The 121,055-nt window shown below is 47.1% G+C and overlaps 3 protein-coding genes and 1 pseudogene across 7 annotated transcripts; 3 read left to right on the forward strand and 1 right to left on the reverse strand.

Annotated features, from left to right (window-relative positions):
- The first annotated feature begins 15,851 nt into the window (after positions 1-15,851).
- Positions 15,852-25,259, forward strand: FABP6 (fatty acid binding protein 6). Its single transcript, XM_003776706.5, has 4 exons — positions 15,852-15,970; positions 18,357-18,532; positions 21,078-21,167; positions 25,149-25,259. The coding sequence occupies exons 1-4, from the start codon at positions 15,904-15,906 to the stop codon at positions 25,200-25,202; spliced, it is 387 nt and encodes a 128-aa protein (XP_003776754.3). The 5' UTR covers positions 15,852-15,903; the 3' UTR covers positions 25,203-25,259.
- A 12,972-nt stretch (positions 25,260-38,231) lies between these two features.
- Positions 38,232-99,475, reverse strand: CCNJL (cyclin J like). 5 transcript variants are annotated; one of them, XM_024247568.3, is made up of 7 exons: positions 99,274-99,458; positions 98,768-98,882; positions 81,689-81,872; positions 67,084-67,297; positions 46,075-46,377; positions 42,128-42,287; positions 38,232-40,367 (listed from the first exon to the last, which is right to left on the reverse strand). In XM_024247568.3, exons 2-7 carry the CDS (start codon positions 98,824-98,826, stop codon positions 39,947-39,949), a joined length of 1,341 nt encoding a protein of 446 aa, XP_024103336.2. In that variant the 5' UTR covers positions 98,827-98,882; positions 99,274-99,458; the 3' UTR covers positions 38,232-39,946. The 5 variants fall into 5 exon arrangements, with proteins under 5 accessions (XP_024103336.2, XP_024103337.2, XP_054412146.2 ...); XM_024247569.3 differs by lacking the exon at positions 81,689-81,872 and having other exon boundaries at positions 99,274-99,475; XM_054556171.2 differs by lacking the exon at positions 46,075-46,377 and having other exon boundaries at positions 99,274-99,461.
- LOC100440809 (cytochrome b-c1 complex subunit 7-like) lies at positions 44,850-45,261 on the forward strand. Its single transcript, XM_054556173.2, has one exon. It carries the CDS (start codon positions 44,851-44,853, stop codon positions 45,154-45,156), a length of 306 nt encoding a protein of 101 aa, XP_054412148.2. The 5' UTR covers position 44,850; the 3' UTR covers positions 45,157-45,261.
- Positions 99,476-113,484: 14,009 nt separating the features above from the next.
- Positions 113,485-113,772, forward strand: LOC112133463 (small nuclear ribonucleoprotein E-like; annotated as a pseudogene).
- The last annotated feature ends 7,283 nt before the right edge of the window (positions 113,773-121,055 follow it).

Consider the following 121,055-nt stretch of genomic DNA (forward strand, 5'->3'; position numbering starts at 1 on the left):
TGGCCCTCATGGTCGAGATGGTTGGTACCACATGACGCTTTTGGTAGGATCAAGCATCTGTACCCTTTTCTATGTTTAGAGAACTTTCCACTACATGGAGCCCAATGAAAGGTGGGCCCACCTTCTAGTACAAAGCTGAAAAGGCCAGTACTCATGTCCCATTTGTCCCATCGCCTGATGGCAATGAGGGTGCATGGCCATGAGGTGGGCTTAGCCTCTGCAGCTCATGATACAAATAAGCAGGGACAAGAGAATCCATTCTAGGGGTGGTGGCCATATTCTATGCCCAGGGGAATGGTGGCTGCAGGGTCCGCATGCAGTGCTACCCTTGATAGGGGTGCAAACTGCCCAGTCCAGCCTTTGGCAGCAGAATCCTTACAAAATCATTTCTGTGATGTGATTGTGGCTGTGGTTCTAGCTATTTGTCCTCTCCTGTCTCTGTCTGTTTTCCTAGCCTGAAAAGTCTGTGATCCAGTTGATATCCTTTTGATAAATTTCTTTTTTGCTCAAATCAGTTTCCATTGCTTGCAATTAAGAGCGCTGCCATGAAGAGCTCTGCCTCCCTGCACAGAGCTGATTGGACCAGAGATGCTCACTTGACTCAGGATAGGCCAATCAGATTATTTCTCTTCTGACTCAGGTTCTGAAAGCTGTGTTGTCTGCGTGCACGCGGGTGAGCCGGAAAGGAGACCTCCAGAGAATGAAACAGACACAGAAAGGAAAGATGTGGGGTAGAAGAAGGGAGGGAAGGGTTCCTGACGTTTTTCAGATTCTGGATCTAGTTCCTCATGAACCTAGACTTTGTTTCCTATCCCTGGGGTCCTTGAGATCCTTCTGCATTGTTAGAATATTAGGTTGCACCATCTGAAATTGTTGTTTTTATAGGTCAAAAAGGTCAAATATCAGCAGTTATACATGCTGATGGTTCAACTTTATAAATCACCTTTTTTATTTTTTAACCTAAGCTAGCTCAAGCAGGTTTTGCCTGCCTGCCTCTTTCTCTTTCTTTCTTTCTTCTTTCTTTCTTTCTTTTTCTTTCTTTCTTTCTTCTTTCTTTCTTTCTTTTTCTTTCTTTCTTTCTCTTTCTTTCTTTCTTTCTTTCTTTCTTTCTTTCTTTCTTTCTTTCTGTCTGTCTTTCTCTCTCTCTCTCTCTCTGTCTCTCTCTCTCTCTCTCTCTCCCTGTCCGTCTCCCTCTCCGTCTCCCTCTCCCTCTCCCTCTCCCTCTCCCTCTCCCTCTCCCTCTCTCTATCTCTCTCTCTCTCTCCCTCCCTCTCTTTCTTTTTCTTTCTTATGATTTTTATTACAGGGTCTCATTCTGTCACCCAGGCTGAAGTGCAGTGGTGTAATCATAACTCATAGCAGCCTTGAACTCCTATGCTCAAGTAATCCTCCAGCCTCAGCCTCCCTATTAGCTGGGACTACAGGCACGTGCCACCATTCCTAGTTAATTTTTAAAATTTTTTGTAGAGACACGGTCTTGCTATGTTGCTCAGGCTGGTCTTGCGCTCTTGGCCTCAAGCAGTCCTCCTGCCTCAGCCTCCCAAAGTGGTGGGATTACAGGTGTATGTCACCACACCTGGCCTCAAGTGGATTTCTTTTTCTTTTTAATTTTGTAGAGACTGGGTCTCCCTGTGTTGCCCATGCTGGTCTCAAACTTCTGGACTCAATTGATCCTCCTGTCTCAGCCACTCAATGTGGCTGGCATGAGCCACCGTGCCTGGCCTCAAGTGGATTTCTTGACTTGTGACTCAAAGGACCTTGTCTATGACAGTCAGAAATTTCATCAACTGGCCAGGTGCAGTGTCTTATACCTATAATCCCAACTCTTTGGGAGGCTGAGGCAGGAGGATCACTTGAGCCCAGGAGTTCAAGACTAGCATGGGCAACATAGAGAGACCCTGTCTCTATAAAAAAAAAAAAAAAGAAAGAAAAAGAAAGAAAGAAAGAGAAAGAAATCCCATCAACTCAACTCAAAAGTGGGTTGTGGAACAGGCAGAGACACAGAACAGAAGCAGAAAATAAAGGTTTTCCCTGTCTGGCAGATACTGTTCCCAGTGAGGTGGCTGCCCTGCAGAACTTCCCAGCTTGTCCCTGGTCACCATCTCAGAGGTCACTATCCTCCACTAGTTTATGACCCATGGCCATCCAGTGGAACTTCAGCTCTATCCCAGTTGCCTCAAATAATACTATTCATGTTAACACATAGTTTTGAATAATGCTATTGTTTTTGTTTTCCCCATGTTGTGGTGTTTCCTATTGATGTATACAATTTTATTTTCCTAACCTCACTGTCCATCAAAAGGAGAATGGCTGAGTAAGTTGTGATATGTCTGTACAGTGGATTACAATACGGCCATTAAAAGTGGTGGTGGGCTAGGTGCAGTGGCTCACACCTGTAATCCCAGCACTTTGGGAGGACAAGGTAGGTGGCTCACCTGAGGTCAGGAGTTCAAGACCAGCCTGACCAACATGGTGAAACCCCGTCTTTACTAAAAATACAAAATTAGCCAGGTGTGGTGGCAGGTGCCTGTAATCCCAGCTATTCGGGAGGCTGAGGCAGGAGAATCACTTGAACCCTTGAGGCAGAGGTTGCAGTGAGCCGAGATCATGCCACTGCACTCCAGCCTGGGTAAAAAGAGCGAAACTCTGTCTCAGAGAAAAAAAAAAAGGTGATGGTGGCCAGGCATAGTGGCTCACACTTGTAATCCCAAAACTTTGGGAGACTGAGGCAGAAGGATTGCCTGAGCCCAGGAGGTTGAGGTGGCAGTGAGCCATGATTTTGCCACTGTACTCCAGCTTGGGTGACAGAGCAAGACCTTGTCAAAAAAAAAAAAAAAAAAAGAAAAAAAAAAGAAATAAGGGCATGAGGAATTAGAACTGGGGAAGTAGAGGTGGTTGGAATTTTGTGGGAGACTTGATAAGAAGGTAAAGGTTATTTCAAACCAGCTGCTGTTGTGAAGAATGGTGGTGGGATTCATCCAACGAGGAGAGGAAAGAACCAGGTATCCCAAAGCGCTGCTGAGTGAGGGTCATGAACTTGAGGTGGTGTTACCCCCTCCCCAATTGTGCCACCTCTTCTGGCTGCAGGTGTAAGTCCTGCAGATGGGAGGTAGAAGGACAAACGCTTTCTTGTGTGTAAGGATGGGGCCTGGGAAGCTAATGTGGTGGAAGGACATTGAGGGTCCTGGCAGAGGAGGGATACATCCATGGGCTGGATAGGAAATCAGATGAGGCTGAGTAGGGGATGAACTGGGGAAAATTGATGAGCTGCAAAGCTGGAAGCTTCACTCAATGGGGTGAGACAATTTTGTCTTCTGCTGTGTATCTCCATCCCCTAACACATAGTCTGGTGCTAGTAAGTACATATTGAATGAATGAAATGATGAATACATGACTTATAGTTCTCATTGTAATTTTTTTTTTTTTTTTTTTTTTTGAGACCGAGTCTCACTCTGTCACCCAGGCTGGAGTGCAGTGACACAATCTCAGCTCACTGCAACCTTCACCTCCTGGGCTCAAGCAATTCTCCTGCCTCAGCCTCCTGAGTAGCTGGGATTACAGGCACATGCCACCATGCCTGGCTAATTTTTGTATTTTTAGTAGAGATGGGGTTTCACCGTGTTGGCCAGGTTGGTCTTGAACTCCTGACCTCAGGTGATCCACCCACCTCAGCCTCCCAAAATGCTGGGATTATAGGCATGAGCCACCATGCCTGCCTGGCCCTCCTTGTAACTTAACAGACTGGCATTCCACTGCTGGATCAGACAGCCAGCAGCATCCATAGTGGTAGCAAGTACCACTTAGGTCAGAAAAAACAATGACTGATTGTGTAACCTTGGACAAGTCACGTAACCTTTCTGAACTTAGACTTTCTTTTCTGTAAGTAGGATTATTACAGCCCTCTCAGAAGTTTGTTGCATGGATTAAGAGAGATGCCATGTGTTGAGTGCTTAGCATGGTGTCTCGTGCTTTGGGGTCATTCACTAAGTACCAAAGGAGCAATCAGTCTCCAAGACCCTGATTGGTTCTGAAGGCTGCGTGTAATCAAATTGTTCCTTTTAGTTAGTGGACAAGAGTGCAGGACCTGTAGCCAGACATCCTCCTCCACTTACTACCTGCACATGTTATTTCTGAGCCTCTGTTTCCTCATCTACATGATGGGGATAATATCAGGACTGACATACAAGACTGGTTGGGAGGATAGGATGATAATTTATGTAAAGCATTTAGCACAGGACTTGGCGCATTACAGGTCCACGTTAGATCTTGGCTCTCAGTATTTTCCATCAACTGAGATGCTCCATGGGGGGAGCAAGTTTTGTTGAGGGTAGAACAGGACTTTCAGATATCAGTTAGAAATGGCATAAGGCATAGAGTGGAGCTGTTAGGCAGGCAGTTGGTTATACTAAGTTCAGAGTAGAGGTCTGAGATGGAGGAAAAAAATTAGAGTCATCAGCAAAAGATGATATTTAAAGCTATGGGCTGGAAGAAATCACCAAGGGAATGAGTGCTCAGAGAAAAGGCAAGAAGAAGGGCTAAATGCTAGTACATCTGACACTTGGAGATGAGGGAAATGATTAACACTGCAAAGCTGGGAATTGGACAGAGCATCGTGGAAGATGCACAGCCAGCCTGCCCCAACAGTTACTTAACACACTCACTTAACACACTCTTATATACTCTGTGCCAGGTGCTGCAAAAAGTACTTTACAAAAATGAACTCGTTTATTTATTTTATTTTATCTTATTTATTTATTTTATTATTATTATTATTTTTGGACAGAATCTCTCTCGTTTGCCCAAGCTGGAGTGCAGTGGCATGATCATGGCTCACTGTAGCCTTCCGCTCCTACGCTCAAGTGATCTTCCCACCTCAGTCTCCCGACTAGCTGGGACTACAGACACATGCCACCATGCCCAGTTGATTTATTTTATTTTATATTTTGTAGAGATGGGGTCTCCCTGTGTTGCCCAGGCTCATCTCAAACTCCTGAGCTCAAGCAAATCTCCCACCTCAGGCTCCTAAAGAGGAGGGATTACAGGCATGAGCCTCTGTGCCTGGCCTATTTATTTATTTTACAGTCAAGTCTTGCTCTGTCACCCAGGTGGTAGTGCAGGGGCACAAATATAGCTCACTGCAGCCTCGAACTCCTGGGCTCAAACGATCCTTCGTTTGAGCATAATCATATGTAGTGGCATAATCATAGCTCACTGTAGCCTCAAACTCCTGGACTCAAGTGATCCTCCCACCTCAGCCTCCTCAGTAGCTAGGACTACAGGCGCAAGCCACCATGCCTGGCTAATTGTTTTTTAATTTTTTTAGAGCCAGGGTCTTACTATGTAGGCCACACTGATCTCAAACTCCTGGTCTTTGATTCTTGAGAGTAAAACTAGAAGTATCATCATGGGAAAATATTGTTCTCAGAGGTTCCAGTTAGCCCTGACATTCTAGGGATCGATGCCAACTAGTATTTCAGATTTTAGTTGAGGAAAGAGGAAGGGGAGTTTAATCAAGGAATCGATAACTCTGATAGTTCACTTACTCTATGCAAGACCTGTAAGGCCCTGGGGATGGAGAGAATAGGAGGGTGCCCAGGGCTCCTCCTCACCCATGGACTCAAGAACCTGTATTCCCATCCCCTTCTCTGGGCATTACTCTGAGAATAATGGTAGCTGGCTGAGGCAGGGGCCAGAGTTCAGGTGGAAAGCTGGGGTGGCCCAGGGGAATTAGCCTTGGGCTCTTCTTTATCTCTATTGGGATATAGTTGTTTTATTGGTTCTATTGCCTCATAAAACTTCACTGTGATATGGAGGCAGTTTGAGATCATTCACCCCTCCGGGGAGGTTCTCAATGAGGGTCTGAACAAATAGGTAAACCCAGGAGAAGAGGGGAAGAGGCAGGCATGGGTGGATGGAAGGTGGAGGGTCAGATGTACACTTGGACTCTAGGGAAGGGATGGGAGCTTGGCTGAGTCAGTCAGCTGAGTGCCAATGTCATCCTTTCCCATAGCCCCACCACTCCCATCCTGCCTTGGACACTGACCTTGGAAGAGTAGCGACTAAGGAAAAAACAGCTCTGACCGTGCAGGAGGAAATCAATGGGAAAGGGAGTTAAGCAGGGGCCTAGAGAAGCCACCTGGTCCTTCTTGCCCACATCCCCTGGCCTAGAGCTTCTCGAGGCTGCTGAGCAGTGCAATCACTGGGGAGTTTGTCAAAATGCAGATTCTAGGGCCCCACCCCAGATCTACCAAACCAGAATTTTGGGGGGTCAGATCACAGGGATTTCCATTTTTCACAAGCCCTCCCTTCGTACATCCCCAGTAGTGTATGAACACAGCCTTACAGCCTATTCCAGACAGATCTGAACAAATAAAGTGAAATCAACCCCAGTACCCACCAGGTACACATACAGAAGGAAAAATGAAATGCAGCTTGAGGCCTGGAAGGGATCACAATGTAGTTGGGAGATAAAGGGTTAAATTAATGCTACAATATATAAACAGTAGTTCAAAATAGGCAGCTAGGCTGGACAAATTGCCAGTGAGTGAGAATAACAGTAGATATCCTTCAACAATCACCTGTGAAATGCTAGATCCTGTACTAAGCACTTTTGCTATGTACTTTCATTTAATCTCATTAAAACTCTGGAAGATCGGTATTTTTTTCCCCATATAATAATGAATGAGGCCAGGTGATGGCTCACACCTGTAATCCCAGCACTTTGGGAGGCCAAGGCAGAAGGATCGCTTGAGTCCAGGAGTTTGTGACAAGCCTGGGCAACAAGTGAGGACTTGTTTCTACTAAAAGTTAAAAAATTAGCCGTGCGTAGTGGAGCATGCCTGAGGTCCCCGCCACTCGGGAGGCTGAGGCAGGAAGATCTCTTGAGCCTGTGAGGCTGCGGCTGATTGTGCCACTGCACTCCAGCCTGGGTGACAGAGTGAGACCCTGCCTAATAATAATAATAATTAATAATAATAAATAAGTAAGGCTTTGGCTTATTTGTTAATTCTTCTTATATCAGCCTTCCCTCATACTCAGGAAGTGGTCGGGTAATGTCTCTGTGTTCCAAAAATATCCTTATGTTACAGCCTTTATTTCTTTGATCACATCATGTTGTAATTGCCTGTTTATGGGACTGGGTCTCCCACAAGACTTGAGGACAGACTGGGCGCCGTGGCTCACGCCTGTAATCTCAGCAGTTTGGGAAGCCGAGGTGGGTGGATCATTTGAGATCAGGAGTTCAAGACCAGCCTGGCCAACATGGTGAAACCCCGTCTCTACTAAAAAATACAAAAATTAGCCGGGCGTGGTCATGGGGGCCTGTAATCCCAGCTACTTGGGAGGCTAAGGCAGGAGAGTTGCTTGAACCCTAGAGGCAGAGGTTGCAGTGAGCCGAGATTGTACCACTGCATTCCAGCCTGGGTGACAGAGTGAGACTTCGTCTCAAAAAAAAAAAAAAAAAGACTTGAGACTTGAGGACAGGTACTTGGTATTTCCAGAACCCAGTGAACTAGAGATGCTCAGGTGATGTTTGTTGAATGAATCAATGGTGTGTCTGAAGTCTCAGAGCTAAGACATGAGAAGGCTGAGTGACTCTAAAGCCCAGGTTCCCCCACTGAGCCATTACAAAGAGGAGGTACAGGCTATGGGGATTTTTGCAAGGGACAATCTCTACAGGTTGGAGTAATCAAAAAAGCCTGATTGGAGGAGGTGGGGGTAGAAGGACAATTAGAATTCAGAAAGACTGATGAAAGGTGAGCAGTCATTCCAGGCAGACCAAGGCAGGAAGGAAGGGTTTTACAAGGCACGAACTTCCTCCAAGATGAGAGACCCCAGAAGACTCCAGGAGACTGTGCCCCACCCCCTAAACCTTTCTAGCTCACTCACTGGCTGTCACCTTATGGCTGACTTGCATCTCCATTACTGTGGTAAAATTATTTCCCCCAAGGTTTTCAGGGAGAAGGTGAATTTTTCATTGTTTCTCATGCCTAGAGCATGGCGACAAAACATACTCTGTTAGTGGATTTGTCCATTTGGCAAGTCCCTTTGAATAACGGATGGAGTTTTTTTTTTTCAGTTTCCACGAAGAAATAAGACTCATTTATGTCCATGATGTATATCTATGTATATAGCTATGTGAAAAAGAGCAAGACAAAACAGTATCTCCGAATTTCATTTTGGTTAAAAAGAGAAGGAAAAAAGGATATGCACAAATATGTTTGTGTGCATGTGGAAAACATCTAGAAGTTTATCTGCTGAATTTAACAGCAGCTGGCTCTGGAAAATGAGATGTAGTGGGATCTGCAGTTTTAACCTTTATAAAGTCTTAAGCTTTTCTCTTTTTAAACAATGAGTATTAACTTTACAATTGAAAAATAAGATTGTTTGGTAGGATTATAGGTAGCTTCAAATTTATTTGTGTTTTGTTCTTTCCAAATTTTCTTTTTCTTTTCTTTTCTTTTCTTTTTTTTTTTTTTTTTAAGACAGGGTCTTGCTCTGACACTCAGGCTGAATGCAGTGGCGCAATCATGGCTCACTGAAGCCTCAGTCTCCCAGGCGTAAGTGATCCTCTTGCCTCTGCCTCCAAAGTAGTTGGTACCATAGGCACATGCCACTACACCTGCTAATTTTTAAATTTTTAGTAGAGATGAGGTCTCTATATTGCCCAGGCTGGTCTCTTCCTACATTTTCTTTTCTTCTTCTTTTTTTTTTTCTTTTGAGATGGAGTCTTGCTCTGTTGCCCAGGCTGGAGTGCAGTGGTACCATCTCAGTTCACTGCAACCTCTGCCTCCCAGGTTCAAGTGATTCTCCTGCCTCAGCTTCCCAAGCAGCTGAGATTACAGGCACCCACCACCACACCTGGCTAATTTTTGTATTTTTACTTGAGATGGGGTTCCGCCATGTTGGCCAGGCTGGTCTCGATCTCTTGACCTCAGGTGATCTGCCCACCTCGGCCTCCCAAAGTGCTGGGATTACAGGCGTGAGCCACCACGCCCGGCCACAGATTTTCTACTATGAAGATATGTTAGTTTTATAATCAGAAAATAAACCCCCTTTTTATTATAAAAGTTGTTAAAAAGAAAAGAAAAATTCTCAAGATGGCCCAATTTGTTATGTTGAGGGGCAGGAAAGTACCAAAGATGTTTGAAACTCTGAGTCCCAGTTAAGCTGGGTATAAAGTAATTCAGTCCCAATTTGACAAAACATTGTATGAGTTGTAAGAATGTTCCAGATGCCTTAAGTTTGTAATCCCATCCTGGGGCTTTAGCTCAAGGAAATATAGGCATACCTTGTTTTATTGCACTTCCCTTGATTGTAGTTCATAGATACCGTATTTTATTTTTAGTTTTTAGTTTTTTTAGAGATGGGATCTGGCTCTGTTGCCCAGGATGGAGTGCAGTGGCATGATCATAGCTTATTTCAGTCTTGAACTCTAGGCTCAGGTGAACTTCCAGCCTCAGTGTCCCTGAGAAACTGTGTTTTTCACACATCAAATGTTTGTGGCAACCCCATGTGGAACAAATCTGTCAGCACCATTTTTCACTTTGTCTGTGGGCCACATTTTGGTAATTCTCACAGTATTCAAGCTTTGTTATTATTTTTATATGTGTTCTGGTGATCAGCAATCTTTGATGTTACCATTGTAATTGTTTTGGGGTACCATAAACTCCACTCATATAAGAGTGAATTTGTGCCCTTCCTTCCTTCCTTCCTTCCTTTCTTCCTTCTTCCTTTTTTTGACAAATTCTCGCTCTGTTGCCTATGCTGGAGTGCAGTGGCACAATCTTGACTCATGCAGCCTCTGCCTCCTGGGCTCAAGTGATCCTTCCATCTCAGCCTCTCAAGTAGCTGGGACTACAGGCACATGCCACCACACTTGGCTAATTTAAAAATTTTTTTATAGAGATGTTTTTTTGTCTCACTATATTGCCAGGCTGGTCTGGAACTCCTGGGCTCAAGAGATCTTTCCGCCTCGGCCTCCTATAGTGCTGGGATTACAAGTGTGAGCTGCTGTGCCCTGCCAAAATAGTGAACTTCCACCCATTCCCCATCTCTCTTTCCCTCCTCAGGCCTTCTTATTCCCTGAGACACAATATCGAAATTAGGCCAATTAGGTTGGGCACGATGCTTTATGCCTGTAATCCCAGCACTTTGGGAGGCCAAGGTGGGAGAATCGCATGAGCCCAGGAGTTTGAGACCAGCCTAGGCAACAAAGTGAGATCCTATCTCTACAAAAAAATAAAAAAATTGGCTGGGCACGGTGGCTCGCACCTGTAATCCCAGCACTTTGGGAGGCCAAGGCGGGCAGATCACAAGGTCAGAAAATCGAGACCATCCTGGCTAACACGGTGAAACCCTATCTCTACTGAAAATACAAAAAATTAGCTGGGCGCGGTGGCAGGCACCTGTAGTCCCAGCTGCTCAGGGGGCTGAGGCAGGAGAATGGCGTGAACCCAGGAGGTGGAGCTTGCAGTGAGCCGAGATCGAGCCACTGCACTCCGGCCTGGCCGAAAGGGCGAGACTCCGTCTCAACAACAACAACAAAAAATAAATAAATAAATAAATAAAAATAACTAAATAAAAATTAAAAAATAAAAAAATAAGCTAGGCATGATGGTGAATGCCTGTGATCCTAGCTACTCGTGAGCCTGAGGTGGAGGACTGATTGAGCCTGGGAGGTTGAGGCTGCAATGAGGCGTTTTTGTGCCACTGCACTCCAGCCTGGGTGACAGAGGGAGACCCTGTCTCAACAAAAGAAATTAGGCCAATTAATTAGCTGAAAATGTCTTCTAAGTGTTCAAGTGAAAGGAGGAGTCGCACATCTTTCAGTTTAAATCAAACATTAGAAATTATTAAGCTTAATGGGGGAATAATGAGACAGACCAAAAGCTAGGTCTCTTAAGTCAAATAGTTAACTGAGTGGTGAGTGCAGAGGAAAAGTTTTTGGAGGAAATTAAAATGCCACTCAAGGCTGGGTGCAGTGGCTCACGCCTATAATCCCAGCACTATGAAAGGCTAAGGTGGGAGGATCGCTTGAGCCCAGGAGTTTGAGACCAGCCTGGGCAACATAGTGAGACTGTCTCTACAATAATTTTTTTCTTTTTTTTTTTGAGACAGAGTCTTACTCTGTCCCCCAGGCTGGCATGCAGTGGCATGATCTCGGCTCACTGCAGGCTTAGCTTCCCAGGCTCAGGTGATTCTCATGGCTCAGCCTCCCGAGTAGCTGGAATTACAGGCATGTGCCATCATGCCTAGCTAATTTTCTGTGTTGTTAGTAGAGACAGGGTTTTTGACATGTTGGCCAGGCTGGTCTCGAACTCCTGGCCTCAAGTGATCCGCCTGCCTTGGCTTTGCAAAGTGCTGGGGTTACAGGTATGAACTACCATGTCTGGTCAAACCTGATAGCAATTTTTTTTTTTTTTTTTTTTTTTTGAGATGGAGTCTCACACTATTGCCGGGGCTGGAGTGTGGTGGTGTGATCTCGGCTCACTGCAACCTCCACCACCCGGGTTCAAGCAATTATCCTGCCTCAGCCTCCCAAGCAGCTGGGACTACAGGTGCCCACCACCACACCCGGCTAATTTTTGTATTTTTACTAGAGATGGGGTTCTGCCATGTTGGCCAGGCTGGTCTCGAACTCCTAGCCTTGTGATCCGCCCACCTTGGCCTCCCAAAGTGCTGGGATTACAGGCATGAGTCACTGGGCCCGGCCCCACCTTTTTTTTTTTTTTTTTTTTTTTGAGGCAGAGTCTCGCTCTGTCCCCCAGGCTGGAGTGCAGTGGCGTGATCTCGGCTCGCTGCAACCTTCGCCTCCTGGGTTCAAGCGATTCTCCTGCCTCAGCCTCCCAAGTAGCTGGGATTACAGGCATCTGCTACCATGTCCAGCTAATTTTTTTGCATTTTTAGTAGAGATGAGTTTCAGCGTTTAGCCAGGATGGTCTAGATCTCATGACTTTGTGATCCACCCGCCTCAGCCTCCGAAAGTGCTGGGATTACAGGCGTGAGCCACTGCACCTGGCCCAACCTGACAGCTTTTCAGAAACATGGGACTGTGTTTACAAACTAATGCTGGGTGAAGAAAAATAGAATACAATATTGTATTTATGTGGGGTGTGGTTATTGTATATCTGTTACAGTTGACACGAAAGAAAACAATAATGAGGGAGAAAGAAATAGCAAAAGAGGGAGGAAGAGAGTAGAAAATATAAGGCCGGGCAGGGTGGCTCACACCTGTAACACCAGCACTTTGGGAGGCCGAGGCGAGTGGATCACTTGAGGTCAGGAGTTCGAAACCAGCCTGGCCAACATGGCAAAATCCTGTCTCTATTAAAAACAGAAAAATTAGCCAGGCGTGGTTGTGGGTGCCTATAATCCCAGCTACTTGGGAGGCTGAGGCAGGAGAATGGCTTGAACCTGGGAGGCGGAGGTTGCAGTGAGTCGAGATGTGACATTGCACTCCAGTCTGGGCAATAGAGCGAGACTGTCTCCAATAAACAAATTAATTAATTAATAAAAGCAGTTTACTTGTATTAGGGTTATGGGATTATAGGGATTTTTTGAAAAAAAGACGTTGAAAGCTATTTTAAGAGTAAATATAGGCTGAGCGCGGTGGCTCACACCTGTAGTTCCAGCACTTTGGGAGGCCGACGCGAGCAGATCATAAGGTCAGGAGTTTGAGACCAGCCTGGCCAACATGGAGAAACCCCTTCTCTACTAAAGATATAGAAAATTAGCCGGGCATGATGGTGGGCGCCTGTAATCCCAGCTACTCGGGAGGCTGAGGCAGGAGAATTGCTTGAACCTGGGAGGCGGAGGTTGCAGTGAGATGAGATCGCCCCACGAGATTCAGTCTCAAAAAAAAAAAAAAAAGTAAATATAAACTATACACCAGGGCTCTGTGACTTTGGCACGGTATACTTTGTCAAGGTTAACACTTCACTGAACCTCTGTTTGCTCCTAGGTGAAATGGGGGCAACAATAGTACATACTTCATAGAGTTGTTCTGAAGATTAAATAAGATCATTCATGTAAAACACTCAGCTAAGTGCCAAATGCATAATAAAGATCCAATAAATGTGAGCTATTCTTGTCATTGTTATTATTATCAGTCATTGTTATATCATCATTATTATTATCAGTGAGGGGAAATTCTCACATGCTCTAGGCAGGAGTGTAAACTGCTACAGCTTTTCTGAAAGGCAGTAAAGTAATAGATATACAAATTTTAAATACTATAATCCTTTGTTCCAGGAATTTCATGTCTGGGAATTCGTCCTTAGCAAGTAATCTTAGGAAATAATCTGACATGTACAGTGAAAGGTGTGAACAAGAATATTTTTATCACAGTTATTTATAATAGGAAAAGATTGGAAACAACCTAAAAATCCAGCAATAGCCAAGTAAGTTATGAGACATATATATGATAGAATACTCTGGGGCTATTGAATAGGATATTATATACCTTTTTGTAATGATACAGACATGTGCCTATATCATTACATAAACAGGAGGTAACAGAGCAGTATAGTCTCATTTATACAAGAAAGTAAATATGTGCATTTAAAAGCTTAAAAGGGCTGGGTGTGGTGCCTCATGCCTCTAATCTCAGCACTTTGGGAGGCCGAGGTGGGCAGATCATCCAAGGTCAGGAGTTTGAGACCAGCCTGGCCAACACAGTGAAACCTTGTCTCTACTAAAAATTAGCTGAGTGTGGTGGCACACACCTGTAGTCCCAGCTACTGGGGAGGCTGAGGCAGGAGAATTGCTTAAACCTGGGAGTGGAGGTTGCAGTGAGCCAAGATTGTACCACTGCACTTCAGCCTGGGCAGTGGAGGGAGACTTCACCTCAAAAAAAAAAAAAAAAAAAAAGTCAGGTATGGTTGCATGTACTTGTAGTCTCAGCTGTTTGGGAGGCTGAGTTCGGAGGATCACTGGAGCCTGGGAGGTCAAGGCTGCAGCGAGCTGAGATCATACACTGCACTCCAGCCTGGGCGACAAAGAGAGACCCTGTCTCAGAAAAAAAGAAAGGGAAAGAAAAGAAAAGGAAAGAAAAAGCCTGGAAGGAGAGGTACCAAACTACTATCACAGGCCACCTCTGACAGGACTGTCACTTGCTCTGAATTATTTGAAATTTTTATATATATAACTTAAAAAAATCCATGACGTGTGTGTGTGTGTGTGTGTGTGTGTGTCTGTCTGTCTGTCTGTCTGTCTGCCTGTTAGACTAAAGTAAGAGTCCTGGCTGGAGTTAGAAATTCCAAGATTGGAGATTAAAGCCTGGTAAAACGCGGCAGAGTTGGTTTTTCATCAGTTCAGAGACCCCTTAGTCCCAGGTCTGGGAGTCAGCAACTGTATTGAATTCAGCTTTAGATGAAAATGAAAGAGATTCATGGAGAGCAAGCCTGGGAAAAGGAAATAGACGTGCAGAGATTTCCTGAATTAATAATAATAATTGGCCAGGTGTGGTGGCTCACGCCTGTAATCCCAGCACTTTGGGAGGCTGAGCCAGGCAGATCACTTGAGGTTGGGAGTTCGAGACCAGCCTGAGCAACATGGAGAAACCCCGTCTCTACTAAAAATACAAAATTAGCTGGGTGTGGTGGTGCATCCATGTAATCCCAGCTACTCTGGAGGCTGAGGCAGGAGAATTGCTTGAACCCGGGAGGCAGAGGTTGCAGTGAGCCGAGATCACACCTTTGCACTCCAGCCTGGGCAACAAGAGTGAAACTCCATCACAAAAATAAATAAATACATAATAATCACGAGAGCCTTTGCAGAGTATTTTATACTTTGCACTATCAATTTTGCCCAATGCAGAGGACATTCTCACAAGATAGGTAGGCTGGAGTGATCACGGAGGAGATAGAGTCCCTGCATGTGAAGTGGTACTGAGAGACACAGCAGGAAATGGAAGTCAAGATTCTGAACCCCTAACCCCTTCCAGCTCTGAAGCTTGAACAAAATAAAACTCATCCAGCTCCCAGCCCAGTGCCTGGTCCACAGGCATCTTCAAGGCACCTGGCACCTTCTCCTCCAGGTGTGCTGCCTAGGTCCACGGGTGGTTGCTTTACTCTGGTTGCATTATCTGCACCCTTAGGAGCATCTGTTCTCCTTCAAGTTTGCTTTGCTCCAGCTAAACTCATTGTTTCCTTTCATCATGGCCCTTTCCATCTTCATCACACTGTTCCCTCATCCTAGAATATCATCTCCCTTTGTTCTCAGTCTCCTCCAACCTTCCTGCTTCTCTACACATCCAAGTCCTATTGGTCCTCCAAGACGAGTGCCAAATGCCACCTCCTCCCCAAACATGCACCAGCCCCTCACTGGACACCATTGCTCCTTCCCCATGCCCCAGGTCAGCCATCTGCTTTTCTCCTGGGGCACATCACGTCCTGCTTACACAAGAACTCTGCAAGTGTGTGCTTGTCTCTGGGCTAAACCAAAGGCTCTTCTGGGAAAGGTGTGTGTCTCGTTCATTTGTGTTTCTTCAGTGCTGGCCCTGCAGGCAGCACGTGCTCAAGTGCTTTGGTTGCAGAGTGACAGGGTGCATGAGTGATGAGAGATGGTGAGAGCATGGGTTGAGGGCAGGGCGTGCAGGAACGGAGGGAGAGATGGGCAGAGAGGTGATGACTTCTCAAACCTGTTGCCATCCTGACCCTGCTGGCAATGGCAATGGGGTCACAGCACTTCCCCAGGGTGAATAACCTCGGGGCTCTGTCCCTCCAGGTCCTGCCCACATCATAAAACAGCAAGTGCTTCCTCTTCAGGACAGGAGGGAGAAGTGGGGTGACTTAGGGGCTGAGCCTCAGCAACTGGGAGAGTTTATAAGCTGGGACAGCAGACCCCTCAGCACCACTCATTCTCCTCATCCCTCTGCTCTCTGGCCTCCAGCCTCCCAGCAGCATGGCTTTCACCGGCAAGTTCGAGATAGAGAGTGAGAAGAATTATGATGAGTTCATGAAGCTCCTCGGTGAGTGAGCTCCTGGGTATCCCTTCCTCGGGGCTGGTTTTTCACAGCCAATTCTGGGCCAGGAACCCAAACCCCTAAGGTAGAATGGGACAGGATTTCATTCATTCATTCACTCACTCACTCATTCATTCATTCACACATTTGTTGAGCAAGTGCTTTCTCCCAGGCTCTGAGGATAATAAGAACTAAGACACTCTTTAACTTTATTTTATTTTATTTTTGAGATAGAGTCTCACTCTATCTCCCAGGCTGGAGTGCAGTGGCACCATCTCGGCTCACTGCAACCTCCAGCTCCCAGGTTCAAGCAATTCTCCTGCCTCAGCCTCCCGAGTAGCTGGGATTACAGGTGTGCACCACCACGCCCAGCTAATTTTTTTTTTTTTTTGTATTTTTTTAGTAAAGACGGGGTTTTACCATGTTGGCCAGGCTGGTCTTGAACTCCTGACCTCAGGGAATCCACCCAGCTCGACCTCCCAAAGTGCTGGAATTACAGGCATGAGCCGCCGCGCCCGGCCTAGACACTCTTTGACTTTAAAACACACATAGAATATATTAATATTTCCACTTTACTGATGGAAAACTTGAGGCCCAGGGAATTAACTAGTCCAAAGTCACACAGCTAGTAATTGGTAAAGTGGAGACTTGGTTGGTAGAGATTTGATGTTTATTTAGTCAAACATATATTTATTTTTATTTATTTATTTTTGAGACGGAGTCTTGCCTCACTGCAACCTCCGCCTCCTGAGTTCCAGCAATTCTCCTGCCTCAGCCTCTCGAGTAGCTGGAACTACAGGCGCATGCCACCACATCTGGCTAATTTTTTGTATTTTCAGTAGAGACGGAGTATCACCCTGTTGGTCAGGCTGGTCTTGAACTCCTAACCTCAGGTGATCTGTCCACCTCGGCCTCCCAAAATACTGGGATTACAGATGTGAGCCACTGAGCCCCAGCCCATCAAACATTTATTGAACACCAGCTATATGCAAGGCTATCTCACTGTTACCAATGGGGACTCAGCGTGACTTGCCCAAGTCAGTGGCAGAGGCCATTGGCAGCCAGGACCCTGTGATGAGTGGTGTCACCGCGTCCTGCCTAGGAGAGGAAACCAAAGGGTTAGCATGGAGACCAGGTTTGACAAGTCACTTCTTCACACAGTCATTCAGCAAACACAGGCCTCTTACTGTGCCAAACACTGTGGGCAGAGAGACCAATGATTTCATTCCTTCTCTCACTGCTTGACTTGTAACACCAGTCTGTTGTGAGGAACCAATGAGACAGTGGATCTGACAATCTTGTGGAAATCTCAGTATCTCACTATCTAAAAAGTCTCAGGCAGTGTAACTCTCAAGGTTCAGAGGACAGCTCAAGGGGACCCGTGCCCTCCCTCTTGGTGGCCACTTCTTGCCTGCCAGCTGGGTCAGAGCAACCCTGAGACCAGGGCCCTTGTGCCTTGGGGCCTTGAGGAGTCAAGAGTCCCTCTGAGTCATGTATTGGCAGCGGCCCTGAAGGAGCATGACTTGGCTTCACCTATAACAGCCTCGTTTTGTGGGATGGGAAGTGAGCCCACCTCGGTTCTAGACCTGATTCTGTCATTAAATTTCAATGAAATACTGGGAAGTCCCTTTCCCATTCTGGGTGCTCACTTCCTTATCTGTAAAATAAAAGTATTAGAAGACACAATCTTTTTTTGGCAGGGAGGAGGGGACGGAGTCCTGCTCTGTAGCCCAGGCGGAACTGCAGTGGCGCGATCCCAGCTCACTGCAACCTCTGCCTCCAGGGTTTAAGTGATTCTCTTGCCTCAGCCTCTCAAGTAGCCGGTATTACAGGCACCTGCCACCATGCCCAGATAATTTTTTTGTATTTTTAGTAGAGACAGGGTTTTACCACGTTAGCCAGGCTGGTCTCGAACTTCTGACCTTAAACGATCTGCTCACCTGGGGCTCCCAAGGTGCTGGGATTACAGGCATGAACCACCACACCTGGCCAGAAGACACAGTCTTGAAAGTCTCATTCATTCCAGAACTTCGCGAGCTTGGCAAGATTCAGTTATATTCATATTACTATCAATTGATGAGCACCCACTATGTGCCAGGAGCTTCACAAACACGCTCACATTGAATATAATTCTTGTAACAGCCTTTTGGGATGGGCCTTATTATCTCCATATTGTGGATGAATACACTGAGGCTCAGAGAGATAGTGACTTTCTCCAGCCACATGGCTCACAGCACGTATTATCTGTCTCAGGCACTGTGCTCTTAACCTGCAGGCTAGCCTATCATGCACAACGGGGTAGGGCGGTGGGAGTGGGCAGGAAAGCTCTTTCCCCAAACCACAGGGTTAAAAGCAGCTCTTATATGGCTACTCTGCTTGTCCCCGGGTCCAGGGATCTCCAGCGATGTAATCGAAAAGGCCCGCAACTTCAAGATCGTCACGGAGGTGCAGCAGGATGGGCAGGACTTCACTTGGTCCCAGCACTACTCCGGGGGCCACACCATGACCAACAATTTCACTGTTGGCAAGGAAAGCAACATACAGACAATGGGGGGCAAGACGTTCAAGGTGAGAGGCCACTGGCTGTCCCCCTCCTTCCCCAGGCGTCCATCTGACTTCTCCTTCTCAAACATGGCCTCCCCACTCCCGAGCTGAGGCTTCTTTCTCCAGTTTGGCCTCCAGCATTAAGAGCTTGAGTTACTTGGCAATTTAATGCTCCTGATTTTTAATCGTCAGACATGGGCACTAAAACAGTAAGAAAAATAGCTAATACTTGCTGGACACTTACTATAAGCTAGACACTTGCTGAATAGTTTTTCCATCTTAATACAGTTAATCCTATGAAACTGCTACAATTACTCTCCCCAGATTGAGGGGGGAGGCTAAATCATGGGATTAAAAAGCTTGCTGGCCAGGCACAGTGGCTCATGCCTGTAATCCCAGCACTTTGGGAGGCCGAGGTGGGTAGATGGCTTGAGGCCAGGATTTTGAGATTAGCCTGGCCAACATAGTGAAACCCCGTCTCTACCAAAAATACAAAAATTAGCTGGACATAGTGGTGTATGCCTGTAATCCCGGCTACTCAGGAGGCTGAGGCAGGGGAATCGCTTGAACACAGGAGGCAGAGGTTGCAGTGAGCTGAGATCATGCCACTGCACTCCAGCGTGGGCGACAGAGTGAGAGTCCGTCACAAAAAATAATAAATAAATAAAAATTTAAAAAACCCTGCCTTAGTTACACAACAGGGGCAGGCCTTTACACCAGGCACTAGAGAGCATAAGTGCTTTTTTTTTTTTTTTTTTTTTTTTTTATTTGAGACTCACTGTGTCACCCAGGCTGGAGTGCAGTGGCACGATCTCGGCTCACTGCAACCTGTGCCTCCTGGGTTCAAGCGATTCTCCTGCCTCAGCCTCCTGAGTAGCTGGGATTACAGGCGTGCACCACCACATCTGGCTAATTTTTGTATTTTTAGCTGAGATAGGGTTTCACCATGTTGACCAGGCTGGTCTCAAACTCCTGACCTTGTGATCCACCCACCTTGACCTCCCAAAGTGCTGAGATTACAGCTGTGAGCCACCGTGCCCGGCCATAAGTGCTTTTTTTATGCTGCCTCTCTGTGTAGCACAGAGATAAAGACGCTGGGCCCTGGAGTGAGCCTTGGCTGGGTTTGAAACCATGATTTCCCACCAGCAATTGTAGGGCCTTGGGCAAGTCATTTCACTCCCCTGAGCCTCATATCTCTAGTATGCAAAAGGAGACTACATACAACCTCTGGCTCCAAGAGCTGTGGTGAAGATTAAACAAGACAGTGCATGAAAGCACCTGGCATAGTGCCTGCCACACAGTGAATGCTAGAAGAAAAAATGCAGTCATTTGCTTTTGTTAGAAGTGAAGAAACTGGCCGGGCACGGTGACTCACACCTGTAATCCTAGCGCTGTGGGAAGCCAAGGCAGGCAGATCACGAGGTTAGGAGTTCAAGACCAGACTGGCCAATATGGTGAAACCCTGTCTCTACTAAAAATACAAAAATTAGCCAGGTGTGGTGGCCGGCACCTGTAATCCCAGCTACTCGGGAGGCTGAGGCAGGAGAATCGCTTGAACCTGGGAGGCGGAGGTTACAGTGAGCCGAGATCACACCATTGCACTCCAGCCTGGGCAATAGGGCCAGGCTCCGTCTCAAAAAAAAAAAAAAAAAAAAAAGAAGTGAAGAAACCGAGGCTCAGGGAGACCAAGTAATGTGTCTAAGGCCTTGCAGCTAGAACATGGTGGGACCAGGGATTTGAACCCCAGCTCTTTGCCTCTATCATTAGGCCTCTGGTGACCCATGTGGAGTTCTAATTATAGAAAAGGAGTCAGGTTGGCGGCTGCAGGGGAAAGCAAAAAAGGAAAGCAGATAAGCTGTAAGTCTGCCTTTCTTCATGGTCTAGAACACATAGCCCTCCTGTGCAAATAACTCACAATCTTCCTGTGCCCAGCTATCATCACCTCCGCTGATAGAAAAATGTAAGTTATCTCACTGTAACCTTTGCTTTGTCAGTACTGCACAAAACCCTCTTCAGCACATAGCATAAGCAACAGTCTATAAACTCTCCAGCAAGACTTTGTCTGCTTGCAGTTGGCTCCTCTCTTGCTGTCCTGCCCAGTGCACCCTTACAACATATTTTCATACTTTCTCTAAGAAATCTGACTTTTTTTTTTTAACCTACAACTGTCTTGGTAAATTCTTTTTTTTTTTTTTTTGAGAGAGAGTCTTGCTCTGTTGCCCAGGCTGGAGCGCAGTGGCACGATCTCTGCTCACTGCAGCCTCTTCCTCCCGGGTTCAAGCAATTCTCATGCCTCAGCCTCCCAAGTAGCTGGGATTACAGGCATGAGCCACCACACCCGGCTAATTTTTGTATTTTTAGTAGAGACAGGGTTTCACCACGTTGGCCAGGCTGGTCTCGAACCCCTGACTGCAAGTGATCCGCCTGCCTCAGTGTCCCAAAGTGCTGGGATTATAGGCATAAGCCACTGTGCCTGGCCTTGGTAAATTCTTACTGCCTGCGCCACCAGCCCCAGATAGTTGCCGATCACCTGCAACAACCCAGGCTTAATGTTGTGTTTCCATTCCAGGCCACCGTGCAGATGGAGGGCGGGAAGCTGGTGGTGAATTTCCCCAACTATCACCAGACCTCAGAGATCGTGGGTGACAAGCTGGTGGAGGTGAGTGTCCTGCTGCTTCCTGGGATGATTATTGGACATTTGTCTGCCTCCTGGCCAGAGCCCCTCAGAAGTAGGCCTCTGGGCAGCTGGCTTTACCAGCACTTCCCTTGTACCAGGCTCTATGCTGAGTGCTGGATGCACATGATGTCATTTGGTTTTCAAAATAACCCTGTTAGGTGGGGATTTTTATCTCCATTTTAGGAGGAGACTGAGGCACAGGGAAGCTAAGTCAGGGAGCACACAGCTTTGATGACAGAGCTGGGATTTGATGCTAAGTAGCCTGACTGCAGCACTCACACTCAGCCGCTTCTGGGACACAACACTGGAAGCCCAGAAGATCCTTCCCAGAATATAAATAAAGGAGGTGGTCCAGGTGGGCTCCTCAAAGGACAGCCACTACTCCATTTCTTTTCCATGAGGGACGTCAGGCCCCTTCTACCAGATCTTCTGATTTATCAAGAGAAGATGGAAATTTGCACTTCTATGTGAAATCTCCACACTATTAAATATTGGCAACTAATTAAAAAAATTCTTTAAATATTGGCAGGTCCAACACACACATCTGTGGACCCACTCCTCCTACACTGGAGGTGGTGCCCTGGGAGGCCCTTCCTCTCACTTCTGTTTCTTTCCCGTGGGTCTCCAAGTTTTCCCCAGGTGGAAGAAATGGACGTGAGGTTAAAAAGGAAAAGAAGGCATTTCCATACTTCATTCCCTCACTGTGAGCCTGTGACCTGGGCCAGAGACCCTCTGGGGTCCCATATAGGTCTAGAAAGGGCCCTTCCCTCCTCCCTGAAGCTCTCCAGCAGGGAAGACATGATGAGGGAGGCGGGGTTTGTGTGACCCCCTTGCTTGTCCTTCTTTGATCCTTCTCTCTCTTTCTCTCATTTTCTCTTTCTTGTGCCCACATCTCAAGCCCTGTCAAGAGGAAAGGAGCACACTGCCTCTCTCAGACACTGTGGTGTAAATCATTTACACCACAGACACTTATTTCACACAGCTCTGGAAGCTGGAAAGTACAAGATCAGGGTGCCAGCATGGTCAGGGGCTTATGAGGGCTCCTGTCCTGGTTTCTTCACATGGCAGGGAGACGTCATCTCTCTCGTGTCTGTTTTTTTTTTTTTTTCGAGACAGAGTCTTGCTCTGTTGTCCAGGCTGCAGTTCAGTGGCATGATCTCGGCTCACTGCAACCTCCACCCTCAGGTTCAAGCAATTCTCCTGCCTCAGCCTCCTGAGTAGCTGAAATTACAGGTGCCCACTGCCACACCTGGCTAATTTTTGTATTTTTAGTAGAGACAGGGTTTCACCATGTTGGCCAGGCTGGTCTCGAACTCCTGACCCCATGATCCATCCTCTCTCGGCCTCCCAAAATGCTGGGATTACAAGGGTGAGCCACTGTGCCTGGCCTTTTTTTTTTTGAGACGCAGTTTCGCTCTGTTGCCCAGGCTGGAGTACAGTGGCACGATCTCAGCTCACTGAAACCTCTGCTTCCCCCATTCAAGTGATTCTAGTGCCTCAGCCTCCTGAGTAGCTGGGATTACAGGCATGTGCCACCATGCCCAGCTGATTTTTGTAATTTTAGTAGAGACAGGGTTTCACCATGTTGGTCAGGCTGGTCTTGAACTCCTGACCTGAAGTGATCTGCCCACCCTGGCCTCCCAAAGTGCTGGGATTACAGGCGTGAGCCACAGCACCAGGCCTTGTGTCTGTTGTTATAAGGGCACTAATCCCTCATGGGGACTCCACTCTTATAACTTAATTACCCCCTAAAAGTCCTGTCTCCAAATACCATCACACTGGGGCTTCGACCTTTACCATATGGGTTTGGTGGGGGGACACACATGCAGTCCGTAACATGGCCCAGGAAGTTCCGTGCCCTCCCATTATACTCATTTTGCAGAGCAGCATTATAAGGTTCAGAGACAGCAAGGGACTTGGCTGTGGCCACACAGCTAGTATATGCAGAGGCAGATCTCATCCACTGACTTCTAGACTAGGTCCCCTGCCTCTTTTGCCCAGGCCCATGGGTCTTTTTATCCCCCTTTAACATTTTTGCTTAAAGAATCTAAAAATTGGGTGTGGTGGCTCAAGCTTCTAATCCCAGCATTTTGGAAGGGTGAGGCAAGTGGATCACCTGAGGTCAGAAGTTCAAGACCAGCTCGGCCAATATGGTGAAACCCGGTCTCTACTAAAAACACAAAAAAAATTAGCTGAGTGTGGTGGCGCACACCTGTAATCCCAGCTACTTAGGAGGCTGAGGCAAGAGAATCGCTTAAATCCGGGAGGTGGAGGTTGCAGTGAGCAAAGAATGAGCCCACTCCAGCCTGGGCAACAAGAGTGAAACTGTCTCAAAAAAAAAAAAAATCTAAAAATTAATAGATGTACAGTGTTGAAAAACTGTAAAAAGAACAAAAGTGACTATATTCCTCTTCTCCTGGGTGAAAACTGACATTTCAAAGGATCTGATGAAAAGGGTTTTGATGCATTTTTACATGAAATGTCAGTCAGTAACCCCCAGAAGAAGCAAAGCTCCCCAGCCTGTGAGGTGTATGCTCCCTATGCAGGGAGCGCACAGGGCATGAGAACTGGAAGCAGGTTTGGGCCTGACAAGAGAATTGAGCTTCCCAAGCTGAGCGAACCTGCTTGTCAATTCCCAGAGGTTCCTCATCATGGAGCCCATGTGGTGTGGGCAGTGACCAGAGTTCAGGGTCATCATGCACACACACACATGACACAGCCAGGCACACACACGTATGCATGCACATAGACCCAGGCACACACACACATAAACAAAGTTGCATGACTAGGCCCTGAGAGGAGCTGTCTTGATTGCAAATCTCCCATCTCTAGAGGCCCAGAATCATCCTGGCACTCCCCCACTTCTCCACCAATAGACAGTGCATTTTGTAAGCATCCCTCCTGCCTTCCGCCACCAGCACCCCTGCCATGTTCTCATCACCTCTCCCCTACACCAAGCCCCAGCCTCCTCTGATTCCACCTCTCCCCCACCTTCCATCCATCTCATGCAAATCACGCATCACTTCACACTGCTGCCCTTTGTTATGAATCAGGACCAAACTCCTCCGCTTGACCTTCCACGGCCTTACTGCCCAATCCTACAGGTACGCTCTGCCCAGGCCCTCTGGACCAGCTACTGCTCCTGAGCTGGACAGAGCCGTTCCTATCTCCCTTTCTGTGCCATGTGGTTCCTCTGCTCTGAATTCCCTTTCTCCTGTTTGCTTTTCCAAATCCAATTCTTCAGGATTCTGTCCAACAGCCAATTCCCCCTCCTGTTATCTAGTCAGTGGCTCCCTGCCTCCTCTGGGCTCTCCCACAGCTCTCTGTTTGCTACCCGCCCTTCTCACGGAAATGCTGCTTTCTTCTGCTGGGTGTCAGAACCAGCTGATGACACCTGCACATCCAATGGCAGCACAGCTCCACAGCATGGAGCCCGGGGCACCGCATACTGTGGGCCTTCAAAGAACAGCATCCCCCCGCCCGCCTCTCCCACTAAACCTTAGGCTTCTCGAGAGTAGGGACTGTATCTTCCCATCACCGAGCATGTGACAGGTGCCCACAAGCACTGTGTGGTGCAGCCATGGCATGTGGCCTTGGAAGGATTACTTGACTTCTCTAAACTGCAATTTTCTCATCTGTACAATGGGAACAACCTCACAGGGCTGTCGGGAGGATTAAATGGAAACATGCAGGGGAAGAGCCTGACATGGGTGAATGGAGAGAAACAGAGGTGCAGGGTTCCACACCCAGAGCCACATCACCCCTCACAGCTGGTTACCATTCATCACAGGGAGTCTTCACACTGACTCCTGGAACAAATTGGGAAACTGAGGCCCAAAGAAGTGGTGCGCCTGACTCTCATCTACTCAAGGCTGGGATTGGAGGCTCATCTTCCTTCAGTGGTGTCTCCTGGCTACCTTGGGGTGGGGCACTGACTCCCTCTGTCCCGGCTGCTTCTTTCAGGTCTCCACCATCGGAGGCGTGACCTATGAGCGCGTGAGCAAGAGACTGGCCTAAGCAGCCAGGCCCGGCCCAGGGAGCTACAAACCCGCCAATAAAACTGACATAAGGACAGACGCTGCTCGCTCCAGAACCTCTTTTGCTTTTCTGGTGTCTTGGGATGGCCTCCGACTGGGTGAGGGTGGGAAAGTCCCCAAGGGTGACCACATGGGCCACACATTGACCCTGAGATCCCTGCGGGATTCATGTCATGGTGGAGGAAGACATGAATGTGGATGCCTGCAATGCTCCTGCCCTCCTGGGTGAGGCTGAAGGTGGCGCACAGGAAGCATGGTGGGCACACTTCTGTGGCCCCTTCGCCCCACTCTGCCACCCACTACTCTGTGCTGCTTGAAGTCTCCTTTATGGAGACAAAGTCAGCTGGGAAGGGTAACACATTGATTCTCGGATGGGCCACAGGACAGGCATATCAGGACTTGGGGGTTGTGGGGTGGGAGCTGTACCTCTAGGAAGGGCCCTGGCTGCTGGGCTCCAAGGCTCAAAGCGGGGATGGACCAGGGCTCACCCAGGGAAGCTGTTTCAGCTTGGCCAGGGCTCTGCTGTTATTCGCTGTGGAGTTATCCCTTTGGTCCTCAGTTTACCCACTGAGGGGTACAAAGGGGGTCCAGGAGGACCAATGACGGGCTGAGGGGGATCAGTGGTCTATGAGATGGCAAAGGGGCAATGGGGGTGATAGGAGGGACAGAAGGGACTGGAGTGTCCTGGTTTTGACTCATAGGGCTTGGGCGGGGTGCCTGGGAAGAACTTCGAGAGGCTACAGGGGGCTGGGAACTGGGGTGGGGACGGGGTCACCCTGACATCTGGTGCCTGGTGTCCTGGGTTGAGAAGCATTCTGAAGTAGCATTTGGGTTTGGCAGATGTCCTGGGACAATCTCTAATCCAGAGTCCTGAAGGGGACTTTTTTCATCCTCCTCTCTCCTTGGAAGTGTTACCACATCTGGGTACCACCTTGACTTCTTTTTTACCCAGTATTTTTTTCTTTTTCTTTTTTTTTTTGAGATGGAGTTTTGCCCTCGTTGCTCAGGCTAGAGTACAACGGCATGATCTTGGCTCACCACAACCTCCGCCTCCTGGGCTCAAGTGATTCTCCTGCCTCAGCCTCCCAAGTAGCTAGGATTACAGGCACGTGCCACCACGCCTGGCTAATTTTGTATTTTTAGTAGAGACAGGGTTTCTTCATGTTGGTCAGGCTGTTCTCAAACTTCTGACCTCAGGTGATCCACCCTCCTCGGCCTCCCAAAGTGTTGGGGTTACAGGCATGAGCCACCATGCCCGGCTACCCTATATTTTTCTATATGACAGTTCACTTATTTTTACTATAATGGAAAATCACGTCACTTCCATACATAGACAACCACTGTTATTTGCCATAAGTAGACTAAAACTATTTAAAAAGTCAAAGCTGAACAATGTTGACTTCTAGCTAGATTCTGTTGCCTGCCCAAGGCCCTGGGCCTAAGGCCTCCCTTTGTGAAAAGGGTGAGAGAGGTAAAAGACATAGTGGTATCAAATGGGAAAATTTATCCTTAACTCTTCAAAATTCCTGAGAGACTACTGAAAGGAAAACGTACTCACTATAAGAACTGAATTACCAAAGGCAGGTAGTACTTAACATTTTTTCGAATGTACAAGTCCCACACGTGAGACATAAGGAATAAGGTTTGTCCAGAGCTTTGCACAGGGTATGGCACACAGAAGGGGCCCAATAAGTGCTACCTGACCTAAGGTCCTTCCAGCTCTGTGCAGTTTGCAGCCTTTCACTCTCATGGGCCAGCCTCAACCTGGACAGATGTCACGGCCCAGGTCACAGGCAGCCTTCTCTTGCCTCCTCCCACATTCTACTCTGAAACCTTGTTTATCTTTCTAAGAACAATACACAGCCTCTCCCCACCCACCCATCCAGCAAGGACCTATGAATTCCACCATTTTGCCAAGACTTATTACTAATTAAGTGAACTAGGTAAGCATTAAATTAAACTAGCAGTGTTGCTGTTTCCCCTCCAGAATGAATAATTACTCATAGTGAGCTTGGATAATAAGTCTCTAAATAACAGAGTTAACTATAAGTAGGCTGAAAATTGAGAGAAGGGGAGAGAGAGAAAGAGGAAGGAAGAGGAGAGAGAGAGAGAGAGACGGAGGGAGGGAAAGACAGAAGAGATAAGAGAGAATTTTCACTCCTGTAATTGATTCAAGGACAAATTCAAATTGTTGGCAGGGGAGAAATTCTTTTCTTTTTTTTTTGAGACAGAGTCTTGTTCTGTCACCAGGCTGGAGTGCAGTAACGTGATCTCGGGTCACTGCAACCTCTGACTCCCTGGTTCAAGCGATTCTCCTGCCTCAGTCTCATGAGTACAGGCACGCGCCACCAAGCCCAGCTAATTTTTTGTAATTTTAGTAGAGACAGGGTTTCACCATGTTGGTCAGGATGGTCTTGATCTCCTGACCTCGTGATCCCCATGTCTAGGCCTCCCAAAGTGTTGGGATTACAGGCATAAGCCACAGTCCCCAGCCAGGGGAGAAATTCTTAAGCCTGTATTGTTATAAACTCACAGATTCATAGACTATGGAAAAGCAGGATCTCAGCTCTCAACTAGTTTAAACTCTGTATTTCACAGACGTGGAAACTGAGGCTCAGAGAGGAAAAGAAATTCATCCAAAGTCACACAGCAGAGAGTGAGTGAGTCTCTGAGAGTAGTAATGCAGGTGTGGGCTTCACTGACTGATGGAGCTACAGTTTCTCAGTGTGGGTAAATGGAGTAAGGTGAGCTGGAGAAAAGCACCTACGTCACTGGCATCTTGGCAGGGAAGATTTCTCAGCCAGAAGAGCTGGTGGTTAAGAGCTTTGACTCTGGGCCAGGTGTGGTGGCTCACACCTGTAATCTCAGTACTTTGGGAGGCCGAGACAGGAGGATTGTTTGAGCCCAGGAGTTCAAGAACATAAGGAGACTTCATCTCCACAAAAAAATTAAAACATTGGCTGGGCATGGTGGCACATGCCTGTGGTCCCAGCTACTTGGGGGCTGTGATGGGAGGATAGAATGGGCCCGGGAAAGTCAAGGCTGCAGTAAGCCATGATTGCACCACTGCATTCCAGCCTGGGCGACAGAGAGAGACCCTGTCTCAAAAAAAAAAGAGCTCTGGGGCCAGGCACGGTGGCTCACACCTGTAATCCCAGCACTTTGGGAGGCTGAGGCAGGTGGATCACCTGAGGTCAGGAGTTAGAGACCAGCCTGGGCAACACAGTGAAACCCCATCTCTACTAAAAATACAAAAATTAGCCAAGTGTGGTAGCGCGTGCCTGTAATCTCAGCTACTTGGGCGGCTAAGGCAGGAGAATCACTTGAACCCAGGAGGTGGAGGCTGCAGTGAGCCGAGATGTGCCATCGCACTTCAGCCTGGGTGACAGAACGAGACTCCGTCTCAAAAAAAAAAAAAAAAAAGAGCTTTGGTTTTGGAGTCACATTACCAGGATGTGAATCTTTTCTTTATCACCTAGTAGCTGTGTCACCTTGGGGTAAGTTCATCGATTTCTCTGAGCCTCAGTTTCCTCACCTGTAAATGGGAATAACAACTGTACTTACCTAATGGAGTTGCTACAAAGTCACGCAATGTTAGCTTCTACCATCACCTCCATCATCACAACCATCACTCTCAGGTCAGTGCAATCAAAGGGTTAGGAGTGCCTCTGTCACTAACTTGTGAGTCACTGGACCTCTCTGAGCCTCTTCTGGGTCATGTGTAAAATGAATTAGTAAGACCTTCCCTTCCTTGGTCACAGAGGAGTTACAAGGATAAAAGGTAAAAATGCATGCTTTGGGAGGCCAAGGCAGGCAGATCATTGAGCCAGGAGTTTAAGACCAGCCTGGGCAACATGGTGAAACCCCATCTCTACAAAAAATACAAAAGTTAGGCGGGCGTGGTAGCACGTGCCTTTAGTCCCAGCTACTTGGGAGGATGAGGTGGGACAATCACCCGAGCCCGAGGAGGTCAAGGCTGCAGTGGCCATCATTACACCACTGAATTGTTGCCTGGGTGACACAGTGAAATCTCGTTTCAAAAAAATTTTTTTTTAAAATTTATCCATGCTCATGACTCCCAGAAAGTTAGATTGGCTTCATTATTTGCTGCACTGCGCAAGATGCTGGAAGGACTTCCCATTCCACAGACCTGGTTCAGGTGCCCTTTACCACAGGCTCTCCGTGACCTTCACCCTGACATTTGGGAGTCATCTTTCCCACTCTGCCAGGGCACCTGCCTCCCTCCTGGCAAGCTCCTTTAGTGAACTTGGGAGCTACTCATAGCATCTTTAAAGATCACCACTAGGGCTGGGCGCAGTGGTTTATGCCTGTAATCCAAGCACTTTGGGAGACTGAAGTGGACAGATCGCTTGAGCTCAGGAGTTTGAGACCAGCCTGGACAACATGGTGAAACCCTGTCTCTACAAAACATGCAAAAAATTTAGCTGGGCTTGGTGGTGGGCATCTTTAGTCCCAGCTACTTGGGAGGCTGAGGTGGGAGGATGGCTTGAGCCCAGGAGGCAGAGGTTGCAGTGCGCTGAGATCTCGCCACTGCACTCCAGCCTGGGGGACAGAGCCAGACAATGTCTTAAAATAAATAAATAAATAAATAAATAAATAAATAAAGAAAGAAAGAAGATCACCATTAGGTGGCACTCTGCCACCCGCCTGCCATTCCTTGGATACCTGATGTGTTTGGGGGTAAGGAGCAGTGAAATCTTGAGTGATTGGACCTTCGTGTGGCTGTGTGTCACCCAGGGGTGACATGGCATGGCAAGACCTTCAGCCTCCACGATCCTCAGTATCCTCATCTAGGCAATGGTGATAATCCAACTAGCTCATGGTGGCGTTGTGAGGGCAAAAGAAGAGTAAGGATAAGAGCATGAGGAAAGTGCCAAAGACAGGGCCTGCCACATAGTAAGTGTGCACAAAGGAGCTATTAAGGGCTCTTCTTTTTTTTTTTTTTTTTTTTTTTTGAGACGGAGTCTTGGTCTGTCGCCCAGGCTGGAGTGCAGTGGCACAATCTCAGCTCACTGCAAGCTGTGCCTCCTGGGTTCACGCCATTCTCCTGCCTCAGCCTCCAGCTGGGACAACAGGCGCCCGCCACCACCCCCGGCTTTTTTTTTTTGTATGTTTAGTAGAGACAGGGTTTCACCGTGTTAGCCAGGATGGTCTTGATCTCCTGACCTTGTGATCTGTCCACCTTGGCCTCCCAAAGTGTTGGGATTACAGGCGTGAGCCACCGCACCTGGCCAGGGCTCTTCTTGAAATGTCTACTGGTGAGAACTGGCACATACAGGGTAGGACTTCAGAGCAGGGAGAAGTGTCCAAGCCTGGCTGTGCACGAGCCTCTCCTGGGAAACCTCCCGTCTCAGACCTGCTGGACCTGACTCTAGGTAAGAAGACCATGGACTGCCACTGGGACGTGCTCCCCTGCCAGGTATGACCTGGGAGACCGTTCCAGTCCCACCCTCTTATTTACAGATGGAGAAACTGAGCTCTAGAAAAGGGAAATGACCTGCCTAAGTCCAAACAGTTGGGAGTAGCAGAAGGCCTGACTTCCTAGATGTCCTGCCTGTGTGTCTCTGATAAGGGCAGGGGCCTAGAACCAGCCAGAGCTGGCCCAGCAGAAGCCTGGCCACTTGAATTCTTCCTTTGAAGTGGGAGCTGGGTGGGGGGAGGTGAAGCTGTCTCACCTGAGCCCTAAAGAAGGGGGTGTCCATTTATTTCCAGTGTTCCTTGTGGAACTCACTGCTGAATGATAATACCACGTGTTCCAGGCTTCCTTACCACACACCTGAACCACAGACTGGGTTGGCAGCCTTCCCCTTAAAATGAGGAGACAGAGGTTCAGAATGCAGAGATGGCTTCGTCAAGACCAGACACACTCAGACCTCTCACCTCTCAGGCCCTGCATTCTTATCTAGATTGCAATTCTTCTTTTTTTTTTTTTTTTAGACAGAGTTCACTCTTATTACCCAGGCTGGAGTGCAGTGGCGCCATCTCCACTCACTGCAACCTCTGCCTTCCTGGTTCAAGTGATTCTCCTGCCTCAGCTTCCCAAGTAACTGGGATTACAGGTGCCTGCCACCATGCCTGGCTAATTTTTTGTATTTTTAGTAGAGAGAGGGTTTCATGTTGGCCAGGCTGGTCTCGAACTCCTGACCTCAGGTGATCCACCTGCCTCGGCCTCCCAAAGTGCTGGGATTACAGGTGTGAGCCAGCACACCCAGCCTAGATTCCACTCTAACTTAAAATGTTTTATCGGCTTTCTATTTGTTAAAATGTTTTAAATTTAATTTTAAAAATTTTTAAAAATTAATTTCCTAGAAAGCACAGATTCCCAGTTTCTCTGGAAACATGGAGCTTACATCTCTGAAAGATAATACCACGTAGGGGCTGGGCGCGGTGGCTCACGCCTATAATCCCAGCACTTTGGGAGGTCGAGGCAGGCGGATCACGAGGTCAGGAGATCGAGACCATCCTGGCTAACAAGATGAAACCCCATCTCTACTAAAAATACAAAAAAATTAGCAGGCCGTGGCAGCGTGCGCCTGTAGTCCCAGCTGCTGGGGAGCCTGAGGCAGGAGAATGGTGTGAACCCGGGAGGCGGAGCTTGCAGTGAGCTGAGATTGCGCCGCTGCACTCCAGCCTGGGTGACAGAGCAGACTCCGTCTCAAAAAATAAAAATAATAAAAAAAAGAAAGATAATACCAGGTAGGAGCTGAGTAGACATCATATCCTCTAGGGAAACACTGGCTTTACAGCTCAACACAGTCCCCACCACCTCGAACTGTCAGTCATCCAGCTGTATTTGCACACTTATGGTACCTACCTGGCCCTGGCGTGCATTTGGACCTGAGACACCTACCAAATGCTTTGGTGTCTTCTGCCGAAATTCGGTTCACAAGGGTCTACTCTGAGGAACAGATCCTGGTTCATGAGGGCTAAGATTCTCTTCCAGGCACCTGGTGCCAGGGATTGCCTCAGAAATACAAGGATGCTGGTTGCTGGCAAGGAGGAGGGCAGCTCTTTGGGCTGCTTGACAAGCTGGATGGTGCCTGGAACTGGTCTGAGCCAGCACTGAGGCAGGTCCCCTCCTGGCGGAAGCTCTGGGGAGGCCCCAAGCCTGGTCCCAGGTCTTCACCTTCACAAATGGGGCTGGGAGCTCAGGGAGCCCCTCCCAGATCTGAGCATGTTAGAAGCAGACAGATGGAGCTGCAAATCATGTTAGCCTGTGGCAGATGTGCAAGGAGCTACAGTTCTGTGTCTGCTGGTGAGCGTGCTCTGAGAACCCCGGCCATGAATCAGGGGTGTGAACGACAGGCAACTCTTTGCTTTTATGAACCCATGTCCATTGTTCTGTCCTAGTGGGGTGTTCCCTACCAGGTGAGTGGATGGCTGGCTGGGCCAGCCACAGAGACTTTACCTCTTACAGAGACTTTACCTCTTGTACTCCGAAGCCATTGAGTCAGGAGCACAGGATGGTGGGGCGTGGTGTTGAACTGTGGCTCCTTCACTGCCACTGCTGTCCTTAGGCAAATAACCTCTCTGTGCCTTCATTTTCTGATCTGTAAAACACAGCTAATAATACTTCCTCTTTTGTAGGGTTACTAGGATGGCTGTAAGAAATAATATGAGCAAATGCCTGAAACACAGCAAGTACTTAATAAATGTCAGCTGTGATGACTACTGCCACATCACCAGAAGCTATTATTATATGGGGTGGTGGGAGGGGAAGTAGTTTAGGCACAGCCATCAAATCAGGTAAACAAATTAATTCGGTCTTTTCAGATGGTTTGAATACCATGAAGAAAATCAACAGCTAATGAGAGAATGACTAGGGTTGTTACAGAGGCCTGTTCGGGAGGTAGCACATGAGCTGAGACCTATGGCAGGGTTTCTTAGCCTCAACACTATTGCCATTTGGGGCTGGACAATTTTTTGCCATGAGGGGCTCTCTTGTGCAGTGTAGGATGTTTAGCAACATCCTGGACCTCTATTCGCTATATGCTGATAGTATCCCCCCTCAGTTACAACAACCAAATGGGTGTCCAGACATTGCCAAATGTCCCCTGGGGGGCAAAAATGACCCCTGTTGAGAATCACTGATATAAACGGTGAGCAGCAGGCCAGGCACTGTGGCTCACGCCTGTAATCCTAGCACTCTGGAAGGCCAAGGCGGGCGGATTGCCTGAGGTCAGGAGTTTGAGACCAGCCTGGCCAACATGGTGAAACCTCATCTCCACTAAAAATACAAAAATTAGTCTGGCATGGTGGCGCTTGCCTGTAATCTCAGCTACCCGAGAGGGTGAGGCAGGATAATTACTTGAACCCAGGAGGCGGAGGCTGCAGTGAGCTGAGATGGTGCCACTGCATTCCAGCCTGGGTGACAGAGCGACTGTGTCTCAGAAAATAATAATAATAATAATAATAATAAGGGTGAGGAGCCAGTCCCACAAGGACTAAGGGGAAGAGCAGAAACAGCTTTGGAGAGATGGGCTTTGAACCCAGAGGGCAGAAGGAACTGGAACCCTGACTCTAACCCTAATCCAGGCATTTAGTCTGCAGTGTTAGTTTGGAAAGAAGCAGATTCTTCTTGGAAAAGAAGTCTGGGTGTCTTAGCCCTGCACTCAGCTAAGCCAAAGAAATGCTGCATAGAACAAAGAAATACTAAGTATAGAACAAAGTTGAGGTCTAGGACTCAAATGGTTCAGACATTCAGACAGGGATGCTACTTCCTTACTCTCATTTGAGTTTGGGAACCAGTTCCTGCACAGTTAATCCTTCAATGTTTCTTCAAAGAAAGCACACAGGCAGTCTCTGGGTACCTTTGTGCATGTAAAGATGGGAGAGCAGGTGCCTAAGTCGGTGCTGTTTGTGTGTCTGGGTAACATCTGTTGGTCACCCACTGCAGAAGCAGTTTTCAGATCAAAACATTTCAAAGGCCTGGGCGCGGTGGCTCATGCTTGTAATCCCAGTACTTTGGGAGGCCAAGGTGGGCAGATCACCCGAGGTTAGGAGTTTGAGATCAGCCTGACCAATATGATGAAACCCCGTCTCTACTAAAAATACTAAAATTAGCTGGGCATGGTAGTATATACCTGTAATCCAGCTAAGCAGGAGGCTGAGGCAGGAGAATCGGTTGAACCCGGGAGGCAGAGGTTGCACTGAGTCAAGACTGCGCCACTGCACTCCAGCCTGTGCGACAGAGCGAGACTCTGGCTCAAAAAAAAAAAAGAAAATTTCAGAGAATTGGAGGGTAGACAGCAGTGTGGTGACGTCTGGGTATGAGATAGGGAATCCCCTGACTACCAAGGGCACAGCTGCATGAAGCAGCACGATATTCCCATGAGCCACATTGCCCAGCAGAGATAGGAATAGAAAAAGCAATCAAGCTAAAAACTGCAAAGCTAAAATTGAACTACTTGGGAGCTGTGATCACAAAACCAACTTATTAATGCAGATCCCTATTATGGAAATGGCTGCCTTTTGAGACGGTGTACCAGCAGTGTATCAGGTGCTGCAGAACCTTCTTGGAGGAAGCCCACCGAGGCTGGTCTGTACCCTGCTGTGGCCAACCTGATTAGACCCCAGCCTTCGGCTCTGCATCTCTGTGGGCAAGCTAAAGTATAACAGTGTTCCACAGCCCAAGGTCCCAGCCCTTTCTTCACTGACTTACTGTTTCTTACCTTAAAAAATAATTGCAGATGGAAATCAGTTGTGTTTGGCAGAAGAATAAAAATCATTGATTCAGACAGTTTCTGGGGTATATTAAGTGTTCTTAGATTAGCTGAGCCTCTCACTTTGCCCCAGTTACAAAAATAGTGGAATAAACAACATAAAACAACAAAATAAAACACAGTGGAGTAAAACCTCCCTTGAAGGCTGAGGTCAACACCTAACCCACTAAGACTTAATCGGGTCTGCCTCTTCAGTGGGTTTGATGATGGCTGGATGGAGGACAGGCACCCTCTGCTCCCTGCACTACCTCCATCTTTTTGCCCTAGGGCTTTTTATAGAGTGACAATAGCCCCGCCCATAGGAGCTCACAGTCGAGAATCGTTTTAATTCACACACACCCACAGTGCACACTTGTATATTTAAAAGGCAGGGAAGAGGCTGGGCGGGTGGCTCATGCCTGTAATCCCAGCAGTTTGGGAGGCCGAGGCGGGTGGATCACTTGAGGTCAGGAGTTTGAGACCAGCCTGGCCAACATGGTGAAACCCTGTCTCTGCTAAAAATACAAACATTAACCGGGCATGGTGGCGCGCACCAGTACTCCCAGCTACCTGAGAAGTTGAGGCAGGAGAATTGCTTGAACCTGGGAAGCAGAGGTTGCAGTGAGCCGAGATCGGACCACTGTACTCCAGCCTGGGCGACAGAGTGAGACCCTGTCTCAAAATTAAAAAGAAAAAGGAAGAAATAAAAGATTTGGAATCAGTCTTTAGCAACTTTAATACTTCTTGATTTTTTGCCTAGTGTATTTCATGAGGAGGTCAGCTCATTTGCTCCCGTTTGAACCGTGCTGCCTCTGAAACTTAATTACATCCAGAAAGGACACTTGTATGCTAGTTTATCTGTGGTCAGTTGTGGAATAGGTCTGTTTCTATATGCACATGTAACCCAAATGTCAAATATAAATTGGGTTAGGTGGGAAAAATAATTTAAAAAGGTGGAAAAAGTTCTATTATGTTGACATGCTTAAATATTGGTATATTAAGTATTCTTTCATCAGTATTTCATATTTACTGGCAAATACAGGTAATTTCTGTGTACTCTGAGGTAATTCTGTTACATTCATATAGATGTCAGAAAGTACTTTTCAAAACAAACTGGACCAAGCGTAGTGGCTTATACCTGTAATCTCAGCACTTTGGGAGGCCGAGGCAGTCAGATTGCTTGAGCTCAGGAGTCTGAGACCAGCCTGGACAACATGGTGAAACCTCATCTCTACAAAAAATACCAAAATTAGCTGGGTATGGTGACAGGTGCCTGTAGTCCCAGCTACTCAGGAGGCTGAGGTGGGAGGATCACTTGAGCCCCGAAGGTTGAAACTGCAGTGAGCCGTGACTGTGCCACTGCACTCTAGCCTGGGCTAGAGTGAGACCCTGTCTCAAAAAAAAAAAAAAAAAAAAAAAAAAAAAAAAATTAAAAATTTAAAAAATCAACATAAACTGGGGAGTTATAAAAATACAACTGAGGTATAAAAAACAAACAAGGAAATCATATGCCTGAATGACCAAGAAGCTGGCTAAAGTGCAGATTTCGGGTCCCCACCCCTCCTAGAGAAGGCTCCAGGTCATTCTGCAGCTTGCTCAGGCTTGAAAACCTCTGAATTTAACCTGATGCCAGCCCTGGGAGGAACTTTAAGGCTATCTTTGTGCTTTTTAAAGCTTTCATAGCTGTCCTCCAGCACGGGAACTAACACAATCTTACATGGGAGTGCCCAAGGGTGGAAGAAATACAAGTGGATCCCTCTGGCTGAAGGCCGCAGAGGTCACAGCCTCTGTGGCACAGTTTCCCCCCCGCCCCAAGAGCTTAGAACCATCCACCAACTTGACCATCTCCATAGTAACAGATGGAGAAGTGGAAGCCCAAAGAGGGAGGGATTTGTCCAAAGTGAGGTGGGTGCTCTTGGTAAACTCAAGACTTGCCTTGTCTCTGAATCCCCAAAACTTAGAGCTTCCTGCCTCGCCTGGCCTTGCACACAGTGGGTGGTGAGCACTGCCCTCAGCCCCGCCCATGGCGGTGTCAAACACACTCCTGGGTCTGGGCTGCAGCCTCAGGCCCTGAGCTCATCTTCCCATTCCTCCCCTAATTGTCTAATCAAAGGCATCTGCACTCAGCAAATGTCTCAGCCCCACAGTGACACTGGCTCTCTGGGGTGGTTTTCCTACTGGAAGCTGGGTAGGTAGAGGGCAAGACAGAAGTCTTGAGTGAGACTCCCTTCAAGGAGGAGTACGAATCTGACATTTTTCATAATAGCTGATGCTATATCTTATCAATTCTACATATACATATTTTGACATTTAATGCTTCTGAAATGGGAATGCAACATATAATCAATGGTATCTTAAAAACTGCCTCATGATTTAGTTTTCTAAAAAGACTTATTAGTGCATAAAATAATAGTGCATCTTACAAAAAGCTGATCTTATGCTTGAAGAAATATAATAATTATCTCCTTTTTTGGAGGTACTGGCCTTGATGTACATTATGTTATTTAATCCTCTTGAGAACCCTATGAGGCAAGGTCTGTTATCACTCTCATTTTAACAGGTGAGAAGATGGAGGCTCAGAGAGAGGTTGGGTCAACTGCCTTCCAACAGCTGGTAAGTGGTGTGATCGTTAAGTTTATGTGGCAGCTTGGCTAGGCTACGGTGCCCGTTGTCTGGCCAGGTACTAGTCTAGATGTTGTTGTAAAGCTATTTTTAGATGTGATTAACATTTACAATCAGTTGACTTTAAGAAAAGCCTCCATAATTTGGGTGGGCCTCATCCAATTGGTAAAAGGTCATAAGAGCAAAGATTGAGGTTTCCTGGCGAATAAATTTTGCCTCAAGACTGTAACACAGAAATCATGCCTGAGTTTCCAGCCTGTGGGCTTGCCCTACAGATTTTGAACTCTACTGCAACATCAACTCTTACCTGGATTTCCAGCCTGCTGACATGCCCTACAAATTTTAGACCACAGCCTCTGCAATCACGTGAGCCAATTCCTTAAAATAAATCTCTCTCCATATATATCCTACTGGTTTCTTTGGAAAAACCCTGAGATGGTGATGGAGCTGGGGTGTCAAGCCTTACACACCCCTCCGCTGGCCTCTATGTGCCCAGGGAGGCCCAGCTCCCACTCAGAGGGCAGGACTCAGCTCCCGAGGTCTTGCTGCTGCCCCCAATATTCCACCCTCTATCATGGGGAGATGACCACCAGGGCTGATTTGAGAGAGGCAAGGAGTGGCCGGCCCAAGAGGGGACGCCTAGGACAAGAGGCGAGAGACCAAGAGCAGGTGACGTGTTTATTGTGGGACGCCTCTTTCTGGGGGCCGTGCTGGCTGTGAGGGAACCCTCACGATCCCCAGGTCCCAGAACAGATAGATACAAGAACTTGAATCCAAACTGCTTGCACATAAATAGAACGGAGGTTGGCAAAGGAAAAAAAGAAAAACAACAAACGAACGTGCAGCCTCCTATGCTAGTGTGACACGGCGGCAAAGTCTTATCCACACCCCGTCTTTTCTTACTGCCTCCACGCTGAGATTTTTCAGCTGCTCTGGAAAGATTCACCACCTTCGGATCTGACTCAGCAGCACGCAGCCGCCTTCCTGGCGGCCCCTGCCACAGTCTCCAGGACTGGCAAGGGGCTAAGGAAACCAAGACAGGTATTCCTCAAACAAAACGAAAATTGCTTCCATGGTCCATTGCACCTCCCAGTTCTGATGGGTGAACGATGTGTCCCCCAACCCCAAACTAAACCAAAGGACATGCTGAGCACAAGCTGCTAGTCAGAATAAAAACATATTGCACATGGTTACAAGAGTCTTCCTGAGAACCCTCTCGCTGCAGATCCCTAAATACTGGCTTTTGATCCAACCAGTCGCTTGCCTATCAATGGTGGTATCAAATGCCCATGTACGTCCCACTCCCCAAATCCAGGTGGGACTAAGCAAATTTCCCACATTGCTATCCTTCGCTATCAGCCACACTCAAAGCCGAGACTGGCTTAAACTCATGCACTGTAAGTATGTGCTGGACAGAGGTGGGAATTGTTTAAATCTTTTGTCTTCCTTTCAACAAGCTTCTCCCTCCCTGGGTAGTTATTAGAGTTCTAGCAGTGAACACAGCCTCCAAGACGTGGAATCTTCTGGAACCGAGAGCTGGGAAAGTGGTTCTCTCCAACCATATGCTTTCAAAAAGGAAGCTCTGTGGTTACCTGCAGGTCCGTCACAAGCTGGGTTCAAACTTGGGTTCCGACTTAACAGCCCTCATGTGGGACAGGCAGTGTGGCAATTAAATTTGTTTTTTTCTCCAAAGGAATTTTCAAGTATCACCAAATCCCTGATACAGTGTGTAAACAAGACATCTTACGAAACAGAAAGCGAGACCACTTCGGGAAGCAGCAGCACATGACATATCTAAAAGGCTGAAAATGATTTTAGGTTCGAAAACAAAGGCAAGACAGCCACCCACTGTGCCTCGCAAGGCAAACGCTCAGGCATACACACCAACTCAGGCCCCTCTGCACGGAGCCAGGAAAAGAAAAGCACCCAATACGGGATCCTGCGGGGGTCCTGAGAACACGCCAGGCTGCCCCTCCTTTTTCAGTGGTGTAGCTGCCATCAGCAAAGAGTAGAGAAGTCTTTAATGCTAAAAACTGGACATGCTTGAGATCAGTGGTCTGTGTCCAGTTCCCACTCTCCTGGCCTCTTACCAAGTCTTTTCTCGATTAACTGGGCCCCTGCGTGGGGGGACGGCCACCAAGCCATCCTTTTGTACCCTAGCCACACGTGGCAGATGTTTCTCAGAGGAATGCTCTCGGGTGAGGTATGTTATTGAATATTTTGCTCTGGGTCAGTTTTATTGAAAAGGAGCACAGACCCTCCACGTTCCAAGGCTCTTCAGGGATGGCCTCCTGCTGCCTCACTCGGCTGAACTCTCCTCTTCAGTGTCCTCTTCCTCTGCCCAGATCTCCAAGGCTTCCTCGTGAGGTCTGGAGGTGGCCTATCTGTCAAAGCAGCCGGTGGGGAACATGTGGCTCCCACTGAAGTAGCTGCTTCCATAGGTGGTGGCGAGGCAGTGCCTGGGCTCAGCTGCAATGGCCATCTGCATGCTAAGGGACGCAGGGACAGGCACGGGACACATGTCCAGGGGCTGCAGCGGGGGGTACGGGGTGTGGAGGGATGAGCCTGTGCTCCCCGAGAGCAGGCTCCCTGAACGGTGGGCCTGCAAGGAGTCCCGATAAGCCAAGCATAGGTCCTGCACGGGGGTCTGCAACTGTGCCAGGGAGGTCGCTGGCTGGCCGAGGGCCGGGTAGGCTGGTGGCTGGAACAGCACTTGGGTGGGGGTGGGGGGTGTGCCGGGCACCATTGCCAAGGCCTGGCTCTTGACGGCTACGGCATCCTTGAGGACGTTGTCATACACTCTGAAACGAGAAGACCTGGGTGAGAACTGGAGGCCAAAAGCCACCAGATGCCTGTGTGTGTCTCTACCTGTCTTGCTAAGTGGGACTGGAAGAGATGCGTGTGCCCTGTGTCCACCAGGCCTTACCTGGCTGTGCTCACCATGTGTGGCACTGCTCCAGCTGTTCACCAACTAGATTCAGGCCTTGGCTCTCAGCTTGGATCTGCTTCCTACAGAAAACTTCTTCTGGCCCCTCCAGACTAGGCTGGCTGTCCCACAGCCCCAGGCTGCCCTATCTCCACAGTCAATACCCCAGAGAGTAACCTGCTCCAGAGAGTAACTTCTAGTTACCTGGCTTCCAGGAGGATGGCGCCTGCTTGTGCTCACCAATGCCTTCCCTGCCCCTGGCACTGGAGTGTTCCTGGGGCCTGAATGAGCCCAATCTCTGCTTTCCAGGCAATTCTGGGCCAGCTCCATCCCCAGCAGGGTCACTCCTTAGCTAGCTGATACCAACCAAATTGACCCCTGGGGCCTAGGATTTTTCATCTGAAAAGGGGGCTGGAACAGAGATTTTTGCCATCTCAAAAAAAGCTTCCCATATAGCTTTTTGGGAAAACAATTAGAGGCTTATGTAAGGCATGCACCGACACTCAGACCAGGCTTTGGGGACCTTCTCAAAAACACAAATTTTAAAATAAGGCCTACGGAGTAGGACTGACTTTTCAGAGGAATGAGATAAAGACAGCTGCCAGCAAAGCTTCCCACATCGGGGAGGGCTCTCTTCAGGGGTCTAAGGGCTTCTGCTTTGCCCACACGGCCCACCAGTCAGTCAGGCCAGCACCCAGGATACGTGGTACCTGGCAGGTGGAAGGGGAACTGGACAGTGTGTGCCTACTGGGAATGGCTCTGTCCTGTCTGCCTTGCTCCCTGCAGTAACTATGGGGCATGTTTACCTCCAGTGTCAGTTTCAGGGTGTTGGGCCCTTGATGCCTTTAAGTATCTTCTCTGACACACTGAACATTTCCTCCCCAAGATTCCCAGGGACCCTTGCAGAGGCTGTGGCGCTTAGGGGAAGTCACTCGGAGCTTGCTGGCTAAGAGGTCAGCTTTGTGACCATGTCTGAGAAAAGTAGCTTATAATGGAAGTCCTTCAATGCGATTATCTATAAGATTACACTGGGACTTAGATCAAATAGCCTAGACATTTAAAGGTGCAAACAGCCCTCTTCTCCCTTGCTGCCTGACTTTAAAGATGTAAACCCGGCCAGGCGCGGTGGCTCACACCTGTAATCCCAGCACTTTGGGAAGCTGAGGTGGGTGGATTATGAGGTCAGGAGTTCAAGACCAGCCTGACCAACATGGTGAAACCCCATCTCTACTAAAAATACAAAAATTAGCCGAGTGTGGTGGCGCGCACCTGTAATCCCAGCTACTTAGGAGGTTGAGGCAGGAGAATCGCTTGAACCCGGGAGGCGGAGGTTGCAGTGAGCTGAGATCGCGCCATTGCACTCCAGCCTGGGCGACAGAGCGAGACTCTGTCTCAAAAAAACAATAAAATAAAATAAATTAAAAAGCAAACCTGAAGCTATCCAAAATAGGAAGAACTGGTTCTCGAAACCCCACTTCTACCAGGAGTCACCATGGCCCACTTTTCCTGAGACCCTGTAGCTGGAAGAACCACCACAAGCTCCAGACTCAGGAAACTGCCCGTGGCCTGAGGCAGGCCTCAAGGCAAGAGGAACCTCACTATTTCAGAAACACAGGATTCAGGGGAGAAACTTACACCAGCAGGATTTCAATACACGTGCTGAGGTGTTCCAGGGAATAGCTTGAGATCCTCTGCAGGTCTCTGGTCCAGTAGGGAGAAAGCTGCAGGCAAATCCTGGAGGCCCCAACACAGGCCGCAGCGACCACAGAAGGCTGGAATTTGTAGAATATGTGATCTGAAAGAAAGCCACGGAGGGAGTCAGCATCCAAATCCTCCCCTTGGAATCCCAGGCTCACCCTGAGAATGGATGGACAAATGAATCGTTTTCAAGGCTTTTCATTGCTGCCCTACAAATAGGATGGAAAATTAGGAACTGTGAAGTTCCATTTTTGAATCTTAACCTTGGCTCTTGGTCTGGGATTTCTTTTTTGTTGAGACAGGGTCTTGCTCTGTTGCCCAGGCTGGAGTGCAGTGGTGAGATCACAGCTCACTGCGGCCTCAACTTCCCAGGCCCAAGAGATCCTACTACCTCAGCCTCTTGAGTAGCTGGAACTACAGGTGTGCACAAACACATCTGGCTAATTTTCATATTTTTTTGAGAGATAGGGTTTCAGCATGTATTGCAGGATGGTATCGAACTCCTGAGCTCAAGCAATCCTCCTGCCTCAGCCTCCCAAAGTGCTGGGATTACAGGTGTGAGCCACCACACTCAGACCAGTCTGAGATTCCTGATAGCAGCCTAGAGCAGTGTTTTCAAAACACTGTCCACGGCTCCCAGGGAGCAGCAAGGAGCTTGCTGATGTTCTACAAACAGAACTGCAAAACATTTGTCCTTTCTTTGGTTATTATAAGAGAATGACACACTATTTCAAAGGCTTCCGTTTTGGGGTATGACTAAAAGCTACTTATTAATTGTAACAATGCCTGACCCATAGTAGGCACTCAGTGAATATCTACTGAATGAATGGTTGTTAAGGCTTTGATATTTATAACTAAAATTGGCACTTAGGTTGACTGAGGAATCTTAATGTCCAACTAAGATATCTGGCCACAAGGCAAAGCTGGTGCTAAATATGTGCAAAGGCAAACAGTTGAAATTTCTGCAGTTTTCCTGAATGCCACTGGATTTCCAGCTTATTACTACGTTGTCTTAAATTGTTCATGATTTTTGCTGGGCGCAGTGGCTCACATCTGTAATTCCAGCACTTTGGGAGGCCAAGGCAGGTGGATCACGAGGTCAGGAGTTCGAGACCAGCCTGGCCAACATGGTGAAACCCCATCTCTACTAAAGATACAAAAAATTAGCCAGGCGTGGTGGCAGGCGCCTGTAATCCCAGCTACTTGGGAGGCTGAGGCAGGAGAATCGCTTGAACTCGGGAGGCGGAGGTTGCAGTGAGCTGAGATCAAGCCACTGCACTCCAGCCTGGGCGATAGGGCGAGACTTCATCTCAAAAAGAAAAAATTTTTTTTTCATGATTTTCAATTACTTCCACTTTTGCCTTTTAAAGATCAGTTCATAGGGCAGCTAAACAACAACAACAAATTTTAAAAATAAAGTATCAGTCAGGGTGGTAATAGGGTGATAGAAACGATCATTCAGTCAGACTCCCCAGGTTCAAATCCTAACAATGAGCAGGGCATAGTAGCTCTCACCTGTAATCCCAGGAGTTTGAGACGAGCCTGAGCAACATGGCGAGACCCCATCTCTAAAAAAATTTAAAAAATTGGCCGGGCACAGTGGTTCATGCCTGTAATCCCAGCACTTTGGGAGGCCAAGAGGGGCAGATCACAAGCTCAGGAGATCAAGACCATCCTGGCTGACACGGTGAAACCCCGACTCTACTAAAAATACAAAAAATTAGCCGGGTGTGCTGGCGGGCACCTGTAGTCCCAGCTACTTGGGAGGCTGAGGCAGGAGAATCGCTTGAACCTGGGAGGCAGAGCTTGCAGTAAGCCAAGATCGTGCCACTGCACTCCAGCCTGGGTGACAGAGCAAGACTCTGTCTCAAAAACTAAAAATAAAAAATAAAATAAAATAAAATAAAATCCTAGCAATAACCTGGGGTAAGTTACAGTTGGGCGCGGTGGCTCACGCCTGTAATCCCAGCTCTTGGGGAGGTAGAGGCGGGAGGATAGCTTAAGCCCAGGAGTTCGACACCTGCCTCGGCAATATAGCGAGACCCCGTTCTCCACAAAAAGGAAAAAAAAGAAAATAAGTGTAACCTTGGGTAAGTTACAGCATCAGTTTCCTCTTTTGTAAAATATGATTAATGGAGGTGATTTTGGTGTGGGGTTGCTGTGAGATTCAAATTAGATAATGTATGCAAAGCACTGAAGCAAGACACTTGGCATGCAGTAAATGCTCAGTTAATGCTTGGGATCACAATCACTAATTTTTTTTTTTTTTTTAATGAAGTCTTGTTCTTGTTGCCCAGGCTGGAGTTCAATGGCACGATCTCAGCTCACTGCAACCTCCGCCTCCCGGGTTCAAGCGATTCTCCTGCCTCGGCCTCCCAAGTAGCTGAGACTATAGGCACCCGCCACCACACCTGGCTAATTTTTGTTATTTTTAGTAGAGATGGGGTTTCACTATGTTGGCCAGGCTGGTCTTGAACTCCTGACCTCAGGTGATCTGCCCACCTCGGCCTCCAAAGTGCTGGAATTATAGGCGTGAGCCACCGCACCCAGTCCAATCATTGATCTGGATACTCATGCCCATTTTAGTTTGTGGTAGGTTATAGGATGGTTGTATCAGCAGTATTTTTTTTTTTTTTTATGACGGAGTCTCGCTGGTCAAAATGGCTGGCAAGAAGGCTGTTGCAGCATCAGGCAAGTGGCTGGATGGTATTCAAAAATGGTATTACAATGCCGCAGGATTCAATAAACTGGGGTTAATGAGAGATGATACAACATATGAGAATGAAGATGTAAAAGAAGCCATAAGAAGACTTCCTGAGAACCTTTATAATGACAGGATGTTTCACATGAAGAGGGCACTGGATCTGTCCATGAAGCATCAGATCTTGCCTAAAGAGCAGTGGACCAAATACGAAGAGGAAAATTTCTACCTTGAACCGTATCTGAAAGAGGTTATTCGGGAATGAAAAGAAAGAGAAGAATGGGCAAAGAGGTAATCATGTAGTTGAAGTCTGTGGATGCAGCTGTTATGAAGACGGTTAAACTTGAAACAAACAATCTTAAGAATTATTTGGTCTGCAGATGTTTTACTTTAAATAAATATCTATTGTAAAAAACAAAACAAAAAAAAGACAGAGTCTTGCTCTGTCGCCAGGCTGGAGTGCAGTGGCGCAATCTCTGCTCACTGCAATCTCTGCCACCTGAGTTCAAGCAATTCCCCTGCCTCAGCCTCCCAAATAGCTGGGACTTCAGGCATGCACCACCACACCCGGTTAATTTTTTGTATTTTAGTAGAGACAGGGTTTCCCCATGTTGGCTAGGATGGTCTCAATCTCCTGACCTCGTGATCTGCCCGCCTCGGCCTCCCATTACAGGCGTGAGCTACCGCGCCCGCCCGTATCAGCAGTATTTTTGACCCAGTTAACATCTAGATTTTAAAACACTGGGAAGAGTGAGTTTCAAGTAAGTTTCAAGTAACAGGGTAACTTTTATTGCTAAAACAGATGTAAACGTAATTCCCCCTCCCCATACTATCTGTATGACGGCAGCTATTTGAGAATAACCGATCTGCAAATCTGTGCTATTTAATTCATTTGCAATGTTTCAGGTTACTGTAAGAAAAATTACCGGTTGATCTGTAAGTTTCTAGGTTTCTGGCTGCCTGTATATAAGTTGCTATTTCTCTTTTACATGTTACTGGTAACATACTGGGCGAATCCCTGCCCTTTCTTTGCTTATTGCCTGCAAAGTAAGAGTGATCTGGGTGCACAGGCCCCAGTGAGATGGCCTGATCTGGATGGACATGCCTTTGAGAGCCGCCTGACCCCGACCCCTGGGTGGTGGGGAAGGGGTGGGAGGTCCTGCCATCGGGTCCCAGCTGTCACCTTGCAGGGTGACCTCTAGGAAGTAATGGGCATACTCCTTGAGGCACTCTTTGGTCTTGCGGGGGCAGCTGGTGGGCCAGGTGTGGCAGTGGTGGTCCTTCTGGCTGACGGAGGCCAAGAGGTAGTAGTCCAGGAAGTGGGCAGGCGTGGGCAGGCAGAGGTTCCAGCTGAAGGCCTCCAGGAGCAGCAGCTCTGTGCTCAGCAGCTCCTTCTTGGTGAGGGTGAAGTTCTGGCTGCTCAGGATCCTCGTGCTGTTTATTTGCTCCAACTTGGGGACATGGTCTTCCCGATCCTCGAACTTACCTGTCGGGGAGCAGGGGAAGCAGGGGTTACTGGAAGACATTTACCTGAACCCACGAAGCTAATGGCCTACCTTACAGTGCCTGGACAGTGCTGGCAAAGAAGACAGAAAGCAGACAGGCCAGACTGCAGAGGAATAAGAGCACACATTCCAGATCTGTCAAACCTAGGCTTGAATCCGCAAGCCATCACTTCCCACTGGGGGATCATGGCTAGGTGTCTCAACCTGTCCGTGACTCAGTTTCCTCATCTGTAAGATGGAACCTATACTTCATAAGGCTTTTGTTAGAGTCAATGGGAAAATGCAAACCAAATGCTCAGACCAGCCTCTGGAACACAGAAAGCAGGCGATAGCGGTCAGCAGCAGCAGCCAGCGGCTGGGGAATAAGGTCCCCTCCCTACTCTCCATCTGGCCCTAACCAATCCAACCTCCTGGCTAGAGTCAGCATGGCCACGCAAACCTGGCCCTGTCCCTCCACGTGTAGAAAAGCTCTTCAATGGCTTCCCGCTATCCTTGCTATTGAGTTCAAACTGTGTAAACGGGGTCTTAGTTTGGGTTCCCTCTGGTTTCCAGGTCTTGGAAGGTAAGCCCAGGAAAGATCGGTAGGTGGGGGAAGAGAACAGGAAAGGGAAGAAAGCCCAAAAGGACACAAGTGAGTCACCACTGTGGACAACCCGAGCTTAATCCTACTGAGGAATTCTGAGAAACAGCCTAAGACAGGCCTCAGGTTATCCCACCCACTGGTTAAAGAGCAGAGGCATTTACATAGCAACCCCTGGCAGTCATCAGTTGTGGATGCTCCCAGGAGACAATGGGGGGTCCTTGTGCCCTGAGGGTCAAGAGTCAGGGGCTTGTGGGGGGCATGACAGCTTCCACTGTGTGAGGTTCTGCAGACTGTGAGCCTCTCCAGCCTCAATGTTCCTCACTCTGGGAAAACCACCCCACAGGTGGCTGTGGACCCCGTCCTTGGCAGTTGTTGCCTATAAGCCTTCATTGACACAGCCCCCTGGGACTGGAGCACCCTTCCCCATCCCCTCCTCACTCAGCCAACCCTGACATGTCCTTCACCTCGAGTCCCTGCCTCTCAGAAGTCACCCTCCACACCAGCCCCCTGTACTGTATGACTCCTACATCAGGTGGTGATGCCTTCAAGGGCCTGGCCTCGGTCTGTTCACCCGTGACCCCAAGGCCAGCCTCATGGGGTGTGGAGCTGCCACTAAGTAAATGCCAAAAGAGGCAGTGGGGCGGCCCAGCTGACCTCAAAGCACACATCAGTGCTCACGAAGGGAAGGGCAAACAACACATGCACGCACCTGCTCCCAGCTGCAAGTGCCTCTGACCCAGTTCCCATCTCTCATGCTGCTTAGGGGAGATAAGGAAGTAACCACCACAGGCTGCTCCACGGTAGATACAACACATTCCTGAGGACGGCTCAAAAGACGTCACTGCAGAATGAATCAACCATGTCTCAGCAGGCCAGGGTCGCTCCCTTCTTGGCAAGCCTTGCAGCAGCCCACTCAGTGGGTAACGATGACCTGACACAAAGCTCTGGTCTTTGATGCAGAGGAGTCTAGTGAGTGGAAATGTACAAGACAGTGAAGGGCAGAGGCACTACCAGCCCCGCACCACGCAGTTTACAGCAAGCACACATTCTATCCCCTTCCGGAGCCCAGTCGCTCAGCCTGCAATGGTGCTGTGTCTGAAGTACACACTTTCTTGTCTTGCACACAAGAACAACTCAGGCAGGCCAATGCGAGGTCAAAGCTGCCCAAAGAGGAAGAGCCTCCTGCATGGCTGGAAATCCCAGGGTTGAGGCTCTGGACGACTGGCTCTATTGGCTTCGGCAGCACCCCCCGACTCCCCCCAACACTCCCTTTTCAAGCACAGCATCCAGCCACGTGGGACTCCGACCCCTCCCCGGGCTGGGAATGCTCTTCCCCTCACCCCCCTTATCTGTGTCCTCCAGAGCTCAGTTTAGAGACCTCCAGATATTAAAGGGACTTCCTACACTCAAATTACTTGCTTAACATCAAGTATTAATATTAATGGCTGGCATCTGACTCTAAGCCTCATAAGAATAGGAACTGAGCCTGACCCATTCGCTGCTGTGCCGCCAGTTCCCAGCACATGCCTGGCACATAGTAGGTACCCAATAAATATTTGTTAAATGAATGAATAGTCCTCTCAGGAAACAGATATTTTAGGCCATTTGAATTTTTCTCTGATGATCTTGTATTTCCCAGTTTTTTCTCCAATGATCATGTATTCTTTGTGCAGTTTTTAAAAGGAAGAATTTTATTTATTTATTTTTTCCAAAGTTGCCCCGGCTCCCCTGAATCTTGTGCTGAGCCAGCCTTGGTTGCATGCACTCAGTAGAAACGAGCTCTTTCCCTCCCCAGAGCAGGAGGTGGCAAAGTGAAGGTGCACTGTACTGGGGTGGCACTAAGACCCTTGCACAGCACTGCTGGCAGCCAGCAATCTCTTAGAACTGGCAGATGTGCTCAATCAGATTAGTTTCCTCCTCCCCTCCTCGCTTTTCAAATCTTTCAGAGCTCTGCTACCAGGCCCAAGAGGATTATCCTACAAATGGAAGGCACCAGGGATTACTGCGGAATCTGATTTCACCTGCTCCCTCTGCTTCCTGGGAACGCACACAGCAGGCCACAGCCAGGCAGTGCTGGGTCTGAATCCTCAGGAGTTTGCTCTGGACCTACGAGCACTGAACTTCACAGGCTGTTTATTTGCTTATGATGTAGGACCATGTCCCACGTGAAGATAAAATGGTGCTGCAGAATGGAAAGTGCTTCACAAGCCCCCAGCACACAGAATGGGCTGTGCTTCGAGCTGGTCACGCACTGGCTCCTGGCAGGAACCTTCTAGGTAGGTTCTTTACAATCCTCAGAGGCTCAGAGAAAAAGCTGATGGGAGAACTCAGCTTCTACATCCAGAAGCAGACTTCAGAGTTAACCTGGGCTTGGCCTGGCCAGCAGTTAAAGCAGCCAGAAAAGATTGTATGAGTTTCCTGATGCTGCACGTGCCTGGCAGACATTTCCTCCCCTCCTCCCGGGACTGTGAGTGGGGCTGGCCCCTTGTCCCCAGTGCTGCCACCACCAAGCACCGTTACTCAGCTGCTTCCTCCTTATAGACAAACTGCACAGGCAACAGATGCCTAGAAGACTTCAGGCGAGTCCCCTGGGAGAGGCTGGGAACAGAATTCTGAGTCTTTCCAAGCCAGACAATAGCCACGGATTCTCCGACTCCTTTGATGCGCTTTTGATTTCGAAAATTTTCAAATCAGAGAAAAGATGAAAGACAACAATGAACACATAGGACCCTTCATCAGATTCTGCCCTTGCTGACCCTGATCCCTGTGTGCTCTGTCTAGGTGTATTCTGTCTGTAAATACTGGTTTTGCTGGACCATTTCTAGCCAAGTTGCAGACATGACATGCCACCCCGAACACTTCAGCATCTGTTCCTGAGGTCATTTTCCTACAAATTGTAATGCTATTAGCATTTCTAAGACATGAACATTAATGCAATCACATTTTCTAATATTCAGTCCACATCTGACTTTCTCCAGGGGTCCTAAAAATGCCTTTTATAACCTTTGTTTTGTGTTTTTGGATACAGAATCCAAACTAGGTTCACACACGGAGTCTATTATCGCTGAAGTCCCCCTGTTTCGTTTGTTTTTCATGACACTGACTCTGGGAGAATCTAGGCCAGTTGTCTTGTAAAATGCTCCACATTCTGGATCTGTCTGGTTGTTTCCTCACAATTAGATGCAGGTCAAACAGTACAGGCAAGAAAATGACAGAGGAGGTTCTGTCCTTCTCACCCACTGGACCATAGCAGGAATCCCAGGCAACGTCACTTTGTCCCGGCCTATGTTAGATCGCTTGATTAAGGTGGTGACACGAGACTGCTCCAGTTCAAGGTACCAGCTTCCCCAGGAAATTAATAAGTAATCTGGGAGGGGACACTTTGTGAATATCCTGTTTCTCAACAACCTTTAGCTCAATGGCTTTGCATCCATGGATGATCCTTTTCTGAATAAATTATTATACTGGGGATTGAAAAGGAAGTTTTAAAAATCATATCATTCCACCTACATTTTTCTTTTTTGATGTTCACGTTGTCCTAAACTGGAACAGCAGGAGCCCTATCAACCTCTTTTTTTTTTTTTTTGAGACAGGGTCTCACTCCTGTCGCACAAGCTGGAGTGCAAGTAGCTCAATCTCGGCTCACCGTATCTTCAACTTCGTGGGTTCAGGTGACCCTCCCACCTCAGCCTCCTGAGTACCTAGGTATATAGGCACATGCCACCACGCCTGGCTACTTTTTGTATTTTTAGTAGAACCCAGGCTGGTCGAACTCCTGTGCTCAAGTGATCTGCCCGCCCTGGCCTCCCAACGTGTTGGGATTACAGGCATTAGCCACTGCGCCTAGTCACTATCAACATACTTATAAGATTAAAAAGCATTCTAAACCTAGTGAAGCACTTCTCTGGCTCTCGGAGGCCAGGCAGACACACGTGTACCCTTAATGTTGGTGGTGATGGTGGTGCCTGTAAGTGATACCTCTTATGTGCCCTCCTTTCTGCACCTGGCTGGCTGATTCCTAACACCACTTCCTGAGGCTGGCACACAGAGCTCCTGGGCAATTCGTGGCAGGTGAGGATGACCATGCATCCATCCATGTGGCCTACATGCTTAACCACTTAACCACATGAGGCCGTGGTGGCAAGATGCTGTGGATCCAGCTTACAGACTGGCTTTTCTTTTTTTTTTTTTTAATTAGAAAAAACTTATATGACAACACATAATATAAAGTTTACCATTTTTCACCGTACAGTTCAGTGACATTATATGGACACTCACAATGAAGGGCAGCCATCACCACCATCCCTCTCCAGAACTCTTTTCATCCTGCTGAAACTCTGTCCCCATTAAACAATAATTCCTAGGTCCCCCCTCTCCCAAGTCCTTGGCAACCACATTCTACTTTCTCTCTCTACGAAGGTGACCACTCTGAAGACTGGCTTATCTTCTACCTACTGTCCTGGCAATCAAGCCTCAAGGCAGACCAAACAGGATTCCTGACTCTTCTGAATTAGTGCCAAGAGGAGCAATATTTTTAATTGCTTAAAAAGCCATTTTACTTTAGAAAATTTTAAATATACAAAAAGAGAAAGAGAAATGTTATTATAATGAACTCCCTTGAATGTTACTACCCAGTTCCAACAGTCATCAACATTTACACTGCCTTTAAAAAAACCCAAAAACTTAAAACAAAAAGGTAACCAGCACAGAACAAGGTTCTGTACAAATTCAGCATTGCCTCATTCCTGTTACCCAGGCTCGAGTGCGGCCCACCCCCAACTAGACAGACTGTGTTCTGCACTGTGCCCCATGAATGCCCCCAAAAGTCCTTCACGCGTGGGAAGATGCCTACTGACAGACCCATTCAGGGCTACCTGCTGCCCATTCAGGTGCTTAACCCAGGCTCAGAGATAAGGCCAAAGTTTCCTGGCTAAAGAGAAACAGGTTTTAAAGCCACAGCTGGCTACTTTTCTTCTCTAAAGAAATGCAATGCCGGCCAGGCGTGGTGGCTCATGTCTGTAATCCCAGCACTTTGGGAGGCCGAAGCGGGCGGATCACGAGGTCAGAGGTTCAAGACCAGCCTGTCCAATATAGTGAAAACCCGTCTCTACTAAAAAAATAAAAAAATTACCCAGGTGTGGTAGTGTGTGCCTGTAGTCCCAGCTACTCAAGAGGCTAAGGTAGAATTGCTTGAACCTGGGCAGCGAAGGTTGCAGTGAGCCAAGACTGCGCCACTGCACTTCAGCCTGGGCAACAGAGTGAGACTCCGTCTCAAAAAAAAAAAAAAAAAAAAAAAAAAAGAAATGCAATGCCCCAGCCTGGCCAACATGGTGAAACCCCATCTCTACTAAAATACAAAAATCAGCTGGGTGTGGTGGTGCATGCCTATAACCCCAGCTACTCAGGAGGCTGAGGCAGAATTGCTTGAACCCCAGAGGTGGAGAGGCGGAGGTTGCCGTGAGCCAAGATTGCGCCACTGCACTCTAGCCTGGGTGACAGAGCAAGACTCCATCTCCGGGGAAAAAAAAAAAGAAATGCAACGCCTTTAAAAACAGGCAAAGCTACTCTTCCACAAGAATGGCCACTCTCCTATTAAAAAATCTCTTCCTCATTTTATCTGAGAATGAGAACCAGACTTTTATCAGAAGTTGAGACCCCATAGCTATCCCATGCCCCTCCAGCAGCCACCAGCCTGCCTTGCAGGTGCTGATGATAAAGGAAAGATGGGGCTGGCGGGTCAGAGGGATCAAGAACCGGCCAGTGGTGCCCAGGCCTTGCCTTTTCCCAGGTGGGGCCTGACATCTATCTTCCCAGGTGCACGTGGGGAGTGCTACACAGTCAGGTGGCAGGGACAGAAGAGGAAAGAGAAAGCTCTGGCTGAAAGGGCTTTTTCCCAGCTTTGCAGCCTTTGCTGGCAAGGGAGGCCAGCATCCCAGGGGTGGAAGCCCAGGCAGGGCCAGGCTCAGTAGAGACCTTTCTGATGCTAATGCTTTTTTCCCTCAGATTCTTCCTTCCTGGAGGGGAGAAAAGTAGCCCCAGGAAAGGCAGAACTTCTACCAGATTTATTTATAGCCTTGGAGCCGGTGTGACCAAGGACAGCCAGGATTCTAGGGGAGGTCCCCACCAGAAACAGGCAGGAATGTCCTGGAGCAGGGGCAGGGCAGGGGCTCAAGTGCCAGTTTCCCATCCTCACTCCTGGTATCATTTGTGTGATCTTGGGCAATCACCTGGAAACCCACACCTCATAGGGCAGTAGGGAGGGCAAAGGAGTGTCACAGCTAACATGACGGGCATGTGGGAGGTGCTCTATAAATGGTAGCAGCTGCTGTATTATTTATTGAACATGGTATTCTTTGCACTCCAGACCCGGGATCTTCTCAAGTCCTGTTAGCTAGAAATATTTTCTTACAGGTTCTGAAAAAGGGGCCGAAAAAGGCCCAACAAAAGGCTCCCCTACCCTTACCCGACTCCACAGTCCACGCTGTGCTGGAATGCATGGAGTGGACTGGAGTCGTTACAGCTTCCTTTCCCCAGGACTGTGACCTTGAACTCTGACCTCCTGCTGGTGGTTTCAAGGCTCACAGTCAGGGAGGAAGAAAGGGGAGTGAGTGTTGCGTCCAAGGCCTTTCCCAGATGTCCCCCTCCCCCAGGGTGAGACTTTTCCCAGGTAACCCAGTTGGGTAGCAAGAGGCAGAGAATCCACACACCAGGATGTGAGCTCTGGGAGGGCGGGGAGCTTCATTTGGCATTTGGTTCTCTGCTGCATCCCAAGGCCCAACGCACAGCAGGCATCAAATGTGCTGGCAGATCCTGGACCACACATCTATTTACTGCAGGGCTGGGTGGGCTAGGGGGTCTGTGAACTGTGCTTGCTGTGCCCTTAACAGATGCTCTCAGCTGATTCTGGCAACAACCCTGGGAGGTTGGGGGTGTTTCCCACATGGAAACAGAACCTCAGAAAGGTTGAGTTACTCTGATCTCCCAGCTGGTAAGGGACAAATAGCATTTAAAAGTCTGTCTGTCTGCTCCATGAGGGTAGGGAACAAATCTGTCTTGTAGAATACCACAGATCCTGTTCACCTAGCACAACCTCTAGCATAAAATTAAAAACAAATAGCTTTTGTGTATTTTTAAAAATGAATGAATAAATGATTCCAAAGTCCCGAGCTTTTTACATCATAAGCAGGAAACCTTATATACAGTCACAAGGCCCCCTGCAATCCTATAAGCTCCATAATGAGTGTATCTATCTGGGTGGAGGAACTCCTATGGATGTGTTAGGCTAGTTTCAGCTTCACCCCATCTAACCACCCTCTTCTCCACAAATACTCTTAATTTTTAAAAATTTTTTAAAAATTGTTTACTTGTTGAAGAGATGGCGTCTCACTATGTTGCCCAGGATGGTCTTGAACTCCTGGGCTCAAGTGATCTTCCTGCTTCGGCTTCCCAAAGTGTTGGGATTACAGGCATGCACCACCATGCTTGGCCCTTCCACAAATCCTCTTGACTTCAGTCTCTCCTTTGCTTATGCTACTTAGCAATTTAATTCCAGAGCCTTTCCACTAAAGAGCTATATGATCAACAGGACTTAGTTTTTTCTTCCAGTGATAGCATTTAAGTCAAAGGAGTGGCTCTCTAACAGGAAACTTTTCGTACTAAAGGTGCTCCCCAGCCTGACTTTTTTTTTTAAAAAACAAAAACCCTCTTTGACTTCTTGCAGTTATTGAAGGCAAGAAAGGTGCTTCCTAGTCTTTGCAAAAAAAGGCACTGCTCATACGCCCGGCAGACGAGTGTCTTTCCGAGGAACCAGGGGAGACAGATTTTGAGCAATTGATGGAGAGGGTGTGAAACTACTCTGAGGGCGCCATGTTCTGGCAGATTGTTTTTACTGTGTAAGGCAGCGCAGCGGGCAGTGCACACACTCTGATGATGACTGTCCTGGATTCTATGGCGTGGCAGCCACTTACTAGCCAAGTGGTCTGGGGTAAGTCACAACTTCTTGGACCTGTGTTTCCTCATCTGTGAAATGGGAAGAAGACAAGTAGATAGAATTGTGGTGAGGGTGACACGATGGCTTAGTGTGTTTACAACAGTGTCCTTTGTAAACCTGTGCTCAATTCAGACCCAGCCCTGCAATGACAGTCACAGCTACAATGATGGTGGTTTGGTTTCTGGATGAGATTTGGTGTGAGGGAGAGAGAAAGCCAGGGACAAAGCAAGAAAACCCTTCATCTGTAAGAGGGTGCTTCAGTGGTGCTCAAGGAAGAGAGAAAGCTGAGAGGACCACAGGGGTTGGAGGCCAGGTAGCCTCCCCTTAAGTCCTCTTAAGGACCTGCTGCAGCTGCATCCAAGATCTCTGGCCCATTTCTGATGCTGTAGTTAGGAAACATCCTGGAGAAACAGGCCTCCAACACCAGCCATTCCTGGGCTTCCAAAGTCCGCTGGGTAGACCTGGCGCGAAGGTGGATCTGGGTACCCTGCCTGGCTGAGCTTCCTTTCTCCCTCAGGAAACAAAGAAAAAGCTCTCTTCTTCTCCTTCCTCTCTCAAGAGCAGGGCTGCATCTCCAGTCTCTGGCACAGAGTAGGCCTTGATAAATAATCAATGAATGGATGGAAGGACGGATGGATGAAAGAATGAAAGCAAGCCCATTTCTGACAGCCTGAATCAATTCCTGAGCCCAATTTTAAACACAGAGACCAGAGGTGAGGTTGTGGGTGGTTGTTTTCTTTAGAAGGAAATTGTGAAAATGCCTTCTAGGTCAGAGGTGGCATTCGGCCAGCTGGGTCACCCACGGACTTCCCTTCTTGCTGGGAGGACTTCCCTGTGTCAGGAAGGAGAAACTGCTGTGATGACGTCACACTGCGGCCTCAGGCAATCCCTGGTTCCTTTGTGCTCCGCTTTATACGTGACCCAGATAAGTGTCACTGACTGAAAGCAGGGCCTGTGGGGCGAGGGCCATTTGTCACCCAAATAGCTGGCATCTGGGGCCGGCGTCCCACAAGTGCTTCTGTCCTCATACAGAGAATAGGAGTTATCTCCTGTCACGAAAGAAGGTTTCGGTGTCACTGCTTTAAAGAAAGCTCACTCCTAACTCACCAGGGGCTGCCTCTGGCCCAGGTCTGATGGGGCTGCTGTGCTGAATGTGTGGGCACTGGGGACCCTGATCCTTTGTTCTGACCCGTGTGGGGAACAGGGAGAAGGAAAAGGAGAGGCCATCTTGGGTACCACCCTTGAGGTTCAGAGGGGAGATGCTTCCAGATACAAGAGCTGGTCCTGAGGGCTGATGTTTTCATTGGGGTCAGCACAAATGCTGCTCTGCTGGCTCAGAAGGAAGTGTGCCCAGGAGTCTCCCAGCAATCTCTCTGTGTTCAGACCTGAGTCTTCCTGGCACAGCCAAGGAAGGACGTGGTCTGGCTGTACAACTAGGGCCATAGTTGTACAGTGGCTGAGAGCCACTGAGTCAACCCCAAGGTGACAACCTGGGTCCCCATTACTAGCCACATCCTAGCTGTATGCTTTTAGGGAAGTGTCCTAACTTACTGGGCCTCAGATTCTTCCTCTGATACTTGGGGAAAATACAACTACAGCCTACCTTATAGAATTGTTTTGAGGATTAAATTAGTAAATCTGTGTAAAAAATTCAGAACACTGTGTGACATATAGGCTGGGCACAGTGACTCATGCCTGTAATCCCAGCACTTTGGGAGGCCGAGGCTGGTGGACCGCTTGAGCACACAAGTTAGAGACCAGCCTGGGCAACATGGCAAAACCTTGTCTCTACCAAAAAAAAAAAAAAAAAAAGGCTGGGAGCAGTGGCTCACGCCTGTAATCCCAGAACTTTGGGAGGCCGGGGCGGGCAGATCTCTTGAGGCCAGGAGTTCAAGACCAGCCTGACCAATATGATGAAACCCTGTCTCTACTAAAAATACAAAAATTAGCTAGGTGAGGTGGTGGGCGCCTATAATCTCAGCTACTCAGGAGGCTGCGGCAGGAGAATCGTTTGAACCTGGGAGGCGGAGGTTGCGGTGAGCCGAGACTGCGCCACTGCACACCAGCCTGGGTGACAGAGCGAAACGGTGTCTCGAAAAAAAAAAAAAAATAGCAGGGTCTGGTGGTGTGGATGTGCCTGTGGTCCCAGGTACTGGGACGTTGAGGTGCAGGGAGCCGTGATTATGCTACTGTACTCCAGCCTGAGTGACAGAGTGAGATCTTGCGTCAAAAAGATAAATAAAATAAACACTCAATAAACATTAACGATCCCATCACCACTGAGGCTAGGATTTACCCTCCACCCCCAGGTTCCGATGATAGAAAAGAGAAATGTAGTGAGATTACAAGCGATTTTTATTTTGTTATTTTTATTTTTTCCCATCTTCTGGTTTTCTACAGGGACAAATACTACTCTCCTGCTGATAAAAAACACTTTAAACTCCTCAGAAGGCAAGACCCTGCTGCTGGGAATCTAGAAGTCAGAGCTAGCAGAATAACTGCCAGAGAACGTTCCAGAACGTAGGTCTGCTCCAGTCCAAGAATATCTCGGTATGAACCTGTTTTACAAGTACCTACAAGTCGGGAGGCATCAGACTTTCCTAGAAAAGTCCCAGAAACCTCACTATGTCAGTGACAAAGAGAGACTTTTCCTGTCTAGACACCACAATGCTTGTAATTAAAATTAAGATTTAGGAGGTGGAGGGAGGCAACACTCACTCCTTGAAGACGATCTCAAAAATCCAGGTAAATGCGCCACACATAAAAATAATCTCTAATCTTAGCACCAAGGGATAGAACAGGCCGACATACCTCCTTTGAGTCTGAAACGGATTTCAAAATCAACCAAAGCTGCCCTGCCAGTGCTAGCTATCACAACCGACAATACTGATAGGTAAGTGCCTGGGTGGTGAGGGGTGGGCTGCTGTGATCAGGGGCTCCTGAACACCGCATGTTCAATTAATTCGTGCAGCTTGAAATACAACCCCCACTCCTGGAAAACAAAAATAAAATTAAAATAAAAAAAGCCATGCAGAGCCCAGAAAGTTAGGCCCTGGACAAACAGGTCTGGGTGTTAAACTTGCTAAGGCAAATTGAACAATTTAAGAGCTTCCGGCCCAGCCAGCTGTCTGACAGGCAGTTTACACAAAATCCCTCCCCTGAAACAGCTCTAAGCCTGCCAGTCTGCAGAGATGGGAACAGGAAATGGAAAATCACCATGTCCTCCGTTCACTGTGCTGTGACATTCGAGCCCTGTGCCCAGATTTGCTCAGCATGGCCCTAATGTGACAGACCACCTTTTCCGTGCCGTGTGGCCACCACCCAAATGGCACTGATTAGAGAAGCACCATTGATGTCATGGCAGTGTTTTGGAAGAAAGATAAGCAATAGTCACTTTAATTGCACACATCAAATGTAAGACCTGTTCTGATTCCTGAAATGTTCAAACTTTGAAAGGCTCAAGCATTTCAAATGCTCTCCACGGCAGGGAGGAAATGGAGTTTCCTCCTGATCACTCTTGCATGAGATGTAGGGAGCTATTAAATTATCTCCTGCAAGGGCGCTGCCACATTTCCTTGCAGATTTAGGTTTAATTCTATCAATAAATCTCATGTTTTGTCAGAAATACACCCCTGAAAAAGACCACCTGGAAATATTGCCCCATTTGCAGCTGCTGCCTACAATTAGAGCCGTGGAGGCATCTCAAGCATTCCCAGCTTTGGGGAGAGCTGATGTGTTTAACTTCTCCAGGCTAGGAAGCAGCATATTCATTCATCCTTGTCGACCAGAAAGGATTAAAACTGCTTTCAAGTTTCTGAAATCTCCAATGGGGAGACCCCATCCCGCCCCCGCCTCGTTGTCAAAGTAGTTGCTTTTCAGAAGCAAGAATTGCCAAGTAATCAAAGCAGGGGTGAGTGGGGGATGGAGGATGCAGGGGGAGTGATGCTGGTTTACTGGGAGGAAGACAGGCCTCTCCTAGAATCTCCTGAAGCCCCACTACAGGTACCTGGCAGGCAATAGCTTTTAGTGGTATCTGCCTTAAGACATGAGGCTTAACAGGCACTAAAAGCAATCGGTCCGGAAAGGATTCCTGGTCTGTGCTTCCCGGATAGGGAAAGGCAGAAATGCAGGGCAAAGGCTCTCGTGGCTGGGAGCACAGAAGAGAAGCCCCAAGTGGACACGGGTGAGGGGCCAGGATGGAGAAGAGACACTGCTGTTCTTTTATAGTTTATTGTTTAGGTAGAGAATAAGTCAAATAAATGTTTTTCTGGAAGGCAGCTGTGCTCACCACTATACCACCAATGCTAACGGTTCCAAAGTCTCCCACAAATGAAGTTAAATTTAGGGAAAAACGGATCTCATCAGCTGTTGGTTGAGTTAAAACTTCCGTAAGGCAATTTGGCCCTACTTATCAAAATCTTCAGTGTACCTACCTGTTGACCAAAACAATTCCACCTCTGGGAATTTATCTTACAGACAGACTCATGTAAGTTTGCAAAGATACAGGGCAAAAGCCAGTCACCGTCATATTGTGTACAGCAGTGAAAAAAACAGATGGCAACCTAAACGTCCAAAAATAGAGAAATCATTACATAAATGACAGTGTTTATAAAACAAAGGACTCTGTAGTCAATAAAAAGAGTGAAGTAAATCCACAAGCGCTGATGGAAAAAGAGGTTGCCTAACATACTATGAAGAAAGCACCTTTAGCAGTAACCCAGCTGTGTAAATCTATCTGGTCAGCTCTTGTTATTCATGTCAGTCATGCTCTATAAAACCATTGTGCACACTGAATTAGTGAATAATGAACCAGTGCTCCTAGGGGAAGGTACAAGGTTAGGTTCCTGCGAGACTCTGATCACAACATTTCATCAACTGATCAGCCTATAACTTTGTGTTGTGTAGTTGTTTAATACATTAATTCATTAATATTGAACTCATAGCCAACAGCATTGTAACTTCTTCCTGAACACAGCTTCTCTCACAGAGGCTTTTTTCTACAAGGCACATCACAGCCTTCTTGACCTTGGGAGCTCCAGACAGCACTTCAGCTCTATTCTTGGAGACTTGCCGACACCAAAATCACCAACAAAAAGCACAAAAATATGAAAAATGTGGCACTAAGTCCACTAAAAACACATTTGTTTACAGTGTGAGAGGTGAAAGAAGAAGGCAGAGTGCTTCTTACTGGGTCTCGGCTTGGAATATGGGTATGGGTCAATCCATATGGGACATACGGCTCTATGCGTGTTTGCCAAGCACCACGAAAGTGCCGCCACTTTTTTTTTTTTTTTTTTTGAGACAGAGTCTCACTCTGTCATCCAAGCTGTGGTACAGTGGCGTGATCTTGGCTCACTGCAACCTCTGCCTCCCAGGTTCAAGCAATTCTCCTCCCTCAGCCTCCCGAGTAGCTGGGACTACAGGTGCCCACCACCACATCTGGCTAATTTTTTTGTATTTTTAGTAGAGAAGGGGTTTCCTCATGTTGGCCAGGCTGGTCTCGAACTTCTGACCTCAGGTGATCCACTGCGCCCGGCCTACTAAACAGTTTTAGCAAGTAGGCAAATTCCCAAGAACAGAATCCATTAATAATGAGAATCAACTGTGTTTGTATATCCATGGAACAATTCCGGAAAAATACACCAGATCAAATTCAGAAGAAACTGTTCCCAGGGGTTACCTGGGATGGGGAAAAGAATTTTTATTTTATTCTTTGAATCTCACTTTACAAGTGAGTATAATAATTGTAATTTTAAAAGTCTATAGTAAGGGCCAGGTGTGGTGGCTCACGTTGTAATCCCAGCACTTTGGGAGGCCGAGGCGGGCAGATCATTTGAGGTCGAGTGTTTGAGACTAGCCTGGCCAACATGGTGAAATCCCGTTTCTACTAAAAATAAAAAAATGAGCTGGATGTGGTGGTGTGTGCCTGTAATCCCAGCTACTCGGGAGGCTGAAGCACGAGAATCACCTGAACCCAGGAGGCGGAGGTTGCAATGAGCCAAGATCACGCCACTGCACTCCAGCCTAGGTGACAGAGTGAGACCTTGTCTCAAAAAAAACAATCTGTAGTAAGGAGATGGGCCTTTTCACAGGTAAGCTCAGCACAGCATGACTGACTCACAGAGCTAAGGGACCCTGCTCTGCAGGAGGACCAGAGCCAGAGAGGGGGGCTTTCCCACCCCCCTAAAAGAAAGGCCATGCGACCACCTCCTGCCAGACATTTCTCTCTCCTAGGGAGGAGGACAGGGGCCAGCACGAAGGTCAGCACAGGATGTGGCCCCACCTACAGAAACCAGAAGTCAGAACTTTACTGTAAGAGTCAGATCTATCAGCCTCACCTCCACTGCTTTTCACAGACACCAGGCAGTGGGCCAGGGGCAGGAGGGGCTCAGAGGACAGAGGAAAACCACTCACCAGTGAGAAACCTTGTTTTCTCAGGGACAGGCTCAGGCTCAGGGTCCGGAAGTGACAGTGAAAGAAAGGAGAAAAAGTACGATGGAATTGCAATTAGATGGGGAAGAAAAAGGAAGAATGGAAAAGGAAGGAAGAGAGGGAATTTGGCAGTTTTGTTCACTGGGTAGTGTGTAGGGGTGTAATCTATGATTCATTTTCCCCCCATAAATGAAAATAAGTTTATTTTCCCAGTTATGAAAACACATCTAGGTTTGGAAGGATTTGTGTTTTTTTTTTTTGAGACAGAGTCTTGTGCTGTGGTCTAGGCTTGAGTGCAGTGGTGCAATCTTGGCTCATTGCAACCTCCGCCTCCCAGTTCAAGCAATTCTTCCACCTCAGCCTCCTGAGTAGGTGGGATTACGGGTGCATGCCGCCACACCTGGCTAATTTTTGGAATTTTTAGTAGAGAGGGGGTTTCACCATGTTGGCCAGGCTGCTCTTGAACTTCTGATCTCAAGTGATCCGCCTGTCTTGGCCTCCTAAAGTGCTGGGATTACAGGCGTGAGCCACCGCGCCAGGCCGAGGTCTGGAAGGATTCACACAAAACTGTGGGAGTGGGACTGTGAGCAAAGGGGAGAAACTTATTTTTCGCAATAGGTACTTCTGTACCTTTCAGTTTTTTTGTGTTTGTTTGTTTTGAGATAGGATCTGGCTCTGTTGCCCAGGCTGGAGAGCAGTGTCAAGATCTCAGCTCACTTCAACCTCCACCTCCTGGGCTCAAGAGTTCCACCCACCTCAGCCTCCCAAGAAGCTGGGACTACAAGCATGTGCCACCACACCTGGCTAAGTTCTTCCAGGTTTTTAAAAGTAAAAACGTATCTCACACTTCTTGTACAAAATAATAAGGTCTTACAGTTAAGGGCTAGCTACCCTAGCAAAAGGTCACCTCTTGCCCTCCTGGCTTTCTCCCCAACCCTCCCTCCCTCCTCAGGTTGGTCCATGCCCTGGGGCCAAAGCCTCAACACTGCAGTCATCTCCAGGCAGCAACCACTAAGCAAAAGCAAAACTCCAAGATGTCTCAAAAAGTCCAACATAAAATTACCACATGACCCATAATCCAACCCATAGGCATATACCCAAAAGAATTAGAAACCAGTGTTCAAATATAACTGGTACCCAAATATTCATTGCAGCGCTGTTCACAATAGCCAAAAGGTGAAAGCAACCTAAACATCCATCAACACATGACCGGATAAACACACTGTGGGATATACAATGGAATATCATTCAGTCATAAAAGGAAATGAAGGCCGGGCGAGGTGGCTCACACCTGTAATCCCAGCACTTTGTGGGGCCAAGGCGGGTGAATAACCTGAGGTCAGGAGTTCGAGACTAACCTGGCCAACATGGTGAAACCCTGTCTCTACTAAGGATACAAAATTAGCCGGGCGTAGTGGGACACACCTGTAGTCTCAGCTACGCGGGGCAGTGTGGGTTGGGGGGCGGCGCTGAAGCAGGAGAACTGCTTGAACCTGGGAGGTGGAAGTTGCAATGAGCTGAGATCGTGCCATTGCACTCCAGCCTGGGCGATAAGAGCGAAACTCCGTCTCAAAAAAAAAAAAAAGAAATGAAGTACTGATATGTGTTGCAACATGGATGATCCTTCAAAATTCTGTATGAAAAGAACAATGTTAGACACAAAAGGTCACATATTGTATAATCCCCTTTATATAAAATAGCCAGAATAGACGAATCCATAGAGACGGAAAGCAGATTAGTGGCTGCCAGAGCTGGGGGGTAGGAAGAAACAGCAAGTGACTACTGAATGGGTACAAAGGTTCCTTTTAAGGTGATAAAAATGTTCTGGAAGTAGAGACAGCGTGAAGGTGCTAAACACCACTCAACTGTACACTTTAAAATGGTTAAAATCCTGAATTTTATGTTGTGGCATGAATTTTATCTCTCTCTTTCTCTCTTTTTTTTTCTTTTTTGAGACAGGGTCTTGTTCTGTTACCCAGGCTGGAGTGCAGTGGCATGATCTCAGCTCACTGCAACCTCTGCTTCCCAGGCTCAAGCAATTTCTCCAGCCTCAGCCTCCCATGTAGCTGGGACTACAGGCACGAGCCACCAACACCCAGCTAATTTTTGTGGGCTTTTCTTTTTAGTAGAGACAGGGTTTCTCCATGTTGGCCAGGCTGGTCTTGAGCTGCTGGCCTCAAGGGATCTGCCTGCCTCAGCCTCCCAAAGTGCTGGGATTACAGGTGTGAGCCACCATGCCTGGTTGTATTTTTCTTTGCAAAAACAAACAAACAACAACAACAAAAAAACCTACACACACAACCCCACACTACAAGTTGGGCAAGTTTCGTGGCCTCTCTGAACCTATAAAAGGGGCGGGTGACAGCACAACCGCATAGGCTGGTCGTGAGGATCCGTGTGATGTGTGTAAAGTGCCTGGCATGGGGTCCAGCGTGTATAAAGAGAACAGTAAGGAAGGAAGCCACAGCCGCTGTGATGCCGATGATTCAGGGGCACTGCCAAAGCCAACTCACCTGGAAGTCGTGGGATTTCCATGTTGTCAAATTATCCTTTTAATTAAACAACAGGAACAACAAAAAGACATTGCAGGAGGGGTGCTGTATAAGATGAAAGATTAAAGAAGAGGGAGGCTCAACTTCATTTACTGTTTAGTGATCTCTATACTATATTTATAGTACAGTTCTATCCTGTGTTAAGGTAGGAGATGCAAACAATGAACTCTGAGGGAGAGAGGGTGTCTTTGCCACGTGTCCACTGTGGAATGACGAAATGCTCTCGCTTCTTCTGCCTCCTCCTGTGGCCCGCAGACATGGGTCCCTGGCTGAGCCCTGTTTGATCGGGCAGAAGGGGCTGTAGGTAGGTGAGAAAATCCTATCTCTGCTTCCTGTCTATCTGTTTTTTTTTTTTTTTTTTGAGATAGAGTTTTGCTCCTGTTGCCCAGCCTGCCTGGAGTGCAATGGCGCCATCTTGGCTCACTGCAACCTCCCCCTCCCGGGTTCAAGCAATTCTCCTGCCTCAGCCTCCTGAGTAGCTGGGATTACAGGCGCCCATCACGCCTGGCTAATTGTTTTTTTTTCTGAGATGGGGTTTCATTCTTGTTGCCCAGGCTGGAATGCAATGGCATGATCTCGGCTCACCACAACCTCTGCCTCCCGGGTTCAAGCGATTCTCCCGCCTCAGCTTCCTGAGTAGCTGGGATTACAGGCATGCGCCACCATGCCCAGCTAATTTTGTGTTTTTATAGAGATGGGGTTTCTCCATGTTGGTCAGGCTGGTCTCAAACTTCTGACCTCAGATTATCTGACTGGCCTGGCTAATTTTTTTGTATTTTTAGGAGAGACAAGATTTCATCATGTTGGCTGGGCTGATCTCGAACTCCTGACCTCAGGTGATCCACCTGCCTCTGCCTCCCAAGGTGTTGGGATTATAGGTGTGAGCCACCGCGCCCGGCCTTCCTGTCTATCTGGAAGCAGATTTAAAAACCTGAGATTGACAGGTGGGGGGGCAAGAACCCCAGCTCTTCTTATCTCAGAATAATTTGGTACAAAATTAGCAGATCTCCAAACTTCCCGAGGCAAGGGGATCCCCCTTGTGGCCCACAATGGCCTGGGGAGAGGGGAGGAGGGAAGAATAGGATTTCAGGCTGTCATGGAAACTTTTCTTCCCTCTGGTCTCTGCAGCATATGGCAGGTGTCCTGAAAAATCCGTTCCTGCTGCCCGAGGCTGTGCTGCCCTCAGACACGTGGGTGGGGGCGTCTGCCTCTCCGTCTGAAACGCTCCCTCTCTCCGCCAAGGCGGCAGCAGCACAAAGGAGTCTCCAGTGTCTGCCTCACATCCCAGCTCCCCAGACAGACACTCGGGGAGAGCTTCCATAGCCCCATGGAAATATAAGTCCCCTGCCCCCAGCAGGCCTCAATGCAGCCCATAGATCACAGACAGCAGCAGGCCAAAGGCCGCAGCGCAAATTTCTCCTGTGTTGCTTGAAATACGATGCCCAGTGTGCCCTCCACAGCCGGAGATGTTTCACAAGCCCCGCAGATGAAAGGGGGCTGCACGTTGATTTGGGGTGCTGAGACAGGCTGGACACCCAGCAAGACTGGCTCCCATGTGTAACAAGGGAATCCAGTTGGCCGAAGGTAGAGAAAAATCACCAAATGTGGGGCTATGAGCCTAAAGCAGCCAATGGGATCATGAACAACAGCAGGTAAAAGGTGCCAGCGTGGAAAACGAGACAGAATTCTGAAAACTCTAAATCTGTGCTTCTGGAACTGGGTGATCGTGCCCATGGGGTTTATGGAAGCCTGCCAAAAGCAGACAAAGTTACAGAAGAAAGTGAGTGCCATAGTCCTGCAGCACCAAGCAGGATGAAGGATGGTGGGGCAGGGAGGGGAAATGAATAATGAAATAGGACAGAAACATATCTCAGAGGAGAATGTAAAATCTGACTGTCAAGGATAAAATACCAGATGTCAAAGAAATGTCCTAATTGTACCTGGCCACTTTGAGCCTGAGGCCTCTGGGGCATTCCATTCCTCTGCATTAGGGCAACCTATAGAAGTGTAGAGGCCTGGCTCTCAAGGAACCATTAGCTCCATTAGTTTCATTGATTACACAAATTATTTTTGAGGTCTTACTATGTGCCAAGCTCCTTTCCATCCCTGAAACTTGCTATCCATGGGGGGTGGTGGTTGTTAATTCAAAGCACATGACGCTGAGGGTCTGCATACTTGGGAGACCTCACCTGCTGAGGGCAGTGGGGGAAGGTTTTCACAGGGATGTAGAGCCTGGGTGATGTCTACCCAGAACCAGATGGGCAGTGGGAGGCAGCGAGAAGCAATCCAGGTAGAGGGAACAGCATGTGCAAAGCTCTATGACAAGAGACGGCTTGGCCAGTGTGGCTGGAACCCAGGAAGTGATGAGGAGAAAGGCACAGGGCAAAGAGGCAGGAACTCAAGTGTTGGTCTTTATCCTAAGACTGCCAGTAAACCATGGGGTGATGTTAAGTGGAAGGGTGGCATGGCAGAACTGTGTTTTAAGGAGATCATCCGAGTAGCAGCAAATTAACACAGTAATCTCTACCAAGGCGGACAGACAGATGGCCAAAGCTATGCTGTGTTTTTAGTGAGGCCTGTTTGGAAGGTGCAAACCCCAAGAGGGCTGTGCCCAGGCCTGGTGACCACACAATGGGTCCTGCTTAGGTCCAAATCAAGCAGTCACATTTCAAAACACCTTATGAACAGTGGTTGCTAGGGTTCCCCTCACAGCACATTCAGATCCCCCATACCAGGAAGCAGGAGACAGGAGGTTGAGGGCACAGGTTCTGGCACCATGCAGTTCTGGGCTCAAATCTTGTCCCCCATATACTACCCGGGCAGCCCAAAACTGGCTTCGTCACCTCTCTGTGCCTCTGTAAAGTGGGGTATACTAAGAGTATCTGTTTCCTAGGGCCACTGTGTGGATTAATTGAGACAAGCTGCTAACATCCTTATCACTTGGTCTGGTACATTAAAGATGCTAAAAAATGTTGCATCTAAAAATGTTGATGCTAAAAAACGCTCAGTGAAGGATGAACATATAAGACGTGCAAAGGTCGTCAAAATGTAAAGTGATTTGGAAGCAGCCAGGCGCACTGAGGGGGAGGAGACCGCACAAGCGCGGAGGAAGATGTAGGTTATTGCTTACTTGCAAGCAGGAGGCAGGAGATGGCCACGGTGTAGAGCTGCTTGGAGGTGGTGACGTTGTAGCGATCCATGAAGTGGTCCAGCAGGTAGACGGCCAGGTGCCGGGCTGCAGGGCAGAGCTGGCAGTGGCTGCTCAGCAGGGTCAGGATGTCCACGAAGAACCGGCGGCTCTTCAGGAGTGGGGAGTGGGCTCGGAAGGTGGGCAGCTTCAGTTCCTGGAGGACAGGCGGGGCGGAGGGGTGACGGTCAGGGCTGCCTCCTGAGAGTCTCAGCTGTCCCAGGAAATGGGACCTCAGGGCCTGAATGGGAGGCAACGATTCCCTCCATACCCTTCTTAGTTTTCCTGCAAGTCCCAGGATGGCAGCCCCTCCTGGGCTATCTCCCATCTGCTTTCACTAAGCACAGGCTCATAAAGTATCAGGGACCTAGAGGATGACAGAGGAAGCCAGTCATTCCTTCCCATGGGAAAGGTTTGCTATTTGAGATACACAAGGCCATAAAGGAATAAAGGCCTTAGGGTCAGAGGTCTAAGTCCAAATTCTTTTTTATTCCCTAGGGTCTGGTCTGAAGTAACACATCCAAATTCTGGTTCCACTACTCAGCCAAGTTGTGTGACCCTGGTCACCTGCCATCACCTTTGTTTCCTCCTCGAGAGCTGAGAACTAAATTTATAATGTATGCAAAATGCCTAGCACACCTGTGACCTCTCAGGATCCACATCTAATTCTTTCTGAGGGTAGGATTACGAGAGACAGGTTTTTGAAAAAAATCAACCTAAAAAAGTTGTTGAAATAATAGTACAAGGAACTCCCAAATACCCTTCACCTCAATTCCCTAATTTTTGACATTTGCGTTCTTTCTCTCTACATGCATATACATTTTTTTTCTAACAGTAAGTTCAGATATCATGATACTTCCCACGCCCCTGGGAGGTGATTAGATGACTTTTACTTCTACTTTGCAATATATATACTGCCACATTACCTTATTTTATTTGTCTAACTCAAGAAAAACCAATAAAAGATATCAAACCGACAAAGATTTTTACAACATAAAAATGTTCTTATATGCAGTATCTCTCATATTTACCGTTTAATCAAAGTAGATTAGACACTATTTGTTTGTTTGTTTGTTTAAGAGAAGAGTCTCCCCCTCTTACCCACGCTGGAGTGCAGTGGTGCAGTCACAGCTCACAGAAGCCTTGAACTTCTGGGCTCAAGCAATCCTCCCGCCTTGGCCTCCCAAGTAGCTAGGACTACAGGCATGCACCACTGCACCCAGCTAATTGTTTTGTATTTTTTGTAGAGACAGGGGTCTCATTGTGTTGCCTGGGATGGTCTCAAACTCCTGACCTCAAGAGATCCCTCCCACCTTGGCCTCTTAAAGCGCTGGGATTACAGGACTGAGCCATCAAGCCCAGCCTAGACACTACTTGTTTACGAAATGTCTTTGCAACATTTTGCCAAAGAAGGAAACTAAAAAGAAGTAAAATTGAAGGAAAACAGGAAATAAGTTGGCAGAAAAGGAATGTGAAAGCTCACTTATGGCAGGCTCACAACAGGATGAGATTGAAACAAATTGGTGCCCCTCTTCTACAGAATACCTCTCTCTCAACCCTGGGGCTTACTTAACTAGCAGCAGATCCAGGACTAGAAAGGGATATCTGCTCATTCATTCATTCATTCATTCAAAGAGCTATTCATTCATTCATTTTACTCAGTAAGTATCAAGAACCTTCTCTACATTGGGCGTTATTCTAGGCACTGGGGATGCAATCTGGAATAAGATAGACACAGACATAAACGTAAGACTGACAACTATAAAACTCTTAGAAGAAAACAGGGAAATCTTTATGGCCTTAGATTAGGCAATGGTTTCTTAGATATGACACTAAAACAAGAAGCATCAAGGGAAAAATACATAAGTTGAATTTCAAAACTTAAAACGTTTATGCTTCCAAAGATACCATCCAGAAAGAAAAAAGACAACCTACAAAATGGAGGAAAATATTTGAAAATCACGTTAATAAAAGACTGTATCCAGAACATATAAAGAACTCTTACAGCTCAACAATAAAAAGGCAAACAACCCAATTTAAAAATGGGCAATGAACTGACCAGACAGTTCTCCAAAGAAAGTATAAAAATGACCAACAAACACATGAAAAGGTGCCACATTACTAATCATTAGGGAAATGCAAATTAAAACCTTGATAGGATACCACCTCACACTCATTAGAATGGTTGCTGTAAAAAAAATCAATACAAAACTGAAAATATATATACAAGTGCTGGATAGGGGCAAATTGGAACCCTCATATACTGCTGGTGGGTAAGTAAAATGGTGCAGCCACTGTGGGAAACAGTCTGGAAACTCCTTAAAATGTTAAACGTAGGGTTCTCACGTGACCCAGCCATTCTAGTCCTTGGAATATATATACATATACACCTAAGAGAAATGAAAACATATGGCCACACAAAAACTTGTATATGAATACTCACAGCAGCATCATTCATAACAGTTCCCAAGTAGAAACAACTCAAACACTTATCAACTGATGAATGGATAAACAAAAGGTAATGTATCCATACAACAGAATATTACACGTTACAGCAGGGGTGAATCTTGAAAACATTACGTTAAGTGAAAAAAGCCAGTCGTAAATGGCCACATATTATATAATTCCATTTATATGAAATGTCCAGAATAGGCAAATCCATACAAACAGAAAGTAGATTAGTGGCTGCCAGAGGTTAGGGGTAACAGTTAATGGGAAATAACTGCTAATGGGTATGGGGTTTCTTTTTGGAGTTATAGAGCTGTTCTGTCATTAGATAGTGGTGATGATTGTATAGCTCTGTGAATACGCAAACAACTAAACTGCACATTTTAATTTTTTTATTTTTAATTTTGTGGGTACATAGTAGGTATATAGATTTGTGGGGTACAGGAGACGTTTTGATACAGGCATGCAATGTGAAATAATCACATCATGGAGAATGGGATATCCATCCCTGAAAGCATTTATCCTTTGTGTTACAAACAATCTAATCACACTTAGTTATTTTGAAATGTACAATTATTGATTATAGTCACCCTGTTGTGCAATAAAATAGTATGTCTTATTCATTCTTTCTATTTTTTTTGTACACATTAACCATCCCCACCTCCCCCACAACCGCCACTACCCTTTCCAGCCTTTGGTAACCATCCTTCTACTCTCTATGTCCATGAGTTCAATTGTTTTAATTTTTAGATTCCACAAATAAGTGAGAACATGTGAAATTTGTCTTTCTGGGCCTGGCTTATTTCACTTAATATAATGATCTCCAGTTCCATCCATGTTGCAAATGACAGGATCTCACTCTCTTTTATGGCTGAATAGTACTCCACTGTGTATACGTACCACATTTTCTTTATCCATTTATCTGTTGGTGGACATTTAGGTTGCTTAATTACACGTTAAAAAAGCTAAATTTTGGCTAGATGCAGTGGCTCCCACCTGTAATCCGAGCACTTTGGGAGGCTGAGGCGGGTGGATCGCTTGATTTCAGGAGTTTGAGGCTAGCCTGGGCAACATGGCAAAACCCCATTTCTACAAAAAATTAAAAAATTAGCCTGTTGTGGTGGTGCGTGCCTGTAGTCCCAGCTGCTTGGGAGGCTGAGGTGTGAGGATCACTTGAGCACAGGAGGAGGAGGCTGCAGTGACCCAAGATTGTGTCACTGCACTCTAGCCTGGACGACAGAGCCAGACCCTGTCTCAAAAAAAAATTAAAATAAAATAAAAGTGAATTTTATGATATGTGAATTATTATATCTCAATAAAGCTGCTATAAAAAAACAAGACAGACGTATCACCCACAGTCATGGAGTCCACAGTCCAACAAGGGAGAGAGATGGCAATCCAGCAACAAGACAGTTGCAGAATTCCAAACTGTGACGAACTAATACTGCAAAAGAAAGCCACAGATGCTCTGGGAGGCCCCATCATCTCTGAGGGGAGGGAGGCCTGCCTCCTGAAAGTGAGGCTTGAGTTGAGATTTCACACTGATTACTTCTCCTCTGGCCTGATCCTCCAGAGAGCTCAGAGACCAGGACTCAGCTATTTTTCGCAGTCCTAGAGCTTTGCTCATGGAAGGCTCTCAAAGCCTGAATAAATTATTTCTTCTCCATTATGTTTATACATGAAGAAATCGAGTTTCAAAAAGTCCCTGAGTCCCTGGGCTTTATCTAACTAGCAAAAGATCTGAATTAGGAGACTTTCAAAGTATCCCTTTTTTCAATATATTTTTTTAATTGCTTGGGTTTACCAGAAAACTTTTTTATTTTTAATTTTTTTAAGTCACGGAGCTCGGCTGGGTGCGGTGGCTCACACCTGTAATCCCAGCACTTTGGGAGGTCGAGGGGGGTGGATCACCTGAGGTCAGGAGTTCAAGATCAGCCTGGGCAACACGGTGAAACCCCCATCTCTACTAAAAATATAAAAATTAGCTGGGCATGGTGGCGCGCTTCTGTAATCCCAGCTACCCAGAAGGCTGAGGGAGGAGAATCACTTGAACCTGGTAGGCGGAGGTTGCAGTGAGCTGAGATCACGCCACTGCACTCTAGCTTGGGTGACAGAGCGAGACTCCATCTCAAAATCAATCAATCAATCAGTCAATCATGGAGCTCTTTTAGCCCCAGCTTAACTTCTTTAAGGAAAAGACCTGATGTGCTTGTGTATTCTTCATCTTCATGGTCTGATGAATGTATGCAGCCACATGGAGTTCAAACCCCTTGAGGGCAGGTCTGGGTCTCCTTTGCACATCACTGTTACTTCAGCACCCCAGTGTGAAGAGAACAGGGTTAGGTGCCCAATAACTAATTGTTGAAGGACAGAAGGGGTGGGGAGGGAGGGAGAGGCAGTAAAGAAAGCAAGGAAGAATTGCAGTGGTGGATACAGAAGGTCCTGGCCAACAGAGGGAAGTGGTGACCAACTCTACAGAGTAGCAAGTCCGTGGGAACTTCAAAGAAGACAGATTGAGCCAAGTTGTAAAATTTGCCTGTTGAAGATGCAGGAAAGGTAAGGATCTCTCACTAGGAGAAACAGCACCTGCAAAGCCACACAAGTGTCCCATCTGGGGAACAGCCAACCATGCAGGGTGTGCCTAGACACAGGCTGGAAACGTGGGCAGGGGCCCAGCTTGTGTGCCGTGTTAAGAAAACTGCCTTGCCCTACTCTGAGGGCAATAGAAACTGAAGGGATTAGAGCAGGGCATTGGCCTGGTCTGAGCAGCCTTGCATAGAGATCTTTTGGCCAGCTTCTTCCTAGGGTAAGGCCAGACAGCTGGTAGCAGCAGCCAGCGTGGGGCGGCAGCTCCCCTCAACAGTGCTCCTACCTTCCAGCAGCCCCCACAAGCTTGCAGACTACGTGGGTATTTCCTCTAAGCACAGGGCTCTAAGTTTAGGGTCATGACAAGCAGCAGCCACAGTCATAGATCCTTGGTGTCTGGTGGGCTGCAGCTGCCGGAAATTAGCCTTAGCCAAGTGACCTTTGGCCAGGCCACACTGCCTTCATCAGTGCAGTCCAAAGCCCCAAAACACAAGTCAGATAGGCAACGTCTTGACCTCCCTCCCCACTCAACAGGCCAAGCTCAAAGCCTTCCAGACTTTCCCTTGAGCCAAGTGAGAGAAGAGAACTCAAGGCAACACAAAGAACGTCTTTCCTGTACATGTTCCTGGGGGAAGCGTCCTTTGCCTTGAGCAGATTCTCAAAGCAAGCCATTGGTGCATAAAAGAAAAAGTTATGGACCAGGTGCAGTGGCTCATGCCTGTAATCCAAGCACTGTGGGAGGCCAAGGAGGGCGGATCGCTTGAGGCCAGGAGTTCAAGACCAGCCTGGCCGTCATGGCAAAACCCCGTCTCTACTAAAAATACAAAAATTAGCTAGGCGTGGTGGTGCACACCTGTGGTCCCAGTTACACGGGAGGCTGAGGCACGAGAATCACTTGAACCCGGGAAGCAGAGGTTGCAGTGAGCCAATATTGTACCACTGCACTCCAGCCTGGGTGACAGAGTGAGACTCTGTCTCAAAAAAAAGCAAAGAAAAGAAAAAAGAAAAAGTTATGGACCATTGGAATGCACAGCAATATATGTCAAGTAGGGGTTAGTAGGTACAGCGTGCTGGAAGGGGCTAGTCTCAAGAGGGCAGGATTTTGAAGCTAGAACACTGGCTCCCTGGGATGCTTTTTCTCCCTATTTCTGTTTGTCCCTCAAATACTGACTTAAATGTCATTTCCTAAGACTTCTCTGACCTCTCCATCATTCTAAATCAGGTTCCCCTTATTCTCTTGGTAGTCTTTCCTTTGTGGCCAAAAATTTACTTATTTATGTAGCTGGCACAGATGCAGATATTCAATAAATATGTATCGAATAAGAAAGAATAAATACAGAGTCACTCCCTGTACCAACCACCTCACCTCCCGCCCCCACATACCGAGGATTAGCTTGATACCTACAGAGTGTGAGGTCACGCAGTTCTGGGTCAGAATCTTAGTTCCACTATTTACTAACCTTGGGCATGTGAACTGATGCTCAGTGTCCTTATCTGAGAAATGGGGGTCACGCTGCCATAAATGGAGAGTATTTGGTGTTAACAGCAGCTCAGCAAGCCTAGTGGCCCTTCCTCTTCCCTCAAGCTGGGGAATTAAGTCTCAGAGAAGTTGAAATGATCTATCTCTGTCAAAGGCTCTTTGGGCTTTCAAAGAAACCTGCTTTGAGAAACGTACAGTGAGGCTTTCTACCTTTGAGCTGAGGCGCCTCTGTCAGTGTGTCCTCTGCAGAGCCCTCAAACCAAGTAGAATTAGCAGCTCTGAGCCTCAGCTTGTTCCCCTCACTGGGAAAAGGGAGATTCTTTGGCATAGAAATAACAATGTAGGACTGCAGCATGCCTATCCTGTTTAGCTTGAGAATCCAGCTGATCACTTCGCTAACCCAATTAGGGGGTGCAGGGAAGGCATTCATTACAAGGCCTTTGCTCTAAGGGACTGCATTCCTCCCCAGGCACTCTTGACCTAAGTCCACTGGAAGGCCGCAGCAGCGCAGTGCAGGAAGCCAGCCCCTCTGCTGAGTGGCCTGGATTCCAGAAACAAAAGAGCAGCCTGCCCTAGGGCGGCTTCTAAAGCTCTCCCCAGATTAGGCAGGCGCTTGGCAGGCATTCAGCAATCAGGCAGGCGCTGGGCGGGCAGGAACCGGGCCAGGCAGGGTGACCTTCCCCTCAGCATGCCTGGCAGGGCCACAGGCGGCCAGAGTGTGGGCAGCAGAAAGGCTGGGGGGAGGCTGGAGAAGAACGGGGCTGAGGTGGGAGGGGAGGGAAGGGCAGACACTTCCTGATCACTCTCCCTCCCCAGCTGTTGGCCCCTGATCACCTGACTCAGGGAAGCCCATCTGTTGCAGGAGTATCTAGAGATGAACAGGTGGAGGCATGGACAGATGGCCGTGGTGGAGTTCCGGGAAAAAGAAATCCACCTTACAAAAACCCCTGCTTTTGTTTGTCATCACAGTCCTTTATTATTATTATTTTTTTAACATAATAGCTATGGGCTAGAAAAAACTTAGAAAACATACATCAAAATATGAACAGTGGCTACGGAGGGGAGGTCGAGATGGGCACTGAGATCTTGCATGATTTTCACGATCATGCTTTTCAACAGCCTGAATTTTTCAAAAATGCTCAATGCATAACCACTTTATTACTTCAGTTACTATGTTTTCAGTTTGGAAACAAACAAACAAAAAGACTAGATAGCCACTGTGTTAAGGCCCAGCTCAAAATTTATCCCCAAAGATTTCCTAGCAACCCCACATCATCCCTTTAACAAAATCAGCCCCGTCATAATAACACCCCATGCCCAGTAAGTATCCCACTTCATCTTCCTACAATGCAAAGCCCCTTCCAGAAGGAATTTTCCATTTTTTTCTTTTCCTTTCTTTTTCTTTTTACTAATCATAAATTATATGTTCACTGACGAATCTTACAAAGAATAACCAGCCGGGTGCGGTGGCTCACGCCTGTAATCCCAGCACTTTGGGAGGCCGAGGTGGGCAGATCACGAGGTCAGGAGATCGAGACCATCCTGGCGAACATGGTGAAACCCTGTCTCTACTAAAAATACAAAAAAATTAGAGGCTGAGGCAGGAGAATGGCATGAACCCGGGGGGCGGAGCTTGCAGTGAATGGACATCGTGCCACTGTACTCCAGCCTGGGCGACAGAGCGAGACTCTGTCTCAAAAAAAAAAAAAAAAGAATAACATCATTCATAATCCCTCACTTAGAAGGATTCAGAGAGAAGTACTACTAGGTACTACCTGGATTCTTCAGATATTTCTTTGTGCAAACTCTCATAAAACAACATAGCAATCTACAACTGCTTCCCACTTGCCCCTCAGAGAGCATGGGAAACAATGTCTACAATGGCTGCCTAGTTTTTCACCATAAGGTTGTGCCGTGATGTCATCAAACCCAGATTTTGGGCATGTGGGCTGTTTCTCTTCCTTCAGGTCCCTGTTCAGACCATTCCTCAGAGGCCATCCCTGACCTCCCTCCTACCCAGCAGCCTCCTGTGGGCTTCCCACCGCCAGCAGCCACTGCACATTGAAGCATGTTTAGGAACTGTCCCCTGCCCCCCACAGAAGGGGGTTTCCATGAGGGAGGGAGCTGCTCTTCTCTCCTGCCCTTGGCCATACCCTTGGTCCCTGGCACAGAGTAAGTGCTAACGAGTAGCTGCTGGCTGAGTGAATGGACATCTGAATACACGGAGAGTGTTTTGAGGAATCTTCCCTCTGCCTGTGGCCCTCTATGCCCTCCCTTCCCCTTGGGACTCCCTTATCTACCCTGGCTTCCTTCCTTAGGGTAACCCATGGCAGAGGTCACTGCCCCCCCAAGTGGGAAACCCTACTGTGACGTGTGAGCCAGCATTTCTGAGACCAGAGGAGCCATTCTGGGGGAAGGAGAGGTGGCTGCCCCTTTAGAAACCACTCTCCTTGCTGCCCAAGAGTTTTGCCCGGGGGTTCTCAAGCAGAAAGAGGATTACCTGAGAGGGAAAGTGCCCCAGAAAAGGCCAAGGACTCATGAATCACAGCCCACCTAAAGCCCCAAACTAAGCCACACGGAGAGACAGAGAGGCAGCAGGGCTGCCTGGACAGGTCTCTGAAGATTCCAGGCATGTGTCTGGTCCTCGGCTGCTCTTCCCAACCCCCGTCCCCAGGTGCTGACCTTGGCAGAGTGACAAACACTTCCCATACCTGTGCTGGGCTCAGCCGTGCCCGGGAGTGCAGGTGAGGCTAGGTGAAATGCAGTCACTCAAGACCCTGGGCCCACAGCCAGATGTGCAGGGCAGAGACTGCCCCCAAGAGAACCATACCTATCACTGCTGCATAGCCGGGGAGGGGGAGGAGAAAATTCAGCACGTGCTCTTCACACACAGGCTTTGAAAGCATTTTGAGGCTAACCTTGGAGGGGTTAGAAGGTGACATGTACTATGAAAGTTCCGCCAGGCACCCTTGGTTTCTTCTATTAGGGGAGGAAGTGAAGTCCTCGGTTTAACCTTTAATGTCCTGCACTGCATTGTTTTCTTCTAATTGCCTTGAGGTTTTACTTCTCATTATTAATCCACTCTTCCTTCAGATCTCAGCTTAAAAGTCACTTCTTTTTTTCTATTCATTTAATTTTTTTTTGAGACAGTGTTGCTCTGTTGCCCAGGCTGGAGTACAGTGGCACGATCTCAGCTCACTGCAACCTCTGCCTTCTAGGTTCAAGTGATTCTCAGACTCAGCCTCCCGAGTAGCTGGAATTACAGGCGCCCACCACCACACCCGGCTAATTTTTGTAGTTTTTAGTAGAGACGGGGTTTTGACCATGTTGTCCAGGCTGGTCTCGAACTCCTGACTTCAAGTGATCTGCCTGCCTCGGCCTCCCAAAGTGCTGGGATTACATACATGAGCTACCATGCCTGGCCTAAAAGTCACTTCTGAAAAAGGTGTTTCAGGCTCATGCTTCTGTGAGATCCTCCCCAAGCACCTAGGACTTTTTATCTACTCATTCATTCACTCTTACTATCCTCCTGCCTGCTAGACTGTAACCACCATAAAGGCAGGGACTGGGCTTGTCTTGTTCAGCTCTGTGACCCCAATACCTGATACAAAAGGAACACCTGATAATTACAAAAACCTCCATATTTCAGGAATGGCAAATACTTGAACAGGTGAGAAAAAAAATTATTTGTTCCTGATCTTAGGTTGTATAAACCTATTTATCATAATGAGCAATTCCCAGTACTCATGAAGACCAGCGAGGAGGCATAAGAAACAGGGCAGGGGCTGGGTGCGGTGACTCACACCAGTAATCACAACACTCTGGGAGGCTGAGACAGGAGGATCTCTTGATGAGACCAGCCTGGGCAACATAGAAACACCCCATCTTTACTAAAAAAAAAAAAGAAAGAAAGAGAGAGAGAAAGAAAGAAAGTAAGTAAGTGAGGGAGTTGGATTCCAGCAGAAAGAGAAAGCTCTGTCCTTGCCTTGGGGTGACATGTGCCTCAGTCTACCCAAGAGCAACAGTGGGTTTCCACGGAGGAAGCGGGTTAGTGAGTGTTTATGGAGAAGTGGAAGCTTCAAAAATTATAAACTGTGCACCTAGCAGTCATTTTTCAAAGGCAGTGTTTCCCAATGTGTGTTCTGTGGTACACCAGTCCCAAGATATGCTCCCTGAAAAAAAGGGTTCTGTGGGCCACAGTTTGGCAAAACATCGTATACTACATTGCTCCTTAAAGGAAGCCTATATTAGCCCATAGAGGTCCTGAAACATTTGTTCGTCAAAAAACTAATATAACTTTGGAAAACTCTAGGTTGAATTTATCCACAGGACACTCCTCCTGCCCTCCTCCCTCTCAGGGGGCAGAGTAACAACATCCCAGAAAGCTGACTCTGGGAAAAGGCGCCTGAGGGTGCTGGCTGCGGAGCACCTGGTATGCTGGAGAAAATGAAACTCCAGTGCATCCACAAGGCGAGACTCGCAAAAATCCCTGGCGTGATGCCTAATAATTCGATGATTCTAAACCTAGAGATTTACTGAAAAGCTTGCTGAGATTAAGAACCACAGCTTTCACCTGCAGAAATGCCCTGGTAAGAACGTCCACATGGCCATGGCATCAGGAGCCTAGGAGAGGCTTACAAAAAGCACATGGCAGCTCACAGAAAGCCCCAGGCAGCCAAGTGCTGGGTGTCCTGCCTTGGGAGATCCAGGTGCCCGTCCCTTATATATTATGTATATAATATGGTGACTTCCCATCGGTGGGGAACCACCAGGTTGTTTAAGGAGGGGTGAACTGGCCCGACTTGGAAATGGAGCAGGTCAAAACCCCCATGCTGATCACTATTGGGATCATACCTCTGAATAGGAGCTGCATTCAAGCCAGGGCATCACAGTAAGACCCCGTCTCTTTAAAAAACAAAACACAACAAAAACACTAAACTGCTTCCTCCTTGGAAACCCTCTGTTGCTACTTGGTAGACCGAGGCACACGCCATCCTAGGGCAAGGAAGGACACAGCCTTCTCTTTCCCCTGAAATTTAGCTCCTCCATCTTCTCATACCTTCCTGCAAGTCTTTATGCGTATTTGGAATTGCTCATTATGATGAATAGTTTTATAGAGCCTTATGAGATATATAGATATCTCTATACATACAGATAGATATACATTAAAAATATCTAATTTGAGGCCAAGCGTGGTGGCTCATGCCTATAATTCCAGCACTTTGGGAGATCGAGGTGGGAGGATCACTTGAGGCCAGGAGCTTGAGACCAGCCTGGGCAACTTAGGGAGACCTCATCTCTACAAAAGATAAAAATTAGCTGGGCATGGTGGTGAGCACCTATAGTCCTAACTACTTGGGAGGATGAGGTGAAAGGATCATTTAAGCCCAGAAGTTTGAGGCTGCAGTGAGCTACGATTATGCCACTGCATTCTAGCCTGGGTGACAGAGTGAGACCCTGTCTCTAACGTGTGTATATATGTGTGTGTGTGTGTATATATATGTAACGTGTGTGTGTGTATATATATATACAAAACATGTGTGTATATATATATAGTATATATAGTAGTTGTATATACAACTTGAAAGTCTGTATGTATGTATATATACAATTTAATATATTTTTTCTATAATTTGGCAGACACTGCATTCCATGCATCTTGTACTCTAATTCTCCAACAGACCCACAAAGATTGGAAGCTTCAAAAATTATAAACTATGCACCTAGCAGTCATTTCAAAGGCAATGTTTCTCAATACATATTCTGTGTCACACAATCTCAAAATATGCTTCCTACAGAAAAGGGTTCTGAGATTACCAGCATCCCTACATTACAGACAAGGATGGCTCAGACAGACAAAGTAACTTGCTTAAGATCACCCAGTTAATAAATGGTGAATCTGAACCTGGATCTTCTGACTGTACTGTTTTCTAGACACTATGTTCTCAAAACACTGTATTTTAACCCTCCATGTGATAGTTTAGGTTTGTTTGTATTTTCCTTTCAAAATAATGTTTTAGGCTGGGCATGGTGGCTCACACCTGTAATCCCAGCACTTTGGGAGGCCGAGGCAGGCAGATTACCTGAGGTCAGGAGTTCAAGACCAGCCTGGCTAACATGGTGAAACCCCGTCTCTACTACAAATACAAAAAGATTAGCTGGGCGTGGTGGTGCACGCCTGTAACCTCAGCCTCAGCTACTCGGGAGGCTGAAATAAGAGAACTGCTTGAACCCGGGAGGTGGAGGTTGCAGTGAGCTGCATTCCAGCCTGGGTGACAGAGCGAGACTCCATCTCAGAAAATAATAATAATAATAATGTTTTATTTAACTGATTATAAAATACTTAATCACTATAGGAATTTTAGAAAATACAGAGGAGCACAAAGAGAACTAAAGTCTCCAGCAATTCCACCAGCAGGTAAGTACTCAGAGTATGTACACATGTCGGCATATGCACATCCGGTCCTGTTTCTCTGTGCGCACGCATGTCCACTTCTCTCTCTCTCATGGGACTATCTCCTCCCTTACAACTAGAACGTAAATGCTATGTGCATTTGCTGTGTCCCCATACCCACCCTCCGAGATGGAACCAGCACTAGCCCTAGTAGCCAGGAAACTGAGGCACAGAAGTATAACTGCCAAGGCCACACTGCAGGTGAGTGGTAAATCCTGGGCTTGGACATCAGAAGGGCGGGCCAGGGCTTGGGGTGTGACAATACTTGGAGGGTGACAACCACTTCGTAAACAGCTCAAGGTGCAGTAAAGCAGGGCTCAGCTGCTCTCAAACACCAGCCACCAAGAGAAACCACTCTGCTCTCCTCCTCCAACCTCCCTACCATGCCTATCCCTACTGCTGCCAACATGAGCCCGGGAATCCACGCCCTGGGCTGGGACAACAGCTAGAGGGGTCTTGTCTAAGAACAAAGAACCGCAGAGAGGTGAAGAAACACCATGTGTAACCAAGGTGACCAACAGGAAGTGGAGACTTGCAAATGTAAAGGGGCAAAGAAAGGGGGAGAAAGGCTGGCTCTTCAGAGGCCTCAGCACACAGCATGACCTGGGAGGCCCAGCAAGGCAGGAGGCTCACCCTCCTTCCTCTCTCTGCCCCGATTGCTTCATAAGGCCCAAGGAGGCATTTTCCGTAAAGCATCAACACCTCTGTGGGAACACTATTTCAACATTCTTGAGAGGGTGGCCCGTGTCACATAAGGCCAACAATGCCCGTTAACGTCCCTTCCTGCTGAAGTCCAGTCTGTAGCTTCCTTCTAGCAGAGTGAAAGGTAACCCAGGCACCACATCCGCAGTGGGCGTCTGTACTACTCCGGGGGAGATGGCAGGCAGGCCAGCTCCAAGCACACCTCTTCATCCCCGGGAGCCAGAGCCACTGCCCTTCTCGGCAAACTCTGTACCAGGCCCGGCCACAGCTGCCAGGGCATCCACAGTGACCACACACATGCCTGCACAACCCCCACTGGCCCCCCATCCAACCCATGGCTCTAGGGCCTCCAAACACCCCCACAGACCTGGCCTCCCATACAACCCACAGCTCTGGGGCCTCCAAACACCCCCACAGACCTGGCCCCCCCATACAACCCACGGCTCTGGGGCCTCCAAACATCCCCACAGACCTGGCCCCCCCATACAACCCACGGCTCTGGGGCCTCCAAACACCCCCCCCAGACTTGGCCCCCCCATACAACCCACGGCTCTGGGGCCTCCAAACATCCCCACAGACCTGGCCCCCCCATACAACCCACGGCTCTGGGGCCTCCAAACACCCCCACAGACCTGGCCCCCCCATACAACCCACGGCTCTGGGGCCTCCAAACATCCCCACAGACCTGGCCTCCCATACAACCCATGGCTCTGGGGCCTCCAAACACCCCCACAGACAACATTCATGGCCTTTTTTAAAAGACACCACACCCCCCAACTGAATTCTTTACTTCTGCCAGCTTCCTACAGGACCACATCCCCCATACCTGCTGGAGTGGAGGACTGGGGTGCCCCTCATCCTCCCACGCCCTCTGTTACCCAGGGGAAGAGGTCCCGACGTGTCCCTCCATGCTGGTTCTCTGTCACAGGTCCAGTTCTTGGATCTCTCTGCTTTCCTCCGGGATCACTCTGTGGAGTGGCTCCAAAGCTCTTCCCTCCACACCTCCAGCTCCTGTCCCCGATTTCCAGGTTCCTTTTGTGGATTCTCCTGGGAGCTTCGACCCTAATGAGAAGCCCAAAATGGGACAGTAGGGTGACTGCACCACTACCCCCTCGCTGAGACTCTACTTCCCTACCCATCTACAGTCCAAGGTTTCTCAAATGGGTTGCCAGTTGACCACACGCATTCGAATCCCCTGGGGACCTATTTAAAAAGGGGTTCCCTCCCTGTACTGGGATGAATAGTATTTCCCTGACAATTCTTGTCTACTCAAAACCTCAGAATGTGACCTTATTTGAAAATAGTCAGCCGGGCGCAGTGGCTCACGCCTGTAATCCCAGCACTTTGGGAGGCCAAGGAGGGCAGTTCACGAGGTCAAGAGATCGAGATCATCCTGGCCAACAGGTGAAACCCTGACTCTACTAAAAATACAAAAATTAGCTGGGCATGGTGGTGCACACCTGCAATCCCAGCTACTCGGGAGGCTGAGGCAGGAGATCTCTTGAACCCGGGCAGCGGAGGTTGTAGTGAGCCGAGATTGCGCCACTGCACTCCAGCCTGGGCGACAGAGCGAGACTCCATCTCAAATAAATAAATAAATAAATAAATAAATAAATAAATAAATAAGAAAATAGAGTCTTTACAGATGCAATCAAGTTAAAATGAGGTCATATTAGATCAGGATGGGTGCTAATCAGTGTTTTGTGTTCTTATAGGAAGAGTAAACAGAGACAGAGACACATAAAGGGAAGACGAGGTGAAGACAGACAAGGAGGAGAAGGCCTTGTGAAGATGGAGGCGGAAATTGGAATGATGCAGCTACAAGCCAAGGAAGACCACAGATAAAATGCCAGCTGCTGCCAAATGATAGAAGAGCAAGGAAGGATCTTCCCCTAGAGCCTTCAGAGGGAACCGTGGCCTGCTGACACCCTGATGTCAGACTTCCGGTCTCCACAACTGTGAGAGAATAAAGCCCCAAGTTTGTGGCGCATTGTCACAGCAGCCCTAGGGACCTAATACACCCTCTATTTCCTGTCTCACCGAATCAGAATTCCTGGGGATGGAGCTGGGCACCTATCTATGCTTTACAAGTTCTCCACTTGAGCCTGATGCTCAACTATAAGCTCCATGACACAATTTTTGTTCATCCCCAATTGTGTACACAAATTTTGTTCATCCCTTAGGCGGTGGCTAGCACAGTGTGTAGCATGCAGCTGGCTGCTAAAAACAGTGTGTTAAATGCAGGAATAAACATGCACAGACATTCAAGAACCACCAGTGCCTTGGTCAGTACATTTAACTCATCCTTTTTCTTTCTGAAGCAACTTTAATAATCAAGCCAGATAACACACACAAGGCATTTCACAGTCGCCGGCACTCTGCAGGTGCCCAATGAACATCAATTCCCTTCACTTACAGGGCAGAGGGAGTCCTTCAACTGACAGTTTCCAGAAGGGGCCCTCCAAGAGTAATGTTCACTATGAAAAAGGCTGAACAAGCTCAGCTAAGGAAAGTTACTTTGTTCCAACTAGCAAGAAACTTGAAATCTTCCACGCTTTTTGTTCGCTGGTCCTTTTGACCCTATTGTCTACAACCTGTCAAGTATCCTCACTTCCTCCTCTAGTTCAGATGCCATCACTTTGGGGTGGCCGCAATAACTGTAATAACTAGTCCCTGAGGCCAGGGTGCATTTCCAGGGAGCTGGCACTCTCCTCCCCACCCTTCTCATTGCCCTCCATGGGTTCTCAGGATAAGGTTCAAACATCTAGGAAGACCCACATCCTCAAAGCCAGTGTTCCTGGTGCATCTCCCGGTCCTCCCCACAACTGACCAGGCCGCCCCTTGCAGGCCACTAATGCTTGACTCTCCCTAGCCGCCCTGGACCCTGCAGAGAGATGAACTTCACACCTGTCTCTGCCTGGCAAACTTCTACTCATCCTTCAAACCCAAATCAAACAGCACCTCCTCCTTGAAGCTTTTTAAGACTTCCTTGGGCAACTGGACCTGTCTTTGGTATAGTGGTAGCAGTGAGCTTTGGAGCCAGGTTGCCTACTAGCTGTGTGGGCTTGGGTAAGGTATGTAACTCTCTAAACTTTGCATGTCCCATCTGTAAAATGGGGATAAGTATAGGACCTACTGGAAGGAGTTGCCTGAGGACTTAGCTAATGGAGGGGATCTCAAGCTCTCAGTACATGGTAAGCACCCATTAAAAGTGGACTATCATTACTAACATTAAATGGCTATTATGGCCATTAACATATGGCTGTTAAGTGGTTTGATATGACTATATCTTCAGCTATGCTAAGGGCCTCAGGGCAGGTTTTGGGTCATGGTTTCTCCTGGCAGAGCCTCCCACAGGTCTTGCAGGTTACACATGAGGCTTACTAAATGACCACTGGATAAACAGGCTGCTTTCGTGGGCACTGTGTGACAACCAAGCCAAGAAGATGGCCCCAGAAAATTAGCCAGAGCTCTGCCTTCCCCACAGTTGAAGCCAGCAAAGCCCACCAGTGACTGCTTGGCTTCTTCCTTCCTAACCAGAAGGCTGAATCCCCTCTTCCTGAAACATGGCTCTGGGGAGGTCCTGGGAAGATAGATGTCCCTAGTGATCTGACAAAAATTCCAGCAGAAACCGCTTCAGAGCCAATCTTAAAAGTAACCATGGCTGGGTGCAGTGGTTCACGCCTGTAATCCCAACACTTTAAGAGGCCAAGGCGGGAGGATCGCTTAAGCCTAAGAGTTTGAGACCAACCTGGCAACACAGTGAGATCTTGTCTCTATTTACAAAAAAACAAACAAACAAACAAAAAAACACCAGAGAAATAAACCCTGAAGTATTAAGGGATAATGGGGCATTATTTTTGCAACTTGGTTGAAGAAAAGAAATATAAATAGAGAAAAAGAATGACAGGACAAATGTGTTAAAATGTTCACAAAATTGCATATTATGCTTGCAACTCTTCTCTAAGTTTGAAATGATTTCAAAACCAAAAGTTAACACAAAAGGAGAGGCCGAAGAGAAATTTCAACGCCAAGTCAACAGCTTTGCTCCACCAACCCCCGCCTTCTCACCTAGCTTGGTGGCTGCCCAGGGTGTCAGCTCTGCTCAAGGGGAAGTCCATGTTACACCATCACCAACTTGGAGGCTGCATTGCAAGTCCTCTGCTCTATGTGTGCCTTATCTAAGGTCAGGCGGGGACAGCAGATCCGCAAAATATTAAGGCTTTAACTACCTTGCTTAAAAGGGGGACTCTGGTCAAATACTTAACCCCTCAGATGCCATTTTTCTACTAGTATATGGTGGAGTTACTGGTAGCCGTGCTACCTACCCCACAAGACTATGTTGAGGCCAGGCGTGGTGGTGCGCACCTGTAATCCCAGCTACTCAGAAGGCTGAGGCATGAGAATCGCTTGAATCCAGGAGGCGGAGGTTGCAGTGAGCAAGGTTGCGCCACTACACTCCAGCGTGGGCAACAGAGAGAGACTCTATTTCAAAAAAAAAAGATGGTTTCGACAGTGAAGTCCAGGAAGGCAATTTGTGGGCTGCACAGCACAGACTTCAGTCAGATAAGGTGTCAGTGATGAGCAAATCCTGATGGAGGGACCCTTATGCAACACACACTCTGCTGAGAGCTGGAGAGACCCAGCGCCTGCTCCCCTGGGCCTACAGTCTGGGGAGGGAGCTAGCTCTACATCAAATAATTGCAGAAATAGGTGTATAATTACAAATTGTGCTAAGTGCTTAAGGAATCACCAAGGGTGCTCTGAGAACATACAAAAGGCCCAGCCTGTCCTTGTCTGGGAGTCAGGGACGGCTTCTCTGAGGAAGTGATGCTTGAGTCTACAGCTAGAAAACAGGTAGGTTAAAGCATATTATAATCCAACAACATTAGCGAAGTGTATAAACCGATCTGTTAACAATGAATTCAAGTTAAACGACAGTATGAGGAGGTAGCAGGTCAAATCCAGAATATAGGATATTTATCAGGACAAATCAAACTGTTTTCTCTGAAAATCAATGGCATGAAAAAAATATTTTCAGGCAGGGTAGGGGACCATTGGAGAGTAAAATACTTGAGAACATTTATGTATTTTATATTTATTTATTTATTTATTTTTTGAGACAGAGTCTTGGTCTGTCACTCAGGCTATAGTGTAGTGGCATAAACACGGCTCACTGCAGCCCGGGCCTCCGTGCTCAAGCAATCCTCCCACCACAGCCTTCCAAGTAGTTGGGATTACAGGTGTGTGTCACCATGCCTAGCTAATTTAAAAATTTTTTTTTTTTTTTGAGACTGAGTTTCGCTCTTGTTGCCCAGGCTGGAGCGCAATGGCACGACCTCGGCTCACTGCAACCTCTGTCTCCCCGGTTTAAGTGATTCTCCTGCCTCAGCCTCCCAAGTAGCTGTGATTACACGTGCCTGCCACCAGGCCTGGCTAATTTTTTTGTATTTTTAGTAGAGACAGAGTTTCACTCTGTTGTCCAGGCTGGTCTCGAATTCCTGACCTCAGGTGATCCACCCACCTCGGCCTCCCAAAGTGCTGGGATTACAGAAGTGAGCCACCATGCCCAGCTTAAAAGACACTAAAAAAAAAAAATGTAATGCATGGACTTTATATGGATTATGATGTGAACAACTATAAAAACCATTTCTGAGACAACAGAGGAATGGACAACAGAAGATATTAATGAATTATTGTTAATTATTTTAGGTGTGAAAATGGCATAGTTGTTATGTTGAAAAAAAAAAGCTCTTATCTGGTAGTGCCATTTATGGGTAAAATGACACAGTGTCTGGGGGAACAGATGAAACAGGTGAGGAAGCTGGGTGGCGGGTATGTGAGGACTCATTCTACTGTTCTCTCCACATTTGTGTATCTTTTTAAATTTCCACAATAAAAAGTTAAGGAAAAAACAATGGCTCACTCCAAAGAGTCAGAAGTGCTCTGAATTGCTTGGATTTTTTTTTTTTTACAATAATCAGAAGTCCATCGCACACCAACACTGTCTACCACATCGCATCTAATGACTGCACCATATTTTCATGCATGGATGGACCGTAGTGTGGCCAATTTCCTTCTGATGCCATTGAAGTTCTCTCCAACTTTCCCTTACAATAACTGAATCTATCCAATTCCCGATGCTTCTGTTCTGAATGACATCCTCTCCTTCCTCCTCGTGTCCCCCCAACCCTTCCACCCATATCACTTCATGGCCACTTCCAGACTTAGCAGCTGGCAGTATGGCGTGGGTATCCATGTCACAAGAATGCCCAGGGCCTGGAACCATCTGCTCCAGGGACCTACGAGGCACTCAGTGCCTCAGGATGATTCAAATTCTGCCTCCGAATGATCCAGTTACCAGCGGCAGCACACACTGCAATGCGGGACTAAGAGGGAGCTAGAGGAGTTTTCCAGCCAGGTCACCTTAACGGCCCTCATCCAGCCCTTGATTGCAGGTCTCAGGCCAGTTCCATGCTGCAGATGGGGCTCCATGAAGCCTAGAAAGGATTCAGAGTTCCCTTCCTCTCGCCTTGCCATCCTCTAGCACAAGCGTGTCCAACCCACAGACCGTGGGCCCCACGCTGCCCAGGACAACCTTAACTGTGGCAAGCACAACTTAATAAACTTTCTTAAAACATTACGAGATTTTTTGTGATTTTTTTTTTTTAGCTTATCAATTATTGTTAGTGTTAGTGTATTCTATGTGTGGCCCAAGGCAATTCTTCTTCCAGTGTGGCCCAAGAAAGCCAAAAGATTGGACACCCCTGCTCTAGTCATTTTCCCACTCGGGGTTCCCACTCTTTTTTAAAAAAAAAAGAGACAGGGGTCTCACTCTGGCATAATCATAGCACACTGCAGCCTCATACTCCTGGGCCCAAATGATCCTCCCATTTCAACTTCTCAAATAGGTGGGACTACAGGTGCACGCCACCATGCCCGGCTCCTGCTCCTTTTAAACACAGCCATTCAGCACCATTTTTAACCTATCCAAATGGTACTAATCTTTTTTAAGGGTAATATCCAGGATTAGCAAAGTTGCTGGGAAGCAGGCACTCTTCCATACCACCACTGGAAGTATACTAGCGCAATCTTGTGGGAATTTATTACCTGGTGATATGTAAGGTTCTTAAAATCATACCCTGTGATTAGCGCTTCCATTTTAGGAACTTATTGCTGAGCATACTTACAGATATAAATCAAGGATCACCACGGCAGTGCTATATAAAATCAAATGGTACACTAGAAGCAACTCAAAAAGGCATTCAGTGGGGAAATGGATGAATAAATTTTTATAGACATAAAACGGAATACTAATCAGCAATAAAAAGAAATAAACTCCTGATAGACACGACACAGACGAATCTCAAAAGCATTACATTAAGTAAAAAGAAGCAGGCAGAAAGGAGTACATACATATAACTCCATTTATATGAAACTCTAGAAAAGACAAATCTAATTTATAAGGACAAAAAGCAGATCAGTGATTGCCTAAGGCTGGGGACAGGATGGGACTGATGAGGAACTTTCTAGGTTGATGGCAATGTCCTATGTCTTTTTTTTTTTTGAGATGGAGTCTCACTCTGTCACCCAGGCTGCAGTACAGTGGCACAGTCTCGGCTCACTGCAACCTCTGCCTCCCGGGTTCAAGCGATTCTTCTGCCTCGGCTTCCTGAATAGCTGTGACTACAGGCGTGTGCCACCACGCCCAGCGATTTTTTTAAATTTTAAGTAGAGATTGGATTTCACCATGTTGGCCAGGATGGTCTTGAACTCCTGCCCTTGTGATCCACTTGCCTCGGCCTCCAAAAGTGCTGGGATTACAGGTATGAGCCACCACACCCGGCCATCTTTTTTTTTTTTTTGAAACAGAGTCTTTCTTTGTCACCCAGGCTGGAGTGCAGTGGCACGATCTTGGGTCACTGCAACCTCTGCCTCCCGGGTTCAAGCAATTCTCCTGCCTCAGCCTCCCGAGTAGCTGGGATTACAGGCATGTGCCACCACGCCCAGCTAATTTTTGTATTTTTAGTACAGATGGGGTTTCACCATGTTGGCCAGGCAGGTCTCGAACTCCTGGCCTCATGTGATCCACCCACCTCAGCCTCCCAAAGTGCTGGGATTACAGGCATGAGCCACCGTGCCTGGCCTTATGTCTTGATTATGGTGGTGGTTACATGAGTATATACATTTGTCAAAACTCACTGTACACTATGAACTGTATATTCACTTAAGATCTGTATATTGTACTGTATATAAATTATACTTCAATTTTTAAAAAATGAATAAGAAGTCCCCTAAATATCCAACAATGAGATGAGTTAGTGAAATCATGATGCATCCATAAAACGTTATGCACGGGATTGTAGAAGGATAGAAAATGACACAGAAGGTTATTTAGCATGTGCAGTTAAGGAAAAAAGTTATGAAACTGTGATATACTTGATAGTATTTTTGTAAAATAAAATGTATATACTTGAATAGAAAATGACCAAAAGGAAATCTTCTATTCATTTGTTCAGTATAAATTTCCTGAGTGCCCACTATATATCATTATTGCTACAATTAGCGCAATATACAAAAAATCCCTTCTATTCATGGTTTCATAAAAGTTATTTAGATTATTAAAATCTAAACATTAAAATAATGAGGCCAGGCATGGTGGCTCACTCCTGTAATCCCAGCATTTTGGGAGGCTGAGATGGGCGGATCACTTGAGGTCAAGAGTTTGAGACCAGCCTGGCCAACGTGATGAAACCCCATCTCTACTAAAAATACAAAAATTAGCCGGGCGTCATGGCACATGCTTGTAATTCCAGCTACTCAGGAGGCTCAGGTAAGAGAATCATTTGTACCCGCGAAGCAGAGGTTGCAGTGAGCCGAGATCATGCCATTGCACTTCGGCCTGGGCAACAGAGTGAAACTCTGTCTCAATAAAAAATAATAGTAATAATAATAAAATAAACACCGAAATAATGAAATGGTAAAGGAAAGTGTGTAACTCATACTACCTCTCTGTTAAAGCACACGTGATTTATGCTTTCTTACACACAGGATAGGATTCACGAGAAACTGGGGTCAGTGGTACCTTTTGGGGAGGGAAATTCAGGGACAAGGGTGGCAGGAAGCCTTTTTCCACCATCTACTCTTTCGTATAGTGTGGGTTTCTCAACATCACATTCACGTGTTGTCTATTCTAAACAAACAATTGATTGTTTCTAATTTTTTGCTAGTGTCCAATAATCAGGAATTGGGTGGAGAAGAATGATATGGAAAAATGTATATGGGAAATAGACAAAGTGTTTTATGACAAGGTATTTTCCTTTTTATTTATTTTTTTTGAGATGGAGTTTTGCTCTTGTTGCCCAAGCTGGAGCGCAATGGTGCAATCTCGGCTCACTGCAACCTCCGTCTCCCGGGTTCAAGCTATTCTCCTGCCTCGGCCTCCCCAGTAGCTGGGATTACAGGCACTCGTCACCACACCCAGCTAATTTTTGTAGTTTTAGTAGAGACAGGGTTTCTCCATGTTGGCCAGGCTGGTCTCAAACTCCTGACCTCAAGTGAGCCACCTGCCTCAGCCTCCCAAAGTGCTGGGATTACAGGCATGAGCCACTGCACTTGGCCGGTATTTTCCATTTTTACTGAAAAAAAAAAAATCCAAAATAAAAATGTATTGTGATGACATGCACAGAAAAGGACACAAACCAAAAACGTCAACAGACATTGTTTCCAAGTGGTAGGATTGTGAGGGGAATTTTACTTTCTTCTGTTTGCTTATATTCATTTTTGCCATTTCCTAAACAAATGCTGTGTGTGTGTGTGTAATAACTCAAAAAGAAAAAGAGAGAACAGCAGAGTCGCAGTGTCACCTCTTTCTGCCAGGTGCTCAGATATACTAGAGAACTGTTGGCTGCACTTCCTTTACCCGAGGGACTGTGTGATTTAGGAAGACAAAGAAGAAGTCAAGGACAAGGGCACAGGGCCAGCTCCAAGTCTTAAATGTCCTCCCCTCCCTTAGACAGCACAGGCTTCCCCAGCCAACCAGAGTGCCCAGCCAAGTCCCTTGCCCATCTCATGATGTGGAGGCCCTGGAGATTGATGGGGTACACCCACACCCATTTTGTCCCTGGGACACCTGGGTGGCAGGTGGGGCAGGAATTACTGTTGTAATTTTGCAGAGGAAAGGAAGCCTTCAAAGGTAATTTGCTTCTGCCACAGATAAGGTGCACTGAGACCATGTCTTGACAGGGTATTGTGCACACACTGAGCATTTTGGTATTCTAAGGCCTAAAAGACTCAAGCGACAATGCCAAGTTCTGGTTCAGTTTTGTCACCAGATTCCTCCAGAATACGTGTGAAGCACTGCAGTCAGTCTCAAAGTTAGACACTATCTTGAGTGGCAGCCCATCTTGTCCCCCAACCTCATTTGTGGTTTTCAACTCTTCCCAGTCCATCTTCCATCCTCTGTATACACCTTCTAAGGCAGCTTGAATCCCCTCTGCAGGTTAGACTGCAGGAAATTTCTCCTTATTTTATGAGCCCCCACACCCCACACCTTCATCTCCACGGGGTCATGAGGGCAGACTGCTTAGGGTGTCACTTGAAGGCCACAAATATAAGATAGCCCTGCCATTAGAGGAGGAAAGAGCTTGTCAAAGCCAGCATTTGAGCTTGAAAGGCCTGAATGACACATTCCTGTAACTAAGCCAGGGAGACACATCCCACTGCCAGCGTTTGGAACACTTTCTTTTTGGTAGATCTGGAGACATCTTGTGATTTGGGGAGAACTTCCCCTTGAGGGATGCAGAAATCCAAAAGAAGGGGAAGGGAATGGAAAAACCAAGTGGAGGATGACCTACCCAAATCCATGAGCCCTCTGTTGAGTATGGACCTTGGTAACTACTTTCTTTCTTTCTTTTTTTTTTTAGAGGAAATCTCGCTCTGTTGCCAGGCTGGAATGCAGTGGCGCCATCTCAGCTCACTGCAACATCCGCCTCCCGGGTTCAAGCAATGCTCCTGCCTTAGCTTCCCGAGTAGCTGGGACTACAGGTGCATGCCATCACACCCGGCTAATTTTTTTGTATTTTTAGTAGAGACGGGGTTTCACCTTGTTGGCCAGGATGGTCTTGATCTCTTGACCTCGTGATCCGCTCACCTCGGCCTCCCAAAGTGCTGGGATTACAGGCATGAGCCACTGCGCCTGGCCAGGTCACTGACTTCTATAAGGAGACAGATGTTCAGCCTTGAAGTGGGGAAATTTGAGGAATTTAGGGGAAGGAGTGAGAAAAAAATACTGATGTCGGAAGAGAGAAATAAAAGGGTGTGCAAGCTTCAGGAGTCACTAAAAAATGATGCAGTTTTGCCACAGGGGCTGAGGATGAAGCTGGGATGAATTTCTACCACTATCCAGCTGTCAGAGTTCAGCAAGCGGGGGTGCCCAGAGGTGTCCTTTTCCCTGGTAAGTTAGGGACAGGCAATGGCAGAGGCCAAATCACTTTGAGGGGAGAGGCACCACATACAGGTGAGGCCCAGGCATGGCCACTCACCAGGGCCAAATAAAGGCGATCTTGGCCTAGTCATCAGCCCTTTCCAATGCCCAGAGCAAGGCCCGTGCCCATAGCGGCTAGCTTTTCACGGTGGTTTAGGGAGAGCACATCCCTTGGAGAGCGCCATAAAACAAACTAAAACACAAGACCCTATAGTGTCATGGACGACAGAACCTCAATTTTACCCTGCTTTGTATTTCCACTTTGTGTTAAATTGGATATTTTTAAAATGAATTTATGTTCAAGCTTTGATACAATCCGCGGTTTCATCTCAGACACTTATTCCTCTGAGCCTTGCAGTTTCTTGTCTGTAAACTGGGGTTAATCCTAACACTAGGGCCAAAGTGAGGAGTAAATAAGATAATATATGGGAGCATGCTGGCACACTGCCAGAAATCTAGAAAGTGCTCAATAAACAGTAGCTACTAACATTATCATCACTAAACGAAACGTTTGCTGTTCATGTTTTGGAAGATCTTTGCATAGATTCAGTCGCCAATCAAACATCTTTTATCTGTCCACTGGTTTAAGAAATGTGGCCAGGAGCAGTGGCTGACGCCTGTGATCCCAGCACTCTGAGAGGCCGAGGCGGGCGGATCACCTGAGGTCAGGAGTTAAGAGACCAGCCTGGCCAACATGGTGAAACCCCGCCTCTGCTAAAAATACAAAAGTTAGCTGGGTGTGGTGTGCGCCTGTAATCCTAGCTACTCGGGAGGCTGAGGCAGGGGAATCACTTGAACCCAGGAGGCAGTGGTTGCAGTAAGCCAAAATCATGCCACTGCTCTCCAGCTTGGGTGACAGAGCAAGACTCCGTCTCAAAAAAAAAAAAAAAAAAAAAAAAAAAGTCTCACAGAGCTGAAGTCCTCTGAGTGTGCAATGAAGTAAGCTTCAGGAAGTGGGAAAAAACGCATTAGGTGGCTGGTTGCCCTGCAGATATCAAGTCTGGAGCAGGATGAGAAGACCCCTAAGGTATCACATGACTCCCATCCTGGGAGAAGGTAAACACCCAGTGGAGGAGAAGGAGGGAGCCCCTAGCCCCTGGCTCCCTGGAGCCCAGGAAGATAAAGTTACCAGCTCATGTCAAGCAGAGCTTATCAACATGGTTTTGGGAGGGAGATTTTTTTCCCCTAAGAACTCCAGAAATCCCTATATTCAGAAAGTCTTCTACACACTCAAGAAGCCTTAAGTCACAGTGGTGTGTGTCTTTGCTTACTAACATAACTACTTCCTTCTAATTGGAGAGTAAAGATTATGTGTAAAATGGGCATAAATCAAAAGGAGATGAGTGCAAGTTCTATCTACTTTGCTGCTCAGAAAATTCAGGAAGAAAAACGGGACCTCCTGTTAGAAGTCTGGGAGGAATTATCCACATTTCTGTTATCTGGGCTCAACCTGCAGTTATTCTCCTAAGATCCTTAAGCTGTACTTTGGTCCAGGCCAGTAAATCTGCCCTTGTGGGTAATTGCTTTTCTAACTTCCTGCCCCATGTTACCTGACAGGAGAACATGCAGGTCTGTAGGAAGCTGGGGTGGCATCCTCCATCAACCAGATCCTGTGCTGGGCACCATAGTCAATGCTGTGGCCACACACACACAGACTGTCCTGGCAGATGCCGAACACGAGATGAAGGATTCCCAGGAAGCGTCCCTGCACACAAGCATTCATTCAACATTTCCCAGAAGAGTCTATATGGGGCTGTCTCACTCTTTTGTGCACTCACAATGCCTGTGCCTGCATCAGGTGAGGCGGCGGACATCCTGAGGTCCCTCTCTGACTCAGACACTGGTCTGGGAATGCCAAGGTTAACAAGGCACACCTCATACCTGCAAGGAGCTCACAGTCTAGTGGGTAGGACAAGTCACTATGCAGGGCGACAAAGATGGTGAAAGAAGCAAGGATGAGGGTGGGGCCAGGACACATGACAAAGGAGAGGCTTGAGGGACAAGGAACGTGGCCCTCAAGCTGCGTACCATCCAATGCTCTCATTCCATCATGTGTAACCAGCACTCACCAAAATCTATTAGTTCTTGGATTCAACACCCTATTAATTTTAAACTTAGGTGGACGCATCTTTCAAGAAAAAAACAAGTGGCCCCGAGTTTTAATCTGGACAGACCTGGCACAGACTTGGTTACCAGAAAAACATCACTAGCAGCCTCCTCACTGGTGACACCAGCCTGGTGACAATCTACTCCTCCTTTCGGTTCAGGGAAGAGGGTCAAGGGGCACACACGTAGCAGGTAAGAAACCCCACATCCCTGTACTGGCTGGCACTCCCACCCCTAGCAGAAAGGTCAGAGGAGAGGAGCTGAAGGGAGCGGGGTCGTAGGTGGGCTTCTGCAGATGCAACAGGGACAGGAAGAAGGATCCAAGGAGGAATTTAAGGGCTGAGCATGGGATAAAGGTGGCCTACAGAAAGGGGAGGGAGAGATTTCTCCAGAGTAATTTGGGCTGGAGGAGGGTTCAACTCCCCACATCCACCCATCGGGATGCCAGGCTGCTTAGAGGGTCTTACCAATGGGGTCTCACTCCTGGGTCCCAGCCTTCAGTAGATACATGATTTTTGGTGAACTAGTCCCTTTCCTGACTTCAACACCATCATCGGACCAATGGTCCAAGTGGCTAACAGTGCCTTTCTTACAAGGATTACCTATCACATCTGTGGACCCCTTGGAGGGTGGTCATAAACTCTAAGCCTTACTCTGAGCAGCACTATGTGAACGGGCTATCATTGTCCTGCAGCAACCCTAAGTGGAGAGGTGCAATGCCTGCCAAGTACCCACCATGCACCTCACACTGTTCTTAAGTTCTCTCACTTAATCCTAACATTGCTGTAAAGCATTTCTCCCAGCTTACAGAAGAGGAAAGCAAAGACTGACTTATTCATTCTCTTTGTCATTCCACACACATTGGGAAGCTGTGTTCAAGGCACTGAGGCCCCCACAAGGAACAAGACAAACACAGGCCTCTTCTCATGTAGCATGTATTCTAGTGTGGGAAGAAAGGCAGCAAACAAATGAAAAATAACTTCAGGCCAGGCACGGTGGCTCACACCTGTAATTCCAGCACTTTGGGAGGCCGAGGTGGGCAGATAATGAGGTCAGGAGTTCAAGACCAGCCTGACCAACAGGTGAAACCCCGTCTCTACTAGAAATACAAAAATTAGCTGGGCATGGTGGCACATGTCTGTAACCCCAGCTATTCGGGAGGCTGAGGCAGGAGAATGGCATGAACCCGGGAGGCGGAGGTTGCAGTGAGCTGAGATCGTGCCACTGCACTCTAGCCTGGGTGACAGAGCGAGACTCCATCTCAAAAAAACCAAACAAACAAAAAAACAGAAAAACACTTCAGATCCTGGTAAATGCTAGAAAGAAAAAACAAGGTGATTTAATAGAGTGACATGGAGAGGCAGCAATAGATTAAGGGAGACAAGCAACCATGTGAGAGTCTGAGAAACACAGAATCCAAATAGAGGAAAGAGCCAGTGCAAAGGCCCTGAGACATGAACAAGCTTAACTTGTTCCAGGAACAGAAAGGAGGTCAGTGTGGCTCAAGAGCAATGGAATGGAGGGTAGGGAAGGGGTGGGAGACAGGGTCAGAGAGCAGGCCAGAGCCAGGCTGTGCTGGGTATTCCACGCAGTGGTAAGGACTGGGAATTGTAAGTGCAGTGAGATGACATTGGAGGTCTTTAAGCAGAGAATGACACAATCTAAATTCTGGCTATTCTGGGAAGAATGGATGATAGGGGCCAGATTTAGAGAGGTTAAATGAGCAGATCAGGGTTTCACTTCCATCACTAGTGTGCATGCAGTACCAAGACTTGTTTCTGTGGTGTCAAGTTTTTGATACCCTGTAGTATGATGCTAGACTGGACTCTCATATCTGACAAAGTGGGGCTCCCAGTGTCTCAGTGATCTCAGCTTCGCCTCCTGTGTCGGTCACGTGAGGATAACTGCTTGTGGTTGTATGGTAACAGTTACACAGCATATATGTAAACATGCTTTGTATTCATTGGGCAACATTCAACTAAGAGTGAGTGTCTACTGTGTGCCAGGCACTTGTAAAGTTGTTCTACAGTGTTAGAAACATATTATCAGAGTAGACGTTTGAGAAAAACAATTCCCCTGTCTGAGAAAAACAAAATGCCAGCCCTTGTTCCTCAAGAAAGGCAAGGCTAGTATGGCTACTAGGTTTCCCTAGTCTTCACTCTTCTTGCCAAACTCCATGAAGCCAAATTTTTGAAGAAGCATTTTCTTCTTTGAAGTGGGAGGGGAAATAAAGCAAAGGAGAACAATAGCAGTATTTTGAGGAGGTGGGACATTATAACCAAAGGAACTTGGGATTTGCCCTAATAAGGCTAGCTTTAAGTCAAGGTTGACCTTGGCCATCAGTCCTTGGGTGAGCTTTCTATTTCTAACCGGCAAAACTGGGACAAACTCATCGTCTCTCCGAGGTAGGCAGCCCAACAGTAAACTCATATGGCACTATGACATGGCTATAGCAGTTCATGGCGCCTTTCTTGCTTCTTTGAACAGCTGAAGGAACATTTAGGACATCCTCCCTTATGTATAAAAGGTTGGGCATTCTCAGGTAACTAAACAAATGGTATTTATCGCTCTTAGAAATCCTTCCCTCTAGAAAGGGGCAAATCAGGTCGAAGTAGTTCCTCCTAAGCTATGAGCAGAAATGACAACCACTTGAGTCTATGATAAACTAGAAAGCCCAATTTCCGCGGCAGTCCTCACTAGCTCCATTCACCCACCACCTCCAGAAAAGGGCCAGGACCATACCCCTACCACTTTCCTTGCTTTTCAACTGAACCAACAAGACCTGGATTTCTTCTCGTCCAGATGCCTAGAATGTGCCACACCTTGGCCACTCTGTTCTGGAAAGAAGACCAAGGGAACAGAGGAAAGCTACAGCCTTGCCAAGCAACGCAGGACAGAGACAGGTCAGCAGGTACAGAAAGAAAAGAAAAAGGCATAATTAGACTGGAAGACAGTTACTCAATGAGGTAAAAACACTAAGTAGCTGGTGACCCTTTAAGCAGAGCTCCTCCAGACACTGGGAGCAAATGCACTGACTGTGAAACCTGTGTGGGGGCTCAGGTACCGCACTAGGAAGACCTTTTCCTCCCTGTATTGGGCGCAGTAGTGTCCCCCCAAATGTCATGTCAATCTGGAACTTCAGAATGTAACCTTACTTGGAAATGGAGTCTTCCCAGATGTAATTAAATTATGATGACATCACATTGGATTAGAGTGGGTTCTACTCCAATGATCGGGTATCCTCGAAAGAAGAGAAAACAGACAGACACACAGATAGAACCATGTGACACTGGAGGCAGAGACTGGAATGATGAACCCACAAGCCAAGGAAGGCCAAGGATGACCAAGCACCAGCAAATTTAAGAAGGAAGAAGGAAAGATCCTTCTCTGGAGCCTTTTGAGAGTCATGGCCCTGCTAACACCTTGATCTGGGATCTTCAGCTTCCAGAGCTGAAATAAATTTCTGTTGCTTTAAGCCCTCCAGTTTGTGTGGTCCTTTGTAATGGCAGCCCTAGGAAAGCAATCCATTCACTACTTCACACCTGTTCCCCAAGCCACCCCTTGCCAGTCTCAGCCCAGGGGCTGGAGGCAAGACACACAGGGCATGCCTCCAGCCCACCTGGAATCTTCCACCTTCCCAATGCCCCTCAACTCTTCTCTCCTTGAGGACAGGGGTGTGCAGGGATCACATTTCAGCTGCTCCCACCCACCTTCTGCCACAGGAGGCAAACCGGCAGGGGAGTTTTTGTTTTCTTCCCTCAGCCTCCTGTTTTGTAGCCTCTTTCAATTATACAGGTGTTCCTTAAATTTCATTCGGTCCCATTCTAGATATACACATAGATACTTGTATTTGGCCATAACCATGTATTCCCTGTACTACCACTTATCTTTATATAGAGTCACTACTTTTACTTAAATAAATGTTTTAAAATAAACTGCTACATCATTATTACAATAAATGGAAAATCCCAAACGCAGAGCTTGCTAGATATATACACATTCTTAAATTACACATCAGAATGAATACACAATATTTTTTAAAGACCCCTTCACGTATGGTTTAAAATAACCTAGGGTGGCAATACTATAGGAAACACTGCCTTAGAGGTACAGTGGCTGTCTCTGACTAGTTGGCCCAGAGTTCTGAGCTCCTTATCAGAAAAACCAATTTCAATCTCTCCCATCTCCAGTCTCTAACCCCCGTCCCCCAATTCCGCTCAGACACTCCGAGAGAAGGTAAAGGGTAAGCGGAAAAAAAGGCACCCGGGAGTTCTGAGTTCCCACGCAGGCGACCTGAGAACACGAAGTCGAGACTGAAGGCGACTGTACCCAGTCCTGAGAGTGACAAGGGCAGGGAGGGACTGACCTTCTCGCGCAGGGTGCAGTGGACGTCCGAGGCGACGCGCCCTTCCCACCACGGCTCATCCATCATCGCGTACGCAGCGCCGCTATCCAAGGCTACCCGGCTCTCAGGGCGCACCCTGCGTGGACACGGGCAACTTCAGCGGCCACAGCGTGCCCCGGGCTCCGACCCCCGGTGTCCCTATCCTCACTCTCCCCTGGCCCCGGGCCCGGGCGGGCGCCCCCTCCTGCGCCGCTCAGAGGAGCTGGCGGTCGCCTCCCGTCCGGGGAAGGCTGCGGTGCCCCCTCCCCTCTGCTCGCCGGACACGGGGCGATATGGAACTGTGCAACAACTTGCAGAATTTTTATCTTCCCTTTTGCAAAAGTTGCAGAGAAAGTTGTCGACTCCGCTAGCTCGCTCGAGGCTGGGGCTCTGGCGGCGGCCACCAGCTCGCGGTCCCCAACTCCTCCCCCGCCGCCCAGCCTTTGTCCTGCTCCCACATCCTGCCCTCGAGCCGGGGCGAAACTCACGCATCCTCTCTGGGCGTGGGGGGCTGCGAGCGCCGGGCCCCTCCTAGTGCCGAGCCAGCCGTGCCCTCTGGGGCCTGCCGGCGGTTGGGCCCTCGCCCGAGGCGCCCCGCACTCCCGACGGCCGCCTCCGCAGCCCGACTAGCCCCGGCCGTCGCCGCGCCCCTGCGTGCGCTCAGGTCCCGCCGCGGCTCGCAGGCTCCCGGCCGCCGGGGGCGTCCCTCCCTCGCTGGGGGAATTGGGGGCCGGGCCTCGCGCATGCGCTGCCGGCGCCCCCGCGCTCCGCGGGGCGGGGGGCTGGGAATTGGAGCCTTTCTTTGCCAGCTCTGGCTCCGCTTCCTGCCCGCCGTCCTCCCTCGCTTCGGCGGAAAGCTTCCCTCTCACCTTCGCTGAGGCTAGTGGTAGTCTTCTGGGCACCCCGCCGGCTTGCGCGGGAAGCAAAGAGACCGCGGCGCCACCTGCGCGCACCACGCGTGAAACGTGCGGGCAAGACGCCCCCAGAAAGTTCTGCCTTCCGCGCGCACTGCTCCAGCCATGCTTACGTCGGTTCCACCTGTTTTTCTCTCTCTTTTTTTTTTTTTCCTGTTTTTGTTTTTTGTTTGTTTTCCTCTTCTTTTAAACCTGCCCTGCCATGGGGAGGTAGATTTCCAAACGGACAATTCCAGTGAAAGCTGCAGAAAAACCACCCTTGTTCCCCACCCACGAGTCCCTAATTCTAAAGGAGCCTAAGTCACTGGCATTTGTTGTGCTCCTGCAGAATATTTCTCCACGTCTCAGTTGGAGGAAAACCAGGCTTTTTTGCCGGGTCCGGTGGATGGAAAACATTGTCTTTTTAATTCAATTGATTGCTTTTGGAAAGTCATTCTTTTGAGTCAGCCCCTCTGATGGCATAGCATTGGGCTGTCCTTCTTGGCTGATTGATTTTTGTGATAGTTTTGGAGATTCACAAATTTGGAATCAAATCCACTTACCAACTGGGTGATTTTTGTCAAGTTCCTCAAACTCAGAGCCTCGTGTGTAAAATGGAAATAAAAGTTGCTCCAACCAGCTGAAAATTAAAGGAGATAATGCGTGTAAAGGGATAATCACTACACCAGGTATTAAGTGAACACTAAATAACTGTGACTGAAGAGTCTTTAGTTTCTGAGTGCTTTCCTGCACATAAAGACACACCTGGAAAAAAAAAATTAAATCAGCTTTGGTAAGCTTCAATTGGACCTTGAAGAGCAGTTTTAATGTAAAACAAACAAACAAAAAGAACTATTTTAAAAGTGTGAGATACCTAAAAATAAACTGAATAAATGTGCAGGCTCTTAATGAAGACATTACAAAGGTTGAAACATAATAAAGAAGGCTTGAAGGAATAGAGGCACAAACACCAACTTAACCCAAATTACTCTGTTTAATAAAATTTTAATGGTTGTGGGTAGATTGGTGGCGGGGGCACTTAACATGTTTTCTAACATTCAAATGAGAGAATATCTGTGAGAAAAGCTAATACATGTATCTTTTAAAAACGGGGGGATGGCGGGGTGCGGTGTCTCACGCCTGTAATCCCAACACTTTGGGAGGCCGAGGGCGGGCAGATCACCTGAGGTCAGGAGTTTGAGACCAAACTGGCTAACATGGTGAAACCCCGTTTCTACTAAAAATACAAAAAATTAGCCGAGTGTGGTGGTGCACGCCTGTAATCCCAGCTACTCGGTAGGCTGAGGCAGGAGAATCACTTGAATCTGGGAGGCGGAGGTTGCAGTGAGCCGAGATCATGCCACTGCACTCCAGCTTGGGCAACAAGAGCGAAACTCCATCTCAACAAACAAACGAACAAAAAAACCGGGGGGATAGAACTGTATTATCAAATCTTAAAGCATATTGCAACACTATAGTTAAAACAGTGTAGTGTTGACACGAGAATGGATGGATTAAGCATCAGTGGAATAACTGAAAGTTTAGGAAAATTTAATATATTTAAAAATTCACTGTATGATAAATGTGGCATTTCACTTTGTTGGGACAAGTATAAACGGCTAAATTATTTAATAAATTAGGTTGGGGGAAAAAAGTAAAACCAAGGACTTGTTTAAATATCACCAAAATAAATATAAGAACTCAGAGAACTACAAACAAGCAAATCACAAGAGGATAAGAAGAAAACATACACGAATTATACGGAGGGGAAGGCCTAGATACTAAGGCATGGGAAGAAACCAAAGGCAAGGTGAGTAGACATATTTGAATAAATATGCAGGATCTAGATACATCAGTTATCACTGCCAAAAAGGCAAATGACAAATTTGAGAAAATATTTTTAACAAATGTGACAAAAGGTTGATGCTACTTTCTAGACCTCTGATAAATCGGCATGTAAAACATTAACACCCTACATGCAGAAATGGATGCAAGACATGAGTAGGTATGCCGTCAAAGAAGGAATTCATATGGATAGATGTTATTTTTAATATGCTCATACTCCCTAGCGTGCAAATTAAAAGCTTTTTTTAAAAAACAGTGGGGACTTTTTTTTAAGGAATTTTGGTAAATACACAGTGTTGTTGGGAATATAAATTAATACCATCTTTCTGAAAGACAACATAAAACATTTTAAACTGTATTATTTGATCTAACTCTTCCACCTGTAGAAATTTATTCTTTTAAAAAAAGCAGATTTATTTCAAAGGTGTTTCATCAAAAATGCTTTTTCATTATAGTGAACCATTAGAACAGGGAACTGGTTTAATAATTATTTGTCTCTTAAAAACATTTTTTAAAGGATGCATAATGAATTGGAGAAAATGTTTATAATTTATTAAATAAAAAGGATAAACTGGGCTGGGCACGGTGGCTCATGCCTGTAATCCTAGCACACTGGGAGGCTGAGGTGGGAGAATTGCATGAGGCCAGGAGTTTAAGACCAGCTTGGGCAACATAGCAAGATCCCGCCCCCGCCCCCCAAAACACACACACAAACACACACGCGCGCCAGGTATGGTGGTATACACCTGTAGTCTTAGCTGCTCGGAAAGCTGAAATAGAAGAATCACTTGAGCACCAAAGGTTGAGGCAGCAGTGAGCCGTGATTGTGCCACTGCACTCCAGCCTGGGCAACAGAGCGAGACACTGCCTCTGAAAACAAAAACAAAAACAAGAGAAAGAATAAGCTGTCTTTAAGGGGATGAATAAAAACAAAAAAAGATTAGAGTACGATCCCAGTTAAACTACATTCATGCACACACACATATGCAAAAATATTAACTGTGTAATCAGAGTGGTAGGATTATGGTAAATTTTAATTTACCTTTTTTCCTAATATTTCTGTATTTTCTAAATTTTCAACAAGAAATATGCATTATTTCATAACCAGAAAAAAAGAGTGAATGTTATTTTAAAATAATCACATGACATATCAATATGTACCAGCGGGTTCTTCCATCCAACAACAATGAACAGCATTGTTGTTTTGTTTTGTTTTTCATAGCAGTATTATTTATTTCCCAATCTTTCTATGCTGGGTACATTGAAAGAAGATAGGCCTTTATTATTCACTAATATGTACTGCCCTTTTCCTAAACTTCAGCTATCAATTATCAGGAGTTTGGATAACTAAGAGGGAAAGCAGAAGCTTTGGGCTTTTCTCCAGGGGCTATTTCAGTAGGATTCTAAGCATACTCATTCCACACCCCTTTGTGTATCATTCTCCAGAGTCCCTCATTTTCTCAGTATTTCTGAAGAGTAAATATACATTGCACCAATAAACAGATGATTTTGTGCTGAGTCACTGTCCACAGGTGCCCTTAGCAGAGAAGGCTTCCTGTGCCGGGCAGCAGGAAGTACCAATGCAACTGGAATCACTTCTCCCATCCACCCCCAACCAAGCCAAGAAGAAGCATTCATTAAGCCATTCAAAAACTAAACTTTTGTTAAGTGCTTACCATGAGTCAGTTACCATCCCTCCACCCTCAACCTCTGAAGCTCACAGGTTGGGAACAACAGATTTAGAGCGAGTGCATTCTACTTATCTTCAGCTTTCATATGTATCTCTAAAAAAAAAAAACTGCCCTTTTCAATCTTTCTTAGAGGACAAATTGGTCTAATATTTTCACTGTGATATTATCAGCTGCCCAGTTTGCACTGAACTTTCCTTTTGCTTTTCACATGATACAAACTCTCAAACGTGGGAAAATGTACGTGTTCTCCCCCTGGTCCCAGACTTGTTCTCCTCCTCCCCAGTGATAACCAGAGTCTTATGTTTCCTTCGGAAGTGATTTATGCATTCACCAACGTAGACATTCATGCCTTTTTCTCCTTTTACATGAATGGTAGCATACTCTACACATCCTCATGTGCCTTACTGTTTTTTGTTTTGTTGTTTCATGGCAGTGCCCAAAGAACTGCATGGCATCCCGTAGTTCCATAGTATGGATCCATCATGATGTATGGACATTTAGCCTGGGAATGTCCATACATTTCTAGCCTTCTGCTTCCATATAACCACATTGCAGTGAATATTAGCTTCCATGTAACCATACTGCAGTGAATATCCTGACAGGGTCAAGCATATAAATTCCTCAAATACTCAGCTACCCAGGGGAAGTTGAGGCATATACTTTGAATAGTGTTTCCTCATGGTGTTAATGGTTGGCACTGCTCCATTCAGGACCAAAAGCATGAAGCCTGGCTCAGTTTACAGAGACAGACGGAAGACATCTGCCTTATTACCACTTTGATCTTTAACCAAAAACCAATCCAATGCCTTTAAATGATTTTTAATCGTGTGCTCTACTTAGTCAAGAAAACATTTGCCAAATCCTTTATGATCCTTGACTACGAGTTCTTGAGATATGAGTCGACAGATTAGGTCTGAGAACAAGGCAGGAAGAATAAAAAAGCAGCATTTTGCAAACAGAACTCAAAGCCTAGGACATTTATAAAGCTGGTCCATATTATTTTTTAAATTTAAAAAGGCACAGAAGGAATAAGTGAAAAATAAAACTCCGTCTCACCCAGGGCCAGCTCCATGCATATAGAAAATTTTATCATTGAACCTGTGTTTTGTAAATGAAGTCCTTCAGGACAGTGAAGCATGCAGGGAGCAGAGGAGACACATGATAAGTGTCTGCTGTTCCGTTCTCTCTGTTTGCATGTACTATACCCCATGCCTCATGAGCATAGAATTCCAGTGGACCTGCGATGCATGGAGTTTGGTGACATTCAAAGGGAGCAGAAGGTCAGTGGATCATGTGTACAAGTGGGCATGGGGCAGGGGGAGTACCTGAGAGGCTGTGCTTTCTATTTGAACTAGAACTTGCTTTGGAACACGGAAAGAAGTTGTTATCAGTTTCTGGGGCTGCCATAACAAAGTACAACAATGGGATGGCTTGAAACAACAGAACTTTCTTCTCTCACAATTCTGGGTACTAGAAGTCCCAAATCAGGGTGTCAGTAGGGCCATACTCCCTCTGAAAACTCTAAGGAAAAATTCTTTTTCCTCTTCCTGGTTTTTGGGGGTGGCCAGGTATTAAAACTGGAGTCCCTTGTTCTTCCTTGGCTTGTAGCTACAGCACTCCAAACCCTGCCTGTGTCTTCACACGGGCTTCTTCTCTCTCTCTTCACGTAGTCTTCTTCTTTTTCTTCTTCTTTTGTTTTTTGTTTTTTTGAGATGGAGTCTCACTCTGTTGCCAGGCTGGAGTGCAGTAGCACAATCTCGGCTCACTGCAACCTCTGCCTCCAGGGTTCAAGCAATTCTCCTGCCTCAGCCTCCCCAGTAGCTGGGATTACAGGCACGCACCACCATGCCTGGCTAATTTTTAGTAGAGACAGGGTTTCACCATGTTGACCAGGCTGGTCTTGAACTCCTGACCTCAGGTGATCTACTCATCTTGGCCTCCCAAAGTGCTGGAATTACAGGCATGAGCCACCACGCCTGGCCATGTGTTCTTACAAGGACACCGGTCGTATTGGACTAAGGGCCCACCCTACTCAATGTGACGTCATCTGAAATAATGACATCTGCAATGAACCTGTTTCCTAATAAGGTCACATTCTGAGCTATTGAGGGTTAAGACTTCAACATATCTTTTGTGGAGGTACACCATTTAATCCATAACAGAAGGCGATAGTATTCTAGGAAACATGAATGACCGGGGAAACCTATCATATGCCTTCTTAGGGGTATTACTTCCCTGTGTTAGGCAACCATGTATTACGACATAGATAGAAAGGGAAAAATGGGGCAACGCATAGTTCCTCTTCCTTCAGCTCTTCCTTACTCATTGGTATTATGCCTAAGGTAGAGAGTATTGATTGGATGTGCATGTATCAAGAGTGAAATAAAAATAGTTAACTTAATTTTGTGGAGTATTTTCACCGTTACGGAAAGAATGAAATATATATGCATGTTCAAGCTACAAAATAGAAATTGTGTAATTTCAGTGATTTTGCATGTGAGCTGTGTTCTTATTTTTGCATTTAAAACTGGCATTGCATAAAGATAAATGATAAAAACTCATGCTAATACTTTACATTTTGAATTTTTCTTTACTGAAAATGACATTAAATAGCATATTTTTTAAATATCTCAATAAAAATCTTTTGAAAAGAACTCACAACAAGTTGAGAGAGGGCTCCATAAACTGTCCACAAACTATCTCACACTGCTCCCACACTGTCCCAGCTGACTGCCATCCCAGAAGAAATTCATTTATGTTTCCTTCCAAAGATATTCTCTCTTTCTCTTTTGTTTTAAGAGATGGAGTTTTGCTCTGTCATCCAGGCTGGAGTGCAGTGGTATGATCATAGCTCACTGCAGCCTGGAGCTCCAGGCTCAACAAGGGATCCTCCTGCCTCAGCCTCCTGAGTAGCTGGGACTACAAGCAAGGGTCACCTCGCCCAGCCCATGTTGTTTTTAACCTGAAGTCACCCATCCCCCTCTGTGAGCAATCCTTGTGGCAAAGTTTTCCCCCTTGCTAGTGATGTATTTTTGTTGATAAATATGAGAAAATTTATCATTTGTGACATGCTTAGTGTATGCCAGCACTGTGACACATGTCCAAGCAATCACTGAGAGCAGGCTTCCCTACTTCCCAAATAATTATCCATTGCATTTCTTCCTGTTCTCCCACACCTACATCTATTTACCCTACACACTTCAGGTTCCTCGAAGACAAGACCTGTATCTTTTCCGTATTTGTATCCCCAACATCTAGCCCAGTGCCTGCAGTAAAGGACGTGGTCAATATAGGTTTACTGAAATAATAAACAATGGGTCAGGCACAGTGACTCAAGTCTGGAATCCCAGTATGTGGGGAGGCTGAGGTGGGAGGATCACCTGAGTCCAGTAGCTTAAGACGAGCCTAGGAAACATAGTGAGACCCTGTTTCTACAATTTTTTTTGTTTTTAATTTAGCCAGGTGTGGTGGTGTGCGAGCCTGTTAGTGCCAGCTACTTGGGAGGCTGAGGTGGGGAGATCGCGGCTGCAGTAAGCCCCGATCTCCCCACTGCAGTCCAGCCTGAGCAACAGAGCAAGATCCTGTCTCAGTGAATAACTAACTAACTAATTAACTAAATAAATAAACGAACAATGGACAACATGGATAGTGGAGCTAACAGGGGCCTATGGGAATCACCTGGCCCAGACTTCAGACTGGTCAGGAGTTACTGTCCTCATTTTTCAAATGAGATCTAGAAAGTGTGTGACCCTCTATGGGCCACTTATGCTCTTTGGACCTCCTTGTTCATATTAGTAAAATGAGAAAACTACTCTTTCCTTAAAGGACTGTTGTATGACATGAAGAATCATGAGGTATAAATTGCTCTCTAATATTATTTTGTCATCCATAATAATAACAGAGCAGGCTAGAACCTTCCGATGACATTGCTCTTTGGAGCCTGAAGCAAGCTCTGTGAACCCATGGTGAGGCTTGAGTGAGTAGCCTTCGTTCCATGGGCCTCAGTTTCTCCTTCTGTGAAAGGAGGGGGTGGGATTCGATCCCAGAGGACACAATCCAGGGGGATAAGAGGGTCAGGAAGACAACATAACGAGAAGATGACTTACGGCCCCCCTGGTCTAACTTCCTCCACTCCCCAATCTTTGGAAGAAACTTGGAGGGAGAGAAGTATTCCTCTTTATGAGGAAAAAACAGCCTGAGTTTGACAGTCAATGTCCACACCAGCCACAGTGCCAGGAAGCAGTGTGGAGTGATGAGGACTGTGGTTGACCAGTGGGTGCGTGCTGCATCTAGGGTGGGGAGCCCCTTCTGCATCCCCTCAGATTGTGAAAGCTTGGGAATTGGTGCCCACTATTGCCAGATTGTTTGACTTCAGAATAAAGAGGAAATTGAGATATCTCCTGATTTTAAAATACTGGCTTGACTTTGCCTCTTTCTTTTCTTTCTTTCTTTCTTTCTCTTTCTTTCTTTCTTTTTCTTTCTTTCTCTCTCTCTCTCTTTCTTTTTCTTTCTTCCCTCCCTCCCTCCGTCCCTTCCTTCCTTCCTTCTTTCCTTCCTTCCCTCCTCTCTTTCTCTCCCTCCCTCCCTCTCTCTCTTTTTTCTTTCTCTCTCTCTTTCTTTCTTTCTTTCTGTCTGTGTCTGTCTGTCTGTCTCTCTCTCTCTCTCTCTTTTTTTTCCACCATGTGGGCAACACACTGCATCAGCCCTGGCTTGGGAACCCTGGCGTAGGTGTGTGATAGGAGCCCTCCAGCCTGACAGGGATTCTGCAGGGAACAATGGGATAAGAGCTTTCTAGACTCCAGGTGGAGGAAATAAAAGGCACCATTAACTTCAAACCCCCTGAGCCTGCCAGCCCTCCTCCTCCAACAGACAATAAACAGGAAGGAGACTGAGACTGGACAGTGAAAGGTGACCAGACAAGCCTGCCGGGGGACCCTCATGCCTAGAAGTTCCTCACTGCCAGCAGCAGGGCGCTGCTTTCCTTGGGCCACCTGGATGCCACAAAGCCACCTTCTGTGAGGGGCTTCCATAGCTTCCAGGGCTGCAAAGACCCAAAGTTCAAGAGCCAAGGATTACGGTCGCAGCTGCTCAGCTGAGGGGACTCAGGCTTGGGATGGAGAAGGGTTGGGAAATCTATGAAAAAAATTCTTGATTACGCAAGTATCATTCTCCTTGTACCACTATTAAAGCATGATTAAAATATTATTAAGATCCTGGCCGGGCGCGGTGGCTCATGCCTGTAATCCCAGCACTTTGGGAGGCGGAGGCAGGTAGATCAGTAGTTCGAGACCAGCCTTGCCAACATGGTGAAACCCTGTCTCCACTAAAAAAATACAACAAAAAAATTAGTTGGGCATGGAGCCGAGACGGTGCCACTGCACTCCAGCCTGGGCGACAGAGTGAGACTCTGTCTCAAAAAATATATATATTATTAAGATCCTGAACAATGCCTCCCCCAACCCTGCCCCCTACCAGCAGGTAACCACCGTGATATCGATGGAATGGTCTTTGGCCAGGCACATAGGCAGTGGGGGTGAGGGAAGGCAGACCAGGTCAGAGCCTACTGTAATAATCCAGCTGAGAGATGGGGCTGGCTTGGGCAGGGGGAAGAGGTGAAGGGAGTGAGGAGGGGCCAGATCCTGAGCATAGTTAGAAATAGGAGCCTATAGGATCTACTGATGGACTAGATGTGAAGTGTAAGAGAAAGAAATCAGATGACTCCAGGTTTTAGCTCTGAGCACCTAAAGGGTGAAGTTACCATTTACTGAGATGTGGAACTTAATCACGTCTCTAAGGACATTTTTGATGTATTGCCCTCTTCCCTCTTTTCCCAACCCAGCCTGCTTCCACCAGCTCAGTAGCTACAGCTAAGGCTCTAAGACTGCCCCAGACTTCAATGTTGGCTTTGATTTTTTTCTAGTTAATGATCTCAAGCAAGTTAGCTAACCCCAGATTCCTTCTTTCCAAAATGGGGATAATAATAGTACTGCCTTTATGGGGTTATATGAAGGTCAAATGATATGATGCCTGGTATATAAAGGGTATTGAATAAGTGCGAGCCAAAATTACTCTGTAATCATTAAGTTGTAATTGTATGCATACATAGTTTCCTAGCCTGCTACTTCTAAGCCCAAAATGATCTCATGAGCATTTTTCATGAGATACCTTTAAAAATGTCCCTCGGCTGGGCGCGGTGGCTCACACCTGTAATCCCAGCACTTTGGGAAGCTGAGGCGGGTGGATCACAAGGTCAGGAGCTTAAGACCAGCCTGGCCAATATGGTGAAACCCCAAGTCTACTAAAACTACAAAAATTAGCCGGGCGTGGTTGCGCAGCACACCTGTAGTCCCAGCTACTTGGGAGGCTGAGGCAGAGGAATCACTTGAAACAGGCAGGCAGAGGAATCACTTGAAACAGGCAGGCAGAGGGAGGTTGCAGTGAGCTGAGATTGTGCTACTGCACTCCAGCCTGGGAGACAGAGCAACACTCCATCTCAAATGAAATAAAATAAAATAAAATAACAAAAATGTCCCTCAAGGCCGGGCACGGTGGCTCACGCCTGTGTAATCCCAGCCCTTTGGGAGGCTGAGGCGGGTGGGTCACAAGGTCAGGAGCTTGAGACCAGCCTGGCCAATACAGTGAAACCTCATCTTTACTAAAAACATACAAAAATTAGCTGGGTGTGGTGGCAGGTGCCTGTAGTCCCAGGTACTCGGGAGGCTAAGGCAGGAGAATTGCTTGAACCCGGGAGGTGGAGGTTGCAGTGAGCTGAGATCGTGACACGGCACTCCAGCCTAGGTGACAGAGCAAGACTCCATCTCAAAAAAAATTAAAAAAAGATGTCCCTCAAAAGTTTGTTTGTTTGTTTAAAAGCAGGGTCTCACTATGTTGCCCAGGCTTGTCTCAAACTCCTGGCCTCTAGCAAACCTCCCACCTCAGCCTCTCAAGTAGCTGGAATTATGGGTGTGAGCCACCATGCCTGGCTCAAAAAATATTTTTACTAGCTACGTAATATTCTATCATATAGGCAATTCATTTATTTAACCAGTCTTTCATTTTAGGTATTTTAAATATGACTAAGAGCTATTGGCAACTCAGGTTGTTTCTGGCTTTTCTCTGTGCATTGTAAACAACACTGAGGTGAAAATCCTAAAAACATCCTTTCTTTATGTTTCTCCAATATCCTGAGGACACACTCCTAGAAGTGAAATTGTTGTGACGAAGGGTGTGACAGTTAATTTTGTGCCTCCACTTGACTGGGCCAGGGGGTGCCCACATAATTAGTTAAACACTGATCTGGGTATGTCTGTGGGGGTTTCTAGAGTTGTATTTGAATTGGTGGACTGAGGGAAGCTGACTGTCCTCCCCAGTGTGGTGGGCCTCACCTAGTCATTTGAAGACCTGAATAAAATAAAAAGGCTGAGTAAAAGAGAATTTCTTTTTCTGTCTGTCTTTGAGTTGGGACATTGATTTTTCCCACCTTTGGACTCAGATTGAAACATTGGCTCTTCTTGGGTTTCAAGCTCACCCGCATTCTGACAGGGACTATCCCCAAGATTCTTCTGGTGCTCAGGCCTGTGGGCTTGGGCTGGAGCTACACCCTCAGACCTCATGGGTCTCCAGCTTGCCAAGTATAGATCTTGGGACTTGTCAGCCTTCATGAACATATTAATCAATTCCTTATAATCAGTCAATCCATTCATCTTCTACTGGTTCTGATTCTCTAGAGAACCTTGACTTATACAAAGGGTATGAATAGTTTTAAGACTTCTGAAATAGATTATGAATTGACCTCCAGGAAGGCTACACTAAAACACATCCCCATCAACAATGTTAAAAAGTGGACTCTCACCAAGACTAAGTCATGTTAAATCTATCTATCTGGCCGGGCGTGGTGGCTCACACCTGTAATCCCAGCACTTTGGGAGGCCAACGCAGGTGGATTACCTGAGGTCAGGAGTTCTAGACCAGCCTGGCCAACATGGTGAAACCCCGTCTCTATTAAAAACAGAAAAATTAGCCGGGCATGGTGGCGGGCGCCTGTAATCCCAGATACTCATGACGCTGAGGCAGGAGAATTGCTTGAACCCGGGAGGCGAAAGTTGCAGTGAGCCGAAATCGTGCCATTGTACTCCAGCCTGGACAACAAGAGCAAAACTCGGTCTCCAAAAAACAAAAACAAAAAGCAAAAACACAAAAACACACACAAAAAACTATCTGTCTATCTACCTATCTATAATAAATATATATTTAGAATCAGTGTTTCCTCAAATTGATTATGAAATTGAATATATCATTGTAGTTCACATTTCTTTGCTCTCCAGCAAGACTGGTGTTTTCTGAATGTGAATATCTGTCATATGTATTTCTTCTTCTACAAACTGTCCTTTACCAATCTTTCTGTTGGTGTCTTAGAGTTTTGCTAAAGGAATAATTAGTTATGCATTAAAACTAACAAGTCTTGGTCTGTTGAATTTGTTACACACGTTTTTCCTACTGTCTTTAAATTTTGTGTTGGGCTTTTATGACCTACACTATAGAATATGAGCAGCCAAACCTTTTCTCCCTTTGCAAGGGTATATGCTTCCAAGGTACCGGTGTGTGTGCTCATGGGAACTGGGTTCCAGGCCTGCCTCTGCCCTAGCTTGCTCTGTGGCCGTGGGCAAGTGACATCTCTCAGATCACAGCTTCCCCATCTGTCAATGGGGGCAGAGGTGGTTAGACCTCTGAGCTTCCTCCTAGCTCTGGCATCCTATGATTTTAGTTCTTGAGCTAGAAATTGGGCATGTTGGCTCTGAGTTAAGAGCTCATTTTAAGAAACAGTTACTGCCTAGTACAGCAGTCTGTTAACTAGTCTCTCCATTTTTGATTGCTCTATGCCCCAATTGTTAATGGGCATTGCTAACACCAGCTTCCCTACAGTGCAGTTTTGAGCAGTCCATAAACCAGACTCCAGCCCCCTCAGCAGTCATTGGTCTCCCTTCCTGCTTGCCCAATCTTATCGCCTGTTGCTCCCTGTCAAAATGAATATTTCTGGTTCCTCAGATATTTTTGCTCATACTTTTGCTTTTGCTGGGAATGTTACCACATCCCAAATTTTGTATGGAAAAACTTTACCTAACTGTTAAATCCCAGCTGAGCACCATCTCCTCCATTAAACCGTTAGTGACTATTGCCCATTCCAAGGGAATTTGTCACTCTTTTGAACTACAGTATTTCCCACATGCCATGGGTATTATGGTTGTTGATATTTATGTCCTATTTACTGAACAAAAGTATACACATATTTGAGGCAATATAAGCAAGCAAACTGACAGCCCATACTGTATTTTCAGAATTGGGACTTTTTTTTTACATAAAAATCCTGATTTTCATCTTCTCTTGAGAGGTCAGAAGATCTAGCTTACATCCTCAAAGACAGGTCAGCAAGCCACAGCCTGTGGGCCAAATCTGACCTGGACTCTGTTTTTAGAAATAAAGTTTGATTGGAACACAGCCCCACCCATTTGTTTATATATTCACAGTGGATGCTTTCCTTTTACTGTGGCAGAGGTGACTAGTTGAGACAGAGACGCTATGGCCTAGAAAGCCTATTTACTATCCAGCCCTTTACAAAAAAGTTTGCCAACTCCTGCTACAAGGCACCAACTGTGGAGCATGCACGTACCCCAGAACCTCTTCCTACTCCATATCAGACCTGGCCAGTTGCAAGTATTTATCCTGTCTTCCAAGGCCTTTGAAATATTAGAGCTTTTCATTCTTCTTAATCCTCTTGATCATATCCTAACACAATATGAAAGCCATTATGCCAGGCGGGGTGTGGTGGGACACGCCTGTAATCCAAACACTTTAGGAGGCTGAGGCAGGCAGATCACCTGAGGTCAGGAGTTTGAGACCAGCCTGGCCAATATGGTGAAACCCTGTCTCTACTAAAAATACAAAAATTAGCCAGGCATGGTGGCGTGCATCTGTAACCCTAGCTACTTGGGTGGCTGAGGCAGGACAATCGCTTGAACCCGGGAGGTGAAGGTTGCAGTGAGCAAAGATTGTATCACTGCATTCCAGCCTGGGTGACAGAGCTAGACTCTGTCTCCAAAAAAAAAAAAAAAAGGCAAGGCAATCTCTAAAATAAATATTCAAAACCATTACGCCGCCAATATAAATTAAATGATCAACTCTATTCATAGTCCTCAGTAACTACAGCTACTGATAAAGCAGGTTCTTAGAGTTAAAAGCTTGAAATCAGCGGGTGGGTGTGCTCTTTGTGAAATTCCACCATGGCGTACCATGGCCAGGCCCAGAAAGTGCAGAAGGTTATGGTGCAGCCCATCAACCTCATCTTCAGATAAACTTACAAAATAGATCGCGGATTCAGGTGTGGCTCTATGAGCAAGTGAATATGCGGATAGAAGGCTGTATCATTAGTTTTGATGAGTATATGAACCTTGTATTAGATGATGCAGAAGAGATTCATTCTAAAACAAAGTCATGAATACAACTGAGTTGGATCATGCTAAAAGGACATAATATTACTCTGCTACGAAGTTTCTCCAACTAGAAAGGATCAATGAAGTGAGAAATTGTTGAGATGGATACAGTTTGTTTTTAGATGTTCTTTGTCCAATATGAACATTTATTCGTATTGTTTTGATTACCCTTATGTTGTTACAAGATGGCAATAAATGCTATGGGATTGTTTGTATTTAAAAAAAAAAAAAGCTCAAAGTCTAAAGTCAGATTGCCTGGACTCATACTCCAGCTGTGCCACCTATGTGAGCTGGGTGAGTCTTTGTTTCCTCGTCTGAAAATGATGAGGATAACAGCAGTGCCTACCCTTGGACTGATGAAAGGAGTCCATTCAACTAATATTTAGTGATAGCTACTTTGTGTCAGGCACTGTGCTAGGCTCTTGGGATACATCAGTGAGCAGAAACAGCCACATTTCCACTTAGGAAGAGCTTAACTCAGGAAGATGTTGGGGGAAATGGAGCAGGCAGCAGACACCACTGATGCCTGTTGTACAGCCACTTGGGCCACCACTGAATTCAGCCACAGCTGTAGGGGAAGGTTTTGACTCTTCTCTGGCTGCCAAAGCTTTCTCCAATGCAGCGATGTAGCTGGAACCAGTTTGGCTCTCAGGCAAGCACAACCTGGAAGGGAGGAATTAATGCCCAGAGGCAGCCCCCAACAAGGTGGGCCAGGAGTTGGCGATAGAGGATATGGCCCCTGTCCTTCAGAAGAACAACTCTGGGAGGCATTCTGAATGACCCTTGTCAGAGGTCCTGGCAGGATAAAGCTCCAGAGTAAGGAGAGACACTAGTAACACCCTCACATTGACTTTGCACTTTTCCTGTCTCACCTTCCCTGCTTTCTGGCAACATTATCCAAATAAACTATCTGTATCCAAACCTTTGTTTTAGTCTCTGCTTTGGAGGAAATCCAAAGTAGAACAAATTGTAAACAAACAAAAACAAGACAATACAAAAGAGTAGTAAGTGCCATGCAGAGAATGAAAACAGGTGTGAACAAAGTGAGTGATCAGAGACCCCCTGACACTGGGGCCATGGAATGCCTCCATTGAGAGCTGAGTGACAGGAGGAATCCAGCCATGCCCCGGCTAGAGGATGAATACTCTGCAGAGGGAACAGCTGGTACAGAGGCTCACAGCAGGAGTGTGCGTGGCATGTTAAAGAAGAGAAAGGGCAGCGAACCTGGAATTTAGTGGCTGAGGAAATGAGGTGAAGAGGAAGGCCAGATTGTGAGGGACTTTGCTGTAACCCAGGTATATTGATTTGGGATTTTATTCTAAATGCCATGGATGAGAAGTCATGGGAAGATTTTAAACACAAGAGGAACAGGGATTAATCTTCAGTTTCAAAATGTCACCCTGGCTGCAGCATGAGAGTGAGTTAGAGTAGGCGGGGAGTAGAAACAGGACATCCGTTAAGGAGGCTACTGCAGAACTCCTGGCAAGTGATGCCGGTGGCTTGGACTGGTGTTGGAATAATGCGGATGAAGAGAAATAGATGATTTGGGATATGTTTTGTAAAGAATAATGGCGGACTGGGCATGGTGGCTCAAGCCTGTAATCCCAGCACTTTGGGAGGTCAATGCAGTAAGATCGTTTGAGCTCAGGAGTTCAAGACCACCCTGGGCAACACAGCAAGATCCTGTCTCTTAAAAAAAAAAAAAAAAAAAAGACTGGGCTCAGTGGCTTACTCCTGTAATCTCAGCACTTTGGGATCACGAGGTCAGGAGTTCAAGACCAGCCTGGCCGATATGGTGAAACCCCGTCTTTATTAAAAAAAAAAAAAAAAATTTAGCCGTGCGTGGTGGTATGTGCCTGTAGTCCCAGCTACTCAGGAGGCTGAGGGAGAAGAATCTCTTGAACCCAGGAGGCGGAGGTTGCAGTGAGCCAAGAGCGCACCACTGCACTCCAGCCTGGGCAACAGAGCGAGACTCTGTCTCAAAAAAAAAAAAAAAGAAAAAGAAAAAATGAATAATGGCAACACACTAGGCCCTACTATATGCACAGAAAGATTGAGTAACTTATCCAAGGTTACCCAGGGCAGAGATTTGAACCAAGACCATCCGGCTCCACAGTCTGTACTCTAACCACTAGGCTCCCCTGCCTCACCAGAACCCATGCCCTGGCTGAGGAATCTGACATGGAGGTAAAGGGAAGAGGAAGCTAGGAGCCAAGCCACAGTCCTGGAGGTCCAGATGTTAAAAACAATTTATGAAACAAAAAAACATTGTTTTGGACTGAGCCCCTGTACTAGGCCCCAGCAGACCAGATCAAACCAGAATGGAGTCCCTCATGCTAGGTGCTATGTAGTGAAACTAAACTTAGAAACAGGAGAGTTTCTTGAAAAACAAGAGATTCACAGCAACCAACCCAAAGGGGCTCATCAACCTGAGCCAGTATGATAAGGAAGTCTTCTCTGCTTTAACCCTCTAAGGAAAGTAACTTGGAAATGACTTATCTGCTTTTTGATCCTTGTTTCTGCTTTCTTCAGCCTTTTTCTGCCTATAAAGCCCACCACCTCTGCTCAGCTCATTGGAACACCTTTCTATTTTGCAGATGGGATCTGTTCAATTCATGAATTGCTAATAAAAGCCAATTAAATCTTTGAAACTCAATTTGTTGACATTTCGTTCTTTGAGACAGGTATTGTTAGGACACCCCTCCGCTGTTCTCCACATCACCACTGTGGTTGTGGAGAGAGACCACCACCCTCTCTGTGCTCCTGGCAAGACCCCCCCCCGCCCCTTTCCAACACAGCCTCATCACCATGATCTGCCTTGAGACCACAGTGAGGCACCTGAGCCTTCTTCATGTCTGTTACTATGGAAGCTCAGGTCTCCCCTTGCTCCTTCATATTTGAATCCTCATGCCCCGCCTTGCCAATGTCCCCAATTCTGACCCTGTCTCCTGAAACCTGCCAGTCTGTTCTGGACCCTGGTCCAACTCTCTCAGGGTCCCCTTGATCTTCTTACTCTCATTCCTGGGTTGCACATTCATATCACCTCAAGGGCTTAAAAACATCCTGAAGTCCAGGCTCCTCACCAGACCAATTAAATAAAATTTCAGATTGTGGCACCCAGGTATTGGCATGTTCTCAAAATTCCCCAGGTGTTTCTAATTTGTGGCTGGGTGAAGAACCACAGATGGAACAGACCCTGGCTCTCCCTGAGAGCTCAGCTGCCTTAAGTGGTGGCTGTGTTCACTTCCTGCCGCCTCCGCACCATGGGCCTGAAGGTGTCGTGGGCTCCTCTCTCCTCTCGGCTCCCCCTTGTCACTGCCACTCTCTTCTCCATCGTTGTTCCTGTAAAACCTTCAGGCTTTGAACCTCATGTCTTCAAAGTGCACCTCCTGGCCACCAGGTCACCCGTGATTGCTTGAGGATTTTAGCTCCTGGCTCACTATCACTCTCTCTAACACTGCTCCTGTCTTTTTTTGAGACAGAGTCTCCCTCTGTCACCCAGGCTGGAGTGCAGTGGTGCAGTCTCGGCTCACTGCAACCTCCGCCTCCTGGGTTCAAGCAGTTCTCCTGCCTCAGCCTCCCAAGTAGCTGGGATTACAGGCATGTGCCACCATGCCTGGCTAGTTTTTGTATTTTTAGTAGAAATGGGGTTTCACCATGTTGGCCGGGCTAGTTTCGAAATCTGATCTGCCCACCTTGGCCTCCCAAAGTGCTGGAATTATAGGCGTGAGCCACCGTGCCCGGCCCACTGCTCCTGTCTTAATTCTCAGTGTTTTCAATATCCAAACAGATAGATGGACCTTCTGAGACTCTGATCTCCTGTCCTCTAATCCCCTGTCTTCCACCTCACCTCAGCCGTTCCTTGTGATGGTCTCGCACCATCCATGGTCTCAGTGTCCAACAACTCCTCGACCACTCACCACTTATCACTTGCCATCTTTCCAGCTCACCCTCACTAGGACCCAGAGCCCAGTTATCCTTGAAGCCCTGAATCTTTTCTTTCTTTTCTTTTTTTTTTTTTTGTGAGATGGAGTCTTGCTCTGTCGCCCAGGCTGGAGTGCAGTGGCGCAATCTCGGCTCACTGCAAGCTCCGCCTCCTGGGTTCACACCATTCTCCTGCCTCAGCCTCCCAAGTAGGTGGGACTACAGGTGCCCGCCACCACGCCTGGCTAATTTTTTTGTATTTTTAGTAGAGACAGGGTTTCACTGTGTTAGCCAAGATGGTCTTGATCTCCTGACCTCATGATCCGCCTGCCTTGGCCTCCCAAAGTGCTGGGATTACAGGCGTGAGCCACCGTGCCCGGCCCGAAGCCCTGAATCTTATCTCCTCTCTGCTGTCTCACCTCCTCTCTTCTTACCTTTTCCAGATTCCATTCCAAAGTCAATCAGTGGAATCAATCATTTGCATCTACCCTTAACCCTCTTGACTTTCTCATAACTTGCAGCATTCATTCGGTCAACCTTCAATCCAGGTTCAATACAGCTGCCTGTTCTGCACCAGATCCTGTGCACTGACCGTGATGGGACAGAAACACAGCCATACTAACGGCCTTTCCGTGAAGTCACCATCATTAAGCACAAATGGGTTTTCCATTTGGCCGAGCAAGCCTACTATATTTCTCTTGTCTGGTGGGTCTCAAGGATGGTCCCTGAACCAGCAGCATCAGCATCATCTGGGAACTTGTTAGAAATGCAAATTCTCAGACCCCATGTCAGACCTACTCAATCATAATACTCTGGGGGTGGGCCCAGCACTCTACTTTAACCAAGTCTCTGGTGAGTCTGATGCATGGGCCCCAGTATATACCATTGCTAGAATCTGTTTCCCCTCCCTCTCTCCAAGATGAATATTTCATGCCATCTCTTCTCCCTGCTGACATCGAATACTTCCTCACCCCTCCTCACATTCAGCTAGCTTCCTTATACACTAAGAAAATAGGAAAAATCAGAGGAACTTCCACAAGCTCCCACACCACACCTCTGCCTCCTCTTACTGCGCCTGTACCCATACATGCTGCCTGTTCTCTTTTATTGAGGACACACTGGCCATCCGGTCTTAAAACCAGGCCCCACGACTTCCCTGGTCCAAGCTGCCACCAACTCTCCACTGGATAGTGGCAAAAGCTCCTAACTAGTCTCCTTACATCTGCCCTTGCCCCTCCCCCCAACTTTGCCCAGCCAGAATGACTCCATCAAAATGCAATTCACATTCTTCCTTTGCCCAAAACCCTTCAATGATTCTTCATCTCACTCAGAGTAGAGGCCTATACCTACAGGGCCCTATGTGATCTGCCTACACCTTTGTAACCCTGTCTGACTTCATCTTCTCCCACGGTCCTTACCCTGTCCACCTGCTCCCACCACACTGGTCTCTTGCTTGTCCTCAGACATTCTGGGCATGCTCGCACCTCAGGGCCTCCGCACTTGCCGTTCCTCCCAGCCCCACATATCTGTACAGCCAGCTCTCCAATATCCTTCAAGTTTTTACTCCATGTCATCTTATCAGGGGGGCTTTTCCCAGCCACCTATTATAGTTTCAACTACTGACCCTTCCATCTGTCTTCTCTGCTTTTTTTTTTTTTTTAATCTCCTAGTCCTTAGCACTATCTAATAGACTACATATTTGGCTTTTAAAATCTTGTTTACTCTCTGTCTCCTGGGTGGAGCATAAAGTCCATGATGGCAGAAATATCTTACATTTTTCTTTTCCATTGCAGTGCCCAGCTGAGTGCCAGGCATAGAAGTGGATCAGTGAATTAAGACCATCAACCTCATCAATGATTCTCTTCCTCCACTGGGCATGGTGGCTCACACCCGTAATCCCAGCACTTTGAGAGGCCAAAACAGCAGGATTGGTTGAGCTCAGGAGTTCGAGACTGGCCGGACCAACATACAACTACCCAGTCTCTACAAAAAATTTATTTTTATTTTTATTTTTTTGGAGATGGAGTCTTGCTCTGTCGCCCAGGCTGGAGTGCAGTGGCATGATCTTGGCTCACTGCAAGCTCCGCCTCCCGGGTTCACGCCATTGTCCTGCCTCAGCCTCAGGAGCAGTTGGGACTACAGGCATTCGCCACCATGCCCGGCTAATTTTTTGGTATATTTTAGTAGAGATGGGGTTCCACCGTGTTAGCCTGGATGGTCTTGATCTCCTGACCTCATTATCTGTTCACCTCAGCCTCCCAAAGTGCTGGGATTACAGGCGTGAGCCACCGTGTCCAGCCCAAAATTTTTTTTAAAAGTAGCCAGGCATGGCAGTGTGCACCTGTAGTCCCAGCTACTCAGAAGGCTGAGGTAGGAGGATTGTTTGAGCCTAGGAGGTCAAGGCTGCAGTCACACATGATCATGCCACTGCACTCCAGCCTGGGTAACAGAGTGAGACCCTGTCTCAAAAAAAAAGAAAAAAGAAAGAAAAAATCCCTTTCTATTTTCCCTCTAGCTAAGAGAACAAGCTTCCACTGTAATCCCCTTAGGTGGAGTTGTTTTCTGTCCCTCTCCCCTTGTACCAAGAGGCCCGAGCGGAAGGTGGTGACCCCTGCTCCCCATCACCACACCCAAGGCACTCTCCTTCCCTTCTCTACGCCCCCAGCTTAGAAATTCACGTCATCAGACTAGTCCATCTTGCCCCTGTCTCCTGTGGACCCCCAGGGTTTTCCCCTCACTCCTAGAAGAGCTGAGTTGGTGCCTTGCTGTTGCAATTTCAACATTGCTTCATCAGAATTCTTGGTGAGTTTGCTGTCTTGGTAGATGATTCATCCAAGACCCAGGTTTTTCAGTTCCTTGAAGTCCTCTGGAACAATCTTATTCTCCACCCTAACTCAGCCACTTCGTCTGTGGCCAAAACTCAGACTCTGTTGTTACTAATAATTGCAAACCATCCATTTCAGGAATCGCATGCTGTGACCAACAACCCTGTCTTGCCAGCTCACCCTTCAGGCACCCCGATTTCAGCAACCACCCTACTCCATTGGGTCCTCCATCCATTGATCCCTCCACCTTTTCACTGCCTCACCCACCACTGTCATGCCCATGCTACACACAGTGCAGATTCCATGGTCACCATTAAATCCTTTGGTTGTACACAATCTCCCCTAGGCTGCCTACTCTCGATTCATGATTTTTACCCAGCAAAAACCCAGCCCTTATCAAAGGCAACATTCCACCTACGCAGCACCTGCACAACCAGAGGGCACAATAAAATGATACAAATCCATGCTGATGGCCTCACTTTAAATCAATCACAGTAGTTATTCTCAGAGTGCTCTCCATGGGCAAGGTACCATTATAGGTGCTTGACATATAGTAAGTCACTTAATCTTCACGACAACCTTATGAGATACTACTATTATCATCC

This window comes from Pongo abelii, chromosome 4 (genome assembly GCF_028885655.2).
Source record: "Pongo abelii isolate AG06213 chromosome 4, NHGRI_mPonAbe1-v2.0_pri, whole genome shotgun sequence".
Taxonomy (NCBI): domain Eukaryota; kingdom Metazoa; phylum Chordata; class Mammalia; order Primates; family Hominidae; genus Pongo; species Pongo abelii.

Bases quoted from the DNA above. Each gene is read 5' to 3' on its own strand.
- FABP6 (XM_003776706.5), top strand. From the start codon at position 15,904: ATGGCTTTCACCGGCAAGTTCGAGATAGAGAGTGAGAAGAATTATGAT. The intron at 18,533-21,077 runs GTGAGAGGCCAC...TTTCCATTCCAG, and splicing joins TGGGGGGCAAGACGTTCAAG to GCCACCGTGCAGATGGAGGG. The intron at 21,168-25,148 runs GTGAGTGTCCTG...TGCTTCTTTCAG, and splicing joins TGGGTGACAAGCTGGTGGAG to GTCTCCACCATCGGAGGCGT.
- LOC100440809 (XM_054556173.2), top strand. From the start codon at position 44,851: ATGGCTGGCAAGAAGGCTGTTGCAGCATCAGGCAAGTGGCTGGATGGT.
- CCNJL (XM_024247568.3), bottom strand. From the start codon at position 98,826: ATGAGCCGTGGTGGGAAGGGCGCGTCGCCTCGGACGTCCACTGCACCC. The intron at 67,298-81,688 runs GTAACAGAGGGC...CCTGTCCTCCAG, and splicing joins GTCGGGACCTCTTCCCCTGG to GAACTGAAGCTGCCCACCTT. The intron at 42,288-46,074 runs GTGACAGCTGGG...GCTTTCTTTCAG, and splicing joins CCTAGAGGTCACCCTGCAAG to ATCACATATTCTACAAATTC.